Source organism: Bos mutus, chromosome 4 (genome assembly GCF_027580195.1).
Source record: "Bos mutus isolate GX-2022 chromosome 4, NWIPB_WYAK_1.1, whole genome shotgun sequence".
Lineage (NCBI taxonomy): Eukaryota > Metazoa > Chordata > Mammalia > Artiodactyla > Bovidae > Bos > Bos mutus.
Window position 1 is genome coordinate 64,489,166 of NC_091620.1, and position 144,179 is coordinate 64,633,344.

Below are 144,179 nucleotides of genomic sequence, written 5' to 3' on the forward strand. Positions count from 1 at the left end.
CAAATTTTAGTTAGAATTATGAAGGTGGAATAAAATGGTGGCAGCAAGCCTGAATTAGTTTTCATGTCTATATTAGTAACCCTGCCCTCTTTTTATCTACTCTGTGTCTTGTTACTAAAATGTGTTCCAGAAATGCCTTTGAACTGCCACTGCTTTGTTTAAAGACCTCTTCAGGGCTCCAGGAGACATGAACTTAAGGCTTGCTTTCCTGCCTTTGCACTCACTGCTCTCCCCTCCCGTAAAGTAAATATGAGTTAAGCTATTCTCCAAACACATTCTGAACATTTCTAAAACACTGTGCCTTTGTGCACAGGGTCCTCTCATCCTGTGAGCCTTCCCTCTTGTGTCTTCAACTGTAAGCATAACCATCCTATGTTCTGATCAGAAACCACCTTTGGGGTCTTCCTTAATCTCTCCCAGTTGAAATTAATCTCCCCTATACTTAGCCTATTATACTGCTGGGTTTATATCTGTTGCTCCCAGAAAACTGAAAGTTCGTTGAAGACTAAGACCTTCAATCTGGCATGTTTGCATCATCTACAGTACATTGAATAACTTTCATATAGCCATAGAGAAGTAGCAATGACAGAGCAGTTCATTAATAACAATAAACATAATTAAAATAGTCAAAGTAGTTAACATAATTAATAATAGTTAATTATTATAATAGTTAATAGTTAACATAATTAAAATAGTTAATATTTATCCAGGCTTCCCAGGTGGCTCAGTGGCAAAGAATCTGCCTGCCAAGCAGAAGATGCAGGTTCAATCCCTGAGTCAGGGAGGTCCCCTGGAGTAGGAAATGGCAACCCACTTCAATATTCTTACCTTTAATATCCCATGAACAGTGGAGCCTGGTGGGCTACAGTAATACATGGGGTCGCAAAGAGTCTAACATGACTGAGCAACTAAACAATGACAATCCAGGCACTTACCCAGGGGGGCCAGGAACTAGCCTCAGTGTTGTACATGAAGCCAGAATGTGAAGCCAGGCTGTTGACTCCAGGATCCTCATTTTTAACAGTGTGGGCTCTGGAGTTGGCTGCTCTGAATTGAATCCTGATAGTACCACTTAAGGGAGAAGGCAATGGCACCCCACTTCAGTACTCTTGCCTGGAAAATCCCATAGATGGAGGAGCCTGGTAGGCTGCAGTCCATGGGGTCGCTGAAGGTCGGACACAACTGAGCGACTTGACTTTCACTTTTCACATTCCTGCATTGGAGAAGGAAATGGCAACCCACTCCAGTGTTCTTGCCTGGAGAATCCCAGGGATGGGGAGCCTGGTGGGCTGCCATCTATGGGGTCGCACAGAGTCGGACATGACTGAAGTGACTTAGCAGCAGCAGCAGTACCACTTAATAGCTGAGTGATCTCTCTGTGCCTTAGGGCTCTATCTATAAAATGAAAATATTAATAGTGCCTAACATATGTATTTTTTAATAGATTAAACTAGATAATTCGTGTTAAATATTTAGAGTAGTGCCAAGCACATAGCAGTGCTGATTAGAAGTTAACCCTATATATTATAGTTTGTTCTAATTATTTGTTGAGTTAAATTAATTCAACCTTCTTGGGTAAAACACTTCTTACTTTCTCACCTCCTATCAAAATCCTATTCTAGTTTTAAGAACTTTATGAGCCAGCTTCTCTGTAAAATCATTCCCAATGCCTCCCAGATTATCATTTTCACAGAGTTGTGTACTTGTAAACTTACACATCAATTAACTAACATCTATTACTTTAGGAAATAGTTGTGGTCAGTTATAGTTGCAATAATGTGAGAAATAGCTATAGAATTACTAACTTTTTCTCATAATAAAACATATGGTTGTCTAAACTTTTGTGTTTTGAACTCAATCTTTCTACTGACTTTATCTAAATTATTCTAAAAACTATTCTTGTGGTAAGAAGGATACTTTGAAAGACCTGAGTGGGAATATACTCAGGAATATTCTCAGGGAATCTACTTGGTCACATCTACAGTAGAATTTTAATTTATAAGTTGGAAGGAAAAAATTCTCTGAAGGTCCCCAGGTAGCCTTGACTGTAAGTCAAGTATTTACTCAATATTCTAGTAAAATCCCAACTTAATCCAGTCTTTCCCCATACAAGAATTGTTTTGTTATCTGAGGAACCATACTCATTTTTCTAGGTAATATTACAGCATGTTTTTGATGAGGTAATCCATAAAAATGTATTTTCCTGTAATGAAAAATAAATACATACCAGGCCTTCTCTGAATAAGATGAAAGCAATTTTATAATTGTCAGGACTGGGTAACTTGTTCGCTCTTCCATACTGTATGGTGTGGTTCAGTAGAGCGGCATAAATATCCAAGAGTGAGATTGCAATGAAGTATTTTGATGTTGTTCAATTTGGTCATGTCTTTTGAAACTAAAACATGAGAGTAGTCTAAATCAGTCTTTGGCTAATGTGATTTTAGCCACTGAAATAATTTTTTAATCTCTTTTCTCTAGTCATTTAATGAGAATAATCTATATAATATTAAGTGATATTTCATATTTCAGTGAGATTATACTTTAGTGGAACCATAACAAACACTAATCTGCCTTGACGTAGTCCTTAAACTTATATGTATATATATTTTCATCTCTGAGGTCATCTTGATATGTAATATACTCAATGGGGCAAAGATAGAAACAAAAAAGAGGAGAATGGGATGTAATATGAAAGTGGCAAAGAGAAAGCCTAAAAATCCAAAAGTTGAATTTTCTGTCTCAGGTTTCTCAATGACATTATATGCTCTTGCACAACCCATGTTCAGTTTCCCTGCTACAAGAAGGAGGAATATGAGAAAAACTAGTATCAACTAATTCAAATGCATGAACTTGAATTTCAGGACAAACGGTGTGTGACTGCACCAGTAATTTGGCCATGTACCTTTCAAACCCTAGAGAATACTTAGGTCATAGTGAAACCAGTATTTTATCAAATGTCTAAGACCCTCTAGTAATAGATCATTTCCTTCCCTTTCAAACATGATCATTTTAAAATATAAGCTCTACACATTTTGAAATCCACAAAAGGATATATAATGGTGTGATTTATGGATCCATCATAAATATTTGAGAAATTAACTTCACATTTCAGTTCAGTTCAGTCACTCAGTCATACCCGACTCTATACAATCCCATGGACTGCAGCACACCAACTCCTGGAGCTAGCTCAAACTCATGGCCATCAAATTGGTGATACCATCCAACCATCTCATCCTCTGTCGTCCCCTTTTTCTCTTGCCTTCAATCTTCCCCAGCATCAGGGTCTTTCCGAATGAGTCAGTTCTTCGCATCAGGTGGCCAAAGTATTGGAATTTCAGCTTCAGCATCAGTCCTTCCAATGAATATTCAGGACTGATTTCCTTTAGAACTGACTGGTTTGATCTCCTTGCAGTCCAAGGGACTCTCGAGAATCTTCTCCAAACACCACAGTTCAAAAGCATCAATTCTTCGTTGCTCAGTTTTCCTTATAGTCCAACTCTCACACCCATACATGACTACTGGGAAAACATTAGCTTTAACTAGCTGGATCTTTGTCAGCAAAGTAATATCTCTGCTTTTAAATATGCTGTCTAGGGTGGTAATAGCTTTTCTTCCAAGGAGCAAGTGTCTTTTAATTTCATGGCTGCAGTCACCATCTGCAATGATTTTGGAGTCCCCAAAAATAAAGTCTGTCACTCAATTTCCATTGTTTCCCATCTATTTGCCATGAAGTGATGGGACTGGATGCCATGATCTTAGTTTTCTGAATGTTGAGTTTTAAGCTGGCTTTTTCATTCTCCTTTTTCACTTTTCATTCTCCTTTTTCACATCAAGAGGCTCTTTGTCTAACTCGATGAAACTAGGAGCCATGCCATGTAGGGCCACTCAAGATGGACAGGTCATGGTGGAGAGTTATGACAAAATGTGGTCCACTGGAGAAGGGAATGGCAAACCACTTCAGTATTCTTGCCTTGAGAACCCCATGAACAGTATGAAAAGGGAAAAAGATATAACACTGAAAGATGAACTCCCCAGATCAGTAAGTGCCCAACATGCTACTGGAGAAGAGTGGAGAAATAACCCTAGAAAGAATGAAGAGATGGAATCAAAGTAAAAACAGCGCCCAGTTGTGGATGTGTCTAGTGATGGAAGTAAAGTTCGATGCTGTAAAGAATAATTTTGCGTAGGAACCTGGAATGTTATGTTCATGAATCAAGGTAAATTTCTTATGTCTATTTAAGTCTAAATTCTTATTAATTTTAGGATACTCAGTACCCATAAAAGAGAATGAAAGACAATACACTCAGTAACTCTCTCTTACTAATGTTAAAATTGGCATTGATCAATTAAGCCTTCTAAACAAATTATTTCTTTGGAGTAAACTGGGATATATGGTAATCCTAAATATATAGTATTGAAACAGACACAGCCAATATACATAATATCTTCCCTCTCCCTTTAACATCAATTTTAGCTAATATGCAGGGCTGAATTTTTCTCCTTCCTAACTCCCACTCCTGCAATATCCCTGGATATGACACATACAAAATTGGAATAACTGAAAACAACATTTGATAATGATGGTTAAAGACATGTTCAATTAGAAACCACAGATTGAAGTGGTCTCTCCTTTTCATGAAAACACAGATTATACCTAAAATGTAACTTTAACAAGTTCCAGCTTTCCCACTAAGAATAGCACAGAGCAACCAAGGGACTTTGAAGTTGACAGAATCTGTGGTATTTCTATTTTCTCCACAGTATGGAAGTCCCCAATTCTGGTGGTATTATCATGCTCCATATGTGAGGATCAAGAAGCCAGGTGAAGACAATGGCAAACAGTGTTGAGATAGGGAGAAATGAACTCTGAGAAGGAAAGAGACAATTAATTTATTAAACCAAAATTCTAAAACACATGAAGGAATAAAATACTAAATGTAGCTAAAAGCAAATCAACAAAGGGCTTCCCAGGTGGTGCTAGTGGTAAAAAATCCACCTGCCAATGCCGAAGATGCAAGAGAAATGGATTCGATCCTTGGTCGGGACAATGCCCCGCTTGGAGTAGGTAATGACACCCCACTCCAGTATTCTTACCTGGAAAATTCCACGGGCAGAGGAACCTGGCAGGCTATAGTCCATGAGGCCACCAAGAGTTGGACATGAGGGAGCACAGCAGAGCAGCAGCAAATCAACACCTGTTACAATCACTTCAAACAAATGGAGTATTCCACTAAAGATTTTAAACATCACCATTTAAGATAATCAAAGTGATAAAGGAATACTTTTATTTTCAAATATCAAGGAATTATATTTTATAAAGGATACTTGATTTACAATCAGTTCAGTTCAGTCACTCAGTCGTGTCGGACTGTTTGAGACCCCATGGACTGCAGCACGCCAGGCTTCCCTGTCCACCAACTCCTGGGGCTTGCTCAATCATGTCCATCGAAATTGTGATGCCATCAAACCATCTCATCCTCTGTCATCCCCTTCTCCTCCTGCCTTCAATCTTTCCCAGCATCAAGGTCTTTTCAAACGAGTCAGTTCTTCCCCTCAGGTGGCCAAAGTACTGGAATTTCAGCTTCAGCATTAGTCCTTCCAAATGGATATTCAGGACTGATTTCCTTTAGGATTGACAGGTTGGATCTCCTTGCAGTCCAAGGGACTCTCAAGAGTCTTCTCCAACACCACAGTTCAAAAGCATCAATTCTTCAGTGCTCAGTTTTCTTCATAGTCCAACTCTCATATCCACACATGACTACTGGAAAAACCATGGCTTTGACTAAAGAGGCCCTTTTTTGGCAAAGTAATGTCTGCTTTTTAATATGCTGTCTAGGTTAGTCACAGCTTTTCCTCCAAGGAGTAAGCTTTTAATTTCATTACTGCAGTCACCATCTGCAGTGATTTTGGAGTCCCAAAATATAAAGTTTCTCACTGTTTCCATTGTTTCCCCATCTATTTCCTTTGAAGTGATAGGACCTGATGCCATGAGCATAGTTTTTGGAATGTTAACTTTAAAGTCAGCTTTTTCACTCTCCTCTTTCACTTTCATCAAGGGGCTCTTCAGTTCCTCTTCACTTTCTGCCATAAGAGTGGTGTCATCTGCGCATCTGAGGTTATTGATATTTCTCCTGGCAATCTTGATTCTAGCTTGTGCTTCATCCTGCCTGGCATTTCACATGATATACTCTGCATATAAGTTAAATAAGCAGGATGACAATATACAGCCTTGACACACTCCTTTCCCAATTTGAACCAGTCTGTTCTTCCATATCCAGTTCTAACTGTTGCTTCTTGACCTGCATACAGACTTCTCAGGAGACAGATCATATGCTCTAGTATTCCCATCTCTTGAAGAATTTTCCACAGTTTGTTGTGATCTACACAAAGACTTTGGTTTAATCAATAAAGCAGATATTTTTGGAACTCTGTTGCTTTTTCAATGAGCCAGTAGACGTTGGCAATTTGATCTCTGGTTTCTCTGCCTTTTCTAAATCCAGCTTGAACATCTGAAAGTTCATGGTTCATATACTGTTGAAGCCTGGCTTGGAGAATTTTGAGCATTACTTTGCTAGCGTGTGAGATGAGTGCAATTGTGCGGTAGTTTGAACATTCTTTAACAATATTTTCCTATTTGCAATATTGATTTAGTTTCAGGTATACAGAATTATTCTTTGAAGAAGAAAAAATGAAAATGGCTAAGTATGAAAAAGAACAAATTCTATATATTTAATAAAAATCATTGTTATTAAAATGAAAAATAACTCCTATTAGACAAAGTAGAAGACACAACTACTGAATTAGAAGGGTAATTCAAGAAATTCCTTAAGAGTACAGGACAGAGGGAAAAGAAAAATTTTAAATAGAAACTCAAAATAACATGGTAAAGATAATTCCAAATGTATTACCTAATCAAAATACCATGAATGGTTCAAACTCCTGTGTTAAAAGACAGATTATAGGTTGTATTTTTAAAGTATAACTGCAAGAGATATAAAGTGATGAGGAAAACCGCACTAGTCATAAGAAACCCAGTACATCAGTATTAATATCTGATGGCATATAATTTAAGGCAATTATTAATAAGAATGCCATGTACAATAATACAGGAAAAAATCACTAAGAAATGGTAAAATTTGCATTTTATTTGCAGCTGAAAGCTAAGAGTGTTAAATATTTAAAGCAAAACTAGCACAATTACAAGAAAAAATGGATAATTTCATAGTATTAGGAAAATTGAAATAATGATTGTCAAAGCAGGCTAAATATTAGTTAGAATTGAACTACACTTTAATGAAGAATAGTTGATTTACAGTGTTGTGTTAGATTCTGCTGTACAACACAATGAAATAGACAAACGTGACCGTTCTTTTTAGATTCTATTACCAAATAGGTCATTATAGAGTCTTGAATAGAGTTCAGTTCAGTTCAGTCGCTCAGTCGTGTCCGACTCTTTGTGACCCCATGAATCACAGCACGCCAGGCCTCCCTGTCCATCACCAACTCCCGGAGTTCACTCAGACTCACGTCCATCAGGTCAGTGATGCCATCCAGCCATCTCATCCTCTGTCGTCCCCTTCTCCTCCTGCCCCATTCCCTCCCAGCATCAGAGTCTTTTCCAATGAGTCAACTCTTCGCATGTGGTGGCCAAAGTACTGGGGTTTCAGCTTTAGCATCATTCCTTCCAAAGAAATCCCAGGGCTGATCTCCTTCAGAATGGACTGGTTGGATCCCCTTGCAGTCCAAGGGATTCTCAAGAGTCTTCTCCAACACCACAGTTCAAAAGCATCAATTCTTCAGCGCTCAGCCTTCTTCACAGTCCAACTCTCACATCCATACATGACCACTGGAAAAACCATAGCCTTGACTAGACGGACCTTTGTTGGCAAAGTAATGTCTCTGTTTTTGAATATGCTATCTAGGTTGGTCATAACTTTTCTTCTATAACAGGTTCTTATTACTTACCTAATTCATATATAGGTGTGTATACCTCAATCCCAATTTCCCAATGTATTCCTCCCGCCTTACCCCTTGGTAACTGTAGGTTTGTTTTATACATGTGTGCCTCTATTTTTGTTTTGTAAATAGGCTTATTTGTACCATTTTTCTAGATTCCACATATAAGCTATATTGTATGATATTTATCTTTCTTTGTCTTACTTACTTCACTCGGTATGACAATCTCTAGGTGCATCCATATCATTGCAAATGACATCATTTTGCTCTTTAATGGCTATGTTCCGTTGTGTATATGTACCACACATTCTTTTTTTAAAAATAATTTTTATTCATTTATTTACTTTTGGCTGTGCTGGGTCTCTGTTGTTGCGTAGGCTTTTCTCTAGTTGCAGCAAGCAGGGGCTACTCTCTACTTGTGGTGCTTGGGCTTCTCATTGTGCTGGCTTCTCTTGTTGCAGAACATGAGCTCTAGGGCACGTGGGCTTCAGTAGTTGCAGCATGTGGGCTCAGAAGTTGTGGCTCCTGGACTCTAGAGCACAGGCTCAATAGATGTGGCACATGAGCCTAGTTGCTCTGCAGCACGTGGGATCTTCCCAGAGGGTTCAGTCCTGTGTCTCCTGCATTGGCAGGTGGATTCTTTACTGCTGAGCCACTAGGGAAGCCCCGGCATCTTCTCATTCATTCCTCTGTTGATAGAAGTTTAGATAGCTTCCATGTCCTAGCTATGGTAAATAGAGTTGCAATGAGCATGTATCTTTTCAATTATGGCTTTCTTCAGATATATGCCCAGGAGTGGAATTACTGGATCAAATGGTAGCTCTGCTTTTATTTTTTTAAGGAACCTCCATACTGTTCTCCATACTGACTGTACGGAGATTTATATTTCCACCAACAGTGTAGGAGGGTTCCGTTTTCTGCACTCCCTCTCCAGTATTTATTGTTTGTAGACATTTTAATGATGTTTTCTGACTGGAATGAGGTAATATCTCATTGTTTTTCTGATTTGCATTTCTCTAATAATTAGTGATGTTGAGCATCTTTCATAGATCTCAGCCATCTTATGTCTTTTTTGGAAGATGTCTATACATACATACTGTTAGTCACTTAGTCACATCCAACTCTTTGTGACCCCATGGACTGTTGCCTGCAAGGCTCCTCTGTCCCTGGAATTCTCCAGGCAAGAATACTGGACTGAGTTACCATTTCCTTCTCCAGGGTATCTTCTTGACCCAGGGATCAACCCAGGCCTCCTGCACCGCAGGCAGATTCTTTACTGTCCGAGCCACCAGGAAAGCTCAAATATAATGTAGTTGAAGATGGGTGGCAAATTCAAGTTTTGTTTTTTGGAATTTCATGGAATTTTTTTCAATTATTTTCCATCCTTCGGTTGAATCCATGGATATGCAGATACAAAGGACTGACTGTACTTTCCTTCTTTCCAAATATCAAATTCTTAGCAAATAGAGAATACCATATACAGTTTTAAATTAAAGTAAGTTCACAGGTTTTTTGTTGTTGTTGTTGTTTAATTTGCTTTAACCTGTCACGTACATATAGATATCTATTTAGATCTTCCACACTTTTTTTTTTTTTTGATTGGGTTGTTTGCATTTCTGATGTTGAGCTGCATGATCTGTTTGTATATATTGGAGATTAATCCCTTGTCAGTCACTTTCTTTGCAAATATTTTCTCTCTCTGTGGGTTGTCTTTTCATTTTGTTTATGGCTTTCTTTGCTGTGCAAAAGCTTTTAATTTTAATTAAATCCTATTTGTTTATTTTTGTTTTTATTTTCATTACTCTAGGAGATGGGTCAAAAAAGGCCTTTCTGCAATGTATGTCATAGTGTTCTGTTTTCCTGTAAGAGTTTTAAAGTGTCCCATCTTGCATTTAGGTCTTTAATCCATTTTGAGTTTATTTTTCTGTATAGTGTCAGAGAATGTTCTGATTTCATTCTTTTGCAGGTAGCTGTCCAATTTACCTAGCACCACTTATTGAAGAAACCGTCTTTTCTCTATTGTATATTCTTGCCTCCTCTGTCATAAATTAGTTGACCATAGGTGCATGAGATATTTTCTGGACTTTGAATGTATTTTGAACAACAAATTTATGAAACATGACCTAATAAATACATAGAGAACTCTATCCAAAAAGAATGTGTACATAGACTAATTACACTGACAATGCAGTAGATCACAAAGGAAATATCACTTCAAACAATGGCTGTCAACCACGTTCTATGACAGTCAGGTCAGATCAGTCGCTCAGTCGTGTCCAACTCTTTGCAACGCTATGAATCGCAGCACGCCAGGCCTCCCTGTCCATCACCAACTCCTGGAGTTCACTCAGACTCACGTCCATCAGGTCAGTGATGCCATCCAGCCATCTCATCCTCTGTCTGCCCCTTCTCCTCCTGCCCACAATCCCTCCCAGCATCAGAGTCTTTTCCAATGAGTCAACTCTTCGCATGAGGTGGCCAAAGTACTGGAGTTTCAGCTTTAGCATCATTCCTTCCAAAGAAATCCCAGGGCTGATCTCCTTCAGAATGGACTGGTTGGATCTCCTTGCAGTCCAAGGGACTCTCAAGAGCTTTCTCCAACACCACAGTTCAAAAGCATCAATTCTTCGGCGCTCAGCCTTCTTCACAGTCCAACTTTCATATCCATACATGACCACAGGAAAAACCATAGCCTTGACTAGATGGACCTTTGTTGGCAAAGTAATGTCTCTGCTTTTGAATATGTTATCTAGGTTGGTCATAACTTTCCTTCCAAGGAGTAAGCATCTTTTAATTTCATGGCTGCAGTCACCATCTGTAGTGATTTTGAAGCCCAGAAAAATAAAGTCTGACACTGTTTCCACTGTTTCCCCATCTATTTCCCATGAAGTGGTGGGACCAGATGCCATGATCTTCGTTTTCTGAATGTTGAGCTTTAAGCCAAGTTTTTCACTCTCCTCATTCACTTTCATCAAGAGGCTTTTGAGTTCCTCTTCACTTTCTGCCATAAGGGTGGTGTCATCTGCATATCTGAGGTTATTGATATTTCTCCTGGCAATCTTGATTCCAGCTTGTGTTTCTTCCAGTCCAGCGTTTCTCATGATGTACTCTGCATAGAAGTTAAATAAGCAGGGTGACAATATACAGCCTTGACGTACTCCTTTTCCTATTTGGAACCAGTCTGTTGTTTCATGTCCAGTTCTAACTGTTGCTTCCTGACCTGCATACAGATTTCTCAAGAGGCAGGTTAGGTGGTCTGGTATTCCCATCTCTTTCAGAATTTCCCACAGTTTCTTGTGATCCACACAGTCAAAGGCTTTGGCATAGTGTAATGTAATTTATACCAATTAAAAAAATCATAAAAAATTAAATGTCTTGTTAAATAACTAAGGTGTTAAATTACACTGGAAATTATGGGAAACGGGAAATAAAAGGGAATTAAAATGTTTAAATATTGTATATATGTATATACACATATATATGTTTTTAAGATATAGGTAATTATCTCAAAAACAACTGAACATGGTTAAAAATATTTGGTTTATATGAACTTTTTTTTTAAGAGAAAGGATTAAAAATAAATAGGATATACATTTATCTCAAGAAGACAAGAGAAAGAAAATAGAAGTGAATTAAAAATAACACAAACTAGTTGTACTAATGGTAGAATTTGACAAGATGCATAACATAAATGGACATATAAAACTCAATAGTGTTTTATGCATTATTGCCATAATGACCAAAATATTAAACTAATAACTAGTAGAACTAGTGAGAAACTTTGGCAAAGTAGTTGAATAAGTGACAAATAAAAATCAAGTGTTATAAAATATCAATAATTTCCCCAGGGAAGATCTTATAGGAAAAATGGTTCATTCAAAATAGTAAAAAAAAAAAATCCATAAGGTATTTATGGAGTGTGGTGGTCAGTCACTCAGTCATGGTCTGACTCTTTGTGACGCTATGGACTGTAGCCCTCCAGACTTCTCTCTCCATGGGATTTTCTGGACAAGAATACTGGAATGGGTTGCCATTTCTTCCTCCAAGATTTAGGAGTATATCTAATAGTAAACATGCAATGCATTTATGGAGAATATTTTGAAATCATAATTGAAGGAACAGAAATGCATAGAAATATATTATTCTTTTGGATGGAAAAACAATATTTTCATTTAAAAAATATTTTTAATGTCAGTTCTCCTCAAATTAATGTATGTGCTGTGCTTAGTCGCTCAGTCATGTCCAACTCTTTGTGACCCCATGGACTGTAGTCCACCAGGCTCCTCTGTCTCTGGGGATGCTCCAGGCAAGAATACTGGAGTGGGTTGCCATGCCCTCCTCCAGCGGATCTTCCCAACCCAGGGATCGAACCACATGGCAGGCAGATTCTTTACCATCTGAGTCACCAGGGAAGCCCATATTAATACGTACATTCAGTAAAATTCCATCAAAATTTAAGTTTTTAATGAAACATTGATAAGCTGATCCTACAATTTATGTGGAAGAACAGCAAAGGGCAAGAGTTACAGAGTTTTAAAGAACAATGTATAGGAACTTGCCTTACCTGGTATCAATATCTACTATAAATCTATAGAAATTTGGGCCATGTAAATCTACAAAATGAAAAAGAGAGGCAGAAATATATCTATAAAATATAAAAATTGGCACTTTAGAAACACACATTACAAATTCCATATTCCTACCTGCCTTCAAGAACCCACAAACATTTCCTTTACAGTGAGTCCCTCTATCACCCTCTGCCTCCAGTTACTGGGAAACAATGGATTGCATCTAGAACGGACATCTGAATAAATTTCTCTCTTCTAGGAGTTAAGAACTGAGATCCAGGGAACTCTAACAGTTAACTTTTGGATATATTCATTCAGGATGCAAGACTACCTTTGGAGAATTCTATTTTAGGCACCATGCATCTTGCTAGCTGTCTTGGTGATAAAGAATCCACCTGCCAATGCAGGGGACACAGGAGATGTGGGTTCAGTCCCTGGATTAGGACGATCCCCCCTGGAGGAGGAAATGACAACCCACTTCAGTATTCTTGCCTGGGAAATCTCATGAACAGAGAACGTGGTGGGCTCCAGTCCATGGGGTTGCAAAGAGTTAGACACAAAATAGTGACTAAATAACAACAAGGACAACTATGCTAGCTTTTTGCCATTCATTCATTATGAATATATTTTGCAGCTTTAATTATGATAGTTGTTCTTTGGATAAGGTTCCAATGCACACCCTTTAAGCAGAAGTGAAAGAAATGCTGATCCAATATCATTCGCAGTGTTAGCACAGCACACCTATGTGAAGTGAGGCCAAAAGTGAAGGTTATTGTAAAGGCCAAAAGTAGGTGGACTGACACTCATTTTGCCTTAAAATGTCTTTGTCTCTTATTGGATATTTGTGATTATTTGTTTATATTTTAATTATTTTGCTGTTAAAATACTAATGTCTTGCTTCATGGTTATTAAATGTCAGTAATATGTAGTTTATGCACAAAAATTTTATTCCTTTTACAAATTTTGAACAATACATATACTCATAATACAGTTTCCAGCAACATATGCCATTATAATTTTGAGTAACATGCAATGGCTTCCACAACTTTGGCATAAGTCTCCTCCATCTTGTCCTACTTTTACTATACTGAATGATGGAATTATCATATCCTGAGCCGTCTCAGTAGGCTTTAGGCTATAGTATCAGATTCCAAAGTGTTATGATTATCCAGTGTCAGTAATGTAAATGACTTCTCTCTAATGGATTTTGACCAGCACATTCTTTACAAAACGTCCCTACTTTTTTTTTTTTTTTTTTAATTGCCCTCTGCAATACTGAATCTGCAGAAATGTTGTTCTTCTTTACCTCGGCTGACCAGGGAATAGTATGTATGAATTATATTATACAAACCTAAGGACAGGAATTCTGCCAGTAGGTTATAGATGGCATTCATATGGGAAGTTCCCCCTTTATTCTTGGACACAGACTGAAATACACCTATTAGTAGGATATTTTCTTGGACTTTTAGGCTGACCTCATTTTTCATCCAAATCACATTGCTTTTGAAAGTGAAAGGAATGCTGGTAATAATTACACTGAGACACCAGTCATAAATAAGCACTATACCAGTCACATCAATATATATCTTCACTGTAGTTGTTATGTAATACATCAGTTACAGTCAGACATTTGGAAGGTTTTATTGTGATTTCCTTGATACCAAAAATTATAGTGGTGAAAAGATAACACATTTATGAAATATTGAACATAAGAAGCAGAGTCCTCAAAGGACCAAATAGTCCTTCCTTTGTTCCACTTCTGTTCCTAGATCTTACCTCTACTGTTGAACTGGCAACAAGATATTGCAATTAACTATTGAACTCTATCTTCATTTACTCAAACTAGGCAAGATTTGGGACCAGCTTGTGGCTTGGAAGAAGGTCAATGTGTATTTTTTTTAGGTCATTTGAATAAATTGATGAGAACAGAATATTTCTAGAAACTTCCTTTATAAGAGCATTACAAAGATATGATCATCTGTGGGAGAGATATGGTGTACTCATATCTCGCAGTATGTAATATACTTATATACTAGTATGGCACCATGCAGCATGGTAACATGTAACTACAGTTTTTAAGATAACTTGGTATATCTAAATTGAAGGAACAACATGGTACCATGTTCAAGAGGATCAACTCTGGGGAAAGACTGTTGGAGTCTTAATCTGTGCCAGCATATGACCTTGGGAAAACTAGCCTTTGTGCATCTATTTCTATCTGTAAAATGGAAAAGTAATAGTACTTCTCTCATTAAGTTGTAAAACATGAATGAGTTTTTCACATAAAGAACTTAAATCAGTGCCCAATTATATTTAACAATCAAGAGTTGGCTATTATAGGGTAATAATAATAGTCATTATAACTATTACTACTTATTATCATTAAAAGTTGAACCTCACATGCATAGATCAATAAAGATACAAATATAGATGTTATACTCAAAGATTCAGGCTACAACTGATTTCTTTACTTATTCATGTAATAAAACATTAACATGCTGCACTTAAATACTAATTTAAACATGGGAGTAAGATCATGTAGGCCAAAGAATTCAAATGGTAGGAAAAAAAGTCTTAAAATATGCCTGATCTCAAACACTAAAGACTATGAAATAAATATGAATGACATTTATAATCTCTTATTTTTATTTCCAATTTTCAAAGAGTAAAGATGTATTTAAAATATACGTGTTCATATCTGTGAAGATAGGAAATAAATTATCTTTTCTTAAGCTTTTATTCTCTTTCTTAGGTAGGGCTTAGAATTGTTTCATTAAACACAGAAAATTCAGGTGTAATGAAAAATTACAACTGAATTCCCAAAGATTTATGGGTAAACTGAAGAATTACTTAATATGTAGTAGCAAATATCACTTGTAGACTATATGTATAAAAATGGTTTAGATGTATGATATATTCATAAATACTTGATGCTAAAAATTTTTATTAACTGTACATAAAAGTTACCTACATAGAATTATTAAAAGTGGGTTATGGGTTAAGTGTTTACAAAGAGAATTTCTAACCTTGTATAGTGATTTTTTTAAACCCGCTGTCTCTGTTGTTTGATATTATGTTTTATAGAGTGTATCTTTAGGGAATTTTAAATCTGCTTCCACTCAGAACCAAGTCAACTGATACATAATATTGATGAATTCTACAATAGACTAGACATGTATCTGGCTTTTTAAAAAAATTCTTGAGTTTAAAAAATGGTCTAATGGTCTTAGGCTGCTAAATGCCTTGCTACTACATTTCTAGGCCATATACTGCTTTCCTTTAGACTCTACCTGCTAAACAGGCATAGCTTTGTGTTATTTTAATTTCATATTTAGGAACTTCCCTGATGGTCTAGTGTTAAGACTCCACACTTCAATACAAGGGGTACAGATTCAATCCCTGGTTGGGAAACTAAGATTTCATATACTGTGTACTATGGCCAAAAATCAATCAGTCAATCAATCAATAAAATTAACTTCATATCTAAATATAATAGAATGAGTCTGTTCAAAGAAAAGATAAACCTTTTATATATGATGTTATATTCACTACTATATCACCCCATATGATATTAGTTGACTGTTTACTCATTTACTATCACTACTGTCATTTATTAGATCTTAGAATACGTGTATTTATGTGTGTGTATGTGTGCATGCATATGTGTGTGTGTTTGAGTTATATATAGATAATCTCATGTGCTAATCAGGGAAATGTTTCCATTTAAAAAATCCACTTACTATCTTTGCTAGTTGTTCTGTTTGCGTATCCTAAAAGTTGACATGCAGAACAGGTGTGAAATTGAGAGATCAGCCATTTTTGAAGGGCATGGCAGCAGATGGGAAGATTGAGTTTCTTACACTTTATACCTTGTGATGTCTGTTGTTTTTTAATCTACTAAGCTTCTTTATTTGAAGACATGCCTTGTTCTATTAGTTTTCACATTAGCCAGTGAATTACGGTATTCATTATTATTCTTTTAGCAAATTATATAATATTTCCCATGAAATAGAATGAAGGGAATGTTTCCTGTGCCAGGAAGAATTAATATAAAAAACAATTTAATTGCTAAGAGGTATGAGAGAAAAGATTTTTTTTCTCTTTCCCACATCCCCAATCCACTGCACTACTCTGTCTTGTAGGTACATTTTCTTTATCTTTTTCTACATTGTATTTGGTAGCTTATTAATACAAAAACATTTTGGCTTTGCTAATCAGATGTCAGAATATCCTGTCCGCATTTCAGGGATAGGATAGGAAAAAGACATTGCTACAGTTCTATTCTATCCACAAGTATTGACTATGGATTCCTACAAACTAGACCTTGAGAAGTGATAGGATGGAAGAAGTCATGTTCCTCTCCTAAATAAACAGGCGGTCAGTTAGGATAATTAGTCAAATTACTAGTGCATGCACAACAGCTAGTGTCATAAGAGACCTGAAAATGAAGAGATACCACCAACTGAAATAGTAGAAGACTTCAAAAGGATTAAAGTAGTACATAGAAAAATGTACAGAGTTGCGAAGGAGGAGAGGAGGAAAGCTAACTGAAATCTTCTAGACAAAGAGGTGTACATGAGCAGACACAGAGGAACAGATGAACACGGCATGTCCTTGGGACAGTGTGAGCTGCTTGACTGACAGAAGACTTGAGGCAATGAGCGATGGATATTAGGGCTGCATGGTTCAGATGAGGTAATAAGGACAATGCACTGATTCCAACCAAGACCAGTAACTTAACTAGACATTGAAGTATGCTGCAAAATCGGTCTTGGTGTCATCTCAGCCAAACAAAAATGATTTCTCTGTAATTCACTTTTGACTTACCCATGCTACTCTTTATTATCTTGAACAAAAGAATTGAATATATTAGGAAAAGACTTAGCTCATTTTTTCTTAAATTTTCATATAATACATTGTTTCATGTCTGACAAATGAAGGTAGTATGTAGGTATCTAACAAATATAGAATTGACACAAACAACAATACTGAACTTCTTAAAGAGTTTTTTGCTTAATAAGGTTTTAGCACAGTATAGTAATGACATTCCTTATAAAACATGTTCAAAGCTAGTGAAAATTTGATTAGGTCTTAAAGAGGTTTGGGTAAAATTATGGAAATATATTTTATTAGTGACTGAATCCATTTTTAAAAGATGAAAAGTAACTTACATCTCTGAGTTTTATTATGAATTATTTCTGAAATAGAAAAAAATTAAGCAAATTAATTAAATAAATAAAAGTAACTTTTTAAGCTGTTCTATTATGTAGGAGTACAGCTGTGTAGATGTTGGAAGAACATGTGCTTCCCTATTCTTTCTTACCTTGTTGCAGAATCACGGTAGATCCTATTCCTCAGTTCCACAGAATCAGCTAAGACAGAACTTAATTAGCAAACCACCATCTTTATTGCCTAGTTCAATTTCTGTATTCACTCTGAAAATTTTAAAGGTTTCAGAGTTCAGCAGATGACCTGACTCTGGGGTGGCTGCTCTCCTGCCTGCATCTTCACTAGTTCTCCTGCTAGTTTTTTGTTTTGTTTTGTTTGCTTTTTTGCCAAAATTTATATGCAAAAATTGAGCCTAATAAAGACAGCAGGCCTGGCAATATAAAATAATATTCCATGACTAAAAAATTACTAAGAAAGTATGCTGAGTGCTATCTGGGAAAAAATTTATGTATTTCCCTGTATCTACTCTGGATACTTCTTTGTTTTCCATTTAACCAGAAGATTGGTTTATGATAACATATAAAAAATGATCCTATCTCTCTTACAAAATGATGATAGTATATATATATATATATAGTATTAAGCCAATATTCTTGAAGGTTGAGAGATGAATGTCATCTCATTGGCTCATTTATTCTTACATTGAAAAGTTTGTTGAGATGTTGGTGGCTTATGTAGATGTGACTTTTTAAAGGTATTTAATTGTACTACCTATACCTGCTTGACTCATCAATTAATTTTTAGAACTTTGTCCCTAATAGACAGCAGCCCAGCAAGATAAAAGGTGATGGTTATTATATCACATTTCGTACCCACTATAGAAACAGACGTGCAATAATACACTTCTTTTTGTTTATTCTCATGCCACATCCTCTTTTGGCTCTTAACCAATACTTGAGGGGACATGATGAAGGTAGCTAAGCTTATAAAGGTGACCCTTGTTATGATGGTTCAGAGTAAAATCTTTATTAACCAGAGGCTGCCGGTTCTTCCTGAGATCCACTTTTCTTGTTCAACATAGTGATGTGACCAAAATGGGTTGCAAAAATCTACCTCCCCTCCACCTAGCAATAGTTTCATGGTTCTTATGATTTTATTTCCAATTCTTCACAAGTGGTCATTGGAAAATCAGTTAAACCACCGATTATTTCTTTTTTGCCTGCACTGAAGTACACATGACATATTTTAAGTCCTTGGAAACTTCTTTGTAGTATTGCAAGTATGCATGACAAGGTTTAGTAAGTTAATGTTAAAGTCAAATAAAAGAGATTAAAGACGTTACATTCTTTTATGTATAAGAAAATAGTTACAGTTCAGACACCTGTGTTCATAAGTAATATAGTGTTCTTTGCATTAATAAGACACTGCATATTGACTGAAACTCTTAAAGGTAGAATGCAAAAACCAAGTCATTCAGAACTGAAGAAATGCTAACCTTAACTTTGTTGTAATATAGACCTGTCAACAAAATTATCAAGAGAGCAATTTTAGAGATAATATTCTAAGTACAGCCTACAGTATCCCACTTGTATTTAATGAAAATATGCTTTCTCAAACAATCAAATATTTGCCCTCAGTTCTACTTCAGGATGTTTGTATTTGTTCAACTAAAAAGTTAAAGTCAAGCATTCAATTTCAATGGGACTTGAGTCAAGCATGCAATTAGGGGATTTGGAAATAGTTGTGTACCTAATTAAGAAATTAAGAATATTATCTTAAACCTAAGAAAATTAAGGAAATTATCTACTACCACATGAAAGTCAGTTTAAATGCTTCATTCTCGTGTTGTCTTCCCATACATGCATGTTTCTTAGGAGTGTGGGATGGTATATACAAGTGTTAGTCATTGAATTACCTTCATAGGTTAATAAACAGATTACCTTTTCTCTCTGAAGATCAATGTTACATTCTCTATGAAAGAAGTTCCTGTTAAAAAGAAATCACCCAAATGGGCTCCCTCAGTGTGACTCTGTCCCATATTTCTGACCAAGTCAAAAGCATCAAATTACTTATTAATGCCTCCTTCCTGAGGATTAGCTGTTTGGGGTATCAAAGGAAGTGCTCTACTGTAGAACAAAGCACAAGATTTTGCATATTTTAGTCATTTAATAGTTGTTGAAACTGATTGTATAGTAATATTTTTATTATACCTATGTGACTAAAATGATTAGTTCCATTATTTCACATACTTAGCCATAGCTAATAGCAGCAACCAGTCATTGGTATATTGGATATTCATTTCTCTATCAGAAGATCTCCTTGTCTGCCTATTTGACTTTTTAAAATTTGAGATATCATTTAACAACTTGGTAACTATATAATGACTATTACCAACGATTAGTTGTTTATTCTCTTAAAGCACCTTGGGGAATAATTTATTGTTTTATAGTAAGGAAAGTTAAAAAATTTGCTTGAAGACAAAAAAAAAAAAATACCGAGTAGTCCATTTGTAAATCTTTTTTTAATTATTATCATTTAATGCTTTATGCTTTATAGGTACAAATTCATTCTGAAGCAATGTTTGTGGAACTTTTAATTTAAATTTACAACTCTGAATAATAGTTGATGTCAAAGTTGTTCAACTGTGTTGTACAATCTTCCTTTAAAAGAGAAAAAATATTGCTTATAGAAAGGCCATCCCCCAAATTTTGCAAAACTGAAAGATCATCTCTTAATTGTTTTGATCTTTGTCAAATTTGGCTTACAAATGTCCTGATTTTGTAGGTATGCAGGAGATAGTACGTATATATGTGTATTGTTATTCAGGTACACAATGTGTTTCTTCAACTTAAATCCACGCTTGGATGTTGTTTTTAAAAATATGAACTTAAAGTTGAAAGATTTGATTTATCAAAGTGTGCTGATAAATGATACAGTGGTAAATGCAAATTTCATAGTCAATATTCAAAGACCAAAAAAAGTCCTCTGTCATTGTCCATGTTTTATCTATTTTTAAAAACCACAGAGGGAAAAATATGCTCAGGGAAAAAAATGAAGCTTTACTGCAAAAGAAATGAATGCAAGAAATGGCACTTTAAGTAGTGAAGAGACATGAAGCATTGAAACTTCATAGCCTGCTAAGGAGCAACAGCTGTACCTAATTTCAACTTGACGTGCTTCAGATCTCATATTCATATAGGTATTTAATGATCCAAATATAATGGTCCTATATAGAATAATTACTTATATGAAGGAGCAAACTTCATACGCATTCCTTTTTAAATGATCCTTCAAGAGAAAAACTGCACTGGCTCTTTGAACAATGAATAGTCTCTTTCACCAATCCAAACGTTTGGGGCTAAATAGCTTATCTTTTAAGAGAGAGTAATAATAGTGCTGAGGTTACTTCTTTTTAACAGACTCTTTTTGTCTTCCCCCTTCCCAGGATAGCCAGTACAATGAAAAAAGGTAGAATGCCAAGCCAATCATTAAGTCATACTGATAGATGGTTACAAGAAATATCAGAAACAAAAGGAAGTAAGGTACTTTAGAGTTGATGTATTTTGAAAGCAGAGATTCACTTTGAGATTGACTTTCCTGGGCAGGGAGACTATCAGAAGCAGGGCTGTCAGATTCCTTGTCGCCTGAAGAGTACAGTGATTGTCCAGAGTTTATTAATCCTTCATTTTCATGCCTTACCCCTTCTATGTTCTCAGAAGCTTCACTGATTAAAATCGTTGGCCCTAGAGGTTTCTCCACACTGCATTCTCCTTGTTTGACAATCTGGCCTATACATCTTTCCTTTGTACTATCTGATGTCACTATTCCTGAACTTTTGGAAACTTCTTCCAGTGGAGATGCAGGATGAGAGTGCTTTTCAGTACCCTGGATTTCACTTGTTGGGTTACAATTATATTCTGATTTAGAAGAAATAGATTGGAGAGTCATGGTAGTAATTGCATGCCCTGTAGTAGTGGCCTGTTCGTGAGATGACCCTGAACTTTTAGCATGGTGATTGGAAACCTGAGAGCCATTCTGAGAAGTTCTATTTGTGTCTGAGTTTAAAGAAGAATGAATAATGACATCTATAATTGTTTTCTTTGATAATTCTTGGACCTGCTCATGATCTCTATTTTCTGGAAATATTTTTTTGTCTGTTGGTAACATTCCCAAATGTAAATCTAATTTTGAGGCTGCTTTTTGATTGTCTGTAATGACCTGTGAGGATTCTTCTCCAGATGTTGTATTCCCAATGACACATTTCTTCCTGTCATGTGTCTCCCCAGGATTGTATATAGCTATGGTTTCTTCCTTCTCCTTTTCATCTACATGTACATTACAAATACCTGAACATGACTCCTTTTCAAAATCATTGTCATAGATTACACCTACTGTATCTCGTTGACAAAGGGTATTATGTGAATCATCATTTCTCCCTTCATGTGGATCAAACGCTGTTTCCTTTACTTCGATGGGCCTGTCACTTTGTGCTGTCTCTTGAGGTAGCTTAGCAATTATTGCTTTTTCTCTAGCAGACATGCATTCTAGAGTACTTTCCGATGTTGTCTTAATTATATAAGCTGTACCTGCATCTGCTTTCTCAGTAATACCATGATCAGCTAGAGAAGACAGTTCACAGCTTGCTGTTTCTTGGCAGGTAAACAATTCTTCTGTAGGATTAGCTTTCAAGCTCCTTGTGTCATCTCTTTTCCCCCACGTGTCTTCACAATCTGCTTGTTCTTTGGACTGCTCTGTTATAGTTGTCTTACTCCCTCTTGCTCTTTCCTGACTTTCCAGAACATTCCAACTTTGTTTATGCTGTGTGTTCTTATTCTGATCTTCAGGATTAATCCAAACTGATTTTTCTTCTTCAGCTTGGAAAAGGTACTTATTCCTCAAAACATTTGCATTTCTTGGTGAACCAGCTTGACCAGGCATTCCTCCTAGAGCAGTGCCTTTGCTAGCCGAGAGATCAGAGTCTGAGGTTGCTGACACAGTTTCCTCCAGGCTTAGATTTGTCCTTGGTGAATGAAACGTATCTGCTCTGATTGACTGGTCATGAATTTTGGTGTCTTTACTCGGCAGAGCAGTTAGGTCTCTGTTACTGGCTCCCATCCCTTCCACACTTATTTCAGAGTGGCTCATCTTTCTTTCTTGGTCATGTAAGACTGATTGAAAACTTTTGCTTTGTTTTTCACTTACACCTAAATATATCTTTTGCTCCTCCTCCTCATTCTTACCATTGCCATAATCTTTCTTGGAAGATCCTTTTTCTATCGATTTTTCTGAATGGGAATCCAAGCGGAAGTCACCTCTTAAACATTCCCAATCTTTTACTTCAATTTCTTTAGCTTCTCCTTCAAGTTTTTTGTTAAGGTTGTCTGCCATTAGTTGGTCTGCAGAGGGACAAGACATTTGCACTCTGCCTCTCCCTTTGGCTGGATTAGCATTATCATCCAGTACTTCTTTGCTGCCAATATGTAATTGTACTATCTCATCACTACTAGTATTTCCCAATGACAGCTTGATTTCTCCTGTATCTGAAGTAAATTCCTCTGAAGGTGGATAAGTGTGCTCATTTCCTGAGAAATATTTTTCCTTGTGGTAAAAATCTCCCTTTAAGGATCTTTCTGCTGATGAACTTGAAGATGAAGGCCTTTTAAACAAGTCAGTGTATACATCATCATGGATTTGCTTCTTCTCTAACCTCTCAGCGTTATTTGGGAAATTGACTGTATTCTTTTCATCTCCAGAAGCAGTACTTCTTAGCAAGTGTTGGTTTATCTTAAGGGATAAAAACAACAAAAATAATGATTTTTATTGTTTTTAAATATACAAAGCAAGTTAGATAGGTTTCATTAACTTGACTAATAATTATCTGGTAGATTTCCTTGATTCATTTCACTTGTAGATTTTGCACAAATTCTGAAAGATGAATGTTTGGGGGAGATTCTTGTAGGCTATGACTTAGGAATGAGATTAATAAGAAAAGGGGCCAAAATTAATAACTCTCCTTCCCAGCTTCCAAATATCACATTGTATTATTCAACCATTCCTGCTTGTCATTGCCCTTTCTCCTCACTTAGGATATACACATTGATAGCTCCATGCTCATCAATTAGAGAGCGGCTTCCTGGATGTCCCTTGCCGCATTTACACTTGCTGTAGGTGCCCCTATTAGAGTTTCTCTTATTAATATGTTTTCTGCAAAGCCTCTGCAAACTATTAATAGCAAAACGTCACTCAAAGAAAAGTGAGGGAGTTAATGTCTCTGCAAATTCTGTTTTAATGACCCTCTGCCAACTGGTACTCAAATGTATTTGAGCTCTTCAGTGATGCCAACTGTCAGGATTTAACAGTGAGATGCCTGTGTTTTTTTTTCTCCTCATAACTGACATTTGCATGATCTCAATAATTATATGCAAATCTTACGTTTTCCCCTTCTTCTCACATAAGGCTCATGTTACTTGTCAACTGCACAGCTGTCTTGTAAGCCAATGCCTGTGGGTTCCACAGATTTGGTTGTATTTCCATCTATTATAGAGCTTCATTGTTTTATGCATTAACGTCAGCATGGAGCAAATTAGCATCTAAATTACAGCTCCCTGTTCATTTATTGGATGTACAATCTCAGTAACTTCTAAACAAACTTTATATTTGCGCCTGCTCATTGTAATGAGGTGTATTGGTGAAGTATGTGATTTTTCAGAGTCCTTTCATTATATTCTGTGGTTTGAAAAAAATGGCTGTGTTAACTTTCAGCTGGTGAGAATTCACACAGTGGGTGACAACTTTGTAGTTTCTTAAAGTTGGAGCAAAGTAAATTGCATACTTTAGTGATGCAGCTTCCATATCACTATAGAAAGGGTGGAATGTCGTGGGGAAAGAGATGAGCTCTATTTCTTTTCTGTTTCAGCAATGACACTTGAAGAGGCAAATGTCATTTTAATCTTTGATGATTATGAATCCATGTATCCTAATGATATGAGCTCCAACCAAATACAGTAAAGGATAAATTGCATTATGTGACTCATTTACTCCTATTTCTTTCTTTGTGATAAAAATGCTATCTAAACCATCCCCCTAAAAATCCCAAATAGATTGAATGTTCACGAAGCGTGAAATTTATAACAAATTTAATACTAAATTGTACAGTTCTAAATTTGTTTCCTGTCTAAAAATTGTGGCACAAGCTATTTTATCCTCATTTGGTAATTTAATACTTTCCAATGATATAGAACTTAGAGATTCTCATGAAGATGGAAGTAAGTTAAAAAAAAAAAAAAGCTGCTAAATGCAAGAATCAGACTTGTAGAACTGGACAGAACCCTAACAATCATCCAGTCCAGCCCTCTCATTTTACAGACGATTTTATAAGTGTACACTTGTCACAAAGATTAGAAATGCACATCAGGATAGCGCTACCTCTTCTGTAATTCCTACAAACTGTTACTCAGAGCCGCTGGTAAAGAGATAAGAAATGAATGTCATTAATTTGCCACTGCAGAGACCTGAAGTAACATACTGAAATCAAATCACTAGCCTTGTTGATGAAGCCAGAGACGCAAGGACAGAATAGGCTATGCTTTCACATTTGCAAATTATATTAGCTGAAGCTGTTGAAAAGCAGACATTGCAGCATCTTTGAAGCATAAATGGATTCATCTTCTCTAATACCTTGGCAACCAGAATACTTACCATCGGCTCTAATTCTTTTTCATTACGTTCATCCTGTTCCCTGTTTACATCTTTTACATTTTGATTACTGGTTTCCAAGTCTTCCTTGTCCTCATGAGAACAAACAATTGTTGGGATATATGTATCTGAAAAGTTAAGATAATTGTACCTATGTAAGATTGTCCTAGTTGTAGGCTTTAACAAAAGAAATATATTCTGTTTAAAAATTAAAGAAATATTACCTGTAACCTTTGAATTCTCAAAGTTATTCTCATCTGATGTTACCGATGATTCTTCTTTACTGTTAAATTTACAACAAAATGTTACACTTTTTCAGGGACTATAAATGTATAGCATTTTTATCATAGGAAATTCAAACCAGTTACAAGCTAAACAAATATTATTTAACTTTTCACATTTTCTTGCAGTACTTTGTATGTTTTTTTCATTAAAATGATCTCTTAGAATGATGCAATAAAGTATATTAGTTGTAGAAAAATGTAAAAATTATTTACACAATACCATAATTCTAAATAAAATTATTTTACTCATATTAAAACATACAGCCAAAGGAAAAATATATATAAATCTAGATTATCCCATAATTCTCACTTTGAAAGTCCAAATATTTCTCTCTTGTTTTAAATGATGAAGTTTTATGAACTGACAGTCCGTTGTGGTCATTGAAATTACTTTCTAATGTTCCAATTATTAATTTTTTTGTGTTCCATTTTACTCAAAATTCTTCCAGTTGAACTGACATAATATTAACTCTCTCTCTCCAGAAAAGGAGAAAACAAACAAATTTAACAGAAACTAAACGGCAGCTAAATTTATACCCAGTTTAAAGACTTCATGTGTGTATTGCCAAAGGCCAGTTTTACAGCCAAGACTTTGGTCATTCATATGGGAGCATATTTTTTTTTCTTTAAAATAATTCAGATTATACTTGCTTTTATCTCATATTCTGCATACTTATTGAGGAAGATAAATACTTTTTCCTTTCAAATGTATTCTGTTTATAGGTGTATTTGTAGAAGTATAAGAATTTAAATTTGCCCACTACAATAGCAAGAAAATAGTTAGTGAAAAGCTCACTTTGTGTATAGTTATGTCACAAGTCAGTCTGTCAGAAATGATTGGACCAATATTCACATTTTCTTGTACTATCTCAGCTGAATTTTCTCCTACTGACTTTTCTCAATGATTTTTCTGCAATAAAAGAAATCCAGAGAGTTCACAATGACTGATGAATTTGTATAATAGAACCTAGTTTTCATTGCATGGACAGTGTTGATCCAAATCCCCAGAGGGCTAATCTTGTTTTGACAAATCACAAGAAAATTACAAATTCTTCCATCTTGACCATGTAAGAAGTAACTCAGCTTTGTAAACATTTATGATGCTCAATTTTAGCTTTGCCAAAACTATTTTCTACCTTGAAGTGGGCCCCGAAATGAAAATAATGTTTTTACATAGCCAATTTCATTAGAAAATATTATATTACCATAAGTGATACTGTTTTAATCTATAATCTATATTGTTTAATCAGACCTATAATTATACAAAGATTCATTTTTGTGACTCCAACTGCAAGTTGACACATTTTTCTTTCTCTATGTCCAGAAAATCTATGTACTTTTTAAAATAAATAAACCATTAAACAGCATTTAAGTATTCTTTCTTTATCTTTCATCTGATAACAATATTGAAAAATCTCCTTTGTAGAGGAAAATATCATTAAAGCTTTATGTTTTTGCCTAAACAAAATGTTATTAATCATTTTTCTTATTAAATTCTTTAGAATGCTTAAATTTTTAAAATAATTTCTTTTTTTTAAAGGAACTACATAAAAATTTTAATGAAATATATTTTACATGTAAAAGAAAATATTTAATGTATATATATATACTTAAATGATAATTACAAAATAAATTTCTGTTTACACAGTACCTATCTGAAGAGTTAACCTTGGTTCTCAAACCTTGGTATCTATCAGAATTCTCTGGAAATCTAATAGAGAGATCACAGAGGCCAAGCTCTTAGAAGTAGCATAGAACTCAGGTTTTTCTGGTTTGGTTTTGTTTTTACCAAATTCCCGACATGGTTCTGCTGAACTAGAACATGACTTATACTTTTGAAGGCTTCTGTATATGGAAGCCTTCATGGAATATGAATGGAATATGACTCTCACCAGTCATATTCCATTCTTTCTTTCAGAATCAAATAATTTCATCAAAAGGAAAGGAACTTGCTTTTAACTCACTGTGAGGACAAATAGGTATCAAAGTGGATATTACTCTTTTGATATCTTACAAAAACATGTAAAGACAGAAATATAGAGGGGAAATCTTAGATTTAGAGGTAAATACAAGAAAAAGAATTCAAAATAGATGAAATTTAAGTATTATATCAAATATTTGTTTAAAAAACTAATAGAAAATGTGTAAAACTCCTACAGGGAAAAGAATAGAATTGCATCAATAAGTATTAAAGACCTAGAAAATATTGAGAGATATACCATATTCATAGATAGGAAAATTATGAAGATAGTATCTCCAAATTTGATCTACAAATTGACTTCTAATCAACATTTCAAAACATGTTTTCACAAAATTTGAAGATATGATTCTAAAGAGAAGAATAAAGGACTAAAAATAGCTGGTCTACTTCTAAGGAATAGTAGAGGAAGCACCTCTATGTAGTTTCAATACTTCTATGAGGATATAGTTATTAAGACAATTATATTGGCACTGAGACAGGAAAGTATTGAGAGCTTAGAAACAGATCCATACATATCTAGAACTTTGGTATTTGATAAAAGTGGCATGTCAGACATCAGTGAAATAAGGGACCTCTCAGTAAACGGAGATAAGGAAAATGACTACCCTCATGGGAAAAAAGTGAAATTAGCACAATAAATATTCAATAATCAATTCCAGATGGATTAAGACTTTACATGTCAAAAACCTTGAAATTCTTAGTAGAATATATGAATATTTTTCAGACTTCAGAGTAGAAAATGTTTTCTTAAAGAAGGAAAAAAAACTAAAATTAAGGAAAATAAACTAAAATTAAAAAAAGATTATCAGTTTAGCTCTATTAAAATTTAAAACTTCTGTTCATTGAAAGACCTCTTTATAACAAAAATATAACTAAACTGGGAGAAGATGCTTACATTGTACAGCATCAACACAAAATAAATGTCAAGAAATATAAAGAACTTCTACAATGCAATAAGAAAGCACAAACATTTCAATAGAATCAGAGGAGAGGAGAGAAAATGCACATAGTTGATAAGCATATAAAGGATGGTCAGCGTTATTAAAAAACAGAGAAATGCAAATCAAGACCACAAGGAGATGCTATTTTATACTTATTTAATTTTATACTTATTCAACTGATAAAATTGACTGTCAGTTTTATCAGTTGATAGTTGATCGCCATCAACTACATAAAATTGAACCAATCCAAATGTTTATCAATGGAAGAGTAGACACAAAACTTGGTATACCACAAGAGAAACATACATAGCACTCAAAATTGATTTAAAATACACAGAGACATACCATGATATGGATAAATCTTAGCAACATATAATATTAAATGAACAGTGCTAAAACATTGCATCAGAGTAGGTTCTTTTTTATTGTGCTAAAAGCTATTGAAATAATCTAAATATATTTATCAAGGAATACATAGGATATCATTCATGTAAACAAGAAAGCTTGATTTTCAAGATTATGATTATGTAAAAGTGGGGTGAGTCAGAGGAGAGGAATGAGGAAATGATAAGTTGTTTTGTTTTACAGGTGTTTATTGTATCATTTAAAATATCTAAATTGTTAAATTCTAGTTTCAGGTAATATATTCAGACAAATGGATTGCTCTCTGGTCTAAGTTACAGGGTGTGTATAGATAAAATCCCACTCCAAAACCCAAAGTATCTGTTATATGACCAATTACAGTTAAGGGGTTTAATTAAAACAACTTTAGAAAATTTGAAAATAAAGGCAAAGAACTTTATGGTTGATGATGATAGGCCCCAGAACTATATACAGTCATGGTAGAAATGAAATATGTTAGAGAAAATTTCTAGTCTCCCCTTTATACTCTGAGTCCTTTTTTTTAAAAAAAAAGTAATTTATTTTAATTGGAGGATAATTACTTTACAATATTGTGGTGGTTTTTGCCATACATCACCTTGAATCAGCCACGGGTGTACACCTGTCCCCCCTATCCTGGACACCCCTTCTACCTCCCTCCCCACCCATTCCTCTGGGTTGTCCCAGAGCACCAGTTTCAAGTGCCCTACTTCATGCATTGAACTTAACTCTGGTTATCTGTTTTACATATGGTAACATACATGTTTTAATGCTATTCTCTCAAATCATCTCACCCTCATCTTCTCCCACATAGTCCAAAAGTCTGTTCTTTACATCTATGTCTCTTTTGCTGCCTTGCATATAGGATCGTCATTACCATCTTTCTAAATTCCATATATATGCATTAATATACTGTATTGCTGGTCTCTTTCTGTTTAATAGACTCCAGTTTCATCCCCCTCATTAGAACAGACTCAAAAGTGCTCCTTTTTATAGTTGACTAATATTCCGTTATGTGTATGTACCACAACTTTCTTACCCATTTGTCTGCCAATGGACATCTAGGTTGCTTCCATGTCCTAGCTATTGTAAACAGTGGTGCAGTGAACACTGGGGCACATGTGTCTCTTTCAATTCGAGTTTCCTTGGTGTGTATGCCCAGCAGTGGGATTGCTGAATCATATGGCAGTTCTATTTCATTTTTTAAGGAATCTCTGCACTGTTCTCCAAGTGGCTGTACCAGTTTGCATTCCAACAAACAGTGTAAGAGGGTCCCCTTTTCTTCACACCCTCTCCAGCATTTATTGTTTGTAGACTTTTTGACGGCAGCCATTCTGAGCAGCATGGGATGATACCTCATTGTGGTTTTGATTGGTACTCTCTAATGAGAGATGTTGAGCATCTTTTCATGTGTTTATTAGCCATCTGTATGTCTTCGTTGGAGAAATGTCTTAGTTCTTTGACCCACTTTTGATTGGGTTGTTCATTTTTCTGGTATTGAACTGCATGAGCTGCTTGTATATTTTGGAGATTAATTCATCAGTAGTTTCATTTGCTATTTTTTTTTCTGTTCTGAAGGCTGCCTTTCACCTTGCTTATAGTTTCCTTCATTGTGCAAAAGATTTTAAGTTTAACTAGGTCCCGTTTGTTTATTGTTATTTTTATTTTCATTACTCTGGGAAATGGGTCATAGAGGTTCTTGCTGTGATTTATGTCAGAGAGTGTTCTGCCTATGTTTTCCTATAAGAGTTTTATAGTTTCTGGTGTTATATTTAGATCTTTAATCCATTTTGAGTTTATTTTTGTGTATGGTGCTAGAAAGAGTTCTAGTTTCAATCTTTTACACATGGTTGACCAGTTTTCCTAGAAGCGCTTGTTAAAGAGATTTTCTTTTCCCTGAGTCCTTTTTGAGCAGGGGAGTTTCTTACTGGTCTTCCTAGTGGTTAAGTGTCTGTCATTGTGCTGAATAAATGCACAGTGTCCTTTCTACTCTTCCTGTCTGTCTGCCTCTTATCAGCATTATCATAACATTGTTCTTCTTTTCTTTCCTCATTAAAAGTCAGTGTCAAAACTAATACAATTATGTAAAGTTTAAAAATAAAATAAAATTTAAAAAAAAGTCAGTGTCATAAAAATTCTAATAAAGCATGCATATTTTTCTGTCTTATAATGTTTGAAGTACCTCCCTCTCCAAAGTTAAAAGGCAAAGTTTTTAACTATGGGCCTAAATAATTTTAAAAAATTTAAATCTAGTATAAATTTAGAAATTAAAAAGTCAAAAGGATATGTCATTTGTGGAGGGATACTTCATTAATAGTGTACCTTAAATATATACTATAGTCAGTCATTAGTATTATTTAATCTTAAGACAGGTCATTGTTGAGCACCCACTCTATGCCCTAAGTTCTAATAAACATTGGGAAATCTATATGCCATACATTCTAATAAACACTGAGAAATCCAAGATGAATTATATATGTATATATATAATTACCTCAAGGAAGCTCTAATGTAATGATGGAAATAGATACATCAGCAGGCAATTATTATAATGTGATAAATTTTATAATAAATAATGGGATATGATATTTTCCAGAGAACAAAGAACAGGAATGAGGAGAGCACTCAGTTGGAGGAATCAGGAAGTTTTTCACAAAGGAAAATTTATGTTTATGGGAAGTAGGACTTCCTCAGCTAGAGAAAAAAGATAAGGTCATTCCAGGCAGAAAAAATAAGAAGTGGTCAAAGAATTAAAGGTAAGAAAGCACAAAAAGATGAGAACCTTCCAGAAACAAAGAGATGTTCAGAGGGTTTGAGCTGTGGTTTGTGTTTTGTTCTTTAACGCCAAGGAATAGAACTGGGGTTAGTTTAAGTCAGGTTTAAAGGACTTAGTATGCCAGGAAAAGTGGAACTGAATGTCTGAATTCTTTATTTACTTTTAAATCAATGCTTGAGGAGGGGTGGCAGTGACAAGGGGGGCAGTGGAGGAGTTAAATGGGAGAGAGACAGGGTAGGTTTTACATTTAGGGACCAATCTCTGGAAGTACACTTAAGGATCTCTCTTTAGGAGAGCCTGAATGGGATAAGCCATAGTGAAGCAGGAAGGTTAAGTCATGAGACTCCTGCAGTATTTCAGGCACAAATGATGATAAAAGTGATGGCAATTAGGAGGGTGAAGAGGAATCAAATTTGTAGCATCAGTGTGATTTGTTGATCGATTCCTTGGATATGGGGTGTCCTTGGTATCACAGAGGGTGAAAAATCTGCCTTCAGTGTGGGAGACCCACGTTCGATCCCTGAGCCAGCAGATCCCCTGGAGAAGGGAATGGCTACCCACTCCAGTATTCTCGCCTGGAGAATTCCATGGACAGAGGAGCCTGACTACAGTTCATAGGATTGCAGAGTCGGCCACGCTAAGCAACTAATACACACATACTTGCCTGGATGTAGATTTTAAAGATGCCTTCTTTCTACCTAACCTTGGTTGTATTCTTGAGTTCACAAGTTCAAGAATACTTGGTTCTTAGAAACCAAGTATTGCCCTTTCCAAGACCTAAGCAAGGGAGAATTAAGTCAGTGGCCATCTACGGCTCCTGTTCTGTAAATTGGCATTCTTGAATTAGTCTGTTGGCTGACTTCTGATGTCTTCCAGGCTGGGTAATCTGCTTCTCGGGTGCTCATGTAGACACTTTTCAGCCTTCCTTTCTATTCTAGGGTATGTGTGCCTGAACAGGGCATCAGTAGGTTATGCCTCGTTTCTTGGCTTTTATTTTAGTCAGTTCATAGTGAAAAAAAGCAGAAAGACCTGGATTCAAATCTGTCTTTCCTGTTACTTACCAATTACTAAGTCACTTACTAGCTATGCAACCTCCAACAAGCCTTAATCTCAACACAACATTTAAGCTCTCTGTGTATCATTTTTCTCCAATTATTGCCTAATCCTTATACACAAGAAAATTATTTAACATAATTCTCAATATGTGGAAATGTTTAATAAATGTATTATTATTATTATCACTATTGTTATTATCATTATTAGTGACATGTAGTAAATACCATGCTGATCACCGGTTCTCCACTGCTGCAGTAACCAATTCCCATGCTTCTCCTTTTACTTTCAATTATCTATATATTTTTTAAGGTTTACTCCATTCTCTCATGTCTTTAATTCACAAGTTACCATTTTTCCCACAAGTTACTTTCAAGTGTAAAACTGGCAGCCCATGATAACATACTTGCTTAGTTTTTTTAAAAACATACCTTTACTATCAGAAGGCCACCCTCCAAAGAAAGATCACTAGATCATCAGTGAATGTACCTTTCTATTTAAAAATGTCTTCACCAAACACAGTTTGCATGGGAATGCTAATTCACACTTTCTGTTATTACCCAATTGATTTATTCAGTGTCAGAATCTATGCACCCTGTTAATATTCCTGCAGTTTCTAGGTATGTGGCACTTAGGCTTTTAGAGTTATGGTTAATTTTAACACTGCCAAAATGTAGTAGTTTTAGTATAAGTAGTAATATCATTTTTCCTGAGTTTCTGTAATGCTATTGTGCTAAAAGCTCACATATCTCTTAAAATATGAATGAAACCTGTTCCACACAATCTGTCTAATGTGATGGAATTACCCAGCCAGTCAGGGTAAATGTCAGGATTAGGTTGTAGTTAGTAGAAGTGTAACTCTGTTCCAAGAGGAATCAAAAAGTTGGCATAAAAAAAGGATCATTTCCAAAATGAGTCATGAATGTTGCATTTGTGTCTCTATAACAACTCTGCTTGAAAGTACTCAGCACTGACTAAAGATAACCAGCTTGGAATTCTTAGGCATCACCTCTTGTTCTGATAAGCAGCTAAAAAGTCAATATTGAACTCCTCAAAAAGTATGTTAAGTCTGCCCTCTTTGTTCAAAGCTGGTGCTCTCATTTGATTTCCTTTACCTTCCTTCCCTAAAGGAACAAAGGAAAATAAATGAACAGAGAGCTTTTAAGTTAGAAATAATATGTGCCTCGTTTAAGAGTTTTTAAGGGACACTTAAGAAGAATATTTCAGTATTAGAATTGGCGTTGCTAAGTGGATACTTATACTGAAAAGGTTTTCCTGAAATAAATAATTATGCATTATATGTTGTTTATTTTCATAATCTCATTGTGACATTTCGCTAAAAATGGACTTTCTTGTGTTCTGACATTTTACAGCCATTTATGATTTGGAGGAGGGAGGAGAGCAGAAACTTGTACTTAATGAGAAGTGAAGTTCATAATACATTAACCAACTACAAGGGCTCAGTATCTAATCCTTTGGTGTTAAAACACCAGTAGTCTTCTTTTGATCAGGAATAAAACTGAAAACAGAAAAGAAATATTTGATCAAAAGAAAGACAATTAGAGCAATAAATGTCTAATTGTGAACAAAAGTGTCTAAGGAAAAAAAGTTTAAAGGCACAATGCCAGAAGGAGTTCAGGATGAAAACATGCATTAAAATTCAGTTCCTTGATGATAATGCTAGATTGAATGAAGCAAAAATAATCTCAAAGAGAAAACATAAACATTTTTAAATGACTTTGTATTTCCTTAAGATGCTGAATCTGGGGACTAATAATTAATATGCTGAAGAACATGGTTTTTGTGGGCGTCACATTCCTTATCTTCAAAGTGAAAGCTCTGGATTAGATTAGGGATATCAAATACAATACTCTCACACTGGCCTCCCTCTCCAGCATCCATGGCAAGCACTGATAACAGATCAAGGGGTTTCCTTGCTGAGTCCAGATTGAGCCTGCTGACCATTCTCTATGCAGCCTGGCAGCCACTACCTATCAACTCCTTTATTGTTCAAAATAGAAAAAATTTGCCTTTCTCAGTTTTGATATTAAATAGTAGGCCTTCTGCTTTAAAATTCCATATTTATATGACTAATAGCATCCCATAAATATAATTTTGAAATATGATTTGGAAATTTTTAAAATTTATTGTCAAAAGACATATAAATGCTAGAAGAATCAATAGAAATAACTATTAACATTGCAATACAAAGATACATTCTCAATTAAATATTATAGTTAGCATTTCAAATTTAATACCTACAGAAATCCTACCACTACAATTTGTCAACTAGTCTTGTACAATTTATAATGCAGATTATACAATAATTTGTTCCCCCATTATTTTACTATGTCCAGATAAAACTTTTTAATAATGAAAAAACATTACCAATATCTACAAGTGATTGGGATGAGCAAATATATTGTGTAACACATATGATATAAGTTAATTTATTACTCTTAAAATGTAAGCATAAACCATGGCAACATAAGACCCTTGAGTAAACTCTAGTGACTTAAGTATTCAGGTAACTGAGTATATACTACCACATTAGTGACAAGATGGTTTTATTGAGTCACTTTCCTGTTTTCCATAAAGCTGAATTGCTACATTCCCAAAAATCTTCTGCATTTCTAAATTTAGCACACTGCCTATTGCTTCAGTCCTTGATCTTGAAAACATACTGACGATGATGGTGCCATGCCTTCTTGATGCGAGAAATTTCAATAGCAGAGAAAGAAGCAACTGAAAAACATAACCTGTTGAAGAATTCTTTGGTAAGTTACTTTTCCAAAGTTGCTTCATTTCCTAATTCTGTCTTCTGCCAAGGATTGCTATTTTCAAATCTGCTTTGTCATGTCAAAGTGGTGGGTACTATTTTTTTCTTGCTCACCCCATCCCACATGAATTAGAGTGAAAAAATTATTTGGATTTAATTCTGTGATCAAATCTGGGCATCATGTGCAATTTTATAGAGATGAGATCTCCTTAGAGTGTCTTCTAAAGGAATACCAAAATGTGAGAATCTAGTCTGTAATGAAGTCAAATCTTGGAAGTTCACATGTGAACAACAAAAATATTGTAGATTGCTTTGGGAGCAATGCAATTACAACCAGAATCCATGAATTTTAAATGGAAAAAAAAAAAAAAACTTATAGGTAAACCTGGTCCAAGGGACTATTCTGCCACAATCTGCCAATTATATTCTAGCAAGAGAGAAATGTAAATGTTTTTAAGTGATGGAGGAAAAACTAAAGAATGTATATCAGAGAGATACCAGAAAAAATTCTTAACTTTATTTGGTCTAAAGTCCTTATTTTACCTCAGCTCTTAATGGAAGTAATTGTCATCCATGGATGACAAAAAATTAATGGTTGTCCAGCTGAGATTCTTACTACTTTAAAATTCTGACATTCTGATTCTCCATGTTCCCCTACAAAGCAATTTCTAAGGATTTTATACTTCATCTTCCTTTCAAATATTATCAGAGAATTATTAATATCTGTTTTTTCCTAAGGATACTAATTCTCAGGCTTTATTTATTACTGATTTGTTTGTGGTTGTGTAAAATGTCATTATCACAGGGTCATGACTGTGAGCCAACTAATTGCAATTAAGGAACTCTTGATTAAACCTGTTTTCTCTGTGAAATCTACATGTAAGTATCACTAAGATACTTGGTTTGTTCAATACTGAGCTTTGACATCCAAGCTCTACAGAACTTGTGTTACATATTGTTTTGAAAACTGTTTTAAGAAGAAGGCAATTTAAAATGTAAATTGATATTCCCAGTGTGTATGTGGAAAGGTTGTATTTGGAAGGGCTGAGAGCAGGAAGGAAAACAAAGGAGCATGAGACTTCCAGGCTGTGAAATCAAATCTTTCGGAACCTCACCTCCCAAAAGGATCTGTTGCCCAACTTAGGGTGGCAGCCACTCCCCTGAGCATCTGTGCCCTGTATTGTTTCCCAAGACAGTATAGTTTGCATGTGATTGTTCTTTTCTTTTTAGTGGGGGCAAAGTGGCAATCTTCTACAACTCTTCCCCCAGCCTTTGTCCCATTCCTGTCTCTTGAGAGTTTCAAGCATATATCAATACCTTTCCCTTTATCTGTAGAGTAAATCAGGGGAAATGATGTGTAATTCAATATAAGTACTAGTAGAGCAGTTCTACAGTATTTCATATAGGAGATTATACCTTTTATGTTTGTAAAAAATCACCAGATATCATAAATATAATAATTCAGTTCAGTTCAGTCACTCAGTCATGTATGACTCTTTGCGACCTCATAGACTCCAGCACTCCAGGCTTCCCTGTCCATCACCAACTACCAGAGCATGCTGAAACTCATGTCCATTGAGTTGGTGATGCCATCCAACCATCTCATCTTCTTTCATCCCCTTCTCCTCCTGCCTTCAATCTTTCCCAGCATCAGGGTCTTTTCCTATGAGTCAATTCTTTGCATCAGGCCAAACTATTGGAGCTTCAGCTTCAGTATCAATCCTTCCAATGAATATTCAGGACTGATTTCCTTTAGGATTGACTGGTTTGATCTCCTTGCAGTCTGAGGGAGTTTCGAGAGTCTTCTCCAATAGCACAGTTCAAAAGCATCAATTCTTCAGCACTCAGCTTTATTTATGGTCCAACTCTTGCATCCATACATGACCAGCAGAAAAACCATAGCTTTCACTAGACAGACTTTTGTCAGCAAAGTAATGTCTCTGTTTTTTTTAATATACTGTCTAGGTTGGTCATAGCTTTTCTTCCAAGGAGCAAGTGTCTTTTAATTTCATGGCTGCAATCACCATCTGCAGTGATTTTGGAGCCCAAGAAAGTAAATTCTGTCACTGTTTCCATTGTTTCTCCATCTGTTTGCCATGAAGTGATGGGACCAGATGCCATGATCTTAGTTTTTTGTACGTTGAGTTTTACTTTTTCACTCTCCTCTTACACTTTCATCAGGAGGCCCTTAGTTCCTCTTTGCTTTCTGCCACAAGAGTGGTGTCATCTGCGTATATGAGGTTATTGATATTTCTCCTGGTAGTCTTGATTCCAGCTTGTGCTTCATCCGGCCAGGCATTTCATATATAATAATACAATAATTAGGACCAACAAAAGTCAGAGCAAGCCAAATCAAGTTAGAAATATTAAAGTACTGCCTTCATGTGATTGCTTTTAACTAAATGTTAAATTTATAAGTTATGAAATACTTTTTTTAGATCCTAGGACCATTTATTTATTGTCTTGTTTTTTCTCTTAATTTAAAATTCATTTATATTTTAAAATTCTATATCTTAGCAGTTTCTGCTTTTTAGTTTTATAGTTTTAGTAAGTGTTTAGTAATCTTTATGATATGAAATCCATTGAAATTCATTTCCATTTTCAAGAAATTCAATTTCACAAACATTTTTAAACTAGCTGTTCTACTTATGCTAATCATAGCATAAATTGATATATCAGTGAAAAGAGAAATATGATAAATTAGATTGGATGGTTTGTGTTGAAATCCAAATAATAATGCTATTATCAAACTGGATTTGTATGTAACTGCTTTTGAAAAGTTTTGTAGGCAGACTCAGAAAGTCTTAATGTATTATTTCTAAATTTAATGCTTTTGTGAACTTACATCACATTAAAATCATCTTAATGCACCTTTTTGTCAATTCTTCACAATAGATTACAAAAGGAAGGGAGGAGAAGGTACATTTAAAAAGCAAATGAAAAAGAACTCAATGGAAGCCTATGAGGCTACCTGTTGATGAGCCTGTAAGGGAGTCATTAATATGCGGATCATTGACATGATGGGCCATAATGACTCCTCCAGGGACGCTCAGTCTATTGTGTCAGAGACTAGTTAGGGATTCATTAACATGAAGACTCGTGACTTCTTAATATGCAAATTATTAATGCAATGCACTGAGGCATACTCACAAATGTCCACATCTTCTGTTATAGGTTTGCTTTGCCAGTCCTTCACCCACACCTTTTGTGAACTAGTATTTTCTTTCTTTTGTCCTCTGTTGCAGATTTTTTCACAAAAGATTCTGCTCTTCTGTGGAATCTACCACTTCACTTTCAAAGACCTCCTCCCCTTCAGCCCACCTTTCTTTGATTTAAGGCAGGTTTATATAAACAAACCAGTTGAACATTTTGACTAAATCAATCAAAATTCAGCATAAAATCTGATTTGATATTTTTCTGTAATATCAAATTGGTCTTTGGCCAAAGGCAGAACAATGTGAACAAAACACTTGCTTTTAAAATGTGAAACTCTGAAACAAAGAGTGTAGCCAACAGTTGAATAATTTGCTCTAAAGGTGGGTGGGGAAAGAGTAGTGGAGTAGAAAAAAGAAAAAGAGAGCAGAGAAAGGCCATGAAAGAGGACACAAGAAAGAATAGTGCAATTAAGTAAGCCAAGTAAGTGTTTGTGCCAATGTAACACATGAGTGAAGAAATGGATTTGAATTGCTCAGTGTCTGGCATACAGCAAGCAATCAATAAGTATTAGCTATTATTATTACATCAACACTTTACACTTTGCAAAAAAGATGAAATTAATATCTGCATTCCCTGTTGAAACAATAAGAAAAATGTTATAGAGTGAAAGCTGTTCAGTTCTTGAATTAACATACTATGAAGAAGGGAATCAAACTTATATTCCTATTCCCACAATAGAATTAGCTATAGAAGTCATGGAAAGGTATTCAAGTATCTTTTAAAGCTTATACACACACCATGTATGGAAATACAGTTTTTTTCTGGGACTTTATATGCTAACCTATATTCATTTTCTTCTCATTTTATTCTAGCCTTATCTAAAAAACAAAACAAGCTTTTACTACTGTTCCTCTACTAAATTTTAGGAGAAACAGACCCTTATTTCTAAACTTATAAACCCTAAATTCTGCAGTGCAGCTCAGAAATCAAGATCTGTTTATCATAATATATTTGTATCTCTACACAAAATTAGTAATATATTTTTTTAAGGTAACAGCTTTATTGAAATAAAATTTACATACCACAAAATCCACCCATTTTAAATGTTTAATTCAGATTTGTTCAATTTACAGAATTGTGCAGTTACCACTCAAATCTAATTTTAGTACATTTCCAGAACCCCCCAAAAGGATGTGACTGTTAGAATCACTCTTTACTCCTCTCCCCAGTCCTAGGCAACCACTAATCTTATTTCTGTCTTAATATATTTGCTTGTTCTGCACTTTTCACACTAAAGAGAATCATGCAATATGTGTTTTTTGCTTCTTCCCTGTTTTATGGAGGAAAATGTTTTTGAGGTTCATCAGTGTTGTAGGATGTATCAATACTTCATTTTGTATTGGTGAATAGTATTCCATTGTATAGATACACTGACTTTATTTACGCATTCACCAGTTGATAGGTATTTGAGTTGTTTCCACCTTTTGGCTCTGGTAGACAGTGCTTCTGTGAACAATTTGCATAGTGTTTGGATGGACATGTGTCTTCATTTCCCCTGGTTAGATACCTAGAAGTGAAATGGCTGGGTTTATGATAATCCTATAATTTCAGTTTCTCCACATTCTCACCAACACTTATTATTATCTCTCTTATTGATTGTTGTCATTATAGTGGGCGTAAAGTGGCATCTCATTGTGGTTTTGATTTGCATTTTCATAGTAACTGGGTTTCCCCTGTGGCTCAGCTGGTAAAGAATCCACCTACAATGTGGGAGACTTGGGTTTGATCCCTGGGTTGGGAAGATTCCCTGGAGAAGGGAAAGGTTACCCACTCCAGTATTCTGGCCTGGAGAATTCCATGGAGTACAGTCCATAGCGTCGCAAAGAGTTGGACATGACTGAGTGACTTTCACTTCACTTACTTTATAGTAGCTAATTATGTTGAGTTCTTTTTCATGCTCTTTGTGTTGCTGTTCAATTGCTAAGTTGTGTTCAACTCTTTTGCTACCCCATAGACTGCAGCTTATTGATCATTACTATATCTTCTCCAGAGAAATGTCTATTTAAATCTTTGCTCATTTTCAGATTAGGCTGTCTTTTATTATCGATCTGTGAGAGTTCTTTTGGGTAAGACACTTATTAGATACATGATTTGTAAGTCTTTTCTCCCATTTTCACTGTCCTGACTGTGTCTTTTGGAGTGCAGAGTGCTTAACTTTGATAATGTCCAAGCAGTAGAATTTTTAAATTAGCTTTAAGATCTTCGCTAACTTGCCGATACACTACATAGAATCTATTTGATTAAAATTCTTTAAATAGGAAGCAATATTATTTTTAAAATAAATAGTCTCTATAAGTGTAGTTATCACATGCAATTATCTACATCTCATATTCTTGTTCATGTTAATTTCAATACTGTGATGCTAGAAAACATATACCAGTTATTGGTCCTAGCTAATTTCTAGACTGGAGTAGATGTAAGCAGATTCAGAGATGATGCAAACAAATCTACAGATTCAAGAAAAGAAATCCAACTGATTTAAGAAGCTTAGAGCACAAACACTGTATTATTCCTCTGGTGCCTTTCACTAGAGGAGATGGAGTAGGCAGGAGGAGCTCATCTGTGCCAAGATGACTCTCCCAGTTGAAAGCTTTTGGATCCCTGATTAAGTAAAGCGATATACATTACCAGGGAATCCTAAGATGAAGTGTGAAGGGCTCACTAAGATAGACTACTATGATTAGAAGAGCAGTATGATGTTTGGGAAGCACAAGATGAGAACCAATATGAACTAAAAGACAAAGAACAGATGACTGAAGAAGTTGGGACACAGGCTGGGATTGCTGAAGGTGTCAGACACAAGAGCTAAATCCTGCAGGGATGCAGTTATGCTTCCAAAGATGGGGATCTCTGCCACACTTGTAACATGACGGCACAGGACTTTATACTTAATGTTCTGAAGAATACAGCTATCAAGTGGCTTTAAAAGGATTCTGTCCTTCTACATTATTATAACTTAGATTGGAAATCAGGCTAAGTTAGAATAATGTTGGACAAAATTTAATGTTTATTCATTCAACAAATAGTTAACTTGTGCTAGGCATCATGCTAGATCATGCTAGAAATTAAACCACTAGCACAAGCTGTGATTGAATCAACTGCCTTCATAGAGCTTACTGTCTGAAGAATGATAAATGAAAACTGGCGCTTTAAAATCACAGCCATACCTTTCAGGATTGGGGAAGTATGGAATCCTATAGAAGAAAATACAGTTAACCATTGAACAACACAGGCTTGAACTGCATGAGTCCATTTATATGCCAATTGTTTTTTCAATAGTAAATACTATAGTACTGCCTGAACTGCAGTTGGTTAACTCTGATGATGCAGAACTATGGATACAGAGGAACTGAGTGTATGTAAGGCCAACTATAAGTTATACTCAGATTTTCAACTACAAAGAGGGTCAGCACCCCTGGTATCCTCATTGTATTAAGATCCATAACAGGGTCCATACAGGATCCATACAGGGTCAACTGTAATAAGATCCATAACTCAAACTCAGGGAAGACAATAGCAACTGCGCATGTGCATAGGCTTGCAAAGAGATCAGACTGAAAGAAGATCATATCCTTTAATAAGATTACACACCATATTTAAAAGTTTGATTTTTTCTGAATTGTAAAATATACACTTTTCAAAGAGTAAATACTTTCTGAAAGCTTATTTCATTCTAAATGGAAAACTTTACCATGCTATTTAATGAGTCTTTTTTCTTTCCCAAGTCATCACAAATGATAGGACAAAATTTCTTTAATAAATGCCCTGTTTGTAAAGCTTACATTTGGTATCTTAATTCCCACAGTCCTTAATGTTGCTATTAACGCTTAAAAATCCCTCATGTCACATTTGCAACAGAATTACTTTATTTGCTAATTTTTTCTTTGTTTAATAGTGTTATTCTTTCAGTGGATATTGAGACTAAGTGATTTTCAAAAAATTTTTTAAAGTTACAACTCAAAATATCTGTGTTTCATCTTTTGTTTATACTGTTCACAACTCATTGCATATCAGAATCAGCTGAGGAGATTTTTAAAAATCTGTGCCTGCAACCCAACCCTGACCAATGAAAGTGTGGTCTTATAGGAGGATCTGGGCAGGAGTGCCTTAGTTTTCCCCTTCTGATGTGTACCCAAGCTTAAGAAACACTGCTTTACACTACTGGCTTTTACTATATCAAAGTATGGATAGTGAGAAAATATATCCTTCAGTAACAATACTCTGCTATTAAGATGGACGGGGAGGCCTGGCGTGCTGTAGTGCATGGGGTCGCAAAGAGTCGGACACGACTGAGCAACTGAACTGAACTGAAGATTTTCTGTGGGGTGGGAGGAGGAGAGGGTATACATAATCATGTAGGTTAGCATTAATGTAAATTTTATAAAGATTTTACTTCTGCTCCTGTTAGGTCTATAAAACAATTAATTTGTATTTATCACAGATATTACCAATTCATACATCAATGAATTTAAATTTACTGATTTTTTTTTAACTGAAAGGAAATCTAGATGCTATTTAGGATAAGAAACATTAATCTTCTCTACCTTAACAGCTGTATTGTTGATTATAAAATTGATGGTGTTTATTAAGACTTAAACCTGGGATGGTAAAATGTTTTCCAATTGCACTATGTGGCAAATTGCCCCAACAATTATTGTAAATGCAAGGACAATAAACTGCATTGCCAAGGACACCAGTTGGTTAGACCCCACAAAAGAGACAATTAGTCTTGAGATGACAATGGTAGTGATGAGGTGACAGTTATGGAAAAAAACAGAATATGCAATGTAATGACTTAAATATATCTGTGGATAATACTGATAGTTTAATGTGTTTGGAGTTTATAATATGTAAAATAATGTTTTATAAAGAAAGATCAAAACCGCATACATTCAGGTCTTCTTTTTTCCTTATTTGCTACAAAAGTGAAGTAACCTGCAAGATTACTTTTACTGTCTTTCCAAATCATCAATGTGAAATGATTTGCTTAATTTATTAAGGGCATTGATTTTATGAAGAATATTTTCTTCTCACAGATATCAATGTACATAAACTTATTCAATATTACAATATTCATAATCTATTGTTGGAGCTTCCCTCGTAGCTCAGCTGGTAAAGAATCCACTTGCAATGCAGGAGACCCTGGTTCAATTCCTGGGTCAGGAAGTTTCCCTGGAGAAGGGATAGCCTACCCACTCCAGTATTCTTGGGCTTCCCTGGTGGCTTAGGAGGTAAAAAATCTGCATGCAATGTGGGAGACCTGGGTTCGATACCTAGGTTGGGAAGATCCCCTGAAGGAGGGCATGGCAACCCACTCCAGTATTCTTGCCTAGAGAAGCCTGGCAGCTACAGTCCCTGGGGTTGCAAAGAGTTGGACATGACTGAGTGATTAAGCACAGCACAGCAGTCAATTGTTAGGATAACTGGAACATTTTGAAAATAAAATCATGATAGATACAATAACACAACTGCACCTTCACCAAGACAAAATTGCAACTCAGTCCTTCAGTAGCAAAGATGGATCTAAAAGATAGGATACAGAGATTTGGACAGCCAGAGAAAGCAGAAAAGGGACCCTAAAAGAGTTGATGCCAAAGATAAACTGCCAATGATGTGTTTTCATCTGTACCTATGCTGTACTCCCTCCTTCTCTCAGAGACCTTGTGAGTAGTGATGGATCCTGTGGGAAATAAACCCAAGAATGTACTGGAGACCTGAAAAGCATGAAAACCTAATGCAAACAGAAGGGGAGATCTTGGATATCCTTAGAATATTTGCAGTGGTTGCTTTGTTCAGCATGGAGCTCTCTCCCCCCAGATTTCTTCATGACTGTCTCTCTTCAAGTCTCTAATCACTTATCATGAAGTAGTCTTTATTTCTTATTCTTCTTGTTCTGCTCTGCTCTTTATATTCTCAATTGCATATATCATCTTTCAAGATAATTTGCTTAATATTTATGTTTATTACCTATTAGTTTTCCTTCCATTAGAATGTAAGCTACATGAGGACAGGGATTATCATTTTTTTTTTCCATTGATGTATCTCTAGTACTCAGAACAGTACCTGGCACATAGTAGGTGTTTAATAAATATTTGTCGAATGTATGAAGATCATTTATTCTAGTTACTAATCTTTTTTCTACACCCTTTTAATATGCAAGCTGAAAAGCAAAGTTAGAACTTTGCTAGTAATACTTTGACCATTTCTTTTCATCTGAACCAGGATCAATACCCTCTCAATCTTGGTATTATAGAAAAACCATACTGGTGTGATTTCCACGTATCCATCCAAGAGGATAAAGACTGAAATACCTGGACTAACCTTTTTAACAAAATTAAAACATACACGTTAGATTTTGAAGGAAGAATTTGGGTGAAAAAACAATTATAGCAGTAAATTTCCCCTAAGTATCACCAGAATAGTAAAATAAATCAGCCATGAAATAGTATAGAAGTGTCTAAATAAAAAATAATTAGTAGCATAATATGTATATGTTTATTTACATTAAAGATGACCTATAGCAGAATTCAATTATTGATATTAAAAATGAGAAAGGATAAACTCTACATTTTAAACATTCCATACATATAAAACAGTAATAAAGTTATGAATGTAGAAACTCTATGTCCCTTCTTATGAACAGTGACCTAGTTCATGCTTTTCTCTCCACTTTTCTCTGATTTATCCTGCATGCACTTTCTGAATTGATATAGCTAAAATAATACTTCGTCCCTGAGCATAGGAACTAAATTCAAAATCCTTGGTCTAACAAGACTGTGCAGTTCTTTCTCAACCTTGTTCTTCAAGTTTGACTCTCATAATTCTTTCTATTCCAGGCAGTCAAATTGATTAACAAAATCACCTACTTATCTATTTGCTCCTGTGTCCACAAATATTTTTTATTCTGTATAAACAGTCTCTTAACTCTTCTCTACCTACCCATTTCAAGATTAAGTTCAATTCCTCTGTGATACTGTTTCTAATCAGGGCAGCCTGCAGTATATCATTTCTCTAACATCTATGTTCATATCTCCTATGATCTCCTCTGTCTGTTTTATTCCATTTGGCACATACGGTCTTCTCATGTTCATAAATATTATCTGTTAACCAAATTAATGCTTGAAAATAGAAGCTAACTAGAAGAAAACAAGGGCTCCATAATTTCTTTATGATTAATCGGCTTAATGGAGCACAGGGAATTAGAGACCTTAATCACAAAATAACTTAAATCACAAAACAACTTTTCATCTTATATATTTCCTGAACTTGATCAAACAAATCCCTTGTTGCCTAAATTTCTTCTTATGTAAATGGAGTGGGCCTTATTGATTACAATGTATAAAAGGGTTCTAGTGGAAGATAATTTTATATCACTTAAGAAATAATAAGAGAGATATTTGAAACATGCATTCCTTAAGTTTATATAATTAGATATTTCTGAATAAAAGAACAAGCTCACATGTTAAAGTAGTAAAATATCATAAATTTAAAGCTGTTGATGGGCTACAGTCCATGAATAAGATGAGAGTCCCACTTGGTTTTGTAGACAAGTTCTAATAAATGTTATAGATGCTCAGATAAAAACTGAAAGAATGAAAGCAAATTGGTCCAAAATTACCATAAGTAGTCAAGAGATTCTCCAGAAACTGAAGAATAACACAGAAAAAAAAAAACTCTTATAATCACACCAACATAATTTTGAGGGTTTTTGAAAAATTAATGTCCTCAGAGGTTACAATTAGTCACAGACAAGTATATTCTATTGTACTAAGAAAGACTACCCCTCTTCAGTCTCACAAATGTCATTTTCAGTAGGAACCCATCCATACTTGCATACTGAAAGTTAATTGGACAACAAATGTAGATAATAAAACTTTAATTTTCAGCATTTCATTAAAACACTTCTTATGAGAAAATGAAATATAACTACTTAAAAATACCATGCATTACCTACTTCAATAATACATTTATACTTTGGATGGAAACTTCAGGTTTAATATAGTAAAGCTCTTTAGAATATTAGGAAAATTATAGTAAGACTCTTAGGAAAACTATGAGATGACAGTTGAGGATAGTGATTTCAAAGATTATTAATATATCATTATACATGGGGTTTACTATTATTTTGCCATATAAAATATGTAATTATTTATGCTAATTTCCTAAAAATATGTTTCCTAATTCTTATATCATAAAGAGAAAAATACTATAATTAAAAACTGAAAGCATTATAATATAGTGATAACTACTATTTCCATCTGAGCTTGTTATTTTCACAAAAAATTTTAAATTTACTTTATATTGTGCAAAAATCAGTAATTAGCTACACATCAGAAAGTTACCATTGCTTATGGTTTTCAATGATAAATGCTTTTACCTACAAGAATCAATGCAACTGGACTATTATATAGTTTACAAGAATATGGGACATCTTCATACTATTCCTATAACTTTTCTTTAAGTGTAAAATATATAAAGTAATTGTTTAAAGTACTCAACAGAATGTAGCAGATTCATTATTTTATCTTTAGGTAGGTTTTAAGGTTAACCATTTACATACACTGCATTATTTCTCTTTAATTGCTTTTGTTTTTATGGTTTCAAATAAACAAAGACAAAGAATCTGCAGTCTCAAGACAGGGAGGACATGGTTTAGGTGTTTAGGTTTAGGTACACAGGAGGAATCTGGTAGAGGCAAAAGACCCAGTCAAAGGAAGTCATTCAGGTAAAGAAAAGGAGACAGAACAACAGCCAGATCGGAATCCACAGGTGTCAGAATCAGTGAGTGCAGCAAGCAGCAGCGGTAGAACTAACATGAATAATCAGTATTGGCCATGGTCCTGGCAAAAAGAAAGAATGAATGACTCAGTTCTGATCAGTGGACATACAGTATCTGTTTTTGGTCTTTTGTTACTCAACCTGTTGGATTTTTCTATTTTCCCACTGGTCTGGATCGTGGCATGTGTGTGTGTATTTTAAGTTGCTTTAGTCGTGTCTGAGTTTTTGCAACCCTATGGTATGAAGGAAGCCAAAAGCTGACTAATGGATATTTATTTGGGATATTAAGATTGCATGACATTACAGAATAGTAACATTGTAGTGACTCAGTGGGCTTCCCCGATGACTCAGCGGGTAAAGAATCTGCCTGCATTGCAGGAGGCACGGGAGACAGGTTTGATCCCTGGGTTGGGAAGATCCCTTAGAGGAGGGCATAGCAACCCACTCCAGCGATCTTGCCTGGAGAATCCCACAGACTGAGGGTCCAGGCAGACTACAGTCCAAAGGGTCCCAAAGAAAATGAGTCAGTTCTTTAGAAGACAAGAAAGAAGGGAAGACTGAATGATCCTTTAGTATCATATGCTGCTAAGTCACTTCAGTCGTGTCCGACTCTGTGTGACCCCATAGACGGCAATCCACCAGGCTTCCCTGTCCCTGGGATTCTCCAGGCAAGAACACTGGAGTGGGTTGCTATTTCCTTCTCCAATGCATGAAAGTGAAAAGTGAAAGTGAAGTCGCTCAGTCGTGTCCAACTCTTAGTGACCCCATGGACCACAGCCTACCAGGTTCATCTGTCGGATTTTCCAGGCAAGAATACTGGAGTGGGGTGCCATTGACTGTATTAACTTATTTTTCAATTTGATCTTTCTTTGATATCCTGGTACCTGAAAGGAAATTTAGACTGACTACAAGATGTTAATATGGATGATATGTTCAATTCTAAATTCAATTTTGAGTCAATTTAGGCAACAAATATGCAAATATTCAGAGATAAAGTTCCCTCTTATCTGTTGTTTTTATAATATGTAAATATGGTTTTTGTATACTTTATTCTTTATTTTTAAAATAATGTTTATTTATAATCAAATGCACAGTCATTACTTCTGTGGCAACGGAATAGAATATGAGTGCAGAATTAACATGAGTTTGCAAAAGAGAAATCGCATCATCATTTCTTATGTTGATAATTCTTATTTGCATGACTGGAATGATGTCTATGATTTTAAACAAAATATAGAATAAAGGAAGAGGGATTAGGATTGAAGGGGAAATTTAACTTTGGTTTTGGACATAACGGAGTTAATTTGCCACCTGGGTATCCAGATGGAGATAACCAGAAGGCCCCTGAGTTTTAAAGATTGTGAAACCAATAAAACAACTCATCATTAATGTTATAATAAGCATAATTCATTCCTTAATTATTTAGAATGAATACTTTAGGATTTTACCAGACTTTATGGTTATCAGGTTTAATCAGTATTTTTCTTAGAGCTTTTCCACATGAAACCCTTTGTTAGTTACAGTGGGGAATAATGCTTAAACTAATATATTATCACTGACCTCAAGGACCTTGCAGTCCAATCGGGAAGATGGTACACACATAAAAGTTTCTGAAACTTTTGAAAGTGCAGGGAAAGGCCACTGTTGGAAAGGTAGTATTGACAACACTGTGACTAAACATATATAAAGGGGTATAAGACAAAAGTCTTCTTCCTTAAAATAAAGATATCTGATAAACAGTAAAGTTTCACTGAATGTAATTTCTTTGCCTATAAGTTACATCAGATGCAAACATGGCAAACATCAACACTTTTATTTAAGGAGTTGTTTTATTTTGCATCATGGGGGTAGCTACTCTATGGGAAAATATTGCCAGAAATGTAGGTATTTTAAGGAAGCTTGTCAAAGCCATGAAAGGGCAAAAGCAAGTTGCCTAACATGAATAAATCAGCCACAGGAGTAGCCCTGAACTGCATGAGTTTTATGATATTTGTAAATAAATGCCTTGAATATTTGTATAACTGCCATGGTCTCAAACCTAACTTGATTTACCAAAGTTAGCTTTGAATGAGGTATTATTACTAATACAAACAGTATAAAATACTGGAAAATTACTATCTTTGTGAAAAGTGAAAAGCTCATGTATACATATATGTGTACTTTCCACCAAAAAAGCAATGCATCAAGGATGACTTGAACGCAGGTGGGCAAAATTACTTATTCTTTCTCCCATGTTAGAAGCTCAGCACAGATATTGAATGTATAAACAAATATGAAGGAAGCTCAAGAGTATCAGGAGAAGGCAATGGCACCCCACTGCAGTACTCTTGCCTGGAAAATCCCATGGACGGAGGAGCCTGGAAGGCTGCAGTCCATGGGGTTGCTGAGGGTTGGACACAACTGAGCGACTTCCCTTTCACTTTTCACTTTCATGCATTGGAGAAGGAAATGGCAACCCACTCCAGTGTTCTTGCCTGGAGAATCCCAGGGACGGGGGAGCCTGGTGGGCTGCCATCTATGGGGTCGCACAGAGTTGGACACGACTGAAGTGACTTAGCAGCAGCAAGAATATCATGCTGAAGTGATTATTTTATTCATTCATTTTATGTATATATTGACGTGTTTAGAACTTTTGAAACCCAGGTGGTGCTGGTGGTAAAGAATCCTCCTGCCAATGCAGGAGACATAAGAGATGCAGATTCGATCCTTGGGTTGGGAAGATCCCCTGGAGGAAGGCATGGCAACCCACTCCAGTATTCTTGCCTGGAGAATCCCATGGACAGTGGAGCCTGAGGGATAGTCCATAGGATCACAAAGAGTCTGACATGACTGAAATGACTTAGCACACACATGTTTAATTTAATAAATACATTATCAACTAGATTGACTATACCAATACTCTGTACATATTAATTCCTTCAAACAATACCTTTAAAATTGTAACACATTGGAGAGAGTAGCATGGAAACATATACACTACCATATGTAAAACAGATAACCAGTGGGAATTTGCTGTATGACTCAGGGAACTCAAACTGGAGCTCTGTGACAACCTAGAGGGGTGGAATGTGGTGGGAGGTAAGAGGGAAGTTCAAGACGGAGGGGACATACGTATACCTATAGCTGATTCATGTTGATGTATGGCAGAAACCAATACACATTGTAAAGCAATTATCCTCCAATTAAAAATCATATATGGGAAAAAATTGTAAACACACATAGACACAATCAATAATTTTAACATATTCAAATGACTTCTGTTTGTAGACACAGTATTAACCTTTCTACAAAATGATACTTAAATTTAATCATTGAAATTTAAGATAGCTTAAATTTCAGTTGGAAGTATTACATTTGAGTTTTATAAATCTATTCAAACTTTCTTTTCAGTGTACTCATAAAATTATATTATTGAATGAAATTGAATTAAAAATTAGATTTCTAGAAAATAGTAATGATTATTCAAAATTATTCATTATTTGTCTAAGAGAGCTTCAACAAATCTAATACAGCTAACTTTACATGTAGGATTGAGGAATAAATGGAATGATCTTCTGAAGTACTTTTAATTTTGTAATTTAGTAAAATAAAGTCTATTCCCTTCTCTGACTTCAACAGGAGTTCAATAATCAGGACTCAAAGGTAAAGGAGGTAGGATTGGGAGCGCTTCTTAGCTAGCCTACTCATCCATTCAGCTTCCCTAATAACCATGGTTCTGGCAGTGCACAGTCCTTATAATAGTGCTGTCATTCACTGCTTGGTGATGATCTTTTTCTTCTTTGACTTTTGCATTGAAATACTACAAACTAGCTTATTAGTTTAATAGTTAGGAACTCGAGGGGAGATCTAAGTTTATTGAGCTTATTTGACATAGCAAATAGAAATCAGTCACATAAACAGTGTAATTCTAACTTTAAGTAAAAGGATAGGAACTCCAACATTTATTTCAATTGAGAATCAGCATTAAAAATGACAAGATTAAAGACATAGAACAACAGGAATGACTACATGAAAGATATAGAATTTCCTGAAATAATACTTTACTAAAGAATACAATATCTCCAGGAGATGTTTAATAAGAGAATATTATAAGCATTTGGTTTGGGTAGTTTTCAGAATAATTTTGCCTGAAAGAAAAGGATAGAATTAGATGGCCTCTCCTACAATACAATTCAAGGAAGACTGTTCAGATCAAGTGCTGTATTAGCATTGGTAAAAATGATTATAATTTCATTTACACTAAAACACAATAGTCTTATATACATACTCAAGATTACATCTGAGGATCATATTTTTTTTTTTCTGCTTGTACCTGAATGTAATTTTAAAATTTGGTGAGATTTTTCAATTGGTAAAATATTCAAGATATTTAAGTAGTTACAATATATTATTTTAAGATTAATCACCAGGAGGAGATCTTATTAAAATGAAAAAATACTGTTTTATTTCCTATATGGCTTATGAAGCTGAAAGTTACCCAAGCAGTTCTATGTAATCTGTAATTGTGTGAAGACATCTATAATAATTTTTAAAAGTGAAACCAGTTTGGGATTTTTCTTATAATTTCATCATCAATAGGTTAGCTTTGTATTATGGTTTAATTCTGTAAAATAAGCAAAGTACCATCAGTGTTAAATGGGCTATAAAATCTGTTTCACATAATTAGTAAAAGCATCTACAGTTTGGCATGCTTTATAGATTTAAACCTTGGGGATATTTTGATCTTTTTTACTTTGCAAATTTCAAAAGGGGTGAATGAAATTCAAATCCACAGCTGCACACAGGACAAATCATTGTCTTACGATGTTTGAATCCCATTTCTAGTTGTAATTTGAATAGCACTGGTATGCAATACAGACAGACTGTTTTCAGGGTTAACTATAAGGGGAGGGAACAATGAAATTTCCTAAGACAGGTTTTTTTAATGAACAGTTGGTCTCTGTTACTAAACAGTGCTGTGTAACAGTCCAATGTGGCAATTTATTTCTATTTATCATAAAATCTTTAAACAGCAGGATGGTCTGATTAAGGTTTCCAAACCAGTTACTATTTATATGAGAGTGAAAGTGTTAGTTGCTCAGTCGTGTCTGACTCTTTGCGACCCCATGAACCATAGCCCTCCAGACCCCTCCATTCATGGAATTCTCCGGGGAATAATACTGGGAGTGGGTTGCCATGTCCTTCTCCACGGGATCTTCCCAACCCGGGGACTGAACCTGAGTCTCCCAATTGCAGGCAGGTTCTTAAGTGTCTGAGCCACCAGGGAAGCCCAAAGGTTTCCAGTGTTTTCCCACTGGGGAATCGAACCCTGGTCTCCAGATTGACAGGTGGGGATACTCACCACTATACTAACAGGAAATTGCAGTATTATTTATATAATAGATAATAATACTACCGTGCCAGTTACCCAAGAAAAGTTATTAGAGAAGCAGAATAAAAACCTGAAAAGATTTGAGAGCTATGTCCTGAGGACCCTTTTCTTTTTATACAGTGGTGGTGTACAGAAAATGCTTTAAAAGCAGAGAAATGATTAAAATTCAAAGGTGTATAATATATCTTCTTAGAGGAAAAAATTATATCAAATTAAATTTCACTCTCTATTCATGTTTATATACAGAGATGATAAAATGAAACTGTATAGCCAACTCAGTTTTTAGTCCAAAAGAACCATCTTAAGAACTACCTTAAGGAAAAAACATGTTGTAGTTCATTAAAAAAAATACCTAGTTTCTGACTGATGTTCCAAAAATTTTTTGTAGCCCAGAAGTTTCTGGAATTTGGGAATCATTTTTCCCCCATAGTAGCAATACTATAGAATATAGTTTCCCTAGTTAGTGCCCCCAAACTTGTTGAAAAATCCATAATTCTAAAACGTGTGTGTGTGTTAGTCACTCTGTCGTGCCTGACTCTTTGTGACCTCATGAACTGTAGCCCACCAGGCTCCTCTGTCGATGAGGTTCTCCTGGCAAGATTACCGGAGTGGGTGGCCATTTCCTTCTCCAGGGGAACTTTCCCACCCAGGGATTGAACCTGAGTCTCCTGCATTGCAGGCAGATTCTTTACCAACTGAGCTACAAAACTATGGATTTATACTAACCTGGGTCTAGGTAGCAGGAATGATATTGAGGGGAAAAAAAAACATTTCTCCATTAATTTTGGTCAAAGGACTAGCCATATACAAGATTTTAAAATATGGAATTTATCACCAATGCCATTTTGAGTATCTACAAAGTGTCAGCAACTGGGATAGATGTTTATATATGTTAGCTAATGAATTTCTCATAGCAGCTCTGCCAAGTAGAAATTATATCCCTTTTTTACATCTGAATAAAATGGATACAAAGTGTAATTTATCCAAGTTCATACAGCTACTAATTAGTAAGAATGAAAGCCCAAATATGCCCTACTTTACTGCTTACACTGTTTCCAATATGCCTTATTGCTTTTGGAATCCTCCTTCCCTCCCAAATATACACACATACTCCAGACCCCCTGGGCCCTCCTGCTTCTGTGGAGCTCTTACCAGAACTCTGTACTCAACTCTGCCCATAGTGCTCTCTTCTCTAAAATTATCCATTTCCATTGTCTCAATCCAAACTCAAAGCCCATTTGTGCAGTTGACTTTAATTCGGTATAAGGTAGGTATAGTCCCTTCTGTCCTGGAGGTGTCTGTATTCAAGAAGAGGAGTTTTGTGTGTGTGTATCGTGTAAATGTGTGCATACGCATATAAACACACACATACCTATATCTGTATGATCTTTTAAGTCTGACAACACAGTGGGCAGTCAGGCCCACTTCAGGTGTCTGCCCTTAAGGTAACTGCCCTTACACTATTCCTGTTGGCCTGTTGGGGTGAAACCTTGGAACAAGGACAGGAGTCATGGTCAGCAGAATTGGAAGAAGGTGAAAAACTTGTGTCCCACTTCACAATCATCTTTTGCCTGGAGCTTTATTGGCCCCGTGTTCTTGGCCCCTGCTCCATTTTTACAGGCTGCAGATGGGCTTCAGGTGGGAAATTAGGCTCGTAGAGATCCCAGAGGATCCATTTGAGGCCTGGCATCTATAGTGATCCCCTTTAGCTAGGGCTTGAGAGAAACTCTTGAGTGATGAGACCCTCTTCTTCTCTCAGAAAAGGTTCAAAACTACTCTAGGGAAAGTCAAGGCTTATAGGAATATGGATTTCCCATAAGACCAGGAAGCCACAAAGCCCTGGTAGATCTCCAAGGAAACTCTAAGCTAGTTGGCTCCTTGTTGTCAACCAGCCGGCAGTTTCCAAACAGTCCTCTTGACGGGTCCTGTGCAGCTGTGTTTTATGTTTCCATGTGGCCTTGCCAGAGGTCCCTCCCTTAAACAGACCAGGGTTCCACAATTAGTTAGGACTCAAAACAGGTTGGTTATGGAATATATTAAGTCCTAAAGGCTTCATGGGGCTATTTACACTTCTTTGGACTATTTCCAGGACTCCAGATTATACTGTAAGTGTAAATTAAGGAAGTCTCACAATGCTATAGCTCTGACTGGAACATGCAATGTGAGCATATATTAGGCACCATTTTCCAGTGTTTTTCTTGGCCTCATTTTAACAATTTACCACCCTGAAAGATAAACTCTCTGTAATCTTCAAGTCATACTTTAGAAAGCCTCTCTCTCATTCCTGTTCTTGAATGTGCCTGTTTCTATTATTCTTCAGGTACTGAAGAGTGATCTTTTTTTTTCCTTTGGCCTTGAAATCTTTCAGGAATTTATTTGCATTCACCTGGCCAAGTTATAAATACCATCCAACACCTATATCATGCCATTTCATTACTTAAAATAATAAATTGGTTTCACTTAATAAAATACAAGACCATATGAAGTCAGTCTGTGTACCCAACAGTTGGGAACATTTAGCAGCTGTTGGTAGGGAAAAGGATATGCTGAAAAGGTCAGTCCCCTGGCCAGTACTCAAGACCAGTTATTGATCACAGATTTGAGAAAACTCAAAATGTAACGTAAGTGGTTCTTATTTTTCATCTGTGGCTTCCCTTGTTTACCTGAAGAATCTGAGCTTGGCTTTAATGTTCTCTCCCCTCACCCCCTCTGCTCTCAGCCCCTGTGAGGACTGTTTCCTTGGGGCCTCTGGTCTTCACTGAGTCATGTTTCCAACCTTGTGCCTAACAACACAGTACCTGAAACACAGGCCCTTAATAAACACTTAGGGAATGAATTTTGAAACCCTAACAAGAAGACTATGATGTCAGAAGAAATAACACAAGTCCAAGAACCAAGAAATTAGCTGAACACAATTTGATAATAATGATGGCAATTATATTTGAGTTTTGATAGCTATATATGTGCCCAACACTTAACTAGAAGCTTTAAAAATATAATCTCATTTTATGTTAACTTAATCATCACAAGACTGGACAAGCACCATTGCCCCTATTTTACATATGAATAAATAGCGGCTTTAAGAAGTAAAATAATATGTCCGTAGCCACATAGTTATTAAGTGAATATTAACTGGGATAAATATGTATTATGAATATTATAAATATGTATTATGTATTATGAATATTATAAATATGAACTGGGATAAATAACATTTGTTCAATGCCTCAATTAAGCCTTTTTTAACCCTTTTGATCTAGTCCTTATTTTTTTAATTTATTAAGCATGAAAATTTTAATAGTCATTAAGATCTTTTCCAACTTTAAGATGTTCCAGATATCAGGTAACATACATCTCAAGAAAACTGACAATTCAGTGGGTTTCCCTTGTTGATTAAAATCCTGAAAAAAAAACAAAGAAAATTGCTCTCCAAAACAGAAATTTCAGAAACTTTGAAAAGAAAGAAAAGAGAAACTTTTGGATAGTTTGGGCCTCCCTAGGGTTTTTTAGATCCACCTAAAGCTAGAGTTAGCCTTGGCTTTTTACAGGAGTTATTATTTTCTGATAACTTACTATGTGCCATACACTAGGCCAAAACTTTGTATGTATTACTTTACGGAAATCTCTAACAATCTCTATTAGATTCTAATTGTTATTCACAATTAACAGAAGGGATATTGAGTTTAACTTGCAGAAGGTCACACAGCTAGCATGCAGTGCAGCTTAGACTCAAACCCAGATATGTTTATCTCTGAAACCCAAATTTTAACTTTGGAGGTATATTGCTTCTGCATGTTATTTTTAGTTTATTTATCTAATATATCTAATATTACTTACGTCAATTTTATTTAATTCTTTTGGTCACTTATTTTGAAATAATGTTCATGGGACATAGATCAGCAGTGTGCTTAGTTTGTTTGCTAACACATACTCCAGTACTACATATGTGGTGACACTTATCAAGTATCTCATGATGCATGCCTTTCAGTGCAATTAAATACCTCTGGGTCACTCTCGGTCACATGCCTATGAGTTACAAATTCTCTTTTCCTCCCCCACTAGATATTTCTTTTGATCCAAAGGGGATAGATTAATAAGAATAAAGAAAAACCAAAAACAAAAAAATCAGACAACCACATCAATGTGGAGGTTTGCAAACTCTGACCTGAAAAAATCTTCCATAGAGAAGACATCATGCCTAGGGTGACTGACATAACAGAAATCCTACCTCACTAAATGTGTTCCCACAGTTCATTCTGTACTGTTTAGAAGAGATTCTTGATGCTTTTAGAAGATACAATCTCTGAGATCCTGAAAGCAAATTAACTTTGGGATCAAGAGGAATTCACTTTAGTTGCTACTCTCTACGTTAAGACAGACTTATTTTCAGTCTAACTCTGACTTATATTACATACTATTATTAATCTACCTGCATATATGAAGTAAAAATTGACACATATTTCTCTTCTGCATTTGTCTTCTCAAACAACTGACGGCTAAATTAAATTACAAATTAAATTACAAAATTCTGTAACTTTTGAAGGGAGGAAGATATTTTAGAAGCTGTAACTTTTTTGATCAAATAAGTGTTAGTGAATTTTTGCTTTAGCCGAGTACACATTTCGTAAAGAAACACTAATAAGATGTGCTATTTTTCCTTAACCAAATTCTTCACAATGAAATCCAACTGCAATATTCATTTAGAAATTCGATAATGCTCTCTTGTGTGAGTTTTAGGAATATTTGAAACCCCATTGCATATAAATTATATCATGGAAAAGCTGTATAAATATTCTATTATGGCACATGCTGTTCTAAGGATCTGTCAGGATTTCCTTTATACACTCCATTTTGAGTGGTATATAAATCAGATGTAAAAATTCATGTTGGACTGAAACTTAGCACAAAAGGCCTTCTCCAGAGGCAAATGCATTTTTTTTTTTTTCAAAATGTGGTTTGAATTATGTTGGTCATTTTTAAGTTATAGAAGTGCAGAAAATGTATTTGTGGTTTTGAAGGAGAGAGATTTTTTCCATTTTTATAACTCATTAGGAAACTTTACAGGCCTTTAGACCATTTTGTGGTTTAGTTCTTCTCAAGTTTTTCCCCAAAGCAATATTAAAACTTGAATGGTGTCCGCTATGAACCTAACAATTACTGTTCTGAATATAAATGTGGGTATGGATATATATCCAGTTATACATATCTTAGACTAGGAGAAGTTTCAATAATATCAAGACTGGGGTAGATTAGGCCTAGCAGTTATCCATTTTTGTCCTTATGTTCAAGTCAAGTTTGGTCTATCAAAGGAATCCTCTATCTTTACCATAGTTCAGCTTGTAATGCTTATAATTTTAAACTGCATTTCTAACTTGCAGAAAAATCCAGAGTTAAACACTCCTTCTTTTATGAGAGCTTTGACAATACGGCTGTGCCTTTTTTAAATTTTGCTTTTCTCTAATATATAGACCAAGTTGCAGCCTATACATTATTCACTGATGATGATTTTATTTGTATTTAATATGTGTATGTTTATGTATACAAATTAGTTTATTAAATAGTGTTGAACATATTTTGTCTACATAGCTAACATGTTGCTGAGTGATCTCATAAACATAAATTATTTTAGCACACAGATTATGATTTTATTATTTCTCAATAGCATCAGTTAAAACCTAAGAAATTTATTTGGACTGAGAAAGACAGCACAACTCACAAAGTCAGGTAAACCAATCTTTAAATTACTTTAAAGGATAATGAAAACAGAAATATTTTATATGATTGAATTGTTTCACTTACATTATATTTAGTTCATTAATGCATTAGAATAGCACATTTAGTGGTTATTATTTATTATCATATAATAGATCAAGGCATTAGAGCATGAAAGATTAAAAATTTTCCAGTGTAATTCTTTATGTTTTTATTTAATTCCACTTAGAATCTGGATGTCTTGATTCCTAAAACAGTTCCCTTTTCATCATATTACACTATTTCTGGTGCAGTTACTAGAATCTTTGGGTCTAATGACAGTTAGGATGGACCATCCAGAAAATAATCAAGCTTTTGCCTGTGGCTGGTAGAGCAATGTGATTTTCCTTTGGGACACTCTGAGGAGCAGGAGACATCCATCTCCTCCTGGATGTTTTATCTACTCACCTACTGTCATGGAAATGAGCCAACTCTACAATAGAGAGAACGAACTGAATACCCATTTATTTTTATTTTATTTTATTACATTAACAGGAGAGCAAGGTTACTAATGAAGGGTCATATCCCAAATCTCTAATCTATAAAGCTAATATCCTTATTTCTACTTGGGTCATTTTTTTTTTTATTCTGCTCCATTTACTTTTACTAAATTATACTACTTTGTGTTCTATAATGTTACATTTGGTTATAATTATAAATTTTTATGGATAATTCATATACCACTCATATACTACTTTCTCTTAGCTTATCACTAAAGTCATCATAGCTCTTAAAATGTAACTAAATATGTGTTACTCCAGACATCCCTATACAACTAAATGTCATTGAAAAGTTTGAGGGGAAGTCTATGAATTTCTGAGCACTAGGTACATATTGAAACACAGTTTTATGCTCATCAGAAATGTTTTTAAGTACGGCAATAGTATTTAAAATATTAAACATAAATATACTTTAAATGGCAAATAAACAGTTTTACATGTTAAGAATCTAGATTCCATTGTTTGAATTTAAGCAATTTATAGCTCATTAGGTAGGAAATATACATATTGCACTCCCCGTGCTATCTGTTACATTATACCCATATTTTCCTTATATCTGGAGGAGAGATGACACAGTACTATTATCCAAACATCACTGACCTTGTTAAAGCCCAGCACCATTGCTTTATACATAACAAGACTATGTTTTTAAACAGTATGGCTATTTCTTGGTAGTGAAATAAAGAATGACTTTTAAAAACTTTAAAATTATGAAAAGTAATGATGTAAGATATAGCCTCACCTTGATTTTACCTTTAAGCAGCCTTTTATTTGTCTATTAGGAACGTCTTCCTGTAGTTTTTCAGGCTCCGGCTCTTGTTCTTTCTTTTGACAAATCAATACATAATTTGTGCCATTATTATTTGACCAAAATGTACCAACAGAAGTTTCATAACGTATACAAAACTCAACTTTACTGCCATCTTTTTGGTAAGGAGGAACCAATGATATCTTAAAGGAGAACTGGTCAGTTTCACCATCACATGAATTTGGAATATATTCTGCTAATATATCATAATATGACTGCCAGTCATCTAAGGACATTCTCACATATACTAACTTCTCAAAAGAAACATTCAAAACTCGAATAATGCCCTTCATACTTGTAGATCCAGGAGGATACTCGGTTGATTCCAGTATTGCTTTCTGTACTTGAAGTTGTTGCATAAGATCTTCTTTTGAAGAAGGCAAGCCAAATTGTGGAGATAAAACATATTCTTCTGTGTGGAAAACGTCCTGCCTTAAGTCAAAATCAGCTGAACCACTCGGTAATTCCCAGGAATCAAATTCTTTAACAGACACAAGATTGAGTCCAAAGGTATCAGCAAATGAAACTCTTCTTGCACCTGATGGTGGAGAGTCCAGGTAAAGGTCTTCAGATGATTCAGAACCTCGTCTGCTAGGTTGTGGGGAGAATCCAGGTCTGAAGGTAGCTTTAACTTCTTCATCTTCAGAAAGAGAATCAGATAAACTAGGAACTTCTAAAAAGTTATCTTTGCTAATCTGACTAGGTTCTTCAGAAGGCTCCATTAGGCTCTCTGATATCAAATAAGGGAGAACTGTATAACTAGTAGAGGCTGATATTTGAGACACTGAGGCTTAAAATAAGTATAAGGTTACAGTTGACATTGCAAAAAGGAGTCAGCTCTATAAATAGGTCTGATGGCGTGTAAACTATGCTTGCTTGCCTCCAAAGGCCTTTAATATGATAGCATCCACATTAACTCTCGGCAGCATGTTTCAGATTTAACTCTTAATTTTTAAAATTGAGTGTGTTTATGAGTTCTAAAGAGACATCTTAAATCATTTTCTGCTGTGTTCAAAAATCTGAAACTTTAGAATAAAATATTACTTTAACCTGTTGATATTAAAAATTAAAAATTGAACCATTTATTTTAAAAGAGAATAAAAATAGTATCACAATACTAAATATGTAGTTTGAGTTCGATCCATCCATTGAAGAAGGCAAAGGAAGGCAGGAGAGAATAAGAGCATTTATAGAATTCGAAAGATCCAGTATTTAATAATAATGATAGCCACCATTGATCATGGACTTATGTATAATGTAACTCTAAATGGTTAAATAAGATGCTGGGAGTTCTGAGGAAAGAAACAAGATTTAGATGGAGAAGGTATCATTTGAAAGAAATCATGAAGGGTAGGTAGGACATAGACATGTAGGGTTAGAATGAGGTAGATTTTCCAGGTGGAAGAAATAGTGTAAGTTAAGGTGTAAGACAAACAATTAGTCAAATCTGTTATTTCAAACATTAGTAAGTTTCTTTTAATTAAGTCACAGAAAAATATAAACAAGTAATATGTTAATGACTTGAAATATAAGTAGGCAGTGATAAACCTGGTCCAGGAATAAAATATTTATGTAGAATAAAATGTTTGGCAAAATGCCATTTTATGCTCACAAAGCAGAAGTTAATACCATGACATGTTGGGGTTCTATGTGAATTTTAGAGTGTGAGCAGCCTGTTTAGACTCTCATATTTTTGTATTAATGTAAAATCTATTTTGTAGATAACAATTGGGAAATACCTATAAAAATGTAAACATACATATGCTTTGACCTAGAAAATGCTCCAGCTACAAATTTGCCCTATCAGTAAGGGATAAGTCTGCAAAGATGAATGTAAATATATGTTCATAATAGGACTGATTATTTTAGAAGCTATCTAAATATCCATCAACAGGGAAATTGACAAATAATGTTATACCCATTCAATAGAATATTTTACAGTCATTAAAAAGGATAAAGTACCAATTTATGTGTTGATGTGGAAAGACAACCAAAATCACTTCTAAGGAAAGAAAAGAAAGTATGCGCAGATACGTACATAGAAAATTACTGGAAATACACAAAAGAAACTACTAGGAGCAGTTATCTCTAACCACAGAGGTTGAAGGTTTTAAGTGAAAAGGACTCATTCATTTCACTTTATGGTCTCTGTATTATTTGAAATACTAGCCATGACCACGGTTTTTTTTTCAATGTATTTTCAACTCAAATAAATTGTGAGAGGTGATTATTTTTTTAAGAGAAGTCAATAGCATACTTTCTTAAATTTAAACTTTATAAATAATTATGACTTACTGAATAACTTGAATTGTGTACAATAGTGAATTAAGGAATTATTTTGCAAGATTAAAAATAAGTATTATCTATCTAGGATAAGGAAATGAAAACTACTTTAGGCTTTATCACATAGCTAGAATGGATGATAACCACATGGATTGTTCAAGAATGGAGAATTGTTGTGGAAATGATATAATAATGTACTGAAGTAGTTTAACTATTCAAGGATGATAAGCAGAGACATGGAGATAAAGACCCCTGGGTTTGTACTCTGGCTGTGATACTTACTAGCTGGGTAACCTTCAGAACATTGCTTAAATTTTCTTTTCTTTGATTGCTAAAATGTAATGTTAACAATTAAATGAGATGCTTACTAAATAAATATTTATTTAATATATTGCTAAATAAATAGCTATATATGTTTGTGAAAGGTTGATTTCTGAGATACACCAATAGTTAGATCAGCTAGTTAGGTGGATAGGATAGATAGAAATAGATTGTAAAGAATCTACATATACAATAATAAGTAATGGTTTGTAATTTGTTTCATTTTTGTCTTTTTCAAAGGCTATATTATAGAACACTTAGCTTTAGAAGACATAAAATAGCTCTACATTAGGAAATGGTCCTGTTTTTTGAGTTAAAATCTCCTTTTCTTAATTTATCTTTCTGCAGAGCACTACACCCTAGATTTGTAGTAATTGCTGCCTATCTTTTGGAGTTTATAACCTTCGCATAATTATAGATGGTTGACATATTCCCCCTTAGTCACTGCTTAGCTAAAGCAGAGTGATTTCCTCTTTTTAATCTCTTCTTATAGGTCAATCCTTCAGCACTTTTTATCATTTTGTTACTCCTCTATGAATCTTTCCAGCTTGCCTATATTATTCTGGTAATGAGCTGCCCCTAGATGAATGTAGTAGCACAGATCAAGTGTCTCTGGGGCATGGAGAAAGCTCTATCAGTTTCAGCCTTGTGACTTGGTGTTTGTATCAATTAAAATTCACATCTCCTTACTTTTTTTCCATATCAGGCCAATGTCTCATTTTCTTATATTCACTGCTACCTCAATTTTAATAATATGAGTTTTATATTTTCCTCAATTACTTAAGTATACTGTTTTTATCCATTATGACTATTTATTTATTTAATCAAATTTCAGTTCAAGTTTCCATACATTTACTTCTTTTGTGTTAACCAAATATTTTCAAAGGTACCTTTAACATAAAAGACTGTTTCAATCAGGATCCCTGTAAATAGGAAATATAGACGTCATGCACAAAATTTGATAATTCCAGCAGGGCTTATTTACAAGCATCTATTTAAAAGTGTAAATGCAGAAAATCCACAGGAGTTTGTGCAGTAAACTGGAGCCAATTGCATCAGAACTGCTACAGTTTTTCAAGGAATGAGGAAAGGGGCCAAGTATCAAAACTTCAAAGCACAGAGTGTCATAAACTATTCACCAGGCTGAAGGGGATCAGTGATCTTTAGTCAAGGGACACAGTCAGCTGAAGATGAGCAGGAGTGATCCATGGGCAAACACACACTGAATTCACTCTTATCCTTTCATACAGTATCCTACCAGTTACCCGTTGGCCAAAGGCTATGAGTACTATTACAGTTCATTCAGGTCAGTCTCCCAGAGCACAGAGCAGGATGGAAAAGGGTGAAAAAAGTGGTGCATGAATTTGGAAGAGCAAACAAAAGATAATGGAGATTAAAAGTTTTGTATTTATGTATCTTTATGAGCTTATGTACTATGTTTAAGCATATGTGTGTGTGTGTATATTTTCTGAATATTCCATCTCAATGCCAACTGAGTTTCTATTCCTTGATCTTCTATTATCACAGCAAAAAAATAAGTTCAATTATCTAAGATCTATAAGCTCTGATACAGTGCAAGTCACATAAGAAATATTGATCTTATCCACAGATGACTAAAAAAGAAATAGTGTTTTTTTGAGATTAATTATAATATTGCATTTGTTTCCCTTGTTAGCCTAAGTCTTTGTCTGCAACTTAAACTCAAGTAACATTTTGTCAAAAGAGAATCTGGAACAATGATTATTCACAAGTGAAAGTAAAGGTCGCTCAGTCATTTCCGACTCTTTGTGACACCATGGACTATGCAGTCCATGGAATTCTCCAGGCCAGAATACTGGAGTGGGTAGCATTTCCCTTCTCCAGGGGATCTTCCAGACCCAAGGATCAAACCCAGGTCTCCTGCATTGCAGGTGGATTCTTTACCAGCTGAACCACAAGGGAAGCCAACTGATACAGAACAAAAATCACTGAGTGAGATGCTCAAACTACACAGGCTCAGGTGCACTGTCAGATCTACTGAGTGATAGCTTCCAGGTTGCTGGTGCCCCACAAGTGGTTCTGGTTTGCAGAATGGTTATAATGCATAATCTACTACTTTGTTGGCCTTAGGGTCAAGGACTTAGGTTCTAGTTAGAATTATAGCTATCATCCTGCAATTATCACATCTTTTTTTTTTTTTTTTCTTATGCGGAGGCTACAAAATACTTTTACAAAAAACGACAAAAGTTTAGTTGAGTTACAGAGAAGCAGAACGCTGAGGCACTTAACAGTCTTCTGGGCTACCCCTTCATTTTCACATAAGAAAACTGAAATCAAGAACAATAAAGGACCCCAACATTTGGAACAGTGCTGGGACTTAAACTCAGATGTCTCTGCTTTCAGTGCAGTATTCTCCATAGTATACCATCCATACACCAACTTTTAGTTTTATAATGCATAATTAACAAATTAATCATTCTTTGAAAGATAGTCATTAAAATTCATTTGTTCTAGATTTAGTTTACTTTTATAATCAATTAACTTTTGTGAACTTTCTTTTTTCCATTTGATGAAAGATCTCCCAAGATGTCCAAATAATTTTTCTTTGTGACAGAGTCTCTCAACCTTTTTTAACCCATGCTCCTTTGGTAAATATAATATCTTACACTGTTTTATTTCTCTTCCTCAGACTTTGTTATACTCCTATTTGGGAATTACTGGTCTCAGTTATAAAAATGAATTATATAATCTCTTTAGAGCTAATATGGATATTTATTATTTTAAAGGACTGTTAAAGGGTCCTACTTCAATCATGCTTTAAGGATTAAGCCATGCCCTCCTCCAGGGGATCTTCCTGACCCAGGAATCAAATCTGCAGCTCTTATGTCTCCTGCATTGGCAGGTGGGTTCTTCATCACTAGCACCACCTGGGGAGCCTAGTGACAAGTCTATATAAAGAATAAAAATTGTATATATTATTATGGTTATTCTTGATGATGATAATATTGCAGTATTGTTGATCATATTAACATACCTCTATTTGACAGATAATACAACTGTGGGGTTTGAGAACAGTGTCTAGAGACACACTGTATAGCTTATATCCTGCTTCTATTTATTAGCTGAGGGGCTTTAGGTAATTACTTAACCTTTCTGTGCTTTTATTTCTGCAGCTGTACAATAACAATACTAATAGTTCCTACCTCCAAGGTTGTTACAGGATCAAATGAGTTAATAAATGGAAAGCTTATGAAGAAATAAAAACATGCAATTATGGTGGTTATAAAATTCACAAGGAAAAAGATCACTTGAAATTTCATCATCTAAATTATGTGATGGGGGCTTCCCTGGTAGCTCAGTCGTTAGCTCCTGGAGTGCAGGAGACCTGGGTTCAATCCCTGGGTCAGAAAGATCCCTTGGAGAAGGAAATGGCAACCCACTCCAGTATTCTTGCCTGGAAAATCCTATGGACAGACAGTTGGACACGACTTAGCAACTAAACCACCACCACCAAATTATGTGACATGATAGAAGTGTTAGCTAACACTTTGGTGGTAATCATATTTCAAAATATAAATTTATGAACTCAACATGTTGTACACTTTAAACTGGAACAGTTATCTAATAATCTTAAGGGTGCATGCAGTCACTCCATTGGGTTCGACTATTTGTGATCCCATGGACTGCAGCCCACCAGGCTCCTCTGTACATGGAATATCTCAGGCAAGAATATTGGAGGGGCTTACCATTTCCTTCTCCAGGGGATCTTCCGAATCCAGGAATCAAACCACATCTCCTGAGTCCCCTGCATTTGTAAGTGAATTCTTTACCCCTGAGGCACCTGGGAAGCCCCAAACTGGGACAATATTATATGTCAATTATATTGCACTAATTTTTTTAAATCCAATCATCTAGTATAGTCACTGTGCAATTTTCTTCATGAAAGAATAATTCTTCATGGGCAGAATTATTCATCTTGTGTACCATTGTATTTCCATATATCCCATATTATACAAAATGGGTGTGTGCATGGATGGATAGATAGGTGGATGGGTGGATGAGTGGTAAGCAGGATGAAGGACTTCGACATAAGCCATCATCTTCCTGGAATTCAAATATCCTTTTTATTGTTAATTCTGTACTTCTGCAATATAGTAAAGTCAATATATATAATGTAAAATCCTGAAGTAACTTTTAAATTATTTTTAAAAACTATTAATCATATGTGGAAAATGTGGCAATTCTCTATCTGCCAAAATAATTTGTTAAGCAGAATACTCTATTCTTTGTTCAGGCTAAACATTTTCCATAGTAAAGAAAATGTAAAGACAATGCATGCTGTTGGGAAAACATAAGAAAGAATTGTATTAGTTTCAGATTCACTTCCTACTTCATTATTTTAGAGGCATAAATATATTTTCTTTGCATTGAGTCACCATAGGTTCAGACCACTAGAAGACTTTTGCCTTCTCCTCCACTTCATACTAGTCCTTCCTTATTGTTACAGAATTAAACAAATTGTTTAAGATAGAATGAAACAATATAAGACATGGAAGGATATAAAATTCAGTTTTGGAAAATTAAGAGTTTCTGAGATTTTACCATGAGATCCTACATAAATAAGCATGCAGGTACTACAGTTTTTTCAATCTACTTACAGGGTACAATTTTAATATATGTGACTTACTTTTTTATGTCATATTATTTGAGTTACTATAGGCAAAAATTCAGCATTAGTCATGGGTTTTTCTCAAAGTTTCAAAGACAGGTATATACTTTATGCAATGTTTGGCACAATTTTGGGTGATGATAAATACTTAATGCTTCTTCAACAACTTAAAGAATCTCAAACTGAATATATCACGCAGAGTAGGATGCCTACTATTGTTTAATATTGTAACAAAGCCAACAACAATGCCAGTTTTGTCTCAAATATACATTATTTTATTTAACCGGGCCAGGACCTGTGATATATGTTACACTGCTGGATATGTAGGTGGAAGGCAAAGGATCTGAAAAATCTCTAAAATTATATGTTAAATTTATTCATGTCTAAATTTTACTGTTGACTATACACAATTTTTATTGCAAGTCCTGAACCAAAAAATTTAACAATTTTTGATATCTGCAAATAATTATTTGACAACCAAGAGGAGTTGGTCCTGTGAATTAAAAGTAGAATATTTGCAAGTCTCTTTCTCATGCACTTGAAGTTCATTCAAAACTGAATCAAAATCCTTTATAAGAAATCTCTTTGTTATGGAATATGAAAAATACATGATGATGTTTATATCAAAACATACACACATTATGTGTATCTCATCTGACTATTTAGGTGAGCAATAAACAGAACTTGCTTAATTTTTCATAAGGCATTCTTGGTACAGTGAATATAGTGGACATCATTCTAAATTTTCCCATGGCAAATCATCTTTTACCAATAGAGTAGTCAACTGTCACTGGATTATTTTAGGTTTTTCTTAAAATATATAAAAAAAATCTAGGCATAATCTATGGTTTAACTCAGTATCTTAATAACATATATATATATATATATGTATATTAAATTATATAACAAAATATTGTCAAACTTATAAGGAAGTGAGAAATACATTTCCTAAGTGGAGTCAGCTTGATAGTTTAAATGATTTTCTCACAGATAAACAGTTGTTTGGCAAATTGTCTGGAATATACACTTGGGAGGTTGTGTTTCTTCACTGTAAGGTTGACATTATTTTGTCTTAGAATTGGAAAGCTCCTTGGAGATCATTTTATCCAAAGCCCACCCTTAAACAGGAATGCTTCTGTCTTTACCTTGTATAAATCCATTGACAGCAAACTCACTGCTTCGTGAGGCATCACATTCCACTTGAATAAATTAATAAAAGCTCTATTATTTTGTGCTATAGTTTAATTTACATTAGTTTTTGTGTTTTATTTTTATTGTTGTCTCAGAAGCAGCATTTGATATCCTCATAAGAACTTACTGCCTTAACCAAAGTCTTTTGTATCAACTGAAGCAAAACTTTTAAACTATTACATTTATACTAAAAGCTCACAAATCATTAATGTACAGCTCACTGAATTTTTCCCAAAGTGATCTTAGCCATTTAACCAACTACTTTGAAAAATGGATTACCAACTCCAGCAAGAAATCCTCATACCCACTCTCAAAAGCTGTATTTAAAGGTAACCACTATTTTGACTTCCATCACCACTGATTAGTTTTTCTTGTTTTTAAGTTTAATTTTTCTGAAACCAAACTCTGGTCTAGTTTCTTTTGCTTAATATAATATTTGTGAGATTCATCCATTCTCTTTGATATGTCCTCTTCTATTTTATGAAAAGGTCATAACTTACTATTCATTCTACTGTTGAAAGACCTTTGGTTTGTTAATATATGAACCCTAAAGACAGTTTAGGAACATATATTCTAAACTTGTATATGTATATTCTAATTTATTGGGCTTCCCTGGTAGCTCAGAGGTTAAAGCATCTGCCTGGAATGAGGGAGACCTGGGTTCGATCCCTGGGTCAGGAAGATCCCCTGGAGAAGGAAAATGGCAACCCACTCCAGTACTCTTGCCTGGAGAATCCCATGGAGGGAAGCTACTACCAAGCAATTTATCAAAGTGGTGGGACAATATACACTCCAAATAGCAATGTATGAGGATCTGAGTTACTATGAGTTCTTGCAGGCCCAGGGTATTGTCAATAGTTTTATTTGTCACATGGTCATTATGAAATGGTATCTTACTTTTGTTTTTTGATGTCTAATAAAGTTAAGCATCTTCTCACTTTTTGAACATATGCATGTCTTGTTCTGTGAAGTGACTGTTGAAGTCAGATAAATTGATTGATCAATAAATTGATATATAGATATTAATGTTTTTCCCAGAAATACATGTATGCATGTCTATATGTATATTATTTCTCCCATTATGTGACCTGTCCTGTTACTCTTAATGGTGTCTTTCAATGAATGGAATTTAAGAAGTAGAAATCATTTGTTAGTCCTTCAGGTAAATTCTTTATGATTTATCTTTCACATTTAAATCTACAGTCTATCTGGCATTGATTTATGGATATAATATGAGGTAGGATAATCAAGATTTATTTTTGTTGCATAAAAATATCCAGTGTGTACAGCATAATTATGGAAAGATTGCTCTTTTTCTCTATATGTGCTTAGTTACTCCATGGTGTCCAACTCTTTGCAACCCCATTTAAACTTTAGAATAAGTTTGTTAATTTCTACAAAAAACAAATTCTGCTAGGATTTTATTTGGCATGCATTGAGTCTATAGATTATTTGAATAGATTTTTAAAGAGAAATGACATTTTTATAATACTGAGATTTCCAGTCTGCAAACATGGTATGGCCTATGGTTTTAGCTCTTTTAAAGTTTCTCTCAATAATACTTTGTAGTTTTCAGTGAGGAGCTCTTTCATATGTGTTACTAGATCCATTTGTTTATATTTAATTTTGTTTATATTTGTTTATATTTAATTTGTTTATATTTGTTGATATTTAATTTTTTGTTTATATTTAATTGTTTATATTATATTTGTTTATATTTAATTTTCTGTGCTAGTGTACATACTATCATTCTAAATGTTTCATTTTCCATTTTTTCATTTTTATTTTCTAGTTTTCCTTTTATTGGTATATAGAAATGCAATTGACTTTGATAAGCTGACCTTGTAACTAGTGACCTTACTAAATTCATTTATTAATTATAGTAATTTATTTAGGTTATTTTGTGCTTTTTGTGTACAGTATCATGTTACCTGTGAATAGTGGGAGTTTATTTCTTGGTTTCTCATCTTTGTATCTTTTTCTTTCTTGATTTATTGCACTAGCAAAAAAAAAAAGAATCTCATACAATGTTCAGTAGTAGTGGCTGTAAGAGCATTCTTAATCCTTATCTATGTGGTAAAGATTGCAATATTTCACCAATGAGTGAAATTTAATCTTGGTCAAACTGGGTATCCACATGCAGAAGAATTAAGCTGGACCCTGGCTCCCAATAAACAAAAATTAATTCAGAAACTAAGCAAAGACTTACATTTACTTTTAAGAGTTTAGACTGGAAAACTTTTGCACAAAAGCATAGGCATAAATCTTAGTGAGCTTGGATTAGACAATAGTTTCTTAGCATGACATCAAAAGCACAAATGACAAAAGAAAAAAATAAATTGGACATCATAAAATTAAAAACTTTTTGCTCCAAAAGACACTTTCAAGAAAATACAAAGACTGACTACAGAATGAGAGAAAATATTTGCATAGATGTATAAAGAACTCATATGCAAAATACACAAAGAGCCTTTACATCTCAGTAAAAGGACAGATAGCCCCATTCAAAAATCAGCAAAGGATTTGAGTAGGCATTCCTCCAAAGAAAATCTATTAATAGCTAATAAGTACATGAAAATATGCTCAGCCTCATTAGTAATTAAGGAAATATGAATCAAAACCACAATGTGGTCCCACTTCATACCCACAAGGATGGCAATAATCAAAAAGCAGACAATAACAAGTGTTGTTGAGGATTTGGAGAAATACATATTCTCATGCATTTCTGGTGAGAATGTAAAATGTTATGGCCACTTTGGAAAGCAGCTTGGCAGTTTCTCAAATGGTTAAATATGAGTTGCCATATTAACAAGCAATTTACTCCTAGGTATACCCAAGAGAAATGAAAACATCTATCTACACAAAAGCTTATACATAATAGCCCAAAATTGAAAAAGAAAATGTTTATCAGCAGATGAATGGCTAAACAAACCGTGATATTTTAGTGAAATGTGGTATATACAATGAAATGCCATTCAACAATAGAAAAAAATGAAGTACATATTACAGTACAGATGAACCTTGAAAACATTATGCTAAGTGGAAGAAGGCAGACAGAAAAGACCATATACAGCATGATTCCATTTTTATGAAATGCTCAGAATAGGCAAATCCATTGAGAGAGAAAATAACTTAGTGGTTGTCAGAGGCTGAGGTTAAGAGAATTGGTAAGTGATTGCCCATAGGTAATGGATTTCTTTTAGCAATGATGAAAATATTATATAATGGTGATGTTGTGCATATCTGTGAAAATACTAAAAACTGTATCATATCTTTGAAGAGTGAATATTAAGATGTGTGAATTTTATCTCAATTTTTAAGATGAAATTCTCTGGTAAAATTTTCCATCTTGCACTATTTTCACAGCAATTTTTAAATCCATGTCTGATATCCATTTTTCTTTCTCTTAGGCCTTGGCAGAATAATTAGTGTGCCATAAATATGGCATCATAACAAAAAAGGAAGTTAATTTTACTGTCTTTCAAATATATCAATTCTCCCTCGATGTGTAATTTTGTGAAAATAAAAATAAGGTAATCTGTTGCTTTAAATTTGTATAAAATATTACATTTTTAAAGTACAATATTCATTAGATATTATCATTTTTATTTTATTCTATTTCTGTTTGTGTGACTTTCCTTTAAAGACAGTAACTTATAAGGCTCAGCTTGTACATAACAACCATAGAAGATGAAGAGTTGTAATTATCATATCTTGTTTCATTAAAGATGTTAACTCTCAGTCTTCCTATTTCCCAGCCCCAAATCCCATCAGTTCATCTAAAAAACACACACCTACATATACTCTCAAACCACACTGAAATAGCCCAACAGAACACAAGAAGTTCCTAGGGCCCTAAAGTGTAAAGGGGTAGGGATGGGAAGGATCTGATGCTACCCTTTTTACACTTCTGGAATTTAAACTTATTTTAATTTATTAATTCCCTCAGAAAGATTAAATATAAATTATTTCTCATCCTCAGCTTCCATGGAATGAGAATATGATTCCTAGTTATATTCTCTCATTAAAACAAAATTTCACTATCATAAAACAATTAGTTGATCTCCAAGGTCCTTTTTAATTTTCTGATTCTGACTCTATGCCCTATGAAATTTATTGCAGTGTGCTTAAATTTGTATATTGAATTTTGACTATTTGTTCATTGTATGTTTACATGCATGTGCTGGGACAGGCACTATTGACTGACCCTCCTAAGACTTCTATTTCATAACATTCACTTCAGTAAATATTTATCCATACTCTGTGCTTAGTCCCTCAGTCATGTCCGACTCTGTCACTCCATGGACTGTTGCCTGCCAGGCCTCTCTGTCCATGGGATTCTCCAGGCAAGAATACTGGAGTGGGTTACCATGCCCTCCTCCAGGAGATCTTCCCAACCCAGGGATCAAACCCAGGTCTCCTGCATTGCAGGCAGATTTTATACCATCTGAGCCACCAGGGAAGCCCATCGATAGTCTAACCTTATGAAAGCATGAATAAGAATGTTCCCTTGCCTTCAGGGGGACCAAAATTTATCACAGAAAATGTAGCTTAACTTCTCCATTGTGGATTTAGACAAGCATTTTGTATGCAGTGATTAGAGTTCATCCTTTTAATTCTTTAAAAGTTTATTAGCCTGTGACTTCCTTCTAATTGTTAAAATCTTAGTCCATAGCTTTCAGCACATTATTTAGGTAAGTCACCTACATCAAATATGCATCAGGTTGAAGTACATTGGATTGCTGTGGTGAATGATGTTCCACTCTTATCAGGAAATCCGCATGCCCAAGAAACAGACCATGAAGGTAATATCATAGTTGTTACTAGATTCAGATCAGACAGTATTATGAGCTCGTTTCCTTTACTTGCATAGTAGGCTCAGACAGTAAAGCGTCTGCCTGCAGTGTGGGAGACCCGGGTTTGATTCCTGGGTCAGGAAGATCCCCTGGAGAAGGAAATGGCAATCCACTCCAGCAATCTTGCCTGGAAAATCCCATGGATGGAGGAGCCTGATAGGCTACAGTCCATGAGGTCGCAAAGAGTCGGACAGGACTGAGTGACTTCACTTTCACTTTCCTTTCCTATTATAGGATTCGCTCAAAATTTCAGTTTAATTGTCTCAGTTATTTTCACGTGTGATGGAGTGAGAGCTAGCTATTGAAGGGCTAGAAAAGCATTTATATGATATCACGTCTCCCACAGCTCTAAGTACACAGGCTTCCCAGAAGATGTTTGTGTACTAGAACATAGTTAAATTGGAAGGGATTCTAGAGGCATTTTGATCCTCTGCTTCCATTTATTGTGAAAAGAAGCAGGTCTGTAGGAAAGAGGGATGTCCCCTCTCCTTTTATGAGGGCACTAGCAGCATAGGCAAAGCCAACACTGGGTTGGCTGGCTCACAAATCAGTGGTCTTTCCCCTCAAACTTACTAAGTAGATCTTGCTTCATAATTAAGAAAATTGCTTGAAATGGGTCTCTCTGCTCTTCCTGAAGGTATCTTCCTGATCAGTAGCAGTTGAACCCTTATTTTCTAGACATTTTTACTGTATCTATACATAAGACAGGAATGTTCTATAAAATGCAACTCTGAGAATCAATCAAGTCCCCTTAACAGAAGTGGTATCTATCCTCTTAATCAAAGTAAACCACACTGGGATAATTAGCATATTCCATAACAATAAGAAAATCCAAAGATGATTCCACAATTGATAAAGGTTTTCTACAACAGTGATATGTCATTTTTCTGCTTATCCCCACTTGGAGGTGATTTTTCCACTGCCTGTCTGGAGTCAAAAAGAGAGTACTTTTTATCTTTCTGAAAAAACCCTTTAAAAAGAGGCAACAATAAACATATGTTAAAGTATTAATCCCACTGGAAAAGGAAATGTCAACCTATTCCAGTATTCTTGCCTGGAAAATTACATGGACAGAGGAGCCTGGCCAGCTACAGTTCATGGGGTCTCAAAGAGTCAGACATGACTGAGTGATTGAGCACACAAGGTATTAATCAGTCATTATAGACAGTCTCATATATATGAAGCTATTTACCATACTTAGTTCTTCTGTGTATTCTTGCCACCTCTTCTTAACATCTTCTGCTTCTGTTAGGTCCATACCATTTCTGTCCTTTATCGACCCCATCTTTGCATGAAATGTTCCCTTGGTATCTCTAATTTTCTTGAAGAGATCTCTAGTCTTTCCCATTCTGTTGTTTTCCTCTATTTCTTTGCGTTGATCACTGAGAAAGGCTTTCTTATCTCTCCTTGCTATTCTTTGGAACTCCGCATTTAGAGGCTTATATGTTTCCTTTTCTCCTTTGCTTTTTGCTTCTCTTCTTTTCTCAGCTATTTGTAAGGCCTCCCCAGACAGCCATTTTGCTTTTTTGCATTTCTTTTCCATGGGGATGGTCTTGATCCCTGTCTCCTGTACAATGTCATGAACCTCATTCCATAGTTCATCAGGCACTCTATCAGATCTAGTCCCTCAAATCTATTTCTCACTTCCACTGTACAATCATAAGGGATTTGATTAAGGTCATACCTGAGTAGTCCAGTGGTTTTCCCTACTTTCTTCAATTTAAGTCTGAATTTGGCAATAAGGAGTTCATGGTCTGAGCCACAATCAGCTCCTGGTCTTGTTTTTGCTGACTCTATAGAGCTTCTCCATCTTTGGCTGCAAAGAATATAATCAATCTGATTTCGGTGTTGACCATCTGGTGATGTCCATGTGTAGAGTCTTCTCTTGTGTTGTCGGAAGAGGGTGTTTGCTATGACCAGTGCGTTCTTTTGGCAAAACTCTATTAGCCTTTGCTCTGCTTCATTCCGTATTCCAAGGCCAAATTTGTCTGTTACCCCAGATGTTTCTTGACTTCCTACTTTTGCATTCCAGTCCCCTATAATGAAAAGGACATCTTTTTGGGGTGTTAGTTCTAGAAGGTCTCATAGGTCTTCATAGAACCATTCAACTTCAACTTCTTCAGCGTTACTGGTTGGGGCATAGACTTGGATTACTGTGATATTGAATGGTTTGCCTTAGAAACGAACAGAGATCATTCTGTCATTTTTGAGATTGCATCCAAGTACTGCATTTTGGACTATTTGTTGACCATGATGGCTACTCCATTTCTTCTGAGGGATTCCTGCCCACAGTAGTAGATATAATAGTCATCTGAGTTAAATTCACCCATTCTAGTCCATTTTAGTTCGCTGATTCCTAGAATGTCAACGTTCACTCTTGCCATCTCCTGTTTGACCACTTCCACTTTGCCTTGATTCAAGGACCTAACATTCCAGGTTCCTATGCAATATTGCTCTTTACAGCATTGGACCTTGCTTCTATCACCAGTCACATCCAAAGCTGGGTATTGTTTTTGCTTTGGCTCCATCTCTTCATTCTTTCTGGATTATTTCTCCACTGATCTCCAGTAGCATATTGGGCACCTACCGACCGGGGAGTTCCTCTTTCAGTGTCTTATCATTTTGTCTTTTCATACTGTTCATGGAGTTCTCAAGGCAAGAATACTGAAGTGGTTTTAAAGCCAGACATCCTGGAATGTGAAGCCAGGTGGGCCTTAGAAAGCATCACTACGAACAAAGCTAGTGGAGGTGATGGAATTCCAGTGGAGCTATTTCAAATCCTGAAAGATGATGCTGTGAAAGAGCTGCACTCAGTATGCCAGCAAATTTGGAAAACTCAGCAGTGGCCACAGGACTGGAAAAGGTCAGTTTTCATTCCAATCCCAAAGAAAGGCAAAGCCAAAGAATGCTCAAACTACTGCACAATTGCACTCATCTCACACGCTAGTAAAGTAATGCTCAAAATTCTCCAAGCCAGGCTTCAGCAATATGTGAACCGTGAACTTCCTGATGTTCAAGCTGGTTTTAGAAAAGGAAGAAGAACCAGAGATCAAATTGCCAACTTCTGCTGGATCATGGAAAAAGCAAGAGAGTTCCAGAAAAACATCTATTTCTGCTTTATTGACTATGCCAAAGCCTTTGTGTGGATCACAATAAACTGTGGAAAATTCTGAAAGAGATGGGAATATCAGACCACCTGACCTGCCTCTTGAGAAACCTATATGCAGGTCAGGAAGCAACAGTTAGAACTGGACATGAAACAACAGACTGGTTCCAAATAGGAAAAGGAGTACGTCAAGGCTGTATATTGTCACCCTGCTTATTTAACTTCTATGCAGAGTACATCATGAGAAACGCTGGGCTGGAAGAAGCACAAGCTGGAATCAAGATTGCTGGAGAAATATCAATAACCTCAGATATGCAGATGACACCACCCTTATGCAGAAAGTGAAGAGGAACTAAAAAGCCTCTTGATGAAAGTGAAAGTGGAGAGTGAAAAAGTTGGCTTAAAGCTCAACATTCAGAAAACTAAGATCATGGCATCTGGTCCCATCACTTCATAGGAAATAGATGGGTAAACAGTGGAAACAGTGTCCGACTTTATTTTTCTGGGCTCCAAAATCACTACAGATGGTGACTGCAGCCATGAAATTAAAAGACGTTTACTCCTTGGAAGGAAAGTTATGACCAACCTAGACAGCATATTCAAAAGCAGAGACATTACTTTGCCAACAAAGGTTCGTCTAGTCAAGGCTATGGTTTTTCCAGTGGTCATGTATGGATGTGAGAGCTGGACTGTGAAGAAAGCTGAGCACTGAAGAATTGATGCTTTTGAACTGTGGTGTTGTAAAAGGCTCCTGAGAGTCCCTTGGACTGCAAGGAGATCCAACCAGTCCATTCTGAAGGAGATCAGCCCTGGGTGTTCTTTGGAAGGATGATGCTAAAGCTGAAACTCCAGTACTTTGGCCACCTCATGTGAAGACTTGACTCATTGGAAAAGACTCTGATGCTGGGAGGGATTGGGGGCGGGAGGAGAAGGGGATGACAGAGGATGAGATGGCTATATGGCATCACCAACTCGATGGACGTGAGTTTGAGTGAACTCCAGGAGTTGGTGATGGACAGGGAGGCCTGGCGTGCTGAAATTCATAGGGTCGCAAAGAGTTAGACACGACTGAGCAACTGAACTGAACTGAACTGACTTATGTAAGAGGCCCTAAGGGATAAATTTGCATCATGTATTATATAGACTTCTCAAAAGAAAAAAAAAGAAACTTTAAATAACAGTAGAATACAAAAGAAAACAGTTATGAATCCTTGGACAAGTATACTAACATTAGATCATTTTCAAGTATAATTTTAAATATAATATAAAGGCAGAAGAGGCTTCCCTCATAGCTCAGTTGGTAAAGAATACACCTGCAATGCGGGAGACCTGGGTTCTATCCCTGGGTTGGGAAGATCCCCTAGAAAAGGGAAACGCTACAACTCCAGTATTCTGGCCTAGAGAATTCCATGGACTGTATAGTCCGTAGAGTCGCAAAGAGTTGGATACTACTGAGCGACTTTCTCTTTCACTTTTCCCTTTCTTAAAGGCATAAGGGAAATGACCCATTAAAAACTGATATTATAGACTTTGAATTGTTAGAAAAATACATACTGCCACTACTTCCACCTGGTTGTAAAAATTTTAAATTTAGGGCTAGGCTATTTCCTTTCCCCAGGAGACTAATCAAAATTTAAATTGGGGGTGGGAGGTTTACAAGTTTCTGATCCAGATCTTTCCCAGACATGAAGAGAAGTGTGAATAAAAATGTCCTAGCCTGCTTGGAAGGTAATATTTTCTTCTACCCTTAAACAACTGAAATTATAATCACTATGCAAAGAATAAGGTCTAGCCATCTTATATTGTAGCATTATAGGTTAAGTCTTCTTAACATAGGTGAAGTGAAAATAGCATATACATAAAGTTCATTTGCCCAGTCTAAAATTCAGAGGTGGCATAGCAATCTCTATTTCCAGGGCTCAAATGACTACAATCAGCATACATGGCCTATGGCCTGACACTGTAAATTCCAAAAAGGAAATCAAAATACAGAGTCATTTTAATCCACTCTATGTGTCTAAGTGTCACTCACTCACCCTCTACTGAAAGTTGAGGAGTTTGGAAGCCAGGCAGGTGAATACACTTTCCATACCATCCCTACAAGCTTTTGTCTAAATTATCTGGCTACACAAAAGATCAGCTTGAAACTTATTGCTCACCTCTTATCTATTCAGTGATTTGATGGAACAGCAAGGAATATCGTTAAAGACAATGAGGCATCAACTCCTTTAATTATTCTCTCTTAAGAATCTGCCATTTCAGACCATCTATTTCAGATTTGGAATCGTGACATTTTAACCTCTTCTTGATTAAAGGTTTCTATCTCCATCTCAAAGAATGCTTACTTATATGTGGTTTCTCACAAATGGCTTAACCTTTCTGCATCTCAGTTTCATCCGTTATAAAATAGAGATAATTACAGTGGGTTCTATTTGCCCAGCATGTGGAAGGCATGCTCCATGCCAGGACTCCCTGTAAGGTCTTCATATAGAGTTTGAAATATGTCCTAAGAACAAAGACAGATCTGAAAATAAGTTGGGGACTAAAAACATGGCAGGGCTCAAGGCAGAGGAGAGTTTAATGATGATGTTCTAGAGTCCTTAGGTAACTTTCTGCCATTTGGACCTTTAATTCATTTACCTAAAAAAATTATAAAAATATCTTGTGCAACTTTACAGCTAGTATAGATTAAATTTGTCATCAAGCTTACAAGTCATATAGCACTTTTCTTTTTAACAGTTATAAAAACACAAAGTTGAGAAGTGATGTGATTTTAGTTTTCAAAGTCATTTTTTGCAAGGGAGATAAAAGATGTGGGATACTGATATTTTAATAAAGAAGTGAATTATTATCCCATGATTTCTCCTTTAAGAATGAAAACAGCCGCCGCTTGCAGAAGTGTTTATATTAATTTTTCAGTAATTTTAAATTTGAATGTCATTTATGCTTCCACTTTTTAATTATAGATTTTTTGTCTTGTCATTGAAAAATGCTTTTAGGCAATCAGCTCCATAAATAATTAGTAATTAATGATTTTAGTCTATATTGGTATTTTTGAACTATTTCTCACATAATATAGATAATAACTGCTAATAAATTTAATAACTATGAACATATCCTTGAAGCAACATTTTAATTCCTTGTATTCAGTTCAGTTCAGTCTCTCAGTCATGTCTGACTCTTTGTGACCCCATGGACAGCAACACACCAGGCTTTCCTGTCCATCACCAATTTCCAGAGCTTACTCAAACTCATGTCCTTAGAATTGGTGATACCTTGTATTAGAAGAACTATGTACAACTGTTGCTAGTAACATACCATCAAGATATGATCCACAATCAGATGCTATTAATCTGGTGTTATTGATAAACTCCAGAATTTTTTGGCCACAGTATTTACTACAAGCAAAATGTTGGCAGAATTAGTGTCCCTTTTGTGACTCTATTTAGTTGACTAGAAAAACCGATTAATTTAAAAATGGATGTACTTAAACCCAAATATTTTCACAAGGTAGTATCTACTTGCTTTAGATAAAACAGCAAGGCCAAGGCAAAACAGGAGACATTGATTCTATGTCAATAGATTATGATTTTATTTCTCTTTCAATAAGTAGTCAAATGGAATGTTCTCATTCGTTTTATATGAAGGATGTTGAAGTAGAAATAAGTTGTTCACTAAATTATTATTGATTTTCCTATTATTTTTAATAGGCTTAGAAAATCAGATCCTAATAGAATTTTGACAAGAAGAAACTATTTGCCAATAAATAAATCCTAGCGTATGAAGTAAATTTATTCTTTAGTTTGGTTGATGAGACAAAATTCTAGTATCTTTAAATTTCCTTCTATATATACTAGTTCTTTGTGATAATATACATGTAAAGTTTATATGGTTATGAGTTTTGTAATATAAGAAGAATGGATAAACTTTCTATATAAGTCTCAGGTCTTTGAGGACATAGAGATATTTTCACATTGTCAGTCTTGTACCATTCCCTGAACACTTGAAGAGCCTGCACATTTACTGAGTTAATTCAAATTTTAAAATCAAAATTTGGCAAGTTAGTTCAATGTAATTGAAACTTTCCTAAACTTCTATTTATTTGATAACAGTTCTATGAAATCTGGGCTCCCTTTGTGACTCAACTGGTAAAGAATCTGCCTGCAAAGAGGGAGACCTAGGTTTGATCCCTGGGTTGGGAAGATCCCCTAGAGAAGGGAAAAGCTACCCACTCCAGTATTCTGGCCTAGAGAATTCGATGGACTGTATAGTCCATGGGGTCACAAAGAGTCAGACATGACTGAGTGACTTTCACTATGACATCTATATTTGATTTGTTTTTGTTTTTTATTCCTCAAACAGCCTATAGCATGTTTTCTTTTCTTCCCCTTCTAAAATGTTAGCTTTCCAGCAGACAACTAAGGGTTAAGGATTTAATTGATATCTTGAATCTGTCAAGAACCACTCACTTGGACTTCCGAGCCTCTTGGTCCTATTTTGAGAGTGGCCTGCTCCATATAAGCCATAATACAGTTTGTAAATTGTCCAACTTAGCTGTTCAGCTGCTGTAGTCTAAAGTTTAAAAATATGTAAGTGGGTCAGTTCTAAAATTAATTTAGCCTAACTTTGCCTGAAAACACTAAGAATATTAGCCACCACAAGAGCCAAGATATTGCCCCCAAGCAGACAGCAACCATCCCTGGAGAACGACTGCCCAGAATGATGGCTCCATGACATGCTCCCTCTACTCCTATGCCTGCAGCTCTTGATTACAACCTAGGGTGCTCTGATCCTGCTTCTCAGACAAGAATGAAGTCAGTTTTGGCTGACATGCAAATGAAAAATAGGCTGATCAAATGAAGCACGAATGATAACAGTCATAGCTAACATTTACTGAGCGCTTATAACTTACCAGACATGCTCATTTAATATTGTAACAATTCAAGAGAGGCATTATTATTATTATGCCTATTTTACAGATTTAAAAACTAGGTTTGAATAAAAGATATAACTGGAAGAAAAGTCTCAAAAGTCTGTGTTCTTAATCACCACATTATACTGCATTTTGTATGTATTACTTTCTTTTGTGTTTATTTTTCATTCATTAAGTACTTTTTAAAATTTTATTTATTTATTTTAATTGGAGGCTAATTACTTTACAATATTGTAGTGGTTTTTGCATACATTGACATGAATCAGCCATGGTGTACATGTGTCACCCTGATCATGTACATGATCCTGATCCTGATCAGGATCATCCTGAACCCCCCTCCCACCTTCCTCCTATCCCATCCCTCAGGGTTGTCCCAGTGCGCAGGCTTTGAGTGCCCCGTTTCATGCACTGAACTTGGACTGGTGATCTGTTTCACATATGGTAATATACATGTTTCAATGCTATTCTCTCAAATCATCCCACCCTCGCCTTCTCCCACAGAGTCCAAAAGTCTCTTCTTTATATCTATGTCTTAAAATGTGTCCGTCACCATGCTAGGGATTAGGGATATAATGATAAAGTTCCTGTCTTCAGTTAATATATTAATAGACTTGATGTGTTCCTCCCAGGAGTGCATGCTAAGTCAACTCAGTCATGTCTGACTCTTTGTGACCCTGTGAACTGTAGCTCACCAGACTTCTCTGTCCACAGGATTTCCCAGGCAAGAATACTGGAGTGGATTGCCATTCTCTTCTCTCGGAAATAAATCTTCCTGACCCAGGGATAGAACTCAGGTATCCTATATTGCAGGCAGATTCTTTACCGTCTGAGCCACCAGGGAAAATGTGTTCCCCCTGCCCACTCCCAAATGCCTATGTTGAAGCCCTATTGTTCAGTGTGATTGTATTTAGATGAGAGACCCACCCTGATGACCTCATTTAATTTTTTTTAATATAAATTTATTTATTTTATTGGAGGCTAATTACTTTACAATATTGTAATGGTTTTAAGTGAAGTTGCTCAGTCCAGTTTGACTCTTTGCGAACTGACCCCATGGACTGCAGCCTACCAGGCTCCTCTGTCTATGGGATTTTCCAGGCAAGAGTACTAGACTGGGTTGCTATTTCCTTCTTCTTAAAGTCCATATCTCCAATGTTGTTGTTCAGTCACCAAGTCGTTTTTGACTCTTTGCAACCTCATTGATTGCCTGGCTTTGGAGATATGACCTTTAGGGAGCTAATTAAGGTTACTGCTGCTGCTGCTGCTGCTAAGTCACTTCAGTCGTGTCCAACTCTGTGCAACCCCAGAGACGGCAGCCCACCAGGCTCTGCCGTCCCTGGGATTCTCCAGGCAAGAACACTGGAGTGGGTTGCCATTTTCTTCTCCAATGCATGAAAGTGAAAAGTGAAAGTGAAGTCGCTCAGTCCTGTCCGACTCTTAGCGACCCCGTGGACTGTAGCCTACCAGGCTCCTCCATCCATGGGATTCTCCAGGCAAGAGTACTGGAGTGGGGTGCCATTGCCTTCTCCATAATTAAGGTTCAGATAAGATCAGATCAGTCTCTCAGTCGTGTCCAACTTTTTGTGACCCCATGAATCGCAGCACGCCAGGCCTCCCTGTCCATCACCAACTCCCGGAGTTCACTCAGACTCACGTCCATCGAGTCAGTGATGCCATCCAGCCATCTCATCCTCTGTCATCCCCTTCTCCTCCTGCCCCCAATCCCTCCTAGCATCAGAGTCTTTTCCAATGAGTCAACTCTTCGCATGAGGTGGCCAAAGTACTGGAGTTTCAGCTTTAGCATCAGTCCTTCCAAAGAAATTCCAGGGCTGATCTCCTTCAGAATGGACTGGTTGGATCACCTTGCAGTCCAAGGGACTCTCAAGAGTCTTTTCCAACACCACAGTTCAAAAGCATCAATTCTTCGGCGCTCAGCCTTCTTCACAGTCCAACTCTCACATCCATACACGACCACAGTAAAAACCATAGCCTTGACTAGACGGACCTTTGTCGGCAAAGTAATGTCTCTGCTTTTGAATATACTATCTAGGTTGGTTAAATGAGGTCAAAATGGTGGGGCCCTCACCCAAAATGACTAGTGTCCTTATAAGTAGAGGAAGAGACACCGGAAGAGCTCATACACCAAGAAAAGTTCATTTGAAAATACACCAAGAATTAACCAAAGAGAGACGTCTCACCAGAAACCAATTCCACTAACACCTTGATCTTGGACTTCTAAGCTCTAGAACTATGCAAAAGTAAATTTCTGTTCCTGAAGCCACCCAGTTTGTGGTACTCTGTAGAGCAGCCTTGAAGACTAGTACAAAGACAGATATATATATATATATATATATATATATATATAAATAAATAAATATAAATATATATAAATATAATTTGCTATAAAAGATATTAAAGGAATAGATGTACAATTAAATATTTGGGGAGAATAAATTTCATTTTTTTTCTAATAGAAATATGAAGCTGGGTTACAAAATTTAATTCCTAGACAGCATACGATTTCTTTACTTTTTATGTAGCTGATCTGGTCTTCTTTAAGAGGTCCCTCCTCTGGTTTATTCAGAGAAGCATTAACTAAAACTTAATCCAGTAGGACAATTGAAATAATATATTGGGTAATATTCAGAAAGTGCAGGAAACTATCATGTCTCTCCGATTTCTTACTCTTGTTCTGGCTCCCAGTTTCCTCTCCAACAGGGAGGGCGTCTGGGTAGGCGTCAGGGTGACCGGGGTGGGAGGCTCCTTTGGTGAAGTAGTCTGGCTCTGCCAGCCTTCTGGTTGTGTTCCTTTGGCCTGGTTTCTGGATGCTCTGTGGTCCTCCAGTGCTGCGAGGTGAATAAGAAAACCGTGAACCATTCTTTTTGGCCTCTGTGATGTGTAGATTTCTCCCCTAGTGGGTTCAGCCTCACTTTTGCTCATCTTGCTGCTATAAACAGTAAGCTGACTGCCCCATTCCATACAAGCCTAGGTGATCCACGCACAGAAATCCACCACGCTGCCGAGTCTTGACACACTGTCAGTCAGATGCTTAGCTACTCGGGGGCCTATAATGTACAGGAAAGAGCAAGAGTGAACTGAAAAAAATAAAATTTCAGGTTGTATCTTTAAAATAACTCTCTTATCGCTGAGACCTTGCTAAGATGATACAAAGAAAGGAAAACTATGAGGGTGCCTCCACCCAGAGTCCCAAATGGTGATGGCCTCATTCAAGGCTTCACTCTGCTCCCACTGGAAGCTTTACTCATAGAAAGGCTATATCTGTTTATCATATTCTCCCACATCTCTCTTTCCTTCACATATTTCCTCAGGACTAGAAAGGGACAGGCTTTTTTCTCATCCTCTTTATGTCTGGAATGCTTATGTAAAAATCTATGGACTAAGTCCCTAAGTCTATTCTAATAATAGATAATAAAATTTAGAAAGTTCAGTTCTCAATCACTGAAATGCAGACTATGGCCTTGCATCAGAGTCTACTCTTGAATACTAATTATTATCGCAGACTTTTTCTTTTCATTCTTTTTAGAAGAACCCTTAACCAAATCAAAGCAGGAGGATCTCTTTAATGGAATACAGCTCAGGAAGGCTGTAAGTTACATAAATGATGTTCAACATATAGGCCATATTATACTCTCGCTGAGTAGTTAGATATGAATGATTGATTTCAGTTTAAAATTATTTTTCAGAATAGATAACTTTTGACTTAACCTAGAAGGAAGAAAGGAATATTTGTTAAAATATTTTTAAGAGTGGCTCAGTTTAAAATGCATAGCCCTGGTTCCTATCTAAACTGAGAACATTTTTATATCACCAGAGAATTATGGATGCTACTCAATAAATGTGGAAAAAAAAAGCCTCTTCCATTAGTTGACAGACATAAAGCACCTACTACGTGTTAAGGATTGTGCCGCATACTGTGCACTCAGTCACTCAGTCATGTCTGACTTTTTGTGACCCCATGGACTGTAGCCCGCCAGGCTCCCCTGTTCATGGGATCTTCCAGGCAAGAATACTGGAGTGGGTTGCCATTTCCTCCTCCAGGCGATCTTCTTAACCCAAGGACTGAACCCATGTCTCTTTTGTCACCTGCTTTGGCAGGCAGATGCTTTACCACAGTGCCATCTGGGAAGCCTGGTGTTACCAAAAATGGAAAAGACACACTTCCTACTATTAAGCAACATACAAGCATATTATTAAAAATGTTTACTTGCAGTGCAGAACACACATTTGAGAAGGAAATGAGTTTTCAATCACTGAATAATGTTAAAAAATAATTTTCTAAATGATTTAAAGTCAGAAAGTTAGAAAATCAGGACTAATTCTTTTATTGACGTCTCATCTATCTAATAGTTCACAGTCGCAGATAGCACCATGCTTGCCTTTCATAAGAAAGTTGATAAAAGATTATGACCAAGTATAAGAAAGCTTATTGAAAGAATATAGACAGAATAGGCTGTATTTTGGAGAAGGGAATGACAACTCACTCCAGTATTCTTGCCTGGAGAATTGAACAGAGGAGCTTGGCAGGCTACAGTCCATAGGGTCACAAAGAATTGGACACAACTGAGTGACTAATACTTTCACTTTCACTTTCTTCAGGATATATTTTGGCACAAAATGTTTATTATCAAAATAGTGTTTACAATAATTTCTGAGACTTTTAATCATCTGTCCAATAGGTGCTTTTAAGTTTGTAAGTTCATAATCATTATTTTAATTTCATAATATTGTAAGAAAAGTTCACAAAATATAATTCTGAAAATATATGTAAATTTAAAAATCACTCTCTACTTGTTGAATAAAAATTCTTTCTCTCAACCCTAATGCTAAGTTTAATGTAAATTTATTTTAATTTAATACAAAGTAATACGATATAAATGGAAATGAGACAAGTAGAAAAATTAGCTTATAGAGTAATGTAGTGTTATGACTAAATACAAACATTGTCTTTGAGTAATCAACTAATAAAATTTGAAATTGTTATCTATAAGTGTTTTTAAATTGATGATATTCTATAAATTCAACTATTATTGTAAATAGTAGGCACAAGATTGGGTTTCAGAAACATATAATGCTATACTTCTATTCCTATTCACTTTCTAATTTTAGTGAGAAATTACTTACTGTCCTCATGAATTATATCATATACTATTCAAGAGTAAATAAAAGTAGAACTCCTCTTAAAACATACTGAATGTATAGCCAGCAAAGTCTTGAATATCTTAATAAAAGTGAATCCCAAAAACTTATATGTTACACAAACAAAGATGGATTCAAAATTTTACATGAGTGGAACTTTAGGGCAAAAATCTGGTCAAGCCAAGGGTCTTGTGTTGATGTTACATTTGCAAAGCAAGTACACTGCTTTTATTTAGGCTGTAAGTTATAGTCAATAAAAATATCAATATAAAATTTTATTTGGCTTTTACATAAGTGTAAGAAAGCACAAATCCTCGCATTACAGTTATCCCTTACTATATTACCATTACAGTTATCCCTCAATATTCACAAGGGGATATAAAAAATCAGAAAATGTTGGAGTTTCATATATAAAGTGGCATACCATAGTTGGCCCTAAAGTGAAGTCTTTCAGTCATGTCCAACTCCTTGCAATCCCGTGGACTGTAGCCTACCAGGCTCCTCCATCCATGGGATTTTCCAGGCAAGAGTACTGGAGTGGGTTGCCATTTCCTTCTCTAGGGATATTTGGCCCTATGTATCAACTATTTCTTCAATCTCTGTAGATACAGAGGACCAACCATATTTTCATATAAGATATAGTTTTAAATATTATTGGGAATTAATATGTTCTCTCCTTTTTCAAGCAATTCAGTGATACAGCCACTATAGATACATAAAATTATATACAGATAACTTCCATATTTTTCTAACATTAACCCTCTTCTAAAGTCAAGAGTTATATATTTATCTTCATTCTCAAAGGCATATTAAACTTATTATGTCCAAAATTACATTCATAATTTACTATAGTCTCCCCATTCTTCTCTCTTGGATTTTCTATTTTAGTTGATGGCACCACCAGCCAGCTAGTCAGCAGACTGGCTTCATTCTTAATCCTTTTCTTGGCCCCATCTTCTATTATTAATTCCTCTGTATCTCAAATGGAGGCATCAACATTCATCCAACAATTCAGGCCAGAAATGTGGGGCAGGCTCATGTTCAATATCCCATCTATCTAGCTAGAGAGAAAGTGAGAGTAATAATGCAGATAATACTTTCTCCCTGCTGATGCAATCAATCACCAAAGCTGGTATGTTACCATCAGAAAAGTTTCTTAGATTTATTTTCTCACATGAGAGAGGGCTTCATCAAACTGAGCTTTGTGTAAACTTGAATACTTGGAAGATTCACACATTAAAGATTCGAGTTCATACACTTGAGTACTGTAATTTCATAGCAGAAGAGTATGCAAAAGGCAGACCTGGAATACTGCCCACATAATCAAGATGGAAATAAAAAGGGACAAGAAGTCCTGGATGAGGATTACAAGATGAGAACTCAGTCTTTAATATTAGGTATAAGACCTGAATGAGTCAAAGATAGAAGAGAAGGTTAAGGCTCTGGGTTATGAGTCCAGGATCTTATACATTTCCTCTGATTAGAGACAAGATTAGTTTAAGGATCAGAGGCAAAACCAAACACCTAGCCATCTATATATATATGTACATACCTACACACAAGCATAAAGTCAAAGCAATTCACAATATGTAGCAATATATAAAATCTCAGAAGCCATCAAGTCATTAGTCTTTTTCAGTGCAGCTCTGAAGTCCAGATTCTTGGGTATGATCTTGGAAAGTAAGCTATGTGGTCTGAATGTCATCTGTAAAAAAAAAAAAAAAAAAAACCCAAGGGATTATAATATCTACCCCATAAGGTTTTTGAGAAGTTAAAATGAGATAACTCCATTGATAAAGAATAAACAACGGGTTTTATCATTACTTATTGAAACCTCTCAGATCATTACTTATTGAATCATTATTACTTATTACAATCATTACTTATTGAAACCTATCAGATTAGATCTGATAGACAGAGTGCCTGAAGAACTATGGATGGAGGTTCATGACATTGTACAGGAGGCAGTGATCAAGACTATGCCCAAGATAAAGAAATGCAAAAAGGCAAAATGATTGTCTGAGGAGGCTTTACAAATAGTTGTGAGTAGAAGAGAAGTGAAAGGCAAAGGAGAAAAGGAAAGATCTGAATGCAGAGTTCCAAAAACAAGCAAGGAGAGATAAGAAAGCCTTCCTCAGTGGTTAGTGCAAAGAAATAGTAGAAAACAATAGAGTGAGAAAGACTAGAGATCTCTTCAAGAAAATTAGAGATACCAAGGGAATATTTCATGCAAAGATGGGCACAATAAAAGACAGAAATAGTATGGACTTAACAAAAGCAGAAGATATTAAGAAGAAGTGGCAAGAATACACAGAAGAACTATACAAAGAATATCTTCATGACCCAGATAATCATGATGGTGTGATCAGCAACCTAGAGCCAGACATCCTGGAATGAGAAGTCAAGTGGGTCTTAGGAAGCATCACTATGAACAAAGCTAGTGTAGGTGATGGAATTCCAGTTGACCTATTTCAAATCCTAAAAGATGATGCTGTGAAAGTGTTGCAGTCAGTATGCCAGCAAATTTGGGAAACTCAGCAGTAGCTACAGGACTTGAAAAGGTCCGTTTTCATTCCAATCCCAAAGAAAGGCAATGCCAAAGAATGCTCAAACTACTGCATAATTGCAATCATCTCACATGCTAGTAAAGTAATGCTCAAAATTCTCCAAGCCTGGCTTCAACAGTATATGAACCATGAACTTCCAGATGTTCAAGCTGGATTTAGAAAAGGGAAAGGAACCAGAGATCAATTTGCCAACTCTGTTGGATCACTGAAAAAGCAAGAGAGTTCCAGAAAAACACCTACTTCTGCTTTGTTGATTATGCCAAAGCCTTTGGCTGTGTGGACCACAGCAAACTCTGAAAAATTCTTAAAGTGATGGGAATATTAAACCACCTGACCTGCCTCTTGAGAATTCTGTATCCAGGTCAGGAAGCAACAGTTAGAATTGGACATGGAAAAACAGACTGGTTCCAAATAAGGAAAGGAGTAGGTCAAGGCTGTATATTGTCACCCTGCTTATTTAACTTATATGCAGGATATATCATGAGAAATGCTGGGCTGGATGAAGCACAAGCTGGAATCAAGATTGCGGGAGAAATATCAATAACCTCAGATATGCAGATAACACCACCCTTATGGCAGAAAGTAAAGAAGAACTAATGAGCCTCTTGATGAAAGTGAAAGAAGAGAGTGAAAAGGTTGGTTTAAATTCAGCATTAAGAAAAATAAGATCATGGCATTCGGTCCCATCACTTCATGGCAAATAGATGGGGAAACAGTGCAAACAGTGAGAGACTTTACATTTGGGGGGCTCCAAAATCACTGCAGATGGTGACTGCAGCCATGAAATTAAAAGATGCTTATTTCTTGGAAGAAAAGTTATAACCAACCTAGACAGCATATTAAAAAGCAAGGATATTACTTTGCCATCAAAGATCCATCTAGTCAAGGCTGTGGTTTTTCTAGTAGTCATGTATGGATGTGAGAGTTGGACTATAAAGAAAGCTGTGGTGTTAGAGAAGACTCTCGAGAGTCCCCTGGACTGCAAGGAGATCCAACCAGTCCATCCTAAAGGAAATCAGTCCTGAATATTCATTGGAAGGACTGAATGCTGAGGTAGAAACTCCAAAACTTTGGCCACCTCATGCGAAGAACTGACTCATTTGAAAAGACCATGATGCTGGGAAAGATTGAAGGCAGGAGAAGGGGATAACAGAGGATGAGGTGGTTGGATGTCATCACCGAATCAATGGACATGAGTTTGAGTAAACTCCGGGAGTTGGTAATGGACAGGGAGGCCTGGCGTGCTGCCGTCTATGGAGTTGCAAAGAGTCAGACATGACTGAGCGGCTGAACTGAACCGACCTGATTGAAATCTCAAGCAGCATAATCTTTAATGATACCTAATTTCCTTAATATGGAGAAGGCAATGGCACCCCACTCCAGTACTCTTGCCTAGAAAATTCCATGGGTGGAGGAGCCTGGTAGGCTGCAGTCCATGGGGTCACGAAGAGTTGCACATGACTGAGTGACTTCACTTTCACTTTTCACTTTCATGCATTGGAGAAGGAAATGGCAACCCACTCCAGTGTTCTTGCCTGGAGAATCCCAGGGACGGAGGAGCCTGGTGGGCTGCTCTCTATGGGGTCGCACAGAGTCGGACACGACTGAAGTGACTTAGCAGCAGCAGCAACTTCCTTAAGATAGTTCATGAGGTTCTCACAGCAAGTATACTGGGGTGGTTTGCCTCCTCCAGTGGATCACGTTTTGTCAGAACTCTCTACTATGACACATCTGTCTTGGGTGGCCCTAAATGGCATGGCATGGGTCATAGCTTCATTGAGTTACACAAGCCCCTTTGCCATGACAAGGCAGTGATCCATGAAGGGTCAAGATAAGCCAGAATCAAGATAGGTGGGAAAAACATCAACAACCTCAGATATGTGGAGGATACAACTCTCATGGCAGAAAGTGAAGAGAAACAACAGAGCCTCTTGATGAGAGTGAAGGAGGAGAGTGAAAGGGTCAGCTTAAAACTATATATTAAAAAAAAGAAAGAAAGAAAACAACTTAAGATCATGGCATCTGACCCCATTACTGCATGGCAAATAGAAGGGGCGAAGGTGGAAGTAGTGACAGATTTCCTCTTCTTTGGCTCCAAAATCACTGGGAATAGTGACTGCAGCCATGAAATCAGAAAACGATTGCTTCTTGGCAGGGAAGCAATGACAAACCTAGACAGCGTGTTGAAAAGCAGAGACATTACTCTGTCAACAGAGGTCTGTAGAGCCAAGGCTATCGTCTTCCCAGTGGTCCCATACGGTTGTGAGAACTGGACCGTAAAGAAGGCAGAATGCCAAAGAATTGATGACTTCAAACTGTGGTGCTGGAGAAGACTCCGGAAAGCCCCTTGGATGGCAAGGAGATCAAACCAGTCAATCTTAAGGGAGATCAACCCTGAATATTCACTGGAAGGACTGATGCTGAAGCTGAAGCTTCAGTATTTTGGTCATCTGATGCGAACAGACAACTCATTTGAAAAGTCCCTGATGCTGGGAAAGATTGGGGGCAAAAGGAGAAGAGGGCGTCAAAGGATGAGATGACTGGATGGCATCACTGATGCAATGAACATTTGGGCAAACTTCTGGAGATGGTGAGGGATAGGGATGCCAGGCATGCTGCAGTCCTTGGGGTCGCAAAGAGTTGGACACAACTGGGAGACTAAACAACAGCATCAACTTCCTTTAGGATAATAGTCTACTCTTCTTTTTTTCCCTCTCATCACTATTTTGATGATACCCTAGTGCCCTTTTCATGTCAAAAAGCCCACCTATGCCTTATTTACTTTATTATTTATTTAGATGTCTCAACTTAAATGGCCTTTTATACATTTTACAAATCTGAAACTTAATACATTATCTTCTCTTTTCTACGCTATGCAGCAATAGCCTCAACAAATAATTGAGAACTCTGGGTGAAGAGACTCTAAAGAAAGTGTTCTTCCTCTTAAGGTAAGTTGATCTTAGTCTTCTCAACTACATTGTTAATTCCATAAAAACGTAGGGCAATTCTTTTTACTACTGTGAGGCTCAATACAGGAGAGATGAAATCAATATGTTGGGAGAAGGGTTGGTTAGGAGGACGTTTCTCATATTTTCTTAGCTGAAGGGTGTTTTATTCAGCTAATTCTTTCTTGCCAGAGAGTGATTTTTGTATCCTTGAACAATTCCTCCTATCTAGATCCTCCCTTAGAGGACAAGTCACCATGGAGTACCTGTGGGTAGCTTCCCTTGATAAAGCAGGCAAACAGCTCATTACCTAAGGAGAAATTATTTGAAAATTTCAAAAGGAAATATTGCCTTCCTTTGGGGAATGGTACCCAGATAGGTATCATATTCTAGTGTATGTGTGTGCTCAGTCACTTCAGTCATGTCTAACTCCAGGCTCCTCAGTCCATGGCATTCTCCAGGAAACTGGAGTGGGTTGCCATGCCCTCTTCCAGGGGAGCTTCCTGACCCAGGGATCAAACCCACATCTTCTGCATTACAGGTAGATTCTTTACCACTGAGCCACTGGAGAAGCCCATCATATTCTAGAACCAGCCTAACTCAGCATTCCCAACATCAGCTGGCATACTGGAAATGCTGACAAAGCTGAGACTAAAAAGCTACAAACCTCCTGGAAGGAAATGGGATTTCCTTCACTTTAAGAAGCTGGGCAGAGTTCTGTGGCAGCTGGTAGTGGTATTTGCACTAGAACTGCACATTGATCAGCCTCCGGAGAGCAAAGTGTCAGAGGAGCAGCAAATGACAACAAGAAGCAATTCCAGTGTCCTGGAGCAGTGTCAACTCCATAGTCAGGCAGCAACTGGCTGTGTGTCCAAAGCCCACAGTGGTGGTACATGGGACGAGGTGATGGGATCACTGTTGAGAGATGATGGCAGTAGAATTTATTCAGGCAAGTGTGTTGCCGTACTTAGATCATAGTTAAAGACCTAATCTAAGGCAAGGGTGATGGGGATGATCAAAGGCTGGCAAAGAAAGATTGTGACAGAAAATTAAGAAACCTGAACATTGTGAAGTTGATAACAGAGTAGTAAAGTCACAAAATTTGACAGAGGAATCAAGTTCCAGAGATGGAGAAATCAATAGTCAAGCGATGAATAGAGGGAGATGAAAATGTGGGTTGAAAAGAGATGAAATGTACACAAGAGTGCCTATGGATAGTAGTGCTTTTCACAAAGAACCAGTGGCCCCACTGGCAAAGGGAGTGATGGGTCAAGGCCATCATCACTTGACTCATCAGGTGATGTGCCCCCAGGTGAAGAGAAGAAAGGGAAGACTGGCATTATACCAAATTATTAAGGAAGGGATTGCAGTGTTTCATCATTCCTTCTGGAATTCGTTTCTTTTTATACTTATAAGATTATCCAGTGCCTTTTGCTATTTCCTCTACTTGAAGCACCTTCCCCCCAGATATCTGGTGGCTCATTCCTTGGCTTCCTTTAACCTTCACCATAAAACAACCTTCTCTAAAATTATAAGTTCCTTTCTGGGAAGCGTGCACACACCCACATGTGCATACACACATGCAGACCTCTTGGCCCCTTTCTTGTCTTTTCCTTTTCACCTTAACCCATGTCAATAATTAACACTCTATATATTTGGTTCATTTACCATTTTTGATTGCCTTTCTGATTAGAATTCAAAGTCCATGAGGACGAAGATTTTTATCCGTTTTATTAACTACCCTAGCCCCAGCACCAAGGACAATGTCTTCCACATTATTATATGGGCTCAGTACACATTTGCTGAGTAGATAATTTAACTGCTGGACATGTTCTTTGTACTCTCAAATGGCTGACTACCTTCTCTAGGTATTTTCATGCACACAAGCCACCACTAGGGAATTTTGTGACTTTCGTGACTTAAGTGATTCTGGATTCACTTCCCTACACCTGTGTTCCAATCTCTTGGAATTTGTTCTTTAAAAAATAATGTCTAAGTGCAGATGACTAGAATTAAGTGCAGTGTATTCCAGACACAATTTTCCACTGTAGAGTCCTCAGTGGCTCATCCCCAAAAGTCAATAATGTGAAAAATTCAGGAAATGTGATAGTCTTTTGGGAAAAAAGTTAAGGGCGAGTGATTTTTTTTTTTTTTTTTTTTTTACACACATGCTCCCCATCCTGAACCCTCCTCCCTCCCCCCTCCCCATACCATCCCCCTGGGCCTTCCCAGCGCACCAGCCCCAAGCATCCAGCATCGTGCACTGAACCTGGACTGGCATCTCGTTTCATACATGACATTTCATATGTTTCAATGCCATTCTTCCAAATCTTCCCACCCTCTCCCACAGAGTCCATAAGACTGTTCTATACATCAGTGTCTCTTTTGCTGTCTCGTATACAGGGTTATCGTTACCATCTTTCTAAATTCCATATATATGCGTTAGTATACTGTATTTATGTTTTTCCTTCTGGCTTACTTCACTCTGTATAATAGGCTCCAATTTCATCCACCTCATTAGAACTGATTCAAATGTATTCTTTTTGGGGCGAGTGATTTTTAATCATACAGTGTAGAAAGCTACCTGTGCCTCCTGTGTCTATGTTCAACTTTGGGTCTTCCAATGCAATCATCCTGGCTTAAAACTTATGTGTTGCAAAAAGTAAAAATTACTAAATTCAATGAAAAGTGAAAGTTAGTCTCAGTTGTGCAGGACTTTTGCGATCCCATGTACTATAGCCCACCAGGCTTCTCTGTTTGTGGGATTTTACAGGCAAGAACACTGGAGTGAGTAGCCATTCCCTTCTCCAGAATATCTTCCTGACCCAAGGATTGAACTTGGGTCTCCTGCATTGCAGCAAGATTCTCTACAACGAGAGAAGCCTGGTAAATTCAATAACTGTTTACTAAATGGGAAATTCATTTAAAAATATATTCTAGCACAGATATGGACTTTTTAGCCAAGATGATTTTACTTGACTACAATTTAAGCAAATTTCCTTTTGTTTAGTCCACAGTGGAGAATGAATAGTTAGGTTTTGACCATCTTTATCACAGTAATATTGTGAAAGTTTAGTAAAGGAAGATGCAAAACTTTTGCAAGTACAAACTGCAAGAGAAATAATGATGGCTTTATTCTTAAGTGGTTCCATGTCACCTGGCTATTTCTTGCTTGTCATTCTCTAATTAAATGTCAGTTTCCAGTAGCTACAGGGGTAAAAGTGTTATCTGACATAATCTAAAATAGAATCTAAGTATATCCTGTTGTGCTTGGATACAACTTCTGTTTATCCTTCCCTTCCTCAAGTTTGACCCAGTCTCTCATCTCCTTTACTATTCTCCCCCTCTCTATACCACTCACCTGTCAATCCCCAACTCATTTCCCTGACTGACATAGAATAAGTGAAGGTCAACCCCTGTCCATCTGGTATTTACTATTACAAGTTCCAAACCCGTTGACCTAGTGTTGTACCTTGCAACCTACCATATTTCATGCTAGCTTTCTTTTTCCTTTTATTGTCAGGAATTGTGTTACTGAAGATAAGTAGGCTAGAACTAAGAACCAGTGTTAAATAGCCTTATTGTAAGTGAAGCGTTAAGTTTAGGAGATAGTAAGAGATGAGGGTCGGCAATAAGGAGCAGCCACAGTCAAAACTGACTAGTTCTTGGATGAACGTCCCCACGACAGAAGCAAATGTGTGATTTTGCCAGTGGAAGGACAGTATTTGCAGAATAAAGTTGTTGTTAGAACGGGTAACTTGTAGCACTAACTGACTTCTGTATTTCCTCATTTTACCTTGAACAATGTGAAAATCATGAGCAGTGTTTTGAGAAAATAGAGTTGTGTCTTGAGGAAAATTCCATAAAAAAACAAACAGAAAGTATATCATAACAAATGATATGTTGTACATATAATATTCTGTACAACATCACTGTGAGGCAGAAGTCTAAGTTGCAGAGAATTCAGGTGACCTGCCCTAGTTTGCAAAGATTGTAGCATTCAGCTCTCAAACCCAGGTCTTTGGAATCCACATCCAGTGGTCTTTCTGCTCTTGTTGTAACTATATCCAAGTCTGCATTTTCCAACCTGTGTGTCAGATAGAATTGTATTGTAAAGTCCCTATTTGGATGAATACTTGTCTGATATATTATTATAGTTTATAAAGGGTACAATACCAGTTGTCTGTGTTTCAGGTAAATTTCTGTTGCAATAAATACTGTCACAAAGAAGACACTTGACTAACCAAGCTTTTTTTTTCTTGATACATAAAACAGTTATGTTGGTCTGATTATACTCAGTTTTGTACACATTTAAGGGTTTCATCTGGTGCAACTTTCTTAGTCACCACACAGAGAAAGCATCATTGCACATTGTTCAGATTGGATACAAGAGTAGAAACAGACATGGACTGCAGCTGAATTCTTTATACTCTTTGGGTTCTAAAAATCAAGTGTCTGTTGTTGTTTTTTTTTTTTTTTTCTAATTTTATTTTATTTTTAAACTTTACATAATTGTATTAGTTTTGCCAAATATCAAAATGAATCCACCACAGGTATACATGTGTTCCCCATCCCGAACCCTCCTCCCTCTTCCTCCCCATACCATCCCTCTGGGCCGTCCCAGTGCACCAGCCCCAAGCATCCAGCATCGTGCATCGAGCCTGGACTGGCAACTCGTTTCCTACATGATATTTTACATGTTTCATTGCCATTCTCCCAAATCATCCCACCCTCTCCCTCTCCCACAGAGTGCAAAACACTGTTCTATACATCAGTGTCTCTTTTGCTGTCTCGTACACTGGGTTATTGTTACCATCTTTCTAAATTCCATATATATGCGTTAGTATACTGTATTTATGTTTTTCCTTCTGGCTTACTTCACTCTGTATAATAGGCTCCAGTTTCATCCACCTCATTAGAACTGATTCAAATGTATTCTTTTTAATGGCTGAGTAATACTCCATTGTGTATATGTACCATGGCTTTCTTATCCATTCATCTGCTGATGGACATCTAGGTTGCTTCCATGTCTTGGCTATTATAAACAGTGCTGCGATGAACATTGGGGTACACATGTCTCTTTCGCTTCTGGTTTCCTCAGTGTGTATGCCCAGCAGTGGGATTGCTGGATCATAAGGCAGTTCTATTTCCAGTTTTTTAAGGAATCTCCACACTGTTCTCCATAGTGGCTGTACTAGTTTGCATTCCCACCAACAGTGTAAGAGGGTTCCCTTTTCTCCACACCCTCTCCAGCATTTATTGCTTGTAGACTTTTGGATCGCAGCCATTCTGACTGGTGTGAAATGGTACCTCATAGTGGTTTTGATTTGCATTTCTCTGATAATGAGTGATGTTGAGCATCTTTTCATGTGTTTGTTAGCCATCTGTATGTCTTCTTTGGAGAAATGTCTATTTAGTTCTTTGGCCCATTTTTTGATTGGGTCATTTATTTTTCTGGAGTTGAGCTGGAGGAGTTGCTTGTATATTTTTGAGATTAGTTGTTTGTCGGTTGCTTCATTTGCTATTATTTTCTCCCATTCTGAAGGCTGTCTTTTCACCTTGCTAATAGTTTCCTTTGATGTGCAGAAGCTTTTAAGGTTAATTAGGTCCCATTTGTTTATTTTTGCTTTTATTTCCAATATTCTGGGAGGTGGGTCATAGAGGATCCTGCTGTGATGTATGTCGGAGAGTGTTTTGCCTATGTTCTCCTCTAGGAGTTTTATAGTTTCTGGTCTTATGTTTAGATCTTTAATCCATTTTGAGTTTATTTTTGTGTATGGTGTTAGAAAGTGGTCCAGTTTCATTCTTTTACAAGTGGTTGACCAGATTTCCCAGCACCACTTGTTAAAGAGATTGTCTTTAATCCATTGTATATTCTTGCCTCCTTTGTCAAAGATAAGGTGTCCATATGTGCGTGGATTTATCTCTGGGCTTTCTATTTTGTTCCATTGATCAATATTTCTGTCTTTGTGCCAGTACCATACTGTCTTGATAACTGTGGCTTTGTAGTAGAGCCTGAAGTCAGGCAGTTTGATTCCTCCAGTTCCATTCTTCTTTCTCAAGATCGCTTTGGCTATTCGAGGTTTTTTGTATTTCCATACAAATTGTGAAATTATTTGTTCTAGCTCTGTGAAGAATACTGTTGGTAGCTTGATAGGGATTGCGTTGAATCTATAAATTGCTTTGGGTAGTATACTCATTTTCACTATATTGATTCTTCCAATCCATGAACATGGTATATTTTCTCCATCTATTAGTGTCCTCTTTGATTTCTTTCACCAGTGTTTTATAGTTTTCTATATATAGGTCTTTAGTTTCTTTAGGTAGATATATTCCTAAGTATTTTATTCTTTCCATTGCAATGGTGAATGGAATTGTTTCCTTAATTTCTCTTTCTGTTTTCTCATTATTAGTGTATAGGAATGCAAGGGATTTCTGTGTGTTGATTTTATATCCTGCAACTTTACTATAGTCATTGATTATTTCTAGTAATTTTCTGGTGGAATCTTTAGGGTTTTCTATGTAGAGGATCATGTCATCTGCAAATAGTGAGAGTTTTACTTCTTCTTTTCCAATTTGGATTCCTTTTATTTCTTTTTCTGCTCTGATTGCTGTGGCCAAAACTTCCAAAACTATGTTGAATAGTAATGGTGAAAGTGGGCACCTTGTCTTGTTCCTGACTTTAGAGGAAATGCTTTCAATTTTTCACCATTGAGGATAATGTTTGCTGTGGGTTTGTCATATATAGCTTTTATTATGTTGAGGTATGTTCCTTCTATTCCTGCTTTCTGGAGAGTTTTTATCATAAATGGATGTTGAATTTTGTCAAAGGCTTTCTCTGCATCTATTGAGATAATCATATGGTTTTATTTTTCAATTTGTTAATGTGGTGTATTACATTGATTGATTTGTGGATATTGAAGAATCCTTGCATCCCTGGGATAAAGCCCACTTGGTCATGGTGTATGATCTTTTAATGTGTTGTTGGATTCTGATTGCTAGAATTTTGTTAAGGATTTTTGCATCTATGTTCATCAGTGATATTGGCCTGTAGTTTTCTTTTTTTGTGGCATCTTTGTCAGGTTTTGGTATTAGGGTGATGGTGGCCTCATAGAATGAGTTTGGAAGTTTAACTTCCTCTGCAATTTTCTGGAAGAGTTTGAGCAGGATAGGTGTTAGCTCTTCTCTAAATTTTTGGTAGAATTCAGCTGTGAAGCCGTCTGGACCGGGGCTTTTGTTTGCTGGAAGATTTTTGATTACAGTTTCAATTTCCATGCTTGTGATGGGTCTGTTAAGATTTTCTATTTCTTCCTGGTCCAGTTTTGGAAAGTTGTACTTTTCTAAGAATTTGTCCATTTCTTCCACGTTGTCCATTTTATTGGCATATAATTGTTGATAGTAGTCTCTTATGATCCTTTGTATTTCTGTGTTGTCTGTTGTGATCTCTCCATTTTCATTTCTAATTTTGTTGATTTGATTTTTCTCCCTTTGTTTCTTGATGAGTCTGGCTAATGGTTTGTCAATTTTATTTATCCTTTCAAAGAACCAGCTTTTTGGTTTTGTTGATTTTTGCTATGGTCTCTTTTGTTTCTTTTGCATTTATTTCTGCTCTAATTTTTAAGATTTCTTTCCTTCTACTAACCCTGGGGTTCTTCATTTCTTCCTTTTCTAGTTGCTTTAGGTGTAGAATTAGGTTATTTATTTGACTTTTTTTCTTGTTTCTTGAGGTATGCCTGTATTGCTATGAACTTTCCCCTTAGGACTGCTTTTACAGTGTCCCACAGGTTTTGGGTTGTTGTGTTTTCATTTTCATTCGTTTCTATGCAAATTTTGATTTCTTTTTTGATTTCTTCTGTGATTTGTTGGTTATTCAGCAGTGTGTTGTTCAGCCTCCATATGTTGGAATTTTTAATAGTTTTTCTCCTGCAATTGAGATCTAATCTTACTGCATTGTCGTCAGAAAAAATGCTTGGAATGATTTCTATTTTTTTGAATTTACCAAGGCTAGCTTTATGGCCCAGGATGTGATCTATCCTGGAGAAGGTTCCATGTGTACTTGAGAAAAAGGTGAAATTCCTTGTTTTGGGATGAAACATCCTATAGATATCAATTAGGTCTAACTGGTCTATTGTATCATTTAAAGTTTGTGTTTCCTTGTTAATTTTCTGTTTAGTTGATCTATCCATAGGTGTAAGTGGGGTATTAAAGTCTCCCACTATTATTGTGTTATTGTTAATTTCTCCTTTCATACTTGTTAGCATTTGTCTTACGTACTGTGGTGCTCCCATGTTGGGTGCATATATATTTATAATTGTTATATCTTCTTCTTGGATTGATCCTTTGATCATTATGTAGTGACCTTCTTTGTCTCTTTTCACAGCCTTTGTTTTAAAGTCTATTTTATCTGATATGAGTATTGCTACTCCTGCTTTCTTTTGGTCCCTATTTGCATGGAAAATCTTTTCCAGCCCTTCACTTTCAGTCTGTATGTGTCCCCTGTTTTGAGGTGGGTCTCTTGTAGACAACATATGTAGGGTCTTGTTTTTGTATCCATTCAGCCAGTCTTTGTCTTTTTGTTTGGGGCATTCAACCCATTTACGTTTAAGGTAATTACTGATAAGTATGATCCCGTTGCCATTTACTTTATTGTTTTGGGTTCAAGTTTATACACTGTTTTTGTGTTTCCTGTCTAGAGAATATCCTTTAGTATTTGTTGGAGAGCTGGTTTGGTGGTGCAGAATTCTCTCAGCTTTTGCTTGACTGAAAAGCTTTTGATTTCTCCTTCATACTTGAATGAGATCCTTGCTGGGTACAATAATCTGGGCTGTAGGTTATTTTCTTTCATCATTTTAAGTATGTCTTGCCATTCCCTCCTGGCTTGAAGAGTTTCTATTGAAAGATCAGCTGTTATCCTTATGGGAATTCCCTGTGTGTTATTTGTTGTTTTTCCCTTGCTGCTTTTAATATTTGTTCTTTGTGTTTGATCTTTGTTAATTTGATTAATATGTGTCTTGGGATGTTTCTCCTTGGGTTTATCCTGTTTGGGACTCTCTGGGTTTCTTGTACTTGGGTGATTATTTCCTTCCCCATTTTAGGGAAGTTTTCCACTATTATCTCCTCAAGTATTTTCTCATGGTCTTTCTTTTTGTCTTCTTCTTCTGGAACCCCTATGATTCAATGTTGTAGCGTTTAATATTGTCCTGGATGTCTCTGAGATTGTCCTCATTTCTTTTAATTCGTTTTTCTTTTATCCTCTCTGATTCATTTATTTCTACCATTCTATCTTCTAATTCACTAATCCTGTCTTCTGCCTCTGTTATTCTACTATTTGTTGCCTCCAGAGTGTTTTTAATTTCACTTATTGCATTATTCATTATATATTGACTCTTTTTATTTCTTCTAGGTCCTTGTTAAACCTTTCTTGCATCTTCTCAATCCCTGTCTCCAGGCTATTTATCTGTGATTCCATTTTAGTTTCAAGATTTTGGATCAATTACACTATCATTATTCGGAATTCTTTATCAGGTAGATTCCCTATCTCTTCCTCTTTTGTTTGGTTTGGTGGGCATTTATCCTGTTCCTTTATCTGCTGAGTATTCCTCTGTCTCTTCATCTTGTTTAAATTGCTGAGTTTGGGGTGTCCTTTCTGTATTCTGGCAGTTTGTGGAGTTCTCTTTATTGTGGCATTTCCTCACTGTGTGTGGGTTTGTACAGGTGGCTTGTCAAGGTTTCCTGGTTAGGGAAGCTTGTGTCGGTGTTCTGGTGGGTGGAGCTGTATTTCTTCTCTCTGGAGTGCAATGAAATGTCCAGTAATGAGTTATGAGATGTCTATAGTTTTGGGGTGACTTTGGGCAGCCTGTATCTTGAAGCTCAGGGCTGTGTTCCTTTGTTGCTGGAGAATTTGCTTGGTATGTCTTGCCCTGGAACTTGTTGGCCCTTGTGTGGTGCTTGGTTTCAGTGTCGGTATGGAGGCATTTGATGAGCTCCTGTCAATTAATGTTCCTTGGAGTCAGGAGTTCCCTGGAGTCAGGGTTTGGACTTAAGTCTCCTGCTTCCGGTTATTGGTTTTATTTTTACAGTAGTTTCAAAACTTCTCCTTCTATACAGCACCATTGATAAAACATCTACATTAAAGATGAAAAGTTTCTCTACAGTGAGGGTCACTCAGAGAGGTTCACAGGGTTACATGGAGAAGAGAAGAGGGAGGAGGGAGTTAGAGGTGACCCAATGAGATGAGGTGAATCAATAGTGGAGAGAGTGGGCTAGCCAGTAGTCACTTCCTTATGTGCACTCCACAACTGGACCACTCAGAGATGTTCACGGGGTTATACAGAGAAGAGAAGAAGGAGGAAGGTAACAGAGGTGGCCAGAAGGATAAAAGGGGGGAATGAAAAGGAGGGAGACAGATCCAGCCAGTAATCCGTTCCCTAAGTGTTCTCCACCGTCTGGAACACACAGAAGTTCACAGAGTTGGGTAGAGTAGAGAGGGGTTAGGGAGGAGACACAGGCGACGTGGTGGAGAAAAAGGAGAGTCCAAAGGGAGAGAGAGCAGTCAAGCCAGTAATCTCACTCCCTAGTGAAAAATGGGTCCTGAAGATTGGGTCCTTAAAGGTACAAAATTGGTATCAAATACATAAAAGCAAAAATTAAAAATCTAGAGTAGAGTTTGGAATTTCAAAAATACGATGTTAAAGAAAAGAAGAAGGAAAAGAAAGAGAGAAAAAATGAACAAACAAAAACAAACAAGGTCGTGAAAATTATAAAGAAAGTACAGGTACAAAATTGATAACTAATACCAGAAAGCAAAAATTAAAAATCTAGAGTAGAGTTTGGAATTTCAAAAATACAATGTTAAAAAAAAAAAGAAGAAGAAAAATAAAGAGAGAAAACAAACAAATACGAACAATGTCACAAAAATTATAAAGAAAATACAGATACAAAATTGATATCAAATACCAAAAAAGCATAAATTAAAAATCTAGAGTAAAGTTTGGAATTTCAGATATACAATGTTATATAAAAGAAGAAGAGAAAGAAACAGAGAAGAAAAAAAAAAAAAGTCACAGAAATTATATAAAAAAAACTGTAGGTACAAAATTGATAACATATACCAAAAAGCGAAAATTAAAAATCTAGAGTAGAGTTTGGAATTTCAAAAATACAATGTTAAAGAAAAGAAGAAAAAAACAAAAAACAAAACAAACAAACAAGCAAAAAAAAAAAAAAGGTCAAAAAATTATAAAATATATATATATATATGAAGTTTGCTGAAGAAGAAAAAAAATAGGGTCTTTTTTTTTTTTTTGCAAAGTAATAGGTTATAAAAGTGAAAATTAAAGGAACAATAGAGGACTTAAAATTTTTTTTTTTTTAATTAAAAAAAAAAGAAAGAATGATTGTAAAAATAATAAAAATATATCTAGGACTTTTTGTTTTTTTTTTTTTGTGGGTGTTGTGGGTTCAGTTCATTTTTGGCTAGTTCCTTGGTCAGATTTATATTTCTCAAGATCTATAGGTCCCTTCCTATGTAGTCCATAGTAACCACAGGGTTTTGATCTATTGCCTGTAGCTTCCAAGGTGTTTCCCTCTGTTATATCTTCTTCTGTTTGCTAGTCTCTTCAGTATCTGGTTTCCGCCCTGACACAAAGGGCACGGTGGAGGACACTTTTTTTTTTTTTTTTTTTTTTTTAGGCTTACTTGTTCCGTCGCTGTGGGGAGGGGAGGGAGGGATGCTGCAAACAAATAACACTGGCGTGGGCTCGCAGTGCCTCAGCCACCCTGGGTCTGCCCGCTCACACGGTGCGTGTAGCCTCCTGTCCACACTGCTCGGACTCTAGGTTGTTCCGCGGGAACAATCCAAGGCTGGCCCTGGGCTGCATGCACCTCCCAGGTCCAAGCCGCTCAGGTTCAGGCACTCAGGTAGTCCTCAGAGGCGCAGACTCAGTTGGGCCTGCGTTTTGTGCTCTTCCCAGGTCCGAGCAGCTCAGGTGATGAGGTGTTTGGCGAGCGCCAATGCTGCGACTTATCGCCTCCCCACCACTCGGTTATCTGGGTGTAAAACCAGCGCACCTTCTCAGGCAGATGTTGACCGTCCAGACCCCCAAGAAGTTTTAGTTAGCAAAGAAGCCTGCTTACAGTTTTATAGATAATGTCTCTCTGGGGCTGCGATTGCCCCCTTCCGGCTCTGGCTGCCTGTCACCGGAGGGGGAAGATCTGCAGCCGGCTATCTCTGTTCAGTCCTTTGTTCCGTCAAGCTGGCCTGGTGGTCTTAGGTTAGGGCTGGCTTTTCGCGTGGTAGATATCCCACAGTCTGGTTTGCTAGCCCAAATTATTTCGCTCAGATAGCGCTCAGGGTATTCAGGCCAGATTCTTACTCTCAGCGATGCAGCCCACGCCGCGCCTCCCTGCCCAGTCCCGGCTTGCTAATGGCGGATGCAGGCGTCTGCGCTGCTTCTCCGCTGGGGGAGTTACCGTAGGGCTCGCAATCTGTGAGTTTTAATTGTTTATTTATTTTTTCTCCCTGTTATGTTGCCCTCTGTGCTTCCAAAGCTCGGCACAGATTCGGCAGTGAGAAGGTTTCCTGGTGTTTGGAAACTTCTCTCTTTTTAAGATTCCCTTCCCGGGACGGAACTCCGTCCCTCCCTCTTTTGTCTCTTTTTTTTTGTTTTTAATATTTTTTCCTACCTCCTTTCGAAGAGTTGGGTTGCTTTTCTGGGTGCCTGATGTCCTCTGCCGGCATTCAGAAGTTGTTTTGTGGAATTTACTTGATGTTTAAATGCTCTTTTGATGAATTTGTAGGGGAGAAAGTGTTCTCCCCGTCCTACTCCTCCGCCATCTTGGCTCCTCCCCCCCCAAGAGCCAAGTGTCTGTTTATTACTGTATTTTTCCTCAGTAATCCTACCTCAGACCTATTGAAACATCTCAAGGAGATTCATCTAAATTACTAAGTTTTAACCAAATATAATCCCACAATGACTCTTGAGAATGAGAACTATGATTAATGAAAAAAGGAGAACTAATTGTGATTTCTCTTTTCCCACAATGTTTGAAAAATATGTATTACATCCCAGTGGACATCAAAGGGGCTGTTTGTCAGCTCTATTTATCCTCTGAATTCTGCACATATGCATTCTAGGAACTATTCAAAGGAAATGCATGTGTCCATGCTCAATCACTCAATCATGTCCAACTCTTCGCCACCCCATCAACTGTAGCTTGCCGGGTTTATCAGTCCTTGGAATTTTCCAGGCAAGAACACTGGAGTGGGTTGCCATTTCCTATTCCAGGGGATTTTTCTGACCCAGAGATCAAACCGGCGTCCCTTGTATCTCCTGCATTGGCAGGTGGATTCTTTATCACTGTGCCACCTTAGCTATTTTTGTATTACGAGCAATCGTTTGCATACAATGTAGCTATATATATATTTTAAGAAAAGGCTAAATTCTTAAAGCAGTAATAAATATGTGTAAGGACACTTGTTTCCTTTTTAAAAACATCTTTACCAGTTTTCCTTACAAAAATTATTTTATCCCTGATTACTGATTTTTTGCCAATAATAAGAATGTTTTAGGCATGTTTGTGTATGACCCATACCCACCATCACTTCCTAACAGCATGTTATTACTTTGAGGAAATGACAAATTCCCCATTGTCTCTGTAATCTTGCAGGTCCATGAAATTTTAGGGTATAACTCTGGCTCAGAAGCTTTAGAGGAGGATTCTTTCTTTCATTGCCGCTGCTAAGTCGCTTCAGTCGTGTCCGACTCTGTGCGATCCCATAGACAGCAGCCCACCAGGCTCCCCCATCCCTGGGGTTCTCCAGGCAAGAACACTGGAGTGGGTGGTCATTTCCTTCTCCAACGCATGAAAGTGAAAAGTGAAAGTGAAGTCGCTCAGTCATGTCTGACTCTTAGCGACCCCATGGACTACCGCATACCAGGCTCCTCCATCATGGGATTTTCCAGGCAAGAGTACTGGAGTGGGGTGCCATTGCCTTCTCCACTTTCTTTCATTACCTGTATTCAATAAGAAGGATGGCATATAGCCTAAATTTGGCCAAAATGAAAAGTTGTAATTTGGGGTAAGTGAAGCAAAAATAGAAGAAACAATTGAAATTCCATTTCTCCCAGAGTAGTCCCAACCAGTCTGTTTGTTTCTGTTAACTGAGATAAAATTTTATAAGATCAACCTAAAATTAATCATTGAGTGTTTTCAAGTGTACAACTCATTGGCATTTAGCACATTCACAATGTTGTACAACTGTCACCTTTAATCTTGTTCCAAGACACATTCATCTTACTAAAAGGAAACCCTAAGCCTATTAAGCACTCACTTCATGGCCCATTCTCCCTTCTCCTTAGCCTAGGCAACCACTGATTTGCTTTATGTCTTTGTGGAGTTAAGTATGATGGGTATTTCATATAAATTAAATTATATAATGTGCGGCTTTTTGTGCATGGATTCGTTCACTTAGCAGCATGTTTTCAAGTTCCATCCCTGAGGTAGCATTATCAGTATCAACCAGTTCTTACCCTCAGAGCTTTCCTAGCTCTCCTGTTTCTATTCTTCTGCTCCTGCCTTGGTTTCTAAACCTCACAAGCCCAGGCCCCCAGTCATCCAGCTCCTCCTTCAGTGCCCTTCTTGCAGTACGTAACCTTTCCCACAGTCAGCCAGAGTTGCTGGTTTCTGCTTCTTCCAATTGATGAATTGACACCTTCCTTACTGGACACATTATTTATTAATTTCTAACTGGATACAAAAGTCCAAAGATTTATTTCCATTTCCTACTCTCTTTTCCTGTGCTAAATAAGTATATAACATGATAGAGATCTATTTACCTTCTTTCTCTTTTAGTACTGCTTTTAAGGAGTAATTGTTTTTATGCAAAGGCATTGCAAGCATAAGAAGAAACAGATCTGGGTGACTCATTTCCTCAATCTGGATAATTTAGTGAGAAATTAGCTCAGTAAGTCTTAGCTCAAGAGAAAAATAGATTAATATTAGAGTCTGAGATCCAGAAACTCCTCCTTTCTAACAAGGCCAGCAGGAAAACAGCTCGTCTAGATGCATCCTATGGGCTTTTGAGATGGTGCAGTGCTAAGGAATTCACCTGCCAGTTCAGGAAATGCAAGAGATGCAGTTTCAATCCCTGGGTTGGGAGGATCCCCTGGAGTAGGAAATGGCAACTCCTCCAGTATTTTTGTCTGGGATATCCCATGAACAGAGGAGCCTGGTGGACTACAATCCATGGGGTTGCAAAGAGTCGGACATGACTGAGTGTGCACATGTGCGCGTGCGCACACACACACACACACACAGGATGTATCCTACCCCTGATGTCCCTTCAGCTGAGCACTTTGCATGGTGCCTGGACCCAAGGGAAACTAAGCCCACTTCTATTTGGGACTATGAGAATTTAGATGATGGTACACTTTGCTATTTATTTCCTTTAAGGTTTTTCTCTTAATAAAATGATTTTATATTTATACCATGTGGTACTAAAGGCATGTGTTTATATTTTCTTGGTGTAACAAAGCCAAACCAATAAACATGATGAGAGACACAGCTATAAACAAAAGTTCTTCTTCTCAAAGAGCTCAGGTCTTGTAAGGAAAATATCATGAATGCAAACTACTATAAGATAAATAATGGTGATTAATCCTGTAATATCCACAATCAGGGAACATCCAGATTTTACTGAAATACTTTCTTTGAAGAAAGAATTCAATATTTCTTGAAGCAGATACTAAAGTTGCTGCAACTTATTCCATCATAATATATTCACACTGGTCCTTGTTCTTCCTTTAAGGACCACCATGAGTGAGCCTACCCTTCTTCCATCTGAGAGAGAGAGAGAGAGATCAGTCACTCAGCCATGTCCGACTCTTTGCGACCCCATGAATCGCAGCACGCCAGGCCTCCCTGTCCATCACCAACTCCTGGAGTTCACTCAGACTCGCGTCCATTGAGTCAGTGATGCCATCCAGCCATCTCATCCTCTGTCGTCCCCTTCTCCTCCTGCCCCCATTCCCTCCCAGCATCAGAGTCTTTTCCAATAAGTCAACTCTTTGCATGAGGTGGCCAAAGTACTGGAGCTTCAGCTTTAACAGCATTCCTTCCAAAGAAATCCCAGGGCTGATCTCCTTCAGAATGGCCTGGTTGGATCTCCTTGCAGTCCAAGGGACTCTCAAGAGTCTTCTCCAACACCACAGTTCAAAAGCATCAATTCTTTGGCGCTCAGCCTTCTTCACAGTCCAACTCTCACATCCATACATGATCACAGGAAAAACCTTGTCTAGTCTTGGCTACTGTTCCTGGGGTCGCAAAAAGCCTTGACTAGATGAACCTTTGTTGGCAAAGTAATGTCTCTGCTTTTGAATATGCTATCTAGGTTGGTCATAACTTTCCTTCCAAGGAGTAAGTGTCTTTTAGTTTCATGGCTGCAGTCACCATCTCTAGTGATTTTGGAGCCCAGAAAAATAAAGTCTGACACTGTTCCCACTGTTTTCCCATCTATTTCCGATGAAGTGGTGGGACCAGATGCCATGATCTTCGTTTTCTGAATGTTGAGCTTTAAGCCAACTTTTTCACTCTCCACTTTCACTTTCATCAAGAGGCTTTTGAGTTCCTCTTCACTTTCTGCCTTAAGGGTGGTGTCATCTGCATATCTGAGGTTACTGATATTTCTCCCGGCAATCTTGATTCCAGCTTGTGTTTCTTCCAGTCCAGCATTTCTCATGATGTACTCTGCATATAAGTTAAATAAACAGGGTGACAATATACAGCCTTGATGTACTCCTTTTGCTGAGGGCCCTTCAAATATATGAAAAAAAGTTGTCACGTCAAATTCTTTTTCTTGCAGTCTAAGCATCCTTAATAACTTCAGCTATCACAGAGCTACAAAGTGCTGTGAAAAGAGACGCAAGAGAGACCACTTTCAGGTGGGATCCTGAGCACTATTTATTGAATAGGCAGCATTTTACTTTCAACTGAGAAATATTTCTATAAATGATGGCAAAACAAGGGATTATCCCAGGTGGAGTGAGAGGAAAAATCTAAGTATGAATTTGGAAAAGTGATGATTAGACCAAAAGATGTAAATAGTTCAGTGTAGGTGTGTGATTAAGCACAGTGAGACCACATGGATTAAGAACATAAACTGAAGTTTATCTTGTAGATAATTAGAAACCTTGAAATGCTTTAAAGCAGAAGAATGACAAGATAAAAGATATGCTTTGAGAACTTTACTTAGGTGTAGAAGTGAACCAGAGAGAAAGGAAGTGGTTATTATGGAAATCTAATGGGATGTAACAAATGCCTGAAATAGAAAAATAGTGGGAGGTATGACTTCCCTGGTGGCTCAGACGGTAAAGCGTCTGCCTACAGTGCGGGAGACCCGGGTTCAATCCCTGGGTCAGGAAGATGCCCTGGAGAAAGAAATGGCAACCCACTCCAGTATTCTTGCCTGGAAAATCCCATGGACGGAGGAGCCTGGTTGGCTACTGTTCCTGGGGTCGCAAAGAGTCGGACACGACTGAACGACTTCACTATCTATCTATCTATGATAAAAATAGTTTATATGCAAGATTTGGTGTAGAAATAGAATCAGTTTATATGCAAGATTTGGTGTAGAAATAGAATCACCATTCATAAGTACTACCATCTCTATCTCTTTTACTTATTTTAATATTAAGAAATCACTGCAAAAGATTAGCAGATTATATACTTCTACAAAGACATGGATGAAGTAGAAAGTAGCTTTAGAGTCAGAAAGACTGGAGTTAAAATCTTGAACCTGCTGCTTATTAACTGTTGTCATGTACAAATTATTTTACCTGGGAATCTGCCTAGTTGGTAACAAGGTGATAATAAAGCATAGTGGTGTCTGATACAGTAACACTAAATAACAGTCCCTTCCTCTTTTTCTTATTTCTCTCAAAAACAATTTACTAACCTACTGTTTTGTACCAGGAATATATGAAGTAGATGGAATGTTTTCTAGAAATATCATTCTTAAAAAAGCATGAAGCCAGGAGAAAGTGAAAATTTTGGTGGGAAGAACTGGTTTATTTGAAATGGATAAAAATCTATGACATATTGCTGTCAATAGAAGATGGAAGAATTAAAAGGAAAATCTGTCAACCAGAGAATAGAGATTAAATAAAACATTATATATAACATATCATTTGTTAAAGATCTAAACGTAAGACCAGAAACTATAAAACTCCTAGAGGAGAACATAGGCAAAACACTCTCCGACATATATCACAGCAGGATCCTGTATGACCCACCTCCCAGAATATTGGAAATAAAAGAAAAAATAAACAAATGGGACCTAATTAAACTTAAAAGCTTCTGCACAACAAAGGAAACTATAAGCAAGGTGAAAAGATAGCCTTCAGAATGGGAGAAAATAATAGCAAATGAAGCAACAGACAAACGACTAATCTCAAAAATATACAAGCAACTCCTACAGCTCAATTCCAGAAAAATAAATGACCCAATCAAAAAATGGGCCAAAGAACCAAATAGACATTTCTCCAAAGAAGACATACAGATGGCTAACAAACACATGAAAAGATGCTCAACATCACTCATTATCAGAGAAATGCAAATCAAAACCACTATGAGGTACCATTTCACACCAGTCAGAATGGCTGCGATCCAAAAGTCTACAAGCAATAAATGCTGGAGAGGGTGTGGAGAAAAGGGAACCCTCTTACACTGTTGGTGGGAATGCAAACTAGTACAGCCACTATGGAGAACAGTGTGGAGATTCCTTAAAAAACTGGAAATAGAACTGCCTTATGATCCAGCAATCCCACTGCTGGGCATACACACTGAGGAAACCAGAAGGGAAAGAGACACGTGTACCCCAATGTTCATCGCAGCACTGTTTATAATAGCCAGGACATGGAAGCAACCTAGATGTCCATCAGCAGATGAATGGATAAGAAAGCCATGGTACATATACACAATGGAGTATTACTCAGCCATTTAAAAGAATACATTTGAATCAGTTTTAATGAGGTGGATGAAATTGGAGCCTATTATAAGAATGAAGTAAGCCAGAAAGAAAAACACCAATACAGTATACTAACGCATATATATGGAATTTAGAAAGATGGTAACAATAACCCTGTGTACAAGACAGCAAAAGAGACACTGATGTACAGAACAATCTTTTGGACTCTGTGGGAGAGGGAGAGGGTGGGATGATTTGGGAGAATGGCATTGAAATATGTATAATATCATGTATGAAACGAGTCGCCAGTCCAGGTTCAATGCACGATACTGGATGCTTGGGGCTGGTGCACTGGGACGACCCAGAGGGATGGTATTGGGAGGGAGGAGGGAGGAGGGTTCAGGATGGGGAACACATGTATACCTGTGGCAGATTCATTTTGATATATGGCAAAACCAATACAATATTGTAAAGTTAAATAAAATAAAATTAAAAAAAAAAGAATTATAGACAGGGCTGTTATGACCTATATTACATATATTTTACAAAGGCAGAAAAAGTAAAGAGTGACATAAATTATACTGAAAATCATTAAATAACATTTCTGTATTGATTTCAAGATCTTGCAAAGTAAAAGCAATGTGAAGCAAGTTTAGTATCATAAACTAGAATATCACTTAGATTAAAGGAAGCAAAGAAGATATTTATGTTTATGCTTGGGCTTCCCTAGTGGCTGAAATAGTAAAGAATCTGTCTGCAATGCACCCAGGTTCGATCCCTGGGTCAGGAAGAACCCTTGGAGAAGGGAATGGCTATCCATTCCAGTATTCTTGCCTGGAGAATGCCATGAACAGCCTGGTGGGCTATAGTTTATGGGGTTGCAAAGAGTCAGACATGACTGAACGACTAACACTTTCACTTTTTCATGTTTATGCTATTGTCAGTATTTCTAAAGCTTTTTAAAAAGAACAAATGGAGCATAGGTTGCATCATGAGGAATTTAATGTTAATTTATTTTCTAACAGATGATAATGGCTACAAAACACAATTAAAGCAATATTCTGGGGACTGTTTTAAATAAGCTTAGATGATTTTTGAGAGGGATGGGTTAGAAGGAGTCTAAGTAGCATTTTGCAATAGAATACTTGACTGCGAACCTGGAAACTAATTCCCAGAGTTGCCTCTAACACTAAGTAGCTTGTTATCTATTAAAATTTATGTACCTTTTGCAATCATTTGAAATTCCATTCTTTTCGGTCAATAAACTGAGTATAATCTAAGAGGATGGATAATGTCTTCGGGATCTGAACTTTAGAAATCAATCAACTCTAAAGAGAACTCTGACTATTAAATTGTATCTTTACTAAATAAGTACTTTTCCTAAATTATCCTCTATAGTGTGATCTTAATTATTATTTTCACTTTCTTTCTAAATCTATATAGAAATTAAAAGTATATCCAAAGAAAGCAGAATGTAAGTTGGGGCTTTACGTCTCTTGAATGGAAATTTCTCTTTAATATAACAGTTTTTTTACATAAAATTTTGATCTGTCATGAAGACAAGTTTTCATCTTAAAAAAATGATTTCTCATGGTAGTAATATTCAGAGACAATTTCAGGGGTTACCAACCAGTGAATCTGATCCCATTGAGTAAAACGAAGAATAACTGTTAATGTCACACTCATTTGTTGCTGTGCAGAATATCATTAGGAATAAACTTTCCAAAATATATTTTCTGCTTCTAAATTTCAACACCATTGCAATTCTTGATCTCATTTCTCGCTTCTTTAAGGACATCTAATCACAGGACTCAGACTGGTGTCAAAGGAACTCAATTAACCTTCAAGATCTCAATTCAATGATTGTCCAATATGTAAAGAAGAGTAACTATTAAAGTTTACCCAGATGTTTCCATAGTGAAGATTCACTGTAGATGATACACTTCATGCATTAAAAGCAGAATAAAATTCAAAATATGCTTCATGCATTAGAAGCAGAATAAAATTCAAAATTCAAAATACACTTCATGCATTAAAAGCAGAATAAAATTCAAAAGAAATAACTCAATATTAAAAGCCCAAGAATACTAGAGTGGGCAGCCTATCCCTTCTCCAGCAGATCTTCCTGACCAGGAATTGAACCAGGCTCTCCTGCATTGCAGGTGGATTCTTTACCAACTGAGCTATCAGGAAAGCCCATTTAAATACTGGTAAGTGTAAATGACCAATGGATAGCAATAAGAAGTAATCTTACTATCTGCAGTCTTCAGATTTTTGGAATAAAAGAGGCACATATATTTAATTTGAATCCACCCTAACAAAATAACGAATAAAGAAGAGATATTTTATTAGAGAAGATACTGTAGTATTCAAAAAAAAAAAAAGCACTGGCAATAGATATAAGCCACATGAAATCCAGTGGGTGAAGATATGTATGTACTTGAAAAAAATTCACAAATATTTGTCATTCACACTTAGAGAATTCATTAAACAAAAGGGAATATAAAAGTTTTGTATAATACTTTCTAGGTTTTAAATTGTTTGTGGCCTTCACTGATATACTTCATAAGAATATGCCCCAAAGGGAGAAGTATTAAGGTAATTATTATATTCTTTGGGGTGTTGAGAGTAGTTTTCTTATGCTGCAATTAAAAGCTCTCTCATTAATCATAGTGAATAACACAGAATATAAAGGTCAAACAATCTAAGAATAAAACTTTAAAAATAGAATAATGGAAAAAGCGATTTGGTGTTCCTATAAGATAAATGTTGAGAAAACTATCACTACAAATAAAAGATTGCAGAAGGTATCCTAATTTCAAGAATAAAAATCAATAAAAAAAATTCACCAAACTATCAAAAAACCATACTCAGGATAGAATGTATGACTAATACTACTTCCCTGTTTTTCTATGCTTTAAATTTAACTGAATATGCATATTTAAAAAAAAAAGCTTCTAGAGAAAAAGCTTTTGTTGGTTGGAGTACAACCTCATGAACCCAAATTTAGTAAGAAATGTCAGAAATACTACGATTGATAATTACAGAGTGAATCTAAATCGAATAATAGCTTTTTAATCATTAGAATGATCATAGTAATTTGAAAGGTGAACATAGAAAGAATGATGTTAACATAAAATTGTTGATATCAAAAACTGAAATTAATACTGGATCATTTCCATCATTAATCAGGAAATAAATCTATCTTGCAAGAGGATTTTCTGAGAGCAGCTAATAACTGCTATCACACTTTGCTGAATCCATAAGCCAAATATAGATAGGAGAGTGACTGATCTTAGGAGCCTGAAAGTGACAGTTCCCTCGTGAATATCATCAGAGCACGTGACCTCTGTGGTATTAAGACTTGAAGGAAAATTATCTTATCATGAGATAATTCAGCAGTCAGCTTGATGAGTCTGCTGCACTGCAAAAGCACAGAGATCTGTGTCAAGCTGATTTTCTGCCATTATCTGCATGTTTAGAGAGTTACTTGAAAATAGGGGAAAAAAACAGAATTAATAATAAGTTTCATGTAAGTACATACAGTCACAGCAAATACAATAAAAACAGGTTCAATAAATGGGAATAAGGCTAAAAATTGGCTTCTAAATCTTTATTCATGATTGTTATGGTCATGCCTCAAATTACCATTTAGATTTTATCAGCATCTATCAAATACTTGCAATGACAGTAACATCTCTTTTGTCTTAAGACATAGACATATAGGAAACTATTCTAATAAAATTTTTTGATGTCCCAAGCCACTAAGCCAAAATTATTCTATTCACTATGATTTTTGATCAATATACTACTACTCCAATAAAGCATATTTAAATATTTTCTTCATGTTATACAGTGTCCATGACAAATATTTCAAAGCAGGAGGCTTTGTTTCCTCTATGATTTCTATCCTAGGACTTTATAATTTCTATCAAGGTTATATGGGAAACAATTTAGCCCGAAATATCAAAATTTCTTCCTGGTGGCTCAGAGGGTAAAGCATCTGCCTGCAATGCGGGAAAACTGGGCTCGATCTCTGGGTCGGGATGATCCGCTGGAGAAGGAAATGGCAACCCACCCCGGTACTCAGGCCTGGAAGCTACAGTCCATGGGATGGTGAAGAGTCGTACATGACTAAGCAGCTTCATGTCACATGGATCAGGCTGCTTGCCCCTTCTTGCTGCAAAGTCATCTGATAGTACATTTCAGCTTCACCTAATCAGAGTAAAACAGGCTTGGCCATCCACATTCACAGAGCACTCTCCACTGATATCTTTGCTCAGTACACGTTAGTGTCTGTCCACTAGGAGGCTCTTTACACAACTCTAAATGTGCAGGGAAACTTGTTATCATGAAGCTGGAAATCCAGGCCATATAGCAAAAATCAGTAAATTGGGGCTTCCATGATAGTTCAGTTGATGAAGAAGCCATCTGCAATGCAGGAGATCCTGATTTGATTCCTGGGTTGGGAAGATCTGCTGGAGAAGAAAAAAAGCTACCCACTCCAGTATTCTGGCCTGGAGAACTCCATGGACTGTATAGTCCATGGGGTCGCAAAGAGTTGGACACAACTGAGCGACTTCCACTTTCACTTTCATCACTGGGCTTCCCTGATAGCTCAGTTGGTAAAAAATCTGCCTGCAATGCAGGAAACCTGGGTTCGATTCCTGGGTTGGGAAGATCCCCTGGAGAAGGAAACGGCTACTATTGTATAGTCCATGAGATCGCAAAGAGTCGGACATGACTGAGCCGACTTTCACTTCACATCAAAATTTCAAATACCAATATTAATTAATTCACTAGATCTTCCTCTAGAAATTTATTTAACAAATACATTCAGTTATTTATGTAACACTAATACTCACATGTGTGCTTGCTAAGTTGCTTCAGTCGTGTCCAACTCTTTATGACCCCATGGACTGTAGCCTGCCAGGCTCCTCTATCCATCGGATTCTTTGGGCAAGAATACTGGCGTGAGTTGCTGTGCCTTCCTCGAGGGAATCTTCTAGACCCAGGGATCAAAACTGTGTTTCTTATGTCTCCTGCATTGGCAGTCAAGTTCTTTGCACTAGAGCCATCTGGGAAGCCCAATACTCACATCAGTATTCAAAGAACACACACATATACATCTTTACAAAAGTGTGTATAAAAGATATTCATTATAGCAATATTGTAACAATAACAAATGGAAGCAACATAAATATTTATTAATTATATATATTTATATATTCATATGGTAGAACACTATACAATCCAGTAAAATGAATAATGTAGTTGCCTATAATATTTAATTACACAAAATATACAAACATTCACATATACACACATATACATATACACATGTGTGTGCATTAGAACAGAATATATAACCTGATTCTATGTGTTTTTAATAAACAATCTCTTGTATATAGAAATTTGAAAAATTCATGTAGTAAAAGCTTTGTTTGGACTTTTCCTAGGGCCCAATATGTTAACTTTGAGTCAAGGAAGGGTCTTAAATGATATTCAGTTCAGTTCTGTTGCTCAGTCATGTCCAACTCTTTGTGACCCCATGGACTGCAGCACACCAAGCTTCCCTGACCATCACCAACTCCCAGAGCTTGCTCAAGTTCATGTCCATCAAATCAGTGATATACCATCCAACCATCTCATCCTCTGTCGTCCCCTTCTCCTCCTGCCTTCAATCTTTCTCAACATCAGGGTCTTTTCCAATGAGTCAGGTCTTCACATCAGGTGGCCAAAGTATTGGAGTTTCAGCTTCAGCATCAGTCCTTCCAATGAATATTCAGGACTGATTTCCTTTAGGATGGACTGGTTGGATCTCCTTGCAGTCCAAGGGACACTCAAGAGTCTTTTTCCAACACCACAGCTCAAAAGCGTCAATTCTTTGGCACTCAGCTTTCTTTATTTTCCAAGCCTCACATCCAAACATGACTACCAGAAAAACCATAGCTTTGACTATACAGACCATTATTGGCAAAGTAATGTCTCTGCTTTTTAATATGCTGCCTAGGTTTGTTATAGCTTTTATTACAACATACCAAGAGCTGGGGCACTGAGACTTAGAAAACCAAGGAGATTAAAGAAAGCTTTCTGGAGAAAGTTAGTAGGTCCCAGCTGCCAGCCTATAAAGATAGTTGAAAAGTCATTACTTGTGTCAGGAAGTAGCCAGGAAGCTTTAAATACATTATTACTAATAGCAGGGAGGTCAAGATGGCTTGAGGTACTTAACAATGCAATATGGAGAAAGAGTTTGGAGTTTCTTCAAAACAAGGGGATTCGACTTCCTTATACTACACAAAATAAAGTTAGACCATGAGGGTACTCAAGTTACATATACAGCATTTGTTAAAACTTAAGAAGCTCATTTTTCCCCTGAAATGTGTCTTGTAATCAGTGGTAGTGTCTGGTCACTATTGGCAGTGTTTTTTATTGATATACTTTTGCTAAAATATTATTATTTGAAAAGAGCCTCTTACAGTTGGTGACCTCTTAGAGTCAAGGAAAAATGGTTCATATTTACAAAGCTGTATAAAATTTACAGAAGCAAACATCACTGAGAAATGGAGAATAGTAGGAGAACATCAGATGAATGAGGCATTTTTAGTTTTCAGTACACAACTGAATATTTGGTTAGAGACTTTCTTTCTTGTTTTTACTGCAAATATCTTTACCTTAATCTGCATAAGCCATGTTTTTCTTTTCCAACCTACCATTTTGAAAGAATGAGTTATTAACACTTACCTCCAGTTCCTGCTAGAATATAAACTCCATGAGGGCAGGAATGTTTGTTTTGTTCAGTGGTGTATTCAATCACCTAGAAAACGGCTTACCATTAATAACTGCTCAGAAATACATAGATGAATAAATTAACGAATGAATGAACAAATGAATGCATGAAGTTGCTTTTTAAATGAGTCTTGACATTTTCTCTATAGATGCACATACATAAAAGCCTCATACTTTTCTCACAGACCCAAAGGGAAAAACTGTCTACTGATGCACGTGACTAAGATTTAGCCAGAAGAAATCATTTCAGTTCCAGAATTTTGCTTCATGTATCATGGACTATCTCTCTCTGCACTCTTGAAAGAGGTAAGAATTTACCTTGATACTTTCTCACAAATTTAGAAATTTAAAAAGGTAAATACTTCTTCAAACTAATTTAGCCCACTTTAAATTTTGTTTTGGGTTCGAGTTTATACACCAATCCTCCAGCAGCAAGGACCACTTTAAATTAATTAGGGAATGTTCATCTCTGCCAGTTCATTAATTTTTTATCAAAGATTTTAATGGGATTAATTTTTGTAGTAGATATTCAAATGTCATATGTTACCAGTAAGTTTGCTTCTGTCTCTTCTCTTCTGAAAACAGGATGGAGCAAATTCAAACCTTTGAATTTGTGCACCTGTATGGCATCTCACTTTTAGGTATTCCCAAAGGTGTCCCATGAAGGGGTACCCGATGCAAGGTATGATAACAAAAGTGCTTCATTAAAGTTTGAAATCTGTTTATGCTGGAGGAAGAAATGAAATATGATAACGTGAAAGCCAAAGTATTTCCCATTTTGTTGTTTTTATGATTGAGCCCTCCAGTTCCCACAGTGACTTTCCAGACCTTACAAATCAACTTGTTTTTTTTTAAATGACAATCTTTTTGCAATATATCAAAAGACTTCTTGACCTATCTACTCCCAATTCCCAGATTATTCTAAATACTACTTTAGAGAATAACCCCTTGTCCCATAAACTGCCATTTTTAAAACCACAGTCATTTTGACACATTTATAGCCAAAGATGCTATTTCCATCTCTTCATATACTGACAAAAATGTCCTCAGCTTGTCAGAGGGATTAACAAGATAGATATGGTGTGGGAAAAAGAGAGCATACAGTTTATTTACACTATTTTTTTAACAGAAAAAATGTAGCAAGTATGAATGCCCATTGAACAATTATACATTTCATACTCCAGCCTTATCACAACATAAAGTTATGTGGGAATTTTGTAGCTTCCCATCAATTATCAAATACCAGAGCACTAGTCAGTTGACTACATGGAGCAAGTATTGGTCTAATAAATCCAACAAATTTGTTCTTACATACCAAGAAGACATACCTCTGATAATATACGTATATGCATATTAAGTTTCACCCCAAAAAATGTATGTTTGAGGCCATTCCATAACTTCACTGTTTATGATTCTAAAGATATAAGAATGAACTAGTTAAGTCACTATTTCATCTTTGAAAATAATATATTTGTAGTAAATTGAATTTTCCATCAAACATTCCATACTTTCCCCTTCCCACATTAAAAAAAAGCAATGCAGCCATCATAATGTGCTAAATATTGTACCGAATATTTAAAGGCTGGTAATAAGCATAATTTTTATTAATAATGTTTTTGAAAAGGCAAAATAATTTCTAAATAATTCCATTAAATAAACAAAACATCTGTTGGAGTTTCACTTATCAAAACTAATCTCAAGATAAAACTCTGAAGTTACTGTTTCTGATTTCATAACATGAAGGCAACTCATCACATCACAATTTACATACTGTCTTAATGACATATAGTATTTCACCATTTATAGCGAACTCTTCAATAACTCTGGGACATTCCACTGGACAAATTATTAACAGAAATAAAAACTTAAAAATAGAGCTGTGGTGTGATAGATTGTTTCCCAAGATGGTCCCTTGCTTGCTTCGAATGCGCCTTGGACAGTCCACCATCAAGGAATAAAGTTATCTTCTATACTCTTGAAACTTGGTGGACACTGTGACCGCTTTGACCAGTATAATGAGGCAAAAGTTACATTCTGGGGAGTCTGAGCCCAGATCTAGAAAGTACTGGCAGCTTCCATTCTCGACCTTTTAGAATGCTCACGCCAAGGACATTCCGTCTCAGAACTCAGCCACCACGTTGTGAAAACCGAGTCATGCGGAGGGGCCACGTGTCCGTCGGCATTTCTGTGAACAACCCCCACTGAGTCCTCGCTGAGCTCTGAGCTGACAGGGTCCGCCCCAGCAGCGCCAGCTTATGCGTGAGTCGTCTGAATATCCAGCCCAGTCCAGCCTTCAGACTCCAGCTGAGTTCAGCATCCAACAGACTGAAACCCAGGAGACATCAGTGAAAACCACCCGGGTGAGTTCAGTCAACATACAGAACCATGAAAGATAATACTAAGCCGCTGTTTTTGCCATTAAATGTTTGAAGTAGTTTTCTATGCTGCAATATACAACCAGAACATGGTATGACTACCACTTTACTCACCCTTTAACACATCTCTTTCCTGCCCCATCTGTTAGGTAAAGAAACAGATAAAGTCAATGAGTAAATAAAACATAATCTGGACATTACAGGATAGGATATTTCATGTTTCACTTTGTGTTTAAATTTCTTCAAACTCATCCACTTTAAAAAGCTGAAGGTTGAGTTATGATTCAGTCTCTTTTGTTTCAAATAACCCTTCAGATAGTCTTTGAATTTCATAATAAAATTGCCACCAGAAAAGTCATATGATTTCTAGTATTCCCTCATTGCTATGTGTTGTTCGCTAGAACAGAAAGGAGGAAAACAAACCTGGGTGTATTGAAGTCTCCCTAGTGTTGTATTTATAGCATCCTCAAGAAGATGGTACTACGTGAAGAGCATCTTCTGACCATCTAAGGGCAGCACCTTCCTTTAGCCCTTCCTACGATGAAAGTGAAAGTTGCTCAGTCCTGTCCAACTCTTTGCGACCCCATGGACTATACAGTACATGGAATTCTCCAGGCCAGAATGCTAGAGTGGGTAGTCGTTCCCATTGCCAGGGGATCTTTCCAACCCAGGGATCAAACCCAGGTCCCCCACATTGCAGGCAGATGCTTTACCAGCTGAGCCACAAGGGAAGCCCCTTCCTGTGATAGCAGTGGCTAATGGTAGTCATTAGGAGAGCAGTAGTTCACACCTGCAACCACTCTAAGATGTTTCCCTCACCTGCAGTATAGGGTTTCTTGGTATTAAAGCTAAAAGTAGCTCCTTCTTTAGCCAATTCTATTAGTAGCCCTTACAACAATAGCATTTTTAGGAACTGGTCACATTAGAATCACCTGGGTCTCTTCTGACCATCCTAGTTCTAAGGGTGTATACTTGACCAATTAAATGTGAATCCCTGGAGCTAGAAGCCAGGCATTAGTATTGTTTAAATCTCCCCAAGTGATTTGCATGAGAATCCAAGACTGAGAACCACTACTCTAGAACAATCTTAGTTCTATGAATAGGTTAACCACTCAACCTTAGATTTCAGTAGCATCACTAGATAGCTCTAGGCAGATTTGCTGTTGGGCCACCAAGGAGCAGCTGTGGAATTGGCACATTTTACCCCCCAGGATCTTGGTAAACTTTCCATGAAGTTAAATTTAACTAATATCTAGCAATATGATGAGCTCTGGGAAAGCAAAAACTAGTTGTATTTGACCCCTGATCTTCAGGAGGTTAAGGTCTGGTTGCAGGGCAGTAGAAAAAGCAGGGATGGAATAATCATAAAAATAAGTCACTCAAACATGAAGTGCATCATGTATTAGTAGAGGAATGCTACAGAAGGGCCAGGAAAGGATACTTCGAAAGAGTTTGTGGAGGCTCAGTCAAGCAGAGGGGAATGCATACACAGAGGCTCAAATAAAAGCCAGGCCAAAGACAGGATTGATCTGTTTTGATATGGCTATGGATTTGGGGGTGATGGGGAGAAAGTCTGAGGGTGGTGGAGAAGATTAACATTATTATATTTCCACTTATTCTTTCATTGTTAATTTTAAGAAAGTATGTGTTACATTATAAAAGAAAATAGACATAAGTAGAAACTCAAACAGCTAATAGATACATGAAAGAAAGCTCAGTCTAAAGAAAATGCAAAATTGAACCTCAATGAGACACCATTTCCTACCCATCAGATCGGCAAACAATGTGACAGTAATAAAAGCCAGTAAGGATGTGGAACAATGGGAACTTAGCTATCAGTAGGAATGTAAATAGGTATGAGAACTTTGGGGAGAAATTTGACAATACCTTGGTAGAGTTGAAGATACATAAACTCCAGAACCCAGAAATTCCACTCCTAGGCATGCACTTAGAGAAACTCGTACAGATGAACCCAAGGAGATGTGTATAAGAGTGTTTTAAATAGTATTATTTGTAAAAGTAAAAAGTTAGAAACCCTAAAAGTCTATCAATGGAGAAAAGAAGAATAAAATGTCATATATTTAACTATTGCACAATAGTGAAGTAAACTACAGCTGTAAGTATCAACAGGAATAAATCTAACAAGCAAGATATTAAGGGGGAAAAGTAAGTTACAAAAAATTTTTACTGTATGACATCAGTTATGTGTGTTCAGTAGCTCAGTTGTATCCGATTCTTTGCAACCCTAGGCTTCTCTGTCCATGGGATTTTACAGGTAAGAATACTGGAGTGGGTTGTCATTCACTTCTCCAGGGGATCTTCCTGACCAGGGATCAAACTTGTGTCTCCTGCATTGGCAGGAGGATTCTTTACCACTAGTGCCATCTGGGAAGCCTGGTATCAGTTGTCAATAAAGCTAAATAATATATTTTGTTTGGGGACTCATGCAATCTAGTTGTGATTTAAATACAGGCACAGAAGTAAACATGAAATTCAGTATATTGGTAACAGGAAGAGAAAGGAGAATGGATGGCACAGTGTGTATGATCAGAGAAGAGTATACAGAGAACTTACAAGTATATTTGTTCTGTTTTATTTTGTAGCTTAATAGAAGGGACACATGCAATTTTATTTATTTATTTTTATTGATGTATCATTGATGACAATGCTGTGTTAGTTTCAAATGTGCAGCAAAGTGATTCAGTTATGTATATATATTTTCAGATTATTTTCCGTTATAGATTATTACAAGGTATTGAATATAGTTCCCTGTGCTATACAGTAAATCTTTGTTGTTTATATATATCATGTATAGTAATTTGTCTCTGTTAATCCCATACCCCCAATTTATCCCACCCACCCTGCTTTCCCCTTTGGTAACCATAAATTTGTTTTCTGTGTTTGTTAATCTGTTTCTATTTTTTATATATATTAATTTATGTTATTTTTTATAATCCATATATAAGTGACATCATATAACATTTATCTTTCTCTTTCTGACCTACCTCACTCAGTATGATATTCTCTGGGTCAGTCCACATTGCTGCAAATAATAATATTTCATTCTTTTTTTAGACTGAATAATATTTCATATATACATATATATTATACATATATATGTATGTATTATATATACATATATATATTATACATATGTATATGTATAATATATATGCACACATATATAATCCTTTTATCTTATTGGATTCAGTTTGCTAATATTTTCTTGAGAATTTTTGCATATTTATTCATTAAAGATTTTGGTCTATAATTTTCTTTTTGCTATATTGCTTTAATATTTTTATTTGTCTGCTGTTCTGATTGAGTGATTTCCATTATTCTGTCTTTCATATCACTTATTCATTCTTCTGCATTATTTGGTCTGCCGTTCATTGCTTTCAGATCTGTTTTTATCTCAGCAATTGAGTTTTCTAATTTCTACTAGTTCCTCTTTATAGATCCCTGTTCCTTGTTACAGGGACCTGCAGTTCTGTCAATAACCTTTCTTATTTCCTTTAGCATGTTTGTCACTTCTGTTTTGAACTCAGACTGTAGCAGACTGGAGATGTCTATGCTACTGGTCGTTCTTTCAGGGAATTTCTCTTCTTTTAATTTGGAGTGCTTCCTCTGCTTTTTCATTTTACTTAAATTTCTCTGTATTAAGTAGAGACAGAGAAATTTCTGTCTCTGCTGCTGCTGCTAAGTCCCTTCAGTCGTGTCCGACTCTGTGTGACCCCATAGATGGCAGCCCACCAGGCTCCCCCATCCCTGGGATTCTCCAGGCAAGAACACTGGAGTGGGTTGCCATTTCCTCCTCCAATGCATGAAAGCGAAAAGTGAAAGTGAAGTCGCTCAGTCGTGTCCTACTCTTAGCGACCCCATGGACTGCAGCCTACCAGGCTCCTCCATCCATGGGATTTTCCAGGCAAGAGTACTGGAGTGGGGTGCCATTGCCTTCTCCCAATTTCTGTCTCTACTTATATTCAATTATCTGCTGTGGTCCTAAAGTGCCGTTTTTATGTGGGAACATCCCTGGGTAGATGTGTGAGTCTAGTATTTTTGGTGTGAGGACTATTTTTTGGTATGGATGCCTGCTGTGTCTTTCCTGAGTATGCTGGTGGTTATCCCCTTGATGCGACTGTGATTGGTATGGGGGGTGGCCGAGCCTAAGCTGGATGTTGGCTGAGGCCTTCTCTTTGCTCTGTGGCTGTCATGGTTTTTGTCAAGGGGAAGGTCTACTCCCCAGTTTTGGAGGAGAAGCCTTGAGGGTTGGGTTTGATAAGGCTCTGTTGCCCTTACGTGTGTGCTTTGGAGTACATCAGGAGATGAACACTGGAGCAGGTGAGGGCTGTGGGGTCACAGGTAACCTATGCACAACCCATGCAGGCATCCAAGGTTCTGCTGAGAATCAGCCCAAGATTGTGCCCGTTTCCCCTTTGTGTTTGTCCCAGACCTAGTGCTAGATGGGCACTGGAGACCAGGGCATGATGGCTTCAGGAATTGAGGTGGTTGTGCTGCTGCCTGAGAGCTGGGCTGCCTATATGGCACAGCTTTCCCAGGATCTGTCAGCCCCAGATCTGACTCCAAGCTATGGTGTGAGGTAGGAGGAACTGGAGCAGTCTTGCCTAGAAAGGAACCTCTGAGTACTCCTCTCCAAGGGTTGTCTGCCTGGGATATGCGCTTCCGTAATGCCACCCAATATGCATACCAACAAAGTCTGCTGCTGCTAGAGCTGCTCCTGGCCTGCCCCAGCTGCACAAATGCTGATAATGGGCTCTAATGTTTGCCTCAGTCCCACCGTGTATGTGTGTGTGCTCACAAAGCCCGCAGAAGCCAGAGCCCTGCTGCCGCCATAACCACGCTCTTATGGTGGACCCATGGCCCCTCCTGTACTTGCTAACAAGCTGGAGTGTGGTTCTTCCAGCTGTCTCTACACAGTTGGACCAAGTCTTCTCCCAGGATCCACCTGCTGGAGCCTGAGTTTCAGCACCCAGCTGCTATGTGTACCAACAGCCCTGCCCAGCCTGGGAAGTACTGCCACATGGCAGTGGGAGCTCCCAGGGTGAAGAAACCTTTCCTCTTTCACAGCTCCCTCTCATAGATGCCAGTCTCTCCCTGACTTTTGGTATTTGATTGGTTAGTTGACTGAGATGTAGCTGAAAGTGAAAGGTCTAGAAGAAATTAAACATATTCACTTTTGTACAAATTATATTTGAAATGCCTGTGGAATATTTAAGCAGATACGTCAGGCAGTCAAATCAATGTAGGACTCTGAAACTTAAAAAATGGTTCAGTGATGGAAATATGTGTATGGGTATCGTCAGTTTATGGAGGTATGTGAATCATGAGAAGTTCTAATGGAAGCGTATAGAGTTAAGAGGGAAACAGACTGAACATGAGCATTTCAGTTGAGAGAAGGGTTAGTCAAATCATAGACAAGATCATGGAGAGAATAACCATGGGTTGGAGGTTCCAGGTGGATAAATCCTAATGCGTTAGGAAAAAGCCCATTCTAGCTGCATTAGTAAACTTTTGTCTCTTCCAGATTAAAGATCCTCTTGCACAATATCACATCCACTCCTGAGCAAAGGATTGCAGTGTAGGCTTCTTTTTGTCCTTTTGCATATTCAAATTAGCATAGACTTTTGGTAAGAGAAGCATCATCACATTCTAAAGGAAAGAGGAAAAACACTGGGAGAGTTTCAATTCAGGCTTGTGTGGGCATGTATTCAGTCCTTTTGCTCATCCTACTCTTCCTGCTTGTTGTTCTGTCGCTCAGTTGTGTCCAGCTCTTTGCAACCCCATGGACTGCAGTATGACAGGCCGCCCTATCCTTCACAATCTCCCAGAGTTTGCCCAAACTATGTCCACTGAGATGATGATGCCATCCAACCATCTCACCCTCTGTCACTTCCTTTTCCTCCTACCCTCAATCTTTCCCAGCATCAGGGTCTTTTCCAAAGAGGTGGCTCTTCCCATCAGGTGGTCAAAGTATTGAAGCTTCAGCATCAGTCCTTCCAATGAATATTCGGGGTTGATTTTCTTTAGGATTGACTGGTTTGATCTCCTTGCTGTCCAAGGGACTCTGAAGAGTCTTTTCCAGCACCACAGTTAGCAGAAAGTGTATTGACACTTTCAATCTCATCCCATATTCATCCTAGTTTGAATTGTTTAGGATATCAAACTCCTGCTTGTGGGCTCTCCTCTGTAACGGTGTTCAATTTGCCACCTTGCTACAGCCCGTGAATTTGATATGCACAAGTTTTTTTCTCTCTTAAGTTCAGACTTGGGCTTCTGACTTCAACTCTTTAACCTTTCCTCTCCTTCTCCCCAAGTCCTACCAGGTCAGATATGTGGGGGAGGCATCAGTGGAGTTCAGCATTTTAAAATTCACAATATTTTTTTTCTGATGATTTAGTTAGTGGTTTATCCAGGCAATTATAAAATGAGACCTAAGATTTATGGGAAAGAGAGAATCTTTCTGAAAAGCTTTGAATCCCAAAGGACTGGGCAGAAGACAGTTTCCATGTGTGGCAGGTTTGTACTCAAACCACTTAGTATTTATATTAGAGAAGATGGATGTGAAAAGAAAGCAGGAAGCAGAAAGATGATGTGAGAAATATTCATGATAAATTTTGCTTAATTTACAATGCTTAGTCACATCTTACATTGTAAATAATATATCCATCATCAATTATAAAGTATGGAGTTTTTTTTACTTAAATCTGTTATTGCAAAAACTTAATTGGCATATTTCTAGGTGTATTTTAAGCTGCTTGGAGGTAGAAAAGATAGCCTTATGCAATTCTGTATCCCCAATATTTAGTATAATTACTAAATTATATAAAAGACACAGAATGAATAAATGAATAGAAGAATAAGAGCAAACTCTTGTACAGTGCTTACTTGTATAGTACTTGAAGAGTGCAGGTAGAATATGCCTGGCATATATTAACTCATGTTAGTTATTTACTTTCAAATTACAATTCATTTACATAAAAGGGTGAAATTATAAGTTTTCTGAACTGTTAGTCCTATAAAAAAGAAAAACCGCAAAACTTAAGATGTTGACAGAACAAGATGGCAGAGGAGTAGGTGAATGTGGAGTACATCTCTCTGTACAACAGGAATAGACCTTCAGACACAGAAGTGCATGCAGAACACCAGCTGAGAGCGGACAGGAGTACCTGACCAGTGGAAAAGAATATATAGACCCAGGCAAAACTCGGTAGGATGAAGGAACTAGGGGGAAAACAGGAGTGTTCGTAGGACTGGACCTGCCCTCAGCCAGTAGGGGAGCTGAAGCAGGGGTCTGATCCCCACTTCAGGGCAATTGCCTGAATCAGAAGAGAAACATTTAAGGCTGAGAGTGAAACAGCTTATCTGTGGCAGTCTAAATGGAACGAGAATCAGATAGTCGTCGCAGCCATACATGCTCCAGAAAGGGACGTAGGTCTCCTGGAAGGTGCAGCAGCTGGGACCTGGAGTTTGGGGATTGTGGAGCAACCCTAGAGCAAGGGTTGCTGTTGACTGCAGACAGATGGATCGAGGGGAGGAGGAGGAAATTGTGGTGGGAAAAGCCTGTGGAGGAAAGTTGGGGAGCCATGGAAGCAAGGTGATATTGCTGAGTCACGCGCAGGGGGTAGAGCCATCACCATAGCCCCACACGCCAGAATCAGCAGCTGAACAATAGAGAGGCTGGCCCATCAAAACCCTGATGCACTGAACTAGAGTAGGACCCCACCCAGGGTGCTCCTTTAAGTGACTGATGCCCTGATCTACAGAGTAGGACCCCAGCCAGGGGGGCCTTTCTAGGTGCCTGATGCGCCAAACAACAGAGAAGGACCCCGGGCAAGGGAGCCCTCTAAGTGCCTGAGCGGGTAGAACTATGGAGAAGGACTGGCCAAAGAGGCCTTCTGATTGGCAGCTACAAGAGGCTCAAAAAAAAGACTCTGATAGGGCCATAACTCCTGCAGTGGAGGCAGTCCACGTCCCTGCACACTTGATGCTGCCAGGGCCCCAAGCAGCTGTGCCACCTTCATGCTCAACTCTCACTGGGGCAGAGCTGCCACAGGCAAGAAAAGTCCTGCATCTATGTGCTCAGGGTCGCTTCAGTTGTGTCCGACTCTTTGCGACCCTGTAGACTATGGCCTGTCAGGCTTCTCTGTCAGGGAGGGGGTTCTCCAGGCAAGAATACTGGAGCGTATGGGCCAATACTGGTTGCCATACCCTTCTAGAGCACTATATTTCCTGCTGCCCTAGCCGCCAACTCCCCTGAGTGCCTGGTGCTGCCAGCGCCCCTGAGACCCAAGCAGCTGCAGCACCTCCACACCTGGCCTTCACAGGGGCAAACCTAAGTCCTCCTGGGCAGCCTCAGGAGCAAACCTCAGTGGACAACCCACATAAAAAGGTGAAAACAAAACCACAATTGAAAACCAGGGGCAGTGTGGCTAAGGAAGAAGACCCTAAAGCTTCCCACTAGATGTACAAGCTGCAGATTAAATCTACATGATCCACTAGGCAGACTCTGTATCTGTGGAATATATGAAAGGTCATTGAGAATTCCTACAAAAGAAAACACACTAGTTCTGATAACTGTGGACATTGGAGGCAAGAACACACAGGAGTAGGACCAGTTTAGAATCTGAGCTGCCCCCACAGCAGGTCCAGAGATCAGCGCAGTGCTGGAGGGCATCCGAGGGAGGTGAGATGGACTGTGACTCCCGGCGAGGGAAAGGACTGTGACAGCAGTGACTCAAGAAAGCATTTATTGTTCTTTTGTTTTGACTTGTTCTGTAGATTCTTTTGGATTTTTTTCCTTTATTTTCCCTCTCTGTTGTAGTTGTCAATTTTATTGGCACTAAGAAATCTAATTAAGCTTTTGAGCTTTTTTTTCTCCCCTTCAGTCACATTTTTTATTGTTATAAACCTCAGCCTCTATGTTGGGGTTTTGGAGTTCTGTGGAGTTTTCCTTTTTCTTTTTTTTTTTCTTTTATCTTTTCTCTTAAAAAATTTTTTTAACCTATTATTATTTTTTCCACATTTATTTCTTTGTTTGCTTTTCCTACTGTTCTTTTCCCCTTGCAGTTAATCTTTAATGTATATACATCTTATTTATCTAACTCTATTTAACTTTGCATATCTATTCTTTCTTTTCTTTCATTTCTTTCCACTAAACATATTTTTTAGTTTTATTTTCATTGCTTTATTCTACAATTGGCACCTTGCTTTAGTTTTGTTTTCCAGTTTGTGCTTTAGTTAGTTTTGTTCTGGTAGATATAATTTTTGGTTTCCTTTGTTCACCAGGTCAGTCTGTTGTACTTTATTTTTGTTGGACTGTTTTGATTTTGCTTATGGGTATATTCAGTCACACTTTTTCTTGTTGTTATAAACCTCTGCCTCTACATTGGGCTTTTGCAGTTCTCTGGAATTTTCTTTTTATTTTTTTTCTCCGTTTTTATTTTATCTTTTCTATATTTTTATTTTTTAAACCTATTATATTTTTTCTACATTTATTCCTTTGTTTATCTTTCCTACTGTTCTTTTCCCCTTGCAGTTAATCTTTAATGTGTATAAACTTCTTCATCTACCTATTTAAATTTGTGTATCTATGCTTTCTTTTCTTTCTTTCCTTTTCTCTCAACATATTTGTTAGTTTTGTTTTCATATCTTTATTCACCACTTGGCACCTTGCTTTAGTTTTGTTTTCCAGTTTGTGCTTTAGTTAGTTTTGTTCTTAACTGGTAAATATAAGTATTTATTTTCTTTATTTGCTGAGTCAATCTACTGCATTTTACTTTTATTGGACTGTTTTGACTTTGCTCATGGGTATATATGTGTATATTCCATTATTTTAAGGATTATTTGCCTGATTTTGTAACTGCCATTTGTCTGGGGTTCATCTTTGGCTTCTCATTTTTGGATATTTGTTTTAATTTCATGTAATGCCATAACAAACCTCTTGTGGAATCTTCATTTCCTGATCAGAGATCAAGCCCTGAGCCTTTAGAGTGGGAGAACTGACCCTAAGACCCTAGACTACCAGAGAACTAACCCTAGGGAGTATCAGATAGTGAGAACTCACACAAAGGAAACCACTTGAATACGAGACCCGGCATCACCCAACCACCAGTAGCACCCTGTGCAGGACACCTCATCTAAACAACAAACAAAACAAAAATACAAACCCAATCATCAGCAGACAGGATTACCACCTCACTCAGCCTTGCCCCTCAGAGGAAAAATGAACAAACAAAAAGTAAGCTCAAATCTCACCCTATACAAAGCTTACACAAACCACTGGACCAACCTTCAGTTCAGTTCAGTTCAGTTGCTCAGTTGTGTCCAACTCTTTGCGACCCCATGAACCGCAGGATGCCAGGCTTCCCTGTCCATCACCAACTGCCGGAGGCCACCTAAACCCAGGTCCATTGAGTCAGTGATGCCATCCAACCATCTCATCCTCTGTCATCCCATTCTCCTCCTGCCTTCATTCTTTCCCAGCATCAGGGTCTTTTCAAATGAGTCAGGTCTTCACATCAGGTGGCCAAAGTATTGGAGTTTCAGCTTCAACATCAGTCCTTCCAATGAACACCCAGGACCGATGTCCTTTAGGATGGACTGGTTGGATCTCCTTGTAGTCCAAGGGACTCTCAAGAGTCTTCTCCAACACCACAGTTCAAAAGCATTAATTCTTCAGTGCTCAGCTTTCTTTATAGTCCAACTCTCATATCCATACATGACTACTGGAAAAACCATAGCCTTGACTAGCGGGACCTTTGTGGTCAAAGTAATGTCTCTGCTTTTTAATATGCTGTCTAGGCTGGTCATAACTTTCCTTCCAAGGAGAAAGCGTCTTTTAATTTCATGGCTGCAATTCCATCTGCAGTGATTTCGGAGCCCCCAAAAATAAAGTCTTCTACTGTTTCCCTATCTATTTTCCATGAAGTGATGGGACCGGATGCCATGATCTAGGAATAAACTTACCTAAGGAAACAAAAGAACTGTACACAGAAAATTATAAGATGCTAATGAAAGAAATCAAAATGACATAAACCAGTGGAGAGATATTAGATGTTCCTGGGCAGGAAAAATAAATATTGTGAATATGACTATACTCCCAAATGCAATCTAGATTCAATGTGATCCCTATCAAACTTCCAATGGCATTTTTCGCAGAACTGAAACAAAAAAATTCACAATTCATATGGAAACACAAAAGACCCTGAGTAGCCAAAGAAGTCTTGAGAAAGAAGAATGGAACTGGAGGAATCAACTTTCCTGACTTCAGATTATACTACAAAGCTACAGTCATTAAGACAGTATGGTACTGGTACAAAAACAGAAATATAGACCAATGGAACAAGATAGAAAGCCCAGAAATAAACCCAAGCACATATGGGTACCTTATTTTTGACAAAGGAGGTGAGACTACACAATGGGGCAAAGACAGCCTCTTCAGTAAATGGTGCTGGGAAAACTGGACAGCCACATGTAAAAGAATGAAATTAGAACACTTCTTAACACCATACACAAAGGTAAACTCAAAATGGATTAAAGACCTAAGTGTAAGGCCAGAAACTATAAAATTCTTAGAGGAAAACATAGGCAGAACACTCAATGACATAAATCAAAGCAAGATCCTCTATGACCCACCTCCTAGAGTAATGGAAATAAAAACAAAAGTAAATAAGTGGGACCTGGTTAAACTTAAAAGCTTTTGCACAGCAAAGGAAATACTAAGCAAGGTGGAAAGACAACCCTTAGAATGGGAGAAAATAATAGCAAATGAAACAACTGAAAGAGGATTAATTTCCAAAATATATAAGCAGCTCATAACAACTCAATGCCAGAAAAACAAACAACCCGATAAAAAAGTGGGGGAAAGACCTAAGCAGACATTTCTCCAAAGAAGACATACAGATAACTAACAAACACAAGAAAAGGTGCTCAACATCACTCAGTATTAGAGAAATGCAAATCAAAACTACAATGAAATATCACCTCACACCAGTCAGAATGGCCATCATCAAAAAGTCTACAAACAATAAATGCTGGAGAGGGTGTGGAAAAAAGGGAACCCTCTTGCACTGTTGGTGGGAATGTAAATTGATGCGGCCACTATGGAAGACAGTATGGAGACTCCTTAAAAAACTATGAATAAAACCACCATATGACCCAGCAATCCCACTCCAAGGCATATACCCTGAGGAAACCAAAATTGAAAAAGACACATGTATCCCATTGTTCATTCCAGCACTATTTACAATAGCTAGAACATGGAAGCAGCCTAGAGGTCCATTGACAGATGAATAGATAAAATAAGTTGTGGTACATATACACAATGGGATATCATTCAGCCATAAAAAGGAATGCATTTGAGTTAGTTCTGATAAGGTGGGTGAACCTAGAACCTATTATACAGAGTGAAGTGAGTCAGAAAGAGAAAGATAAATATCATATTCTAACACATATATATGGAAACTAGAAGAATGGTACTGAAGAACTTATTTACAGGTCAGCAATGGAGAAACAGACATAAAGAATAGATTTATGGACAATGGGGAGAGGGGAGGAGAGGGTGAGATGTATGGAAAGAGTAACATGGAAACTTACATTGCCATATGTAAAATAGATAGCCAACAGGAATTTGCTGTATGGCTCAGGAAACTCAAACAGGGGCTCTGTATCAACCTAGAGGGGTGGGATGGGGAGGGAGATGGGAGGGAGGTTCAAAAGGGAGGGGATATATGTATACCTATGGCTGACTCATGTTGAGATTTGACAAAAGACAACAAAATTCTGTAAAGCAATTATCCTTCAAAAAAAAATTAAAAACAAAACAAAAAAATAAAGATGTTGACAGGTATAGTAAATAATTTTAAACAAGATATGAGATCATCCTATCTCAAATATTGCTTTGAAACACATTAAAATTCTTTGAAAAAATTCTTTGAGAAAGGTTTCTAAGTTTTAGGAGATAAGTAGAAGAATTCAAGAATCCCCAAAACTTATGTACACAGAGCATGAAAATGAAGAGTCAGGGAAAATTTTGTCATGTTGTTTAATCGCAAAGGTCAGAGCTAGTAAAGTAATGGACATTTGTCAATCCTAGTGCCAAAGAAACAGAGAGAGTGATTGTGGGAAGAAAAAAAATGAAAAGTTGTTAATTGATGTGCATTTCTACACTTCATTTTTGCCCTGGAATATTGCCCATTCTAATGGTTGAACGCAACTTCCATCATCTTATGGGGTAACAGAGAGCTAAGTTGTCAAATTTTTATCTTTTAAGTTTAAGAGATTTATTTCCAGTAGCATCAATCCTGCCTTCCACTTTCTGGGTACCACCACCAAACTTCATATACATCTGATCAGGGAAGGAAGAGAAGGGACTCACTTCCTTAGGTAGAGTACTGGGATTGGAGATGTGATGAGAGTAAAACTTCACCTAATATTATGAGTCTAAGAGAAAAAGAGATGTATTTTCTACTTACTCTCAGGATCCCTGAGAGAAGGAAGTCTCTCATAGTATTCTCTCTGCCTCTGGGGCACAGGAAGAGCAAACATAGAGTGAGCTGAAGAGTAAGGTACAGGCAGAGACTCCTTCCTTACCCACCTGTGTACCCTTGGCCCCAAGCACTGAAGTGCAGAGTGTGCTGCCAGTAAATGTTTGTTGAATAGATTATGGGGGGAAAAGGTGGTTGGAGGAAAGTCAAAATTAGTGTCAAAACACAGATATATAATATGATGTAATATTCAACTGAAAGAACAGAAAAACACAGCAATCAGAATGCTAATGAGGGGTAAAAGAAATAATAAGACTATAAATCCCTTGAGAGGAGAAATCATGTTCGCCTGTATCCCGATTGCCAGGCCCCATACTTCACACATTTTTATTATCGAATAAATGTTTGTTGAATGCAAAAAGAATGGCTGAACAAACAAAAAAAGAATGAATCAACAAATTAATGAAAAAAAAAATTCAAAGGAAATCACCTCCTCCTCCATAGCTACACTGCCATGCTTCTTTCTCTAGCTAGATGACTGCTCTTTCCCCACCCAGAACACAGGTTTCCTTTCTGGAGACATTAAAGCTGCCAGAAGCACTGAAGGGGTGGCTGATTTGTCACACCAAAAAAGGATGTGATGTCAGAACCCTAGGAGTAAAATGAAGATTTTAGACTTTGCCTGCAGAGAAAAAATGCAGGACAAATACAGATGGTAGGAAGATAGATATGTCATATTTCTCAATAGCAACCCTGTAACTAGATTACAGTGGAGCCATTTGAAAAATTCTGAGAGGATATTATTTCCAGTCGAGCATCATGTAAAAAGCCAAACTGTTTATCAGGTGTAGGAGTAAGTTAAAAAACACGCAAGTCACAAAAATTTCCTGTCCTGTACACCCTGTTCTAGAAAACTACTGAAGAGAGTAATTCCAGAAAAAATAACCATGAAATTACAGGCAACAGAGGGGCACAGGAAGCTTTGGGTGATGAACGTGAAGCTGGACTAGAGAGTGAACAGTTGAGATTGGTGTAGGAGGCTAGAGGTCCCACAAGCAATGCCACCAGCGAAGGAAGAAAAAATTCTATCCCGTGTGTTTGATCATATAGACAAGTTTTATAGCTCTGAGTGGTTGGAGAATGAGTTAAAACAAAGCAAACAACAAAACAAAATAATAAAACTTGTACAAGAAGGTAATAAACTATGAATAATAGTTCTATAGTGGCACAAGCAAAAACATCAACTACTGATTCTAATCAAAAACCATGTTATGTTTGAGAGGTAAAGTGGAGAAGAATTATGTACCAATTGGGGTGAGAAGTGCATAATTTAGCTAATTTCATAACAGTAAGTCAATAATATCTGAATTTAAAATAGTTTATATGGATGTTTTAGCAGATTATTTAGAAATGTGGAATAAAATGGCAGACAACAGCTGAGAGAGATGACAGTGACTGCCTCTGAAACAATAGAATTAGTGGTGGCTAGGTGTGAGCCGGGGACTGCTGCTATTGGTGAGAAACCTTGTGTTATTTTTATAATACAATGTGACTTTTTAAATTATGCACAGATTTATGGTGCTGGTGGTGCTCAGTCGTGTCCAACATATTGCAACCCTATGGACTGTAGCCCACCAGGCTGCTCTGTCCATGGAATTTTCCAGGCAAGAATACTCAGTGGGTTGCCGTTCTCTTCTCCAGGAGACCTTCCCAACCCAGGGATCATACTCGTGTCTCTTGCATCTTTTGCACTGGAAGGCAGATTCTTTACCACTTTGCCACCTGGGAAGCCCAAAAACCAAGTTACTGAAAAAAATCTGAATACAAGATATATCAAGTTCCTGCATGGGAAGAAAAAGTGCAGTAAAGATACAAAGCTCAAATTAAGAAAGAAGAAAGATGGCGTAGATGATGAGAAAGTTTATCCTTTCCATTTCACCTATAAAATCAGGCAAGACTACAGAAGTTCAGTGTTGGCAAGGGGCCATGAATACAGGAGTGTGTAGACACATCCAAAAGCAGTATGGGTCTTCTCAGGCAAGTCCACACCTAGGTAGTAATCCGCCTGGAAGTAATTGTCACGAGGGTATGTACAGATTTACTTACTGAGATGTTTGTGAAAGAATTATCTTTATTAGGGAGAGAGAATTACAGGAACATGATTAAATTAGCTACAGCCTGTTTCCATGAAAAATTTATATAACTATTAGAGTAACCTTTTTCCCAAAAAGTTTACAAAGCCATAAGAAGATGCTTATATGATGTTAAAAACAATCTCAAAAGTTGCACATGCTCTTAACTCCAGTGACATATAACATATACACTCAACACACTTCTACACAGAAAAAAAAATGAAAAAAATTGTAAACTGTTAACAAATACTATCTTTAAAGTTGTAGCATTACGAATTATTTGAGGATTTCTTCTTTGTACTTTTTAGCATTTTCTAGGCTTTTTTTTCTTTTTTACAATTGATGAGTGTGATCTCTCTAAAATTAAAACCTATATAAAGATTATGCTTTTGTTTTTATGAAAGATTTCATTTTGTTTTTCACAAAGATAGCTCCTAGGTGGAAATCTGTGGACAGGTAAAGATGAAAGCCTTATGAAGACAGAGAAACTGAAGGCATACAGTAGAAAATCCTACAATAGTCCGCCCAGTGTGACAAAAGATACGGGCATCACTTTCTTAACAGATTAAAAAGGCTGTCACGGAGAAAAGACATAACAATAATGGGGCACTTCCACTGTAAAGACTTCTGTTAGAAATCTCATTAGACTAAAAAGCTGAGCATCAGACATTCTTGACTTGTCTTGCTGACAATTTCATCTCTCAGAAGGTAGCAGAAGCAAAAAGTGGGAGTGCTACTTAATTCCGACCAGAAAGGAAGAAGTAGTTGGTCTTGTGAAGTAAGAGGAGCTATAGACAGGGGTAGTACAGTAACATGAATTCATACCTGACTGAGCAACACTCCTAAAACTTGTTGATTAGTGTCTATGTAGATTGTGAAGTAGAAAAGAACTGGGAGTTCAATGACAGTCAGATCAGATCAGATCAGTCGCTCAGTCGTATCTGACTCTTTTCGACCCCATGAATCGCAGCACGCCAGGCCTCCCTGTCCATCACCAACTCCCAGAGTTCACTCAGACTCACGTCCATTGAGTCAGTGATGCCATCCAGCCATCTCATCCTCTGTCGTCCCCTTCTCCTCCTGCCCCCAATCCCTCTCAGCATCAGAGTCTTTTCCAATGAGTCAACTCTTCGCATGAGGTGGCCGAAGTACTGGAGTTTCAGCTTCAGCATCATTCCTTCCAAAGAAATCCCAGGGCTGATCTCCTTCAGAATGGACCAGTTTGATCTCCTTGTAGTCCAAGGGACGCTCAAGAGTCTTCTCCAACACCATGGTTCAAAAGCATCAATTCGTCGGCGCTCAGCCTTCTTCACAGTCCAACTCTCACATCCATACATGACCACAGGAAAAACCATAGCCTTGACTAGACAAACCTTTGTTGGCAAAGTAATGTCTCTGCTTTTGAATATGCTATTTATGTTGGTCATAACTTTCCTTCCAAGGAGTAAGCGTCTTTTAATTTCATGGCTGCAGTCACCATCTCTAGTGATTTTGGAGCCCAGAAAAATAAAGTCTGACACTGTTTCCCCATCTATTTCCCATGAAGTGGTGGGACCGGATGCCATGATCTTCGTTTTCTGAATGTTGAGCTTTAAGCCAACTTTTTCACTCTCCTCTTTCACTTTCATCAAGAGGCTTTTGAGTTCCTCTTCACTTTCTGCCATAAGGGTGGTGTCATCTGCATATCTGAGGTTATTGATATTTCTCCCAGCAATCTTGATTCCAGTTTGTGTTTCTTCCAGTCCAGCGTTTCTCATGATGTACTCTGCATATAAGTTAAATAAACAGGGTGACAATATACAGCCTTGACAGAAATGGTATGGACCTAACAGAAGCAGAAGATATTAAGAAGAGATGGCAAGAATACACAGAAGAACTGTACAAAAAAGATTTTCATGACCCAGATAATCATGATGGTGTGATCACTGACCTAGAGCCAGACATCCTGGAATGTGAAGTCAAGTGGGCCTTAGAAAGCATTGGTACGAACAAAGCTAGTGGAGGTGATGGAATTCCAGTTGAGATATTCCAAATCCTGAAAGATGATGCTGTGAAAGTGCTGCACTCAACATGCCAGCAAATTTGGAAAACTCTGCAGTGGCCACAGAACTGGAAAAGGTCAGTTTTCATTCCAATCCCAAAGAAAGGCAATGTCAAAGAATGCTCAAACTACCACACAATTGCACTCATCTCACATGCTAGTAAATTAATGCTCAAAATTCTCCAAGCCAGGCTTCAGCATATGTGAACCGTGAACTTCCTGATGTTCAAGCTGGTTTTAGAAAAGGCAGAGGAACCAGAGATCAAATTGCCAACATCCGCTGGATCATGGAAAAAGCAAGAGAGTTCCAGAAAGACATCTATTTCCGCTTTATTGACTATGCCAAAGCCTTTGACTGTGTGGATCACAATAAACTGTGGAAAATTCTGAAAGAGATGGGAATACCAGACCACCTGATCTGCCTCTTGAGAAATTTGTCTGCAGGTCAGGAAGCAACAGTTAGAACTGGACATGGAACAACAGCCTGGTTCCAAATAGGAAAAGGAGTTCGTCAAGGCTGTGTATTGTCAGTGACAGTAGGTGGCCATAAATTCATCATGTACTCTGCTCACACCTCTGGACCAATAGTCTCACTTTAGAAATATCTGCAAAAGATATTTCTCAAAATTATAAAATTATGCACAAAAAGGTGTTTGTGATAACCTTATTTGTCATTACAGTAAGATGTTAAATGTACTGTAGGTGTCCAAAATAGGACAGATTATGAGGTTATTCTATTCACTCAATAGAATATTATGCAGTAATTATGGTGAGAGTTGGAATTCATAACATAAAAATACTAATTCTATTCATATTATGAGAAAAACATTAAGATACAAAACTTAGTGGATTCTATTATGTACTCAAAAATATAAATATATATACTTGAACATTTTATTCATTAGTCCAGCAAATTTTAATTAAATGCCAATAAATTCTGAAAGAGATGGGAATACCAGACCACCTGACCTGCCTCTTGAGAAACCTATATGCAGGTCAGGAAGCAACAGTTAGAACTGGACATGGACTGGTTCCAAATAGGAAAAGTAGTATGTCAAGGCTGTATATTGTCACCCTGCTTATTTAACTTCTATGCAGAGTACACCATGAGAAATGCTGGGCTGCATGAAGCACAAGCTGGAATCAAGGTTGCCGGAAGAAATATGAATCACCTCAGATACGTAGGTGACACCACCCTTATGGCAGAAAGTGAAGAGGAACTCAAAAGCCTCTTGATGAAAGTGAAAGAGGAGAGTGAAAAAGTTGGCTTAAGGTTCAACATTCAGAAAACGAAGATCATGGCATCTGGTCCCATCACTTCATGGGAAATAGATGGGGAAACAGTGGAAAAGTGTCAGACTTTATTTTTGGGGGCTCCAAAATCACTGCAGATGGTGACTGCAGCCATGAAATTAAAAGACGTTTACTCCTTGGAAGGAAAGTTATGACCAACCTGGATAACATATGCAAAAGTAGAGACATTACTTTGCCAACAAAGGTCCGTCTAGTCAAGGCTATGGTTTTTCCAGTAATCATGTATGGATGTGAGAATTGGACTGTGAAGAAAGCTGAGCACCGAAGAACTGATGCTTTTGAACTGTGGTGTTGGAAAAGACTCTTGAGAGTCCCATGGGCTGCAGGGAGATCCAACCAGTCCATTCTAAGGGAGATCAGTCCTGGGTGTTCTTTGGAAGGAATGCTGCTAAAGCTGAAACTCCAGTACTTTGGCCACCTCATGTGAAGAGTTGACTCATTGGAAAAGACTCTGATGCTGGGAGGGATTGGGGGCAGGAGGAGAAGGGGATGACAGAGGATGAGATGGCTGGATGGTATCACCGACTCAATGGACATGGGTTTGGGTGAACTGCGGAAGTTGGTGATGGACAGGGAGGCCTGGCATGCTGCAGTTCATGGGGTCACAAAGAGTCGTACACAACTGAGTGACTGAACTGAACTGAACTGAATATATGCCAAGCATTGAACTAGGCACAGAGTAAACACCAAACAAAATAAATCCAAGTTCTGCTCCTGAAGTTCTTCCTTTCTGGTGGGAAAAAACACAAAATATTTAAAGAAGTTATTTTGAGGTCAATGAACTTTGGGTGATATATGAGTGATTTCTTATTTCTTTTTCTGTACTTATCAACCATCATAGAGTGAATATATATGACATTCATAATGGGATATAAGATATTATGTTAAAATTAGCCAAAAGGCATGCATGTTTAATAAAAGTGGCCTATCTTAATTTAACCCATGTGTGATGTGCTAAGCAAGGTAATCCAGTCTATCATATTTTTTCAGATCACTCCTGAATATTACACGTACTTCCAAATACCACATTTTAATTACAAAATTAACATATGAGAATGTATTCAGGGATGAATTACCTGAATTATAGGAAGTCTGAGAATTATTTCAGAAGTGACAGACCTGAGAAAACTGAGACATTTAGATTTAAAAGAGTTCAAAATTAAAGATGTAGTGGGAGGAATATGAGTTAGTAAATCTGATCTTAAATCTTGTTCCACCACTGCTAACCAACCGCAGAAAATCACTCTCAGAAAGTCATTTCATCCATCTGAGTTCCAGATATGTGTGTGTGTGCAGAAAAAAGATAACATCTCCTCTATCTTTCATTAAAAGTTGTTATGAATATCAAGACCAAATAGACAAAAGATCATATATTTGAAAGTACATGCTAGAGGGAAAAATCATTTAGTATATAATTTCATTAAGAAAAAAAATGTTTCAATAATATAAATGTGCAGTTAACTATTAAAATTTTATATAATTTTAGCAAATTTAATATATTGTATATGTCCATATATCTTTTAACAAAAACAGCATCACATCACAATTTACATAATACTTGATATTCTGGCTTTAAAACTTGAATGACTACCATTGTGTGTACTGTTCTAAAGAATAACATTTAGAAGAATGGGTCACATATTTGGCTTAGTCTGAGGTGTACATAAGTAAAACAGAATCCATCACACACACACAAAATAAATTAATTAAGCTTTCAGTCTCTAAGCAGTCTTCAGGCAGTTACTAAATGACTGTCTGATGTGGACATTTTGAAAGGAACTCCCCAGGGTGACTGGACTAGATAGCTCTCAACCCTTTCCCACTATGAGACTCATTTTATTTTGATTCCATAAATTGTCTATCAGGGCCAAGATATGGTGAAAGCAAGAAAATTAACATTTATTGAGGCTCCCATGCCCTTTGAGCTTTGCATTGACACATTATGTCATCTGATGCTAACAAGCCCATGAAGTAATTATATTTTATAGCTGAAGAACGTAAGACTGAGAAAGCCTAAGCAATCTGTCCAAAGACAAATAGCCAGGAAACTGCAGCATCAGAGTTTAAACAGTTGTTCTCATAAAGTGCACGCTGTTTACCTATAACAGGAATTTTCTAATTGTGTTCTGGTAAAACCCTAGGGTTCTAAGGAGATGCCTAAGGGGCTATTACAGAAATAAAAGGGCGTCAGTGAGCCTTAGAACAGCTGTAGTTAGAACAACCCTGATTTATCTCTCATCTATTAGAGCTCATTTGAAACATTGATCCCACTGATTTTAAAAATAAAGACGTTTACAGACCACTGCATTCTACCATGTGACTTTCCCTGTATTTGTCACAGAGGCCTAGGAACCTGGAAGACTGTACACACATAGGAAGTCAACAGATTGAAGCCAGTAATTTGATAAATAAAGACATTACAAGTAGTATGGAGCCAAAGAGGCCGAGACTCTGCTGTTCCTGCTGCTAAGTCGCTTCAGTCGTGTCCAACTCTGTGCGACCCCATAGACGGCAGCTCACCAGGCTCCCCTGTCCCTGGGATTCTCCAGGCAAGAACACTGGAGTGGGTTGCCATTGCCTTTCCAGTGCAGGAAAGTGAAAAGGGAAAGTGAAGTCACTCAGTCGTGTCCGACTCTTAGTGACCCCATGGACTGCAGCCCACCAGGCTCCTCTGTCCGTGGGATTTTCCAGGCAAGAGTACTGGAGTGGGTCACCATTGCCTTCTCCAGAAACTCTGTCTGGGATGTCTCTTATGAACAGGAGCAACACAGCATGCCCGGGGGCACTTATACACAAGGTCAGCTAGATCAGGAGAAGCAGGCAGACAATCATCAAGTACAGACCGAGACTAAGTCAACCAAGGCAACAGTGACCAAGGGCATCATGAGTGACACTTGCAAGCAGGCTATGACCTCTCACCCTGCAGCCACTGACCCATAAACAAAGGTATTCCTATTTTGCCCTGCTCTTCTCTTTTAAAGCCTCTTTGAATGAATTCGTTCTTTCTCATGTTTTTAAATATCATTCAAATCTGTATGCTTAATCACCAAATATGTGTCTGAAGCCTAGACGTCTATTTAGAACTTCAGATCTGCATTTTCAGTTGCTTGTTTTCTGTAATCAATGTCCCACAGACACTTCAAGTGCAATTCATCTGATATGCTGTATTTTGCCTTAAATCTGCCTCTTGTCCTAACATGTTTCCTGTCTCTCTGAGACCACCTTCCACCTGACCAGTGAAGGCAGAATCACGAGACATCTTGAGTTCCCTTTGCCTCAATATCCAGTGATAGGCTGTATGCTTAGTTGCTCAGTCAACTCTTTGTGACCCCGTGGACTGTAGCCCACCAGGCTCCTCTGTCCATGGGGATTCTCCAGGCAAGAATACTGAAGTGGGACACTGTTCCCTTCTCAAGAGGATCTTCCCTACCCAGGATCGAACCCAGGTCTACCACATTACAGGCAGATTCTTTACTATCTGAGCCACCAGGGAAGCCCAAGAATAAGTGGGTAGCTTATCCCTTCTCAGGGGGATTGTTCTGACTCAGGAATTGAATGGGGTCTCCTGCATTGCACTCTACACATGGACATCACCAGATGGTCAATACCAAAATCAGATTGATTATATTTTTTGTAGCCAAAGATGGAGAAGCTCTATAGTCAACAAAACAAGATTAGGAGCTGATTGTGGCTTAGATCATGAACTCCTTATTGCCAAATTCAGACTTAAATTGAAGAAAGTAGGGAAAACCACTAGACCATTCAGGTATGACCTAAATCAAATCCCTTATGATTATACAGTGGAAGTGACAAATAGATTCATTGATTAGATCTGATAGAGTTCCTGAAGAACTATGGATGGAGGTTCATGACATTATACAGGAGGCAGTGATCAAGACCATCCCCAAGAAAAAGAAATGCAAAAAGGCAAAATGGTTGTCTGAAGAGGCCTTAAAAATAACTGAGAAAAGAAGAGAAGTCAAAGGTAAAGAAGAAAAGGAAAGATTTACCCATTTGAATGCAGAGTTCCAAAGAATAGCAAGGAGAGGTAAGAAAGCCTTCTTCAGTGATCAATGCAAAGAAATAGTGGAAAACAACACAATGAGAAAGTCTAGAGATCTCTTCAAGAAAATCAGAGATACCAAGGGAATATTTCATGCAAAGATGGACACAATAAAGGACAGAAACGATATGGACCTAACAGAAGCAGAAGATATTAAGAAGAAGTGACAAGAATATACAGAAGAACTATGCAAAAAAGATCTTCATGACCCAGATAACCATGATGATGTGCTCACTCACCTAGAGCCAGACATCCTGGAATGTGAAGTCAAGCGGGACTTAGAAAGCATCACTATGAACAAAGCTAGTGGAGGTGATGGAATTCCAGTTGCTGCTGCTGCTAAATTGCTTCAGTCGTGTCCAACTCTGTGCGACTCCATGGACAGCAGCCCATCAGGCTCCTCTGTCCAAGGAATTTGCTATTTAAGAGTATTAGAGTGGGTTGCCATTTCCTTCTCCAAGAATTCCAGTTGAGCTATGTCAAATCCTAAAAGATGATGCTGTGAAAGTGTTGCACTCAATATTCCAGCAAATTTGGGAAACTCAGCAGTGGCCACAGGACTGGAAAAGGTGTTTTCATTCCAATCCCAAAGAAAGGCAATGCCAAAGAATGTCCAAACTACTACAAAATTTCACTCATCTCATGCACTAGCAAAGTAATGCTCAATATTCTCCAAGCCAGGCTTCAGCAATATGTGAACTGTGAACTTCCAGATGTTCAAGCTGGGTTTAGAAAATGCAGAGGAACCAGAGATCAAATTGCCAACATCCAATGCATCATCAAAAAAGCAAGAGAGTTCCAGAAAAACATCTACTTCTGCTTTATTGACTACGCCAAAGCCTTTGACTGTGTAGATCACAACGAACTGTGGAAAATTCTTACAGAGATGGGACTACCAGACCATCTTACCTGCCTCCTGAGAAATCTGTATGCAGGTCAAGAAGCAACAGTTAGAACTGGACATGGAACAACACACTGGTTC

The 144,179-nt window shown here is 36.9% G+C and overlaps 1 protein-coding gene and 1 long non-coding RNA gene across 4 annotated transcripts; one reads left to right on the forward strand and one right to left on the reverse strand.

Moving 5' to 3' along the window:
• Positions 1-20,195: 20,195 nt before the first annotated feature.
• PPP1R3A (protein phosphatase 1 regulatory subunit 3A) lies at positions 20,196-60,751 on the reverse strand. 2 transcript variants are annotated; one of them, XM_070369569.1, is made up of 5 exons: positions 60,303-60,548; positions 59,942-60,024; positions 25,613-25,671; positions 25,392-25,516; positions 20,196-23,477 (listed from the first exon to the last, which is right to left on the reverse strand). In XM_070369569.1, the coding sequence occupies exons 1-5, from the start codon at positions 60,411-60,413 to the stop codon at positions 21,096-21,098; spliced, it is 2,760 nt and encodes a 919-aa protein (XP_070225670.1). In that variant the 5' UTR covers positions 60,414-60,548; the 3' UTR covers positions 20,196-21,095. The 2 variants fall into 2 exon arrangements, with proteins under 2 accessions (XP_070225670.1, XP_005899570.2); XM_005899508.3 differs by having other exon boundaries at positions 59,942-60,751.
• LOC138987627 (uncharacterized) lies at positions 35,462-120,121 on the forward strand. Of its 2 annotated transcripts, XR_011464013.1 has the most exons (6): positions 35,462-35,581; positions 82,057-82,139; positions 91,949-92,017; positions 117,953-118,073; positions 118,353-118,449; positions 119,861-120,121. It is a non-coding gene; the product is annotated as an uncharacterized lncRNA (long non-coding RNA). The 2 variants fall into 2 exon arrangements; XR_011464012.1 differs by lacking the exon at positions 118,353-118,449.
• The last annotated feature ends 24,058 nt before the right edge of the window (positions 120,122-144,179 follow it).

Coding starts and splice junctions, on each gene's coding strand:
- PPP1R3A (XM_005899508.3), bottom strand. CDS start 60,729: ATGGAGCCTTCTGAAGAACCTAGTCAGATTAGCAAAGATAACTTTTTA. Junction 25,672..59,941: donor TGCTTAAAGGTAAAATCAAG/GTGAGGCTATAT, acceptor TAAATTTAACAG/TAAAGAAGAATCATCGGTAA. Junction 25,517..25,612: donor TGAGAATTCAAAGGTTACAG/GTAATATTTCTT, acceptor TTAACTTTTCAG/ATACATATATCCCAACAATT.